This window comes from Somniosus microcephalus, unplaced genomic scaffold (genome assembly GCF_052327205.1).
Source record: "Somniosus microcephalus isolate GS21.2 unplaced genomic scaffold, FLI_Smic_1.0 scaffold19, whole genome shotgun sequence".
NCBI classification, from domain to species: Eukaryota; Metazoa; Chordata; class Chondrichthyes; order Squaliformes; family Somniosidae; genus Somniosus; species Somniosus microcephalus.
In genome coordinates, this window is record NW_028225206.1 from 285826 (window position 1) to 430004 (window position 144179).

The window sequence follows — 144179 nt, forward strand, 5'->3', positions numbered from 1 at the left end:
GATCGCAAATTGTGGGCCTTGTGTTTAGACTCCACAAGGTGGCGCTATTTTCATCACACAACAACAGCGACTCCCTTATCAGCAGATTTAATGATGTCAGGTTTGTACCTGAGAGAATGGAATGCTGCAAGTTCACAGGGACATGGATCAGAGTGAGGGAAGCGAGGATTCACTGAATCACTCCTGCCCTCCATCCTATCACAGACCTTCAGCCTTTTGATCTTTTCATGCCCCCTTGTAACTGGCTCTTTATTTACTAAAAGCGGTTAATCTCTGACATTTAAAATTTCTGAAGATATCACTGACATGAAACGTTAACTGTTTCTCTTTCCACGGATGCTGCCTGACCTATTGAGTGGTTCCAGCATTTCCTGTTTTTATTTATAATAATGTTCGCCCTCTGCTGGTGGACACTTGCCATTGCAGTGGTCACACTGATGGAATAAGCATCGCCACCTGCTGGCGGACACTGCACGGTACAGGCGTTTTTCTGATTGAGTGACCATTTCTCCCTGCGGCTGAATAACTGAAATATTTAGCTTTTAGGATTAAAGTGCAAAAACAGTGGCTGTGGAACTCTGATCAGATTCTCCTGGTCTCCTGCCATACGCCGAATTTCCAGGGACAAGTGTCGTGCAGCAAAACAACATTGTGCTGTATCTAGGGATTGGTGTGTGTTTACTAATGGGACATAATAAAAACATGAACATCGACAAAGGCACAGATTTCAAATAATATTTAATAAATGCATTTTTATTTTTCAACGCAATGTACATCACCATTTCCAGTAGGAGACTGCAGCAGTCTCTGTACATCGAGTATATGGCGGTGCAGGGACCAGTTACAATAAAGGGAGATAAAACAGACAGACTATTCCTTTGACCCCCTGCGGGTTCTGAACAATCTTAAATGGAGGATGTAAAAGTGAAGCGGTTACAAAATGAAGTTCATATAAAACCTTCAGCAATAAACAGATGTTCTTAATCTCTGTTACACAGTTGCTTAATCCACGCAGAGCAGTGTCTTACAGTATTACTATAGACAGAGCAATGATCCGAATACATTCTTCCTCTTTTATAATGTTTAATTAAGCAGAACGCAGCCAGAATATAGAGAAAAGCTAAATCTATGTATTTCAAAACAAATTTACATGGCGATTGATCAAATACATTGATGTTTATATCGTGAAGAAAAGCACATTCAGCATGTTCACACTGTTCGTTAAGTTAATGGATATTCGCTCAGATTTAACACAGGTTATTTCCCGCTACACTGTGACACGCCCCGAGACATCGCAACCAGGATTTTCCACTTAATTCTCTCTGAAAGGAAAAAAAACACCTTGAGAGAGCGAGAGAGGATTAAACAATTCACCAACACACCATACAATCAAATGGAGTCTTTTTCACTACTCAGAATGTTCTCTCTGATACTTCACTTCAATTAGCCTTTTATTTAAATAATAAATAAACAACATCTTCTCTCTGACAGTTTCAGTATCATTTGCCGTTAAACACACTCCCCACAATCACAGAATTGAATTAATTACAGCCAGTATAATGGGGTATTTATTTCCACAGTAAATACACAGCATGTTCTCTCTGCTAGTTTCAGTATCACTAACGGTTGAACACACTGCCCATTGTCACACAGTAGAATCCACCCGGGACTGGACACTCCCCCAGCACTGGGACACAAACAATGCAACAGATAATAAAACATTGCTCTTACCGGCTTGACGTAGATGTAACATTTTGAGCCACACAATCACTGCCCATCGGTGGCGGAATGTCCGGGGTTGTGAACGTGTCACAGTGAACATGGTCATTGTTACCAGGAGTGGAAGGAACCGGTAAACCGGGATCAGTGCGGGTCTGAGAGCTGTACACTGTGGGAGAGACAGATTATGGATTAATGATGGCGGTAAAACCCGCATCAGTGTGGGTCACATATATCTGTCAATTTGGTGAAGGGGCTGGACTTTGCTGGTCTGTGAGTGGAAGAGAATTGTTTTCTACCCACACCCCCGTGCTGGGTTTTACCGCTGGGTGACAGCAGACGAGGTGCGTCTAATATCCGAGAATCGGGCGGTTCAGTTTGAGCACTGGAATGATTCCTGGTGCGAGTATTAACAAGGAAGATAATCCACACTGAACAGCATCAGGATCTCTTTTCTAGAACACTTCATTCCCTGTAATCACAACATGGTCTTAAATCAACCATCGCTCTGTGTCACCGCCGATTAAAAGGGAATTTAAAACAGCGCCAGTCCATTCCTACACAGAGGGCTGGTGACTGCGGGAATATCAGAGATGTAACTCACCAAGAGTGGAGAGATCACCGCCGGCACTTCTGAGTGTGAGGAGATCATCAGGACCACCGTCCAGCAGAAAGTGACCGCCCTGAGTGTCAGTGACTCCAGTCTCAACATCGTCATAATCGCCCGGAACCGGACCTGGGAGGAAATAGAGATTTCCACTGAAACCAAATGCCAGCACTGAGTGCTCAGAATGATATTATTATAAATCAATCTACCCGGGCCTTGCAGGGCGGGAGAGTGGACCAATGTGGTCTTCGGGTGAAGTGGGGTTATCTGGGGGAATGATTGGACCGTGTCGTGTCGAGGTAGTTTAGTCTCCGTGTTAAAGTCACAAATATCGCATTGAATCACCCACCCAAGCTGCACACACATTTCACATTTCACGGCCCATGGAGCCGTGTGAGGAAACACAATGAACTGAATGTTTCCTTCCATTATACCATTGGGGGAAATCGATATGATTTTGTTTCAAATCCAAAGTATTTCCACAATATTTTGTAACAAAAATCACTGTCTAGTACTACGGATCCTTGACACTGTCATTTTTCGGCGAGTAAGCTCTGATGTCTTTAGTTGTTGGTTTTAGGTAATAAACTGTGTGAAGTCCAACAAATGATTGTAGTAATTGGGATATTTACCCACCCTGAATAGTGGAGGAGTTCCCTTCAGGATTTTCTGATCCCGGATCAATGTCACCCAAAATGTCACTGGTGTAATATTCAATCTGATTGAGGGAGTCAATGGAACCCGAAACTGTCAAACACAAAAAATGGATGGTTATTAGAGTGATTGATTAGCACATCGGAGCAGACAACATAATACCTTCATCGTCCCATTGACAAAATCTTGGGATTTCCTAACTGACACCATTGTGGGAGATCATTCACTACAAGGGCTGCAGTGGTTCAGAGGAAGGCCCACCACTACCTTATCAGGGCAACTAGGGATGGACCATAAATGCCGGCCCTCCCAGCAGTCAGACACAATAATGTATAATCCATTAGGACAGGCAATACCTCAGGTATCAGAGCAGAGAAAATAGTGTATAACACAGTCGGTTAGTACAGAGAGAGTGAGTGGGGTTTCCTGATCATGATCCCCCTTGGACACGACAGCGGCACACCCAGCCCAGTCAACACTGCAAAGTTCTGCTCACGAACATCTGGGGACTTGTTCCAAAATTGTGCGAGCTGTCCACAGACTAGCAAGCAACAGCCTGACATAGTGATACTCACAGAAACATACATTAAAGCCATTAGGTAACCTCTCCAACACCGACCCTGGCTATGTCATGCCCCACCGGCAGGATAGACCCACCAGAGGTGGCGGTACAGTGCTATACATTCGGGAGGGATTGGTAATGGGAGTGCTGAACATTGACTCCAGAACCATGAAGTCTTATGGCTTCAGGTCGAGCCGGGCAAGGAAACCAGCTGCTGATTACCACCAACCACCCTCCCTCAGCTGCTGAATCAGTACTCCTCCATGTTGAACACCACTTGGAAGAAGCACTGAGGGCAGCAAGGTTACAGAATTTACAGAATCAACGGTTCAGATCAAAATGTACCCACCCTGAATACTGGAGGCGTTCCCTTCAGCATTTTCTGATCCCGGGTCAGTGTCACCTAAAACGTCACTGGTGTAATATTCAATCTGATTGAGGGAGTCAGTGGAACCATAAACTGTCAAACATAAATAATGGATGGTTATTGGAGAGGTTGTTCAGGATATCGGAGCAGAAAACATAAACCGGATTCTCCGGGGCCTATGATCGCATACACACAATGTACATGGTCATAAGTGTCCCACAAGCTCCGTGTTTCCACATGTGATGCACTTGAACAAAAACGCAGACCTTGCAATCTGTCAAGATTCTGTTTGACAGATCGTGCTCACCCGCAGGAAATGGACATTCGCTGGCGCAGGGCTCGGCTCTTTGCCCAACTACCGCCCAGCGAATAAACACAACACTTACACCTGGTAAAAGCAAGAGTAATGCCTTCTTGTACCAGTGTAAGCATTTAAATACATAGTAAAATACATTTATTTAAATGATTTAAACATATATAAACGTTTAAAATTAGTTTCCGATATTTTTTGCCCCTTGAAAAAAGTTTAAATTTATTTTTCAAAAATTAAATTTTCTTTTAAATGTTTAATTACATTTTATTTTAATTAATTTTGACCATGTGATGATTTATTTTTATTTCAGTTTTGTTAAAATGTACTTTTTTAGGGGATTCCTATTATGCTTAAGTGGATTCCGTATGTAAATATTTGTCCTTCAATCAACATAACAAGAACAGATTATCCGGTCATTATCACATTGCTGTTTGTGGGAGCTTGCTGTGCGCAACTTGCCTGCCGCATTTCCCACATTGCAACAGTGACTGCACTCCAAAAGTACTTCATTAACTGAAAAGTGCTTTGAGGCGTCCAGTGGTCGTGAAAGGCGCTATATAAATGCAAGTCTTTCTTTAAATTGAATCCCCATAAGAATGAGAATCCCCCTTTGTGATTTATTGGGCTGGCCCACCTTATCACAGGGGCGCTTGCAAGTGCTCCTGGGATACGTGGGCCTTTACACAGGCTTATGCCTGGAGGCCCAGGAGCGCAAGTGTCCGAAGGTCCAGGGGCACCATGTAGGTGCTGAGTTTACTTGTGGTTCAGAGGCATTCCCCCGCGGGAAGCCTCTGACAGCAATTTCCAGCCCTATAATCGCTTCATCACCCCTGTGACACTGTCCTGGAATTTGGTAACTGACACCATTTTGGGAATCCTTCACCACAAGGACTGCAGCGGTTCTGGAGGAAGGCCCACATTACCGTATCAGGGAAACTACGGATGGATCATAAGTGACGGCCTCCCAGCTGTCAGACTCAATAATATACATTACAGCCCATTAGTACAGGCAATATCTCAGGTATCAGAGCAGAGAGAATAGTCTATAACATAGTTGTTAATACAGAGCGAGTGAACGGGGTTTCCTGATCATGATCCCTCCACCCTCCCATCATCTCTTTCATTTACAGAGACTCTAAAACCGCCAGCGGTGACTGCAAAAATTGGCCCCCGCCCCACTCATGGGCCAGAAAATAGTGCAAGGAGGACAATATCCGATTCGTTCATCCATCTGTTTTTTAACCAAATGATTTATGTTAACGGTTAAATCCCTCCCTAACAATAGCCCAAGACAAAGGTTTCACCGATTCGATAAGCGTTATTGTTCTAATATCCTAAAGAACAATTTGTAAATTAAAGTTATACATAACAATACAACCTGTTAGAATAAGTCGGATAGAAACAACCAATCCCTGGTTAGGATTTCCTGCGAGGAACATGTTCCAGATACAGGAATCCAGACTCCGAGAGAAATGGAATCTGGGACAATGCGGCTGTCGCCTCATAAAAGCAGCGAGTTTTTATGGGATTGTTTAAAGGGAATAAAATGAAATGTTAGTGACAGAGAATCCAAGGTCAGCTAATACTGGAAATAATGGCCCGGATTTTCCGTGACATATGACGGCGTACACACACCATCGTAAGTTTCCCGCAAGTTCCGGGGTTACGCGTTTGATGCCCGACAACCCACAACTTGCAATCTGTCCAGATTCTGTTTTACAGATCGTTCGAATCCGCAGGAAATTGACATTCACTGGTGCAGAGTTGGACTATTTGCCCAACTACTGCCCAGCGAATGCCCACAAAGCCCTTAGGCCTGGTAAAAACAGTGGTATGGCCTTCTTTTACCAGCGTAATGGTTTAAATAATTCTTGAAATACATTTTTTAAAGTAATGTAAATATTTAAAATTAGTTTAGGTTATTTTTGCCCCATTAAAAATGTTTATATTTAATCTACAAGAAAAATTGTTTTAAATGTTTAATTAAATTGTATTTTAACTAATTTGGAACCTCTGATTATTTATTTTTATTTAAGTGGTGTGAAACTGCGCTTTCAATTTGCGGTCGCAGGCTTCCCGCGGGCGAATGCCTCCGAGCCGCAAGAATAGTGCGAACCGACCTGATGGTCACGGATATTCGGACACTTGCGCTCCTGGGCCTCTCCGCGCAAACCTGTGTAAAGGCCCACGTATCCCGGGGCGCACGCAGTTCGCAAATACCTTGCGATCACGTGGGCCGGCCCAACCAATCATAAAGGGGAATCCCCATAATCATGATAGGAATCCCATAAAAAAGACAATTACACACCAGTTAAAATCAAATCATTACACATTCAAAATGAATTAAAATGCAATTTACTAAAACATATAAAGCCAAAATTTAATTTTGCAAAATATAAATTTAAATGATTTAAAGGGGCTTAAAATAACCTAAACTAATTTTAAACGTTTATTATTTTTAAATGATTAGAAAATATTTTAATATTTACTGAAAGTCTTACGCTGTTAAAAGAAGTCCTTATCTCTGCTTTTACCAGGTGTAAATTTCACGGGCATTCGCTGGGCAGTAGTTGGGTAAATAGCCCAGTTCTCCCCAGCGAATGTTCATTTCCGGGGATGCGGTGGATCTGTCGAGCTGATACTTGACAGATCGCATGTTCTGGGTTTTCGCGCATGTGCATCGTGGAAACCCAGAGGTTGCGGGGCACTAGAGGCTGCGTACACACCGCATACTCGGTCATCGGCACCAGGAAATCTGGACCATTCTGGTTACCGAGACTCCATACTAAAATGGAATTCCCATACGCAAAATAGGAATTCCCCATTGAGATTGATTGGACTGGCACACTGCTTGCGAACCGCTTGCGCCCCTGGGATATGGGGCATTTACGCATGTAGATGCCTGCAGGCCCAGGAGCGGAACAGAGCAAAGGTCTGGAGGCAGCAGGTAGCTGCATACTTTTCTTGTAGGAAGTCACACAACACCAGGTTATAGTCCAACAGCTTTATTTGAAATCACAAGCTTCCGGAGCGCTGCTCCTTCATCCACCTGACGAAGGAGCAGCGCTCCGAAAGTTTGTGATTTCAAATAAAGCTGTTGGACTATAACCTGGTGTTGTGTGACTTCCTACATTTGTCCACCCCAGTCCAACACCGGCATCTCCACATCATGGCTACTTTCGTTGTGGTTCAGAGTCGTTCGCCCGCGGCAGGACTGCAACCGCAATTTCGAGGCCAATTTTGGGCCATATTTTCTGATCAGAGACTTCCCGCGTGCGGAGGCTGCCGATCTGGAAAAAACTCCACGGGCTTACCTGAGGGCTCCTGAGGTGAATATAGTTCTGCTCCTGGGCTTCTCCAACTCCAAGGGCGCCGGGCCCACGTATCCCAGAGGCACATGCGGTTCGCAAGTGTACCTGGGACCATGTGGGCACCAGGGAGCCAATCAAAGAAGGAAATCTCCCTTCATACACTTGACAGACAGTCCGGAAACATAGTAAAACTTTAAATACATTTTAAAATAAGCCATCACCTTTTGAAAATTAGTTGAAATTACAATAAGTTAAATATTTTTTTTTTAATTATATTTTTGGAACAAAATAATTAAAGTTTTTTACGGGGCTAAAAATAAACTGACCTTTTTTGAAAGTATTTTTACATGATAAATGAGTGAAAACATTGTTTTTTTTTACTTTTTAATACTTATCCTGGTTAAAGCAGGCCTGCTTTTACCAGGTGTAAGAATTGTTTGGGTTTTCTGTCATAGAGTCATAGAGTCATAGAGTTATACAGCACAGAAAGAGGCCCTTCGGCCCATCGTGTCTGCGCCGTCCATCAAGCCCTATCCAATCTAATCCCATTTTCCAGCATTTGGTCCATAGCCTTGTATGCAATGGCATTTCAAGTGCTCATCCAAATGCTTCTTGAATGTTGTGAGGGTTCCTGCCTCTACCAACCTTTCAGGCAGTGAGTTCCAGACTCCAACCACCCTCTGGGTGAAAATGTTCCTCCTCAAATCCCCGCTAAACCTCCAGCCCCTTACCTTGAATCTATGCCCCCTTGTTATTGACCCCCCTACTAAGGGGAAAAGTTCCCCTTTATCTACCCTATCTATGCCACTCATCATTTTGTACACCTCAATCAGGTCCCCCCTCAGCCTTCTTTGCTCCAAGGAAAACAACCCCAGCCTGTTTAGTCTTTCTTCATAGCTGAGGCGCTCCATCCCAGGTAACATCCTGGTGAATCTTCTCTGCACCCTCTCCAAAGCAATCACATCCTTCCTATAGTGAGGCGACCAGAACTGCACACAATACTCCAGCTGTGGCCTTACCAGCGTTTTGTACAGCTCCATCGTAACCTCCCTGCTCTTATATTCTATGCCTCGGCTAATGAAGGCAAGTATCCCATATGCCTTTTTAACCACCTTATCTACCTGCTCCGCTGCCTTCAGGGATTTATATACATGTACACCAAGGTCCCTCTGACCCTATGTGCTTCCTAGGGTCCTACCACTCATTGTGTGTTCCCTTGCCTTATTTTCTGTCAAAAATGCATCCCCTCGCACTTTTCAGGGTTAAATTCCATTTCCCACTTTTCCGCCCATCTGACCAACCCGTTTATATCATCCTGTATCCTGAGGCTTTCCTCCTCGCAATTTACCACCCCACCAATTTTCGTGGCATCTGCGAACTTACTGATCATACCTTTTACATTCTCATACAAATCATTTATGTAGATCACAAACATCAAGGGAGCCAGCACCGATCCCTGAGGTACCCCACTGGACACAGGCTTCCAGTCACAAAAACAACCTTCGACCATCACCCTCTGCCTCCTGCCACTCAGCCAGTTTAGGATCCAACGTGCCAAGGCACCCTGGATCCCATGGGCTCTTACCTTCTTGACCAGTCTCCTATGCGGGACTTTGTCAAAAGCCTTACTGAAGTCCATGAATACCACGTCCACAGCATTTCCCTCATTCACACACCTAGTCACCCCCTCGAAAAATTCAATCAGATTGGTCAGACATGATTTACCCTTGACAAAGCCATGCTGACTATCCCCGATTAATCCTTGCCTCTCCAAGTGGAGACTAATTTTGTCCCTCAGAATTTTTTCCAATAATTTCCCTACCACAGATGTTAGGCTCACTGGCCTGTAATTCTCTGGTTTATCCCTGCTACCCTTCTTGAATAATGGTACTACGTTAGCTGTTCTCCAGTCCTCTGGTACATACCCTGTGGCCAGAGGGGTTCTGAAAATTTGTGTCAGAGCCCCTGCAATCTCCTCCTTTGCCTCCCACAGCAGCCTGGGATACATCTCGTCCAGGCCTGAGGATTTATCCACTTTTTGGCCTGCTAAAACCGCTAGTACCTCCTCCCTCTCGATGCTAATATGTTCAAGTATATCACAGTCCCCTTGCCCGATTTCTATGCCTACATCGTCTTTCTCCATAGTGAACACAGATGCAAAAAATTCATTTAAAACCCCGCCTACATCATCTGGCTCTACACACAGATTGCCACTTTGGTCCCGAATGGGTCCTACCCTTTCCCTGGTTATCCTCTTGCCCTTAATATACTTAGAAAACATCTTAGGATTTTCCTTTATTTTGCTCGCCAGTGTTATTTCATGGCCCCTCCTCGCTCTCCTAATTTCTTTTTTAAATATGCCCCTGCACTTTTTATACTCCTCTAGGGCTTCCTCCGTCTTTAGTAACTGCCAAAAGCCCCCCTTTTTTTCCTAATGCATTTTTGTATATCCCTTGTCATCCAAGGTTCCCTTTGCTTGTTGGTCCCACCCTTGACCTTTACGGGAACATGTTGGTGTTGTACTCTCTCTATTTCCCTTCTGAAAGTCTCGCACTGCTTTGATGTGGATTTTCCTATAGGTAGCTGCTCCCAGTCCACTTTGGCCAGATCCTGCCTTATCATATTAAAATCGGCCTTCCCCCAATTTAGAACCCTTATTTCTGGGCCGTCTTTGTCTTTTTCCATGACCACCTTAAATCTCACCGAATTATGGTCACTGTCGCCAAAATGCTCTCCTACTGACACTTCCACCACTTGCCCGGCTACATTCCCTAGAATTAGGTCCAGTACCGCCCCCTCTCTTGTAGGACTTTCTACATGTTGGCTCAAAAAGCTCTCCTGGATGCACTTTAAGAATTCTGCACCCTCTAAGCCTTTCACACTCTGACTATCCCAATTAATATTGGGGAAGTTGAAAACCCCCACTATTATTACCCTATTATTTTCGCACTTCTCTGAGATTTGCCTACATATCTGTTCCTCTATCTCCCCCTGGCTGTTTGGGGGCCTATAGTACACTCCCAGCAAAGTGCTTGCCCCCTTTTTGTTTTTAAGTTCTACCCATATGGCCTCATTAGAGGAACCCGCTAATATATCATCCCTCCTTACAGCAGTAATTGACTCCTTAATTAATATTGCAACACCCCCTCCCCTTTTACACCCCACTCTGTCTCGCCTGAAGATTCTATACCCTGGAATATTGAGCTGCCAGTCCTGACCCTCCCTCAACCATGTCTCCGTGATAGCAACAATATCGTACTCCCATGTGTTCAACAACAACTTCAGTTCATGCACCTTATTTGCAAGACTCCTTGCACTAAAATAAATGCCTTCCAGCCTTGCCATATTCCCTTTTGCCTTCACATATTTGCTCTGCCTTCCCAGCTGACTTGTTTTTTCCTCCGTAAATCACCCCCTACTATAGCTCCACGCTGTATCCCATCCCCCTGCCAAGTTAGTTTAACCCCCCCCCCCCCCCACAACAGTGCTAGCAAACCTCCCCGCAAGGATATTGGTCCCCCTCTGGTTCAGGTGTAAACCGTCCGACTTGTACAAGTTCCACCTTTCCCAGAAGCAGACCCAGTGATCCAGGAAACTAAAGCCCTCCCTCCTGCACCATCCCTTTAGCCACGCATTCAACTGTTCTATCTTCCTATTCCTATACTCTGCGGGCGGAGGGTCTCCAGAAAGCGGAACTCTCTGCTCGCGGAGGCCCTTCTCCAGGGCAGGTGGAGGATCTGTCAAGACCATGCATGAAACCGGCATTTCCGATGTCCCTGCGGGTGCGTACACAGCGCGTAAACACACGTAGGGATCGGAATATCTGGCCAAACGAAAGGCGATAAGTGAAGGAATGAAGATGGTTTCAATCAATCTGTGACTGCATGTCATGTTTGAGTGAATATAAAGTAAGAAATACAATCAGCCGATGGGTTTATTATTCCTAGGCTCAGATATCTGAAGGAGTCCGTGTGGAGCCGGGTGGGAAATAGAAACAGCGTCTCTGCTCTCTATTTACAAACAACCCAAAATCCCATTCTGTGAAAAATACCGACCAGTGGGAATCTTCCCAAACCATTGCTGTTCTCACTATACACACGGACACAGAGACACTCTCACTGTGATAGGATTCCTTCACATGGGGACAGTGAGCGGACTGCTGATCGTGTCCAGTCAGTACATTGACCATTAAAAGGGGTATTTAAGGGAAGGCAACATTTGTCCAGTGAAGATTCAATATCAAACGGAAAATACAGACCTGAACCCTGGGTCTGAGCGGAATCCTGGCTAGGTGGAATATTCTCAATCTCTTCATAAATTGCTTGGTACAAACAAGCAGGTGACTTCCTGCCGCGAGTGACAGCACCTGTTGGAGGGAGGGCGGGGAGATTAACATTTTGATTCACTTCACGCGCGTTTCACGGGAATTCATCTGCGGAAAAATCCAAATAACTGATATAGTGATAGTCAAGGGACAGAATCAGTTAGCGTGAATGTGGAGGAGTTTAGTTGTGTGTGTGATTCCGTGTGTGTGTCTGTGTCTCTGTGCAGACACATGTTCACTTCCAGCAGACTGCGGCCAGTTGTATTGACCTCGGGAAGAGGGAATGAGGGGATATCAGGAGAAATGAGCTCCAGTTGATCGCTCGGTTACGGGGCCACACGGGGAGTTCAGCTGAAGAGAAGCTGGGTGAAGTTGACTGATCTCTGCGGACAGCATCAGTTTGGAAGCGCGAGTAAGGAGCTGATGGTTCTTTGGCATGTCCCGTCAGTGTGAGAGGAGCCTTGCTGTATACACAGTACAGGAGTGTGCTGGGCGGGTGAGATAGGTGTGGAATAGTTGTGTTGGGATGTAGAGTAATCACCGGAGAATGCAGAAAGTCCTATAAAACTGTCACCTCTCAACATGGTGGACAGAACCCGGTCAGAGCGTTCGAGATTGGGCATCCGGACCCAGAAACTGAAGGGGTGGAACGGACACCCAATGGATAAAGGAAGCACTACAGACCAATAAATAACTGAGCGCACAGCCCAGACAGTTCAATAAACTTTCTGTCCCATTGTTGCAGCAATTAAATTCTTCAGGAATCTCATGTACCGGCTGATGAACTGGGACAGTGAATGTGGACACTTTAAATAACTCTCCCTTTTAAATGTCACATTTTACTCATTCGAGCAGCACATTGAATGGAACAATTCGCCAAAAGCGAATTCAGATTTATTGCTAACAAGACAACATGACACTCTATGGAAAATGAAGTGAACTGGAGACTCGCCCGGGTATGAAGCGATCTGAGATCAAGTGTTAATTCAGCGGCAAGATATGAGCCTCACCTCTTCTTGTGGACTTTCTCTGTATTACCGTCATCAGTGCGATCAGCTCACAGATTAGAAGGACTCCGAGGGTTATGCAGACGGCAACAGGGATGGAGGTGGTTTTTCCTCCCTGTCCTTAATCACAAGATTACAGAAAGGTTTAACACAGACACAGTCCGCCTTGTATTTTAAAAATGTTCCAGTCAATTTGGAACTGCTCACATTATCTACAGAAATTAACACAACCAAGAAAATGTCAATAACACCAATACCACTAATACGAACGCTAACATTAATACTAATAATAGTGCTAATAATGGTAAGCACCTGCAGGTGTGGACGGAGAAGCAGTAGGAGGCAAATCGAGTCCTGTGGAATATATTGTACAAACAGTTCATCAACTTCAAATATAAGGATTTTATATTGAAAATATAAACGTTGTTCTTAATTTCCGCAATCCATGAGTAATGATCACAGAACGAGAAAACGCCCTGCGACCCTTACCGGAACAAATCACACTGGCATCTTCCTTGTGATCACAGTCATGTTGACCTGCCGGTGAGGAACGACAGTCGGACAGAAAGGATTCACTTCCGGTGCACTTCACCTCATCCAGCCAGATAAGGCCGGCCCCCTGGGCAATTGCGGCCCCTCCTGCGGCCAATAGAGCGGGGCCGCAACCCAGCTGTCTGCAGACAACATTGGAATCGGCCATATCCCAGGAGTCATCACACACCGTGCCCCAGCTGTTATTGGACAATATCTCCACTCTCCCGGAGCAGTTGGTGTTGCCTCCAACCAGGCGCAATGGTTGTCCCGAGTCTATCACAGAGAATCATTTATTGTTATTTATTTAGTACAAGCCTGGAGTACAAGTTAGATAGTTGATATAATGAAGAGGAGGAAGCACCTGGTGAATGTTCATGTTTAGGATCAGATTCTCGATCGCAGACCCTTGAGCTGTGGGGCCTCTCCGTCACTTTGACTTCTGTTGAGAAGAGAAATATGCTGACTCTATTGGACAGCAATGTTTTAAATGACACCCGCACATTGAACGGTTCCTTGTGTTACCTGAACAAGCAACACCTGCATCCTCCCTGTGATAACAGTTGTGTTCCCCCCACGGGTCTGACTGACACTGCCAGAGGAAGGACTCGTGTGATTTACATTCCATCTCATCGAGCCAAATGGTTCCGGATCCCGCTCCGAATAACCGAGTGTTATACTCAATAGATATGAGGGGGCCGCACTGTAACTGTTTACAGATCACTTCTGCATCATGTCGATCCAGTTTCTCCGAGCACACTGTTCCCCAGGTCCCATTGTAGAACACTTCCACTCTTCCCTCACAGCGATGCTTTCCTTTCACCAGCCGCATCTCTTTGTGCTCTGTCAATGAAACAAGAAATGTCCAGGTGGTTCGATTGGTAACTCTGTGTGTTCATACTGCACAACACATATTGCACCGGTTGTGTTCACTAGTGTCGATAATTATTTCAGAAATTTAATGGAAATACAGCTAGAAATCGAAAATAAAACAAACAATAAAAACAGAGCATTCTGGAAATACTCAGCAGGTCAGGCAGCATCTGCGGAGAGAGAAACCGAATTAGATTTTCAGGACGATGACCATTCGTCAGAACTTGAATAAAGTTAGAGATGTAACAGGTTTTAAGCAAGTGCAGGAGCGGGAAATTGGGGAGGGGAGAAAGAACAAAAGGGAAGGTCCGTGATAGAGTGGAAGGCAGGAGAGATTGAGAGACAAAAGAGATGATGGTGCAAGGCAAAAGGAGATGGTAATGGGGCAAAAGAAATCAATATGTGTCGAGAGGAGGTATTAATAGGAGTAACAGAATCATCAGCAATAGCTACTGCAAGAAAACATTTGGGCAGAGGTTATGATCTGATATTGCTGAACTTAATGTTGAGTCCTGAACTCTGTACATTTCCTTACCGAAAGATGAAGTGCTGTTCCTTGAGTTTACGTTGAGCTTCATTGACTGGTGTAGGAGTTTGAAGACAGCGAGGTCAGAGTGGGAGGGGGGCAAAGAATAAAAATGACAGGTAACTGGAAGCTTGGTGTCAGCTTGCAGACTGAGTGGAGGTGTTCCACAAAGCGAACACCAATCTGCGTTTGGCCTGCCCAATGTAGAGGGGACCGCATCGTGAGCAGCGAATGCTCAATACTAAATTTAAAGAAGTACAAGTAAATCGCTGTTCCACCTGGAAGGAATGTTTGGAGCCCTGGATGGTGGGAAGGGAAGTGGTAAAATGGCAGCTATTGATTCTCCTGCGCTTGCATGGGAAGGTGCTGTGGGAAGGGGACGGGGTGTTGAGGGTGATTGAGGATTGGACCAGGGTGTCGCGGAAGCAACAGTCCATTCAGAATGCTGAAGGGGGAGGGGAGATGTGTTTGGTGGTGGGAACATGCTGGAAGTGGCAGAAATGTTGGAGGTTGATCTGTTGAATGTGGAGGCTGGTGGGGTCGAAGGTAAAGACAAGGGGAACCATATCGTGGTTCTGCGAGGGAGGAATGGGGTAAGAGCAGAGGTACGGGCAATGGAAAGGACAGTTCGAGTGCCCTTTCAACCATGGTGGAGGGGAATCCTCAGTTGAGGAAAAAGGAAGACATATCGGAAACACTAGGATGGAAGGTGGCATCATCAGAACAGATGCGATGGAGATGGAGAAACTGGGAGAATGGAATAGAATCCTTACAGGAAGCTGCCTGGGAGGAAATGTAGTTAAGTTAGCTGTGGGAGTCAGTAGGCTTATAGCGGATATTGGTCGATAGCCTATCCCCAGAAATGGAGAGAGAGATGTCGAGGGCGGGAAGAGTCTCAGGTTGACCATGTCAAGGCCAGGTAGCGCTGGAAATTGTTCACAAAGTTGATGACATTTGCCAGTTCGGCACAAAAGGAGGAAATGGCATCGATACAGTCACCAACATTCCAGAATCAGATGTGAGGAATGGGGCCTGACTAGGAATGGAACAAAGAATGTTCCACATATCCCACGAAAAGACAAGCACAGCTACGGCTTCCCAGAGCAATGCCATTTATTTGGAAGAAGTGAGTGGAGTCAAATGAGATGTTGTTCAATGTGAGAACATTTTCAGCCAGGCAGGGGAGAATGGTGGTGGATGGGAACTGGTTGACCCACCATTCAATTAAGAAGCTGAGAATCTTCAGGCCGTCCTGGTGGGGGATGGATGTGTAGAGTCCATGGCGAAAAGCAGATGGGTAGTGCCAGGAAACTGGAAGCTGTTCAAGTAGTGGAAGGTGTCAGAAGATTCATGGATGCAGGCGTGAAGAGGCTGGATAAGTTGAGAAAAAAAGTCGAGATAGGAAGGAATCATTTCCATGGGGCGAGAACAGGCTGAAACATTGGGTCTACCAGGGCAGTCCTGTTTGTAGATCTTGGGATGGATGTAGAATCGGGCTGTGTGGGGTTGGGGGTCTATGAGGTTGGAGGCCATTGAGGGAAGATGCGGTCGGCAACCGTCTTTCAAATGATGGCTTGATGTTCGGTGGTGGGGTCTTGGTCCACGGGGAGGTACGAGGTGGCTTCAGAGACTGGGCGTTCAGACTCTACAAGTTAGAGGTCGGTTCGCCAATCAACAGCAGCGCCACCCTTGCCAGCAGGTTTAATGACAATATTAGGATTAGGTACGAGAGAATGGATTGCTGCAATGTCAGAGGGAGGTAGATTAGAGTGAGTGAGTGGAGCAGAGAAACTGAGACGGCCGATGTCACGTTGGCAGTTCCCAATGAAAGGAACTAGAGACGGTAGGAGGCCAGAGCAACGGGTATAGGGGGAACGAGAATTCTGAAAATGGTAGGAAGCATTCTCTGTGCGGGGGCAGATTCTGGCCAGATAAGTGGGCACGGAGGTGATGGTGATGGAAGATTAGTGCAGCATTGTGCCGATCTCGAAATTCACTGAGTTAGGGGCGTATGGGATGCTGATCATATGGGGTCAGACCGGATAGTAAAAACACAGCAATTGCTGAAATTGGAAGTTCGATGTCAGCTCAAGGAACAGCTCCTCGTCTATTGATTAGACACATTACAGCCTTCCGGATTCAAAATTGAGTTGAACAATTTCAGATCATAACTTTGCTGTATTTCTTTCAGATGGCAGCCATTGCTGATGATTCTGCTGTTCCCATTTACACCTCCACTAGACCCAACTTTAGTTTCGTTACTTGTCCCATTACCATTTCCTTTTGCTTGGCACTATCACCAGTTTTGTCATTTATTCTCCCCTGACTTTGCGTATGTTCTTTGCTCCACTCCCAGCTTTCCCACTACTGTACTTGCTTAAAAACCTGTTACATATTTTTCCAGTTCTGGTGAAAAACCATCGATCTGAAACGTTAACTCTGTCAGTGTCACCAAAGATGCTGCCTGACCTGCATAATATTTCCAGTATTTTCTGTTTTTATTTCAGATTTCCAGCAACTACAGTGTTTTGCTTTTATATGTAATAAAGAATAGTCAACACGGATTTTAAGAGAAAGTCATGCTTTACCAACGTTATTGAATTAAAGAAGAAGTTACAGACAATACAGACAAGGGTAATGTGGTGGGTGCAATATACATGGATTTGAAAAAGGTCTTCGATAAGTTAGCACGTCATAGAAACAGGACTGACGTCAGGCGATGTGGAGTCAGAGGACAAGTAGCAGAATAGATAGCTCGCTGGCTACAAAACAGAAAACAGATAGTTGGGGTTAAAGGTATTTATCAGACTGGTGGAAGCTCAGAACTGGTGTTCCCCAAGGATCGGTGCAGGGACTGCTACTGTTCATCATTTGCATAAACGATTTGTACTTGGGATTTGGAAGTACAATTTTAAATAAATGGAGTACACCAATCTGGGGGCTATAGTTAATACCGAGGAAGATTGCAACAAAATATTAGAAGATATTAATAAACTTGCAGAATGGGTGTGTAAATGGTAAATTAATTTTTTTATCGGTAAGTGTTAGGTGGTGCATTTTCATAAGCAGCATAAGGAGGCCACAAAATCTTTGGAAAATAAACGCTTAATTGAGATAGAGGAACAAAAGATACACTTAAACTAATAATTAAAACTAGCAATGGAAGTTAACAAGGGCATAAGAACGCAAACAAAGCAAGGAGGTTCAATTCAAGTGGAATTTAATTGAAAAGCAAGGACATTACTTTAAACGATAGCAAAATACTGCAGATGCCGGAAATCCGAAATAACAACAGAAAATGCTGGAAAAACTCAGCAGGCCAGGCAACATCCATGGAGAGAGAAATAGACTCAACGTTTCAGGTCGAAACCCTTTGTCAAGACTGAAAAAGCACACGGAATGAAACAGATTAAAAGGCCAGGCTGGGAAAGAACAAAAGAGAAGTGAAGAGACATTAAGCGGTATTCAAAACGAGACGAGATGGTGGTAGGAATAGTGGAGACAATAAACGGCTCTGGATTAGATGTGAAATGCGCTGGCAGAATGGGAGGCAGCTGCCATGTGGGAGAGAAAAAAAGGGGGAGGGCCAAAACAAAGTTATGGATAAAAAATATAAGTAAAAATGTAATGGGGGCCGAGGTCTGAGTGGAATGGGGCAGTGAATTAAAAGGACTGGTGACCGGAAGCTCGGGGTCATCCTTACGGACTCAATGGAGGTGTTCTGCAAAGCAATCACCCAATCCACGTTTGGTCTCCCCAACGTAGAGGAGACCACATCGTGAGCAGCGAATACATTATACTAGTTTGCAAGAAGTACAAGTAAATCGCTGTTTCACCTGGAAGGCGTGTTTGGGGCCCTGGCCAGTGGGAAGGGGGGGAGGTATAAGGGCAGGTGTTGCATCTCCTGTGCTTGCACGGGACGGTTCCGGGCAAAGTGGAAGGGGAGCTGGGGGTGATAGAGGAGTGGACTAGGGTGTCTTGGAAGGAGTGGTCCCTACGGAATGCTGAAAGCAGAGGGGAGGGGAAGATGCGTTTGGTGGTGGGATCACGTTGGAGGTGGCGGAAATGGCAGAGGATGATCCATTGAATGTGAAGGCTGGTGGGGTGAAAGGTGAGGACAAGGGGAAACCTATCGTGGGTCCGGGAGGGAGGGGCAGGGATGAGGGCAGATGTGCGGGTGATAGAATGGACACGATCGAGGGCTGTGTCAACCATGGTAGAGGGGAATCCTTGGTTGAGGAAATAGGAAGACATGTCGGAAGCACTGGTGTGGAAGGTGGCATCGACGGAGCAGATGCAGGGGAGATGGAGAAACTGGGAGAGTGTATAGAGTCCTTACAGGAGTCGCAGTGGGAGGAAGTGTAGTCCACGTAGCTGTGGGAGTCAGTGGGCTTGTAGTGAATGTTGGTCAATAACCTATCCCCAGAGATGGAGATGGAGAAGTCGAGGAAGAAACATAGAAACATAGAAGATGGGAGCAGATGTAGGCCATTTGGCCCCTCGAGCCTGCTCCGCCATTCAATGAGATCATGGCTGATCATTAAACTCAGTACCCTGTCCTGCCTTCCCCCAATATCCCTTAATCCCTTTAGCCTTAAGAAATATATCCAAAAGCTTCTTCAATATATTTAATGAATTGGCATCTACTGCCTTCTGTGGTAGAGAATTCCACAGGTTCACCACTCTCTGGGTGAAGAAATTCCTCCTCAGCTCTGTCCTAAATGGCTTCCCCCTTATCCTTAGACTATGACACCTGGTTCTGGACTCCCCCGCCATCGGGAACATCCTTCCAGCATCTAATCTGTCTAGTCCTGTTAGAATTTTATAAGTTTCAATGAGATCCCCTCTCATTCTTCTAAACTCCAGCGAGTATAAGCCCAATCGGCCCAAGCTCTCCTCATACGTCATTCCTGCCACCCCAGGTATCAGTCTGGTGAATCTTCGCTGCGCTCCCTCCATGGCAAGAACATCCTTCATCAGATAAGGCGACCAAAACTGCACACAATACTCAAGGTGTGGGCTCACCAAGGCCCTGTACAACTGCAGCAATACATCCTTGTTCCTGTACTCAAACCCTCTCGCTACAAAGGCCAACATACCATTTGCCTTCTTAACCGCCTCCTACACCTGCATACTTACCTTCAGCGACTGGTGCAAAAGGACGCCCAGCTCTCGTTGCACTGCCACTTCTCCCAATCTATTGCCGTTCAGGTATTAATCTGCCTTCCTGTTTTGGCCACCAAAGTGGATAACCTCGCATGTATCCACATTATACTGCATCTACCATGCATCTGCCCAATCACCAAACCTGTCCAAATCATACTGGAGTTTCTCGGCACCCTCCTCACAGCACACACACCCACCCAGCTTTGTGTCGTCTGCAAACTTGGAGATATTACATCTAGTTTCCTCGTCTAGATCATTAATATATATTGTGAATAGCTGGGGTCCTAGGACTGATCCCTGCAGTACCGCAGTAGTCACAGCCTGCCACTCAGAAAAAAACCCGTTTATTTCAACTCTTTGCTTCCTGTCTGCCAACCAGTCATCTATCCACGTCAGTACCTTGCCCCCAATCCCATGTGCCTTAAGATTACACGCTAATCTCGTATGCGGGACCTTATCAAAAGCCTTCTGAAAGTCCAAATACACCACATCCACTGGTTCTCCCTCATCTGTTCTACCAGTTACATCCTCATAAAATTCCAGTAGATCAGTCAAGCACGATTTACCTTTTGTAAATCCATGTTGACTTTGCCCGATCTTGTCACTGTTTTCCAAGTGCTCTACTATAATATTTTTTAGAATGGACTCTAGCATTTTCCCTACTACTGATGTCAGGCTTACTGGTCTATAATTCCACGTTTTCTCTCTACCACCTTTTTTGAACAGTGGGGGAACATTAGCTACCCTCCAATCCATGGGAACTGTTGCAGAGTCTATAGAATTTTGGAAGATGACCAGCATTGCATCTACTATTTCGAGGGTCACTTCCTTAAGCACCCTAGGATGTAGATGATGAGGCCCTCGGGATTTATTGGCCTTCAATCGCGTCAATTTCCCTAACACCATTTCCCTACAAATACTGATTTCATTCAGTTCCTCCCTCTCATTAGAACCTATGTTCGCCGACATCTCTTGGAGATTATTATTGTCCTCCTTTCTGAAAACAGAACCAATGTATGTATTTAATTGATCTGCCATTTCTGTGATCCCCATTAAAAATTCCCCTGATTCTGACTGCAAGGGACCTATGTTTGACTTCACCAATCTTTTTCTCTTCACATGTCTATAAAAGCTTTTACAGTCAGTTTTTATGTTCACTGAAGCTTACTCTCATACTCTATTTCAACCTCTTGATTAATTCCTTTTTCCTCCTTTGCTGAATCCAAAACTGCTCCCAGTCCTCAGGTTTACTGCTTTTTCTGGCCAATTTGTATGTTCTCTCTTGGGTTTTATGCTATCCTTAATTTCCCTTGTTATCCATGGTTGAGTCACCTTTTTTGTTTTATTGTTATGCCAAACAGGGATACATAGATACATAGATACATAGAAGATAGGAGCAGGAGTAGGCCATTCGGCCCTTCGTGCCTGCTCCGCCATTCGATGAGATCATGGCTGATCCTTTAATTCAGTATCCCGTCCCCGCCTTCTCTCCGTAACCCTTAACCCCTTTTGCCCGTAGAAATATATCTAATTCCCTCTTAAATATATTTAATGAGCTGGCGTACACTGCCCTCTGTGGCAATGAGTTCCACAGGTTCACCACTCTCTGAGTGAAGAAATTCCCCCTCATCTCTGTCCTAAATGGTTTAGCCCTTATCCTTAAATTATGTCCTCTAGTTCTGTTCTCACCCGCCAAGGGAAACATTCCTTCTGCATCCAGTCTGTCTAGACCTGTCAGAATTGTATACACTTCTATGAGGTCCCCTCTCAATCTTCTAAACTCCAGTGTGTACATCCCTAAACTACATAGTCTCTCCTCATAGGTCATTCCCGCCATTCCTGGTATCAGCCTGGTGAATCGCCGCTGCACCCCCTCCATGGCAAGAACATCCTTCCTCAGATGAGGCGACCAAAACTGTACACAGTACTCGAGGTGTGGTCTCACCAGTGCCCTGTACAGCTGCAGCAAGGTATCCCTGTTCCTGTATTCTAACCCTTTTGCTATGAAGGCCAGCATACCGTTTGCCTTCTTGACCGCCTGTTGCACCTGCATGCTCGCCTTCAGTGACTGGTGTACAAGAACACCCAGGTCTCTCTGTACTTCCCCCTCTCCCAATCTATTGCCATTTAAATAATAATTTGCCCTCCCGTTCCTGCACCCAAGGTGGATAACTTCGCACTTGTCCACATTATAGTGCATCTGCCATTTATCCGCCCAATCGCCCAGTCTGTCCAAATCGCTCTGGAGCTTCCTGGTCTCTTCCTCTGAGCCCACCCCCCCTCCTAGTTTAGTGTCGTCTGCAAATTTGGAAATGCTGCATCCGACTCCCTGATCCAGGTCATTAATGTAAATTGTGAACAGCTGGGGGCCCAGGACAGATCCCTGTGGTACCCCACTTGTTACTGCCTGCCATTCAGAAAATGAGCCGTTTATTCCAACTCTCTGTTTTCTATCTGACAGCCAGTTCCCTATCCACGCCAAAACTTTCCCCTTTATCCCATGAGCCTCAATTTTCCATGCTAATCTTTTATGTGGGACCTTATCGAAGGCCTTTTGGAAGTCCAGGTACACCACATCTACTGGCTCTCCCCCATCTATTCTACCAGTTACTCCCTCAAAAAATTCCAATAGATTAGTCAAGCACGATTTACCCTTTGTAAATCCATGTTGACTCTGTCCTATCCTGTCCCCATTTGCTAAGTGCTCCGCTATTTCATCCTTAATGATGGACTCCAGCATTTTGCCCACAACTGATGTAAGGCTTACAGGTCTGTAATTACCTGCTTTTTCCCTACCCCCCTTTTTGAATAGTGGGGTAACGTTAGCTACCCTCCAATCCATTGGCACTGTTCCCGAGTCTAATGAATTCTGAAAAATCATCCTTAGTGCATCCGCTATCTCTAGGGCCACCTCCTTCAGTACCCTAGGATGCATGTTATCAGGCCCTGGGGATTTGTCCACCTTCAATCCCTTTAGCTTCCTTAACACCATATCCTTAGAGATATTGATTTGCGTCAGTTCCTCCTTTGCCAATGTCCCTATTTTTCCCGATATCCCAGGGAGGTTTTTTGTGTCTTCCTTCGTAAAGACTGACCCAAAGTATGCATTTAGTTGATCTGCCATTTCCTTATTTCCCATTATATATTCCCCCGTATCTGACTGCAATGGACCAACTTTGGTTTTCACCAGTCTTTTCCTTTTGATATACTTATAAAAGCTTTTGGAGTTAGTTTTTATATTTTCCGCCAGCTTGTTTTCGTAAGCTATTTTGCCCCTCTTGATTATGCCCTTTGCCCTCCTTTGCTCTATCTTAAACTGTTCCCAATCTTCCGCTCTGGCGCTTTTTTTGGCTATTTTATACGCCCTATCTTTGGATTTTATGCTGTCTCTAATTTCCCCTGTTATCCACGGTTGAGTCACCTTTTTAGATTTCCTTTTATGCCAGATTGGTATAAACAATTTTTGCAATTTTGTCATTCTATCTTTAAATGTTTGCCATTGTTTATCTACCTCCAGTCCTCCCAGGAACGTTGTCCAATCAGACCTACTCAGTTCCCGTCTCATGGCATCATAATTCCCCTTGTTTAAATTCAGGACCTTAGTCTCTGAGTCAATTTCTTCGCTCTCCATTTCGAGTGAGAAATCGATCATGTTATGATCGCTCTGACCCAAGGGTCCCCGTACAACAAGATTACTGATTAGTCCCTTCTCATTGCACAGTACCCAGTCCAATATAGCCTGTTCCCGAGTTGGTTCCTCGACATATTGATCCAGATAACCATCCCTCAAACACTCAAGGAATTCCTCCTCCTCATTATTTTTACTGATTAGGCTAGTCCAATCTATATGTAAGTTAAAGTCACCTATGATGACAGCTGTGCTCTTATTGCACGCTTCTCTAATTTCCCTCGTGATGCCCTCCCTAACCTCTATTTTACTATTTGGAGGCCTATATACCACTCCTATTAATGTTTTTCGCCCCTCGCTATTTCTTAGCTCCACCCATATAGATTCTGTATTAACTGAGTTAATATCCTTCCTTTCAATTGCATTTATCCCCTCTTTTACTAGCAATGCTACCCCTCCTCCCTTTGAGATGAACAAATTCTGTAATTTATCTGTGCGATCTTTGAATGTTTGCCATTGCCTATCCACCCAATCGATCCTACCCAGCTCGCAACTCATATCACAGTAGTTTCATTTATTTAAATTCAGGACCCTAGTCTCTGAGTCAACTACTTCACTCTCCATCTTAATGAAGAATTCTATCACATTTTGATCGCTCCGCCCCTAGGGGCCTCGCGCAACAAGATTGCTAATTAATCCTTTCTCATGACATATGGAAATGTCATGGAAAAGGACAGGGATGGGCTGGAAATAAAGGTTCTAAATTGGGGGAAGGCCGATTTTAATAGGATAAGGCAGGATCTGGCCAAAAGGGACTGGGATCAGCTACTTGTGGGAAAATCTGCATCGGAGCAATGGCAGGCTTTCAGAAGGGAGATTGAGATCATACAATGGCAACATGTTCCCGTAAAGGTCAAGGGTGGTTCCAAAAACCACAGGGAACCTTGGATAGCTGGGGATATACGAGAATGGATTAGGAAATAAAGGAGTGCTTTTGGCAGATACAAAAGGCTAAAGACGGAGGAAGCCCTAGAGGAGTACAAAAAGTGCAGGGGGATACTTAAAAAAGAAATTAGGAGATCAAGGAGGGGCCATGAAATAACACTGGCGAGCAAAATAAAGGAAAATCCTAAGATGTTTTATAAGTATATTAAGGGCAAGAGGATAACTAGGGAAAAAATAGGGCCTATTAGGGACAAAAGTGGCAATCTGTGTGTGGAGCCGGAAGATGTAGGAGGGGTTCTAAATGAATTTTTTGCATCTGTTTTCACTATGGAGGAGGACGATGTAGACATAGAAATAGGGCGGGGGGACTGTGATATGCTCGAACATATTAACATCGAGAGGGAGGAGGTATTGGCGGTTTTAACAGGCCTAAAAATGGATAAATCCCCAGGCCCGGACGAAATGTATCCCAGGCTGCTGTGTGAGGCAAAGGAAGAGATTGCGAGGGCTCTAACACATATATTCAGGACCTCTCTGGCCACAGGGGATGTGCCAGAGGACTGGAGAACCGCTAATGTAGTACCATTATTCAAGAAGGAAAGTAGGGAAAAACTGGGGAACTACAGGCCTGTGAGCCTAACATCAGTGGTAGGAAAATTATTGGAAAAAATTCTGAGGGACAAAATTAGTCTCCACTTGGAGAGACAAGGATTAATCAGGGATAGTCAACATGGCTTTGTCAAGGGAAGATCATGTCTGACTAATTTGATTGAATTTTTTGAGGGGGTGACTAGGTGTGTGGATGAGGGTAATGCACTGGATGTGGTATACATGGATTTCAGTAAGGCCTTCGATAAAGTCCCGCACAGGAGACTGGTCAAGAAGGTAAGAGCCCATGGAAACCAGGGTGCCTTGGCACATTGGATACAAAACTGGCTTAGTGGCAGAAGGCAGAGGGTGATGGTCGAAGGTTGTTTTTGTGACTGGAAGCCTGTGGCCAGTGGGGTACCACAGGGATCGGTGCTGGGTCCCTTGCTGTTTGTGGTCTACATTAATGACTTGGATATGAATGTAAAAGGTATGATCAGTAAGTTCGCGGATAATACAAAAATTGGTAGGGTGGTAAATAGCGAGGAGGGTAGCCTCAGTCTGCAGGACGATATAGATGGGTTGGGCAGATGGGCGGAACAGTGGCAAATGGAATTTAACCCGGAAAAGTGCGAGGCGATGCACATTGGGGGGACTAACAAGGCAAGGGAATACACAATGAATGGTAAGACCCTAGGCAAGACGGAGGGGCAGAGGGATCTGGGTGTGCAAGTACACAGATCCCTGAAGGCGGCGGAACAGGTGGATAAGGTGGTAAAAAAGGCATATGGGATACTTGCCTTCATTAGCCGAGGCATAGAATATAAGAGCAAGGAGGTTACGATGGAGCTGTATAAAACACTGGTTAGGCCACAGCTGCAATACTGTGTGCAGTTCTGGTCGCCACACTACAGGAAGTATGTGATCGCTTTGGAGAGGGTGCAGAGGAGATTCACCAGGATGTTACCAGGGCTGGAGCGCTTCAGCTATGAAGAAAGACTGGGCAGATTGGGTTTGTTTTCCTTGAAGCAGATGAGGCTGAGCGGGGACATGATTGAGGTGTACAAAATTATGAGGGGCATAGATAGGATGGATGCTGAGGAGCTTTTTCCCTAAGTAGAAGGGTCAATAACTAGGGGGCATAGATTCAAGGTAAAGGGTGGGAGGTTTAGAGGGGATTTGAGAAAGAACTTTTTCACCCAGAGGGTGGTTGGAGTCTGGAACTCACTGCCTGAAAGGGTTGCGGAGGCAGGAACCCTCACAACATTTAAGAAGCATTTGGATGAGCCCTTGAAATGCCATAACATACAAGGCTACGGACCAAATGTTGGAATATGGGATTAGATTAGACAGGGCTTGATGGCCGGCACGGACACGATGGGCCGAAGGGCCTCTATCCGTGCTGTATAACTCTATGACTCTATGACTCTATGACTCTACAGTACGCAGTCTAAGATGCCCTTGTCTCCAGTTGGTTCCTCGACATATTGGTCCAGGAAAGCATCCCATATACGCTCCAGGAATTCCTCCTCCACAGCATTGTTACTTATTTCGTTAGCCCAATCTATGTGTAGATTAAAGTCACCCATGATAACTGCTGTGCCCTTATTGCACGCTTCTCTAATTTCCCATTTAATGCCATCCCCAATGTTCGCATTACTGTTTGGGGGTCTGTATACCGCTCCCACTAAAGTTTTCTGTTCCTTGGTATTTCTCAGTTCTACCCATACAGATTCCACATCATCAGAGCTAATATCCTTCCTTACAATTGTGTTAATCCCCTCTTTACCAGCAATGCTACCCCACCTCCTTTTCCCTTTCGCCTGTCTTTCCTGAATATTGAATACCACTGGATGTTGAGTTCCCAGTCTTGGACACCCTGGAGCCATGTTTCCGTAATCCCAATCATATCATATCCGTTTACCTCTATTTGCACAGCTAATTCATCCACATTATTATGAATGCTCCTCGCATTAAGACACAAAGCCTTCAGGCTTGTTTTTAACACTCTTAGACCTTTTAGAATTATTATTTACTGTTGCCATGTTTGATTTAAACCCTTGATTTCTCTGACTGCTACCTTTGCTTGTCTCCTTCCTGTCTTTTGCTTCTATCATTGATCCCCTTTCATCTGCCTCCCTGCTCAGGTTCCCAACCCCCTGCCATTTTAGTTTTAACCTTCTCCCAGAGCACTAGCAAACACTCCCCCTAGGACATTAGTCCCGGTCCTGCCCAGGTGCAAACCATCCAGTTTGTACTAGTCCCACCTCCCCGAGAACCGGTTCCAATGTCCCAGGAATTTGAATCCCTCCCCCTTGCACCATTCCTCTAGCCATGTATTCATCTATTTCTACTCTGACTAGCACGTGCCACTGGTAGCAATCCTAAGATTACTACCTTTGAGGCCCTATTTTTTAATTTACCTCCTAACTCCCTATGTTCAGCTTTTAGGACCTCATCCCGTTTTTTAGCTACCTCGTAGGTACCTATATGCACCATTACAACTGGCTGTTCACCCTCCCCTTCCAAAATGGGAAGGGAAGAGTCAGAGATGGACCATGTGAAGGTGAGGGAAGGGTGTAAATTGGAGGCAAAGTGAATGGAATTGTCTAGCTCAGGGCAAGAGCAGGAAACGGCACCGATACATTCATCAATGTACCGGAAGAAGAGGTGAGGAAGGTGACCTGAGTAGGACTGGAACAAAGCATGTTCCACATATCCCACGAAAATGCAGGCATAGCTAGGACCCATGCGGGTACCCATAGCAACACCTTTGATTTGGAGGAAATGAGTGGAGTCAAAAGAGAAGTTGTTCAATGTGAGAACAAGTTCAGCCTGTCAGAGGAGGGTGGTGGTGGATGGGGAATGGTCTGGACTCTGTTCAAGGAAGAAGTGGAGTGCCATCAGGCCATCTTGGTGGGGGATGGAGATGTAGAGGGATTGTACGTCCATGGTGAAAAGGAGGTGGTTGGGGCCAGGAAACTGGAAAATGTTAAAGTGGCGGAGAGCGTCAGAAGAGTTGTGGATGTAGGTGGGAAGAGACTGGACAAGTGGAGAAAAGATAGAGTCGAGATAGGAAGAGATAAGTTCCGTGGGGCAAGAACAGGCTGAAACAATGGGTCTAGCAGGGCAGTCGTGTTTCTAGGTCTTGGGAAGGAGGTAGAAGCGGGCTGTGCAGGGTTGGGGAACTATGAGGTTGGTGGCCGCTGGGGGAAGATTCCCAGAGTAGATGAGGTCAGTGACCGTCTTGGAAACGGTGGTTTGATGTTCGGTAGTGGGGTCATGGTCCAGGTGGAGGTGGGATGAGGTGTCAGAGAGTTGGTGTTCATGTTCCGCTGGGTAGAGGTCAGTTGGCCAAACAACAACAGCACCACCCTTGTCAGCAGGTTTAATGGCATGTCAGAGTTGGATCAGAGAATGGAGTGCTGCAAGTTCAGTGGGAGGTAGGTTGGAGTTAGTGAGGGCAGCAGTGAAATGGAGATGGCCAATGTCACGGCGGCAGTTCCTTTTTCCTCAACCGAGGATTCCCCTCTACCATGGTTGACATGGCCCTCGACCGTGTCCATTCTATCTCCCACACTTCTGCCCTCACCCCTGCCCCTCCCTCCCGGAACCACGATAGGCTTCCCTTGTCCTCACCTTTTACCCCACCAGCCTCCACATTCAATGAATTAACCTCCGCCATTTCTGCCACCTCCAACGTGATCCCACCACCAAATGCATCTTCCCCTCCCCCCTCCTTTCAGCATTCCACAGGGAGAGCTCCCTCCGAGACACTCTAGTCCACTCCTCTATCATCCCCAGCACCCATTCCCCTTCGCCCGACACCTTTCTGTGCATGCGCAGGAGATGCAACACCTGCCCTTATACCTCCCCACTCCCCACTCTCCAGGGCCCCAAACAGCCCTTCCAGCTGAAGCAACGATTTACTTGTACTTCTTGCAAACTAGTATAATGTATTTGCTGATCACGATGTGGTCTCTTCTACATTGGGAAGACCAAACGCACATTCGGTGACCGCTTTTTGGAACACCTCCGTTCAGTACATAAGGGTGACCCCGAGCTTCCGGTCGCCTGTCATTTTAATTCACCGCCCCATTCCCACTCAGACCTCACTGTACTCGGGCACTTGCAATGTTCCACGGAAGCTCAGCATAAGCTCGAGGAACAGCACCGCATCTTCTGATTAGGCACTTTACAGCATTCCGGACTCAATATCGAGTTCAACAATTTCAGATCATAACCTCGGCCCCCATTACATTTAAACTTATATTTTATCCACATCTTTTGGTTTTGGCCCTTCCCCCCTAATCTAGAGCCGTCTTTTGTCTCCACTACTCCTATCACCATCTCGTTTCGTTTTCAATACCTCTCAATGTCTCTTCACTTCTCTTTTGTCCTTTCCCAGCCTGGCCTTTTAATGTGTTTCATTTCCTGTGCTTTTTCAGTCTTGACAAAGGGTTTCGACCTGAAACGTTGACTCTATTTCTCTCTCCATGGATGTTGCCTGGCCTGCTGAGTTTTTCCAGCATTTTCTGTTGTTATTTTTGAAATTACTTTAAAACATGTATGGAAACTTGGTTTAGAACCCACTTAGAGTAATGTATAGTATACTGGTCTAAAAAAGGATATACAAGCACTGGAGAAAGAGCAAAAAATGAGTTGTAAAAATGATACCAGAACGCAAAATTTAGAACTATCAAATAAGTCTGCATAGGCTGCGGCTCTTTCCTCTAGAAAAGAGAAGGCTGAAGGGTGTCCTCAAAGAAGTCTTTAAAATTATGAAGGGAATAGGTAGGTGGACATAGAGAAGATGTTTCCAATTGTGGGGAGTCCAGAACAAGGTTACCTGTATATAAAATAGCCGCTTGTCCAACAGGGAATTCAGGAGAAACCTCTTTACCCAGAGAGTGGTTAGAATGTGGAACTTGCTATCAGATAGAGTAGTTGAGGCGAATAGCGTAGATGCCTTTAGTTGAAGCTAGATATGTACATGAGGGAAACTGAACAGAAGGATATGGAGATAGAGTTAGATGAAGTACGGAGTGAGTAGGCACGTGCGGAGCAAAAATATCGCACAGACCATTTTGGTCAAATGGCCGGTTTCTGTGCTGTAGATTCTATGTAAAATCTCCCGAGTAAAGCCTCGCATATAACCCTGCAGAAATGAGCAGATAGAAAGCTCCCTTACCTGAACACACCACCCTCGCATTTTCTTTATGAGTACAGTCGTGTTTACCCCACGGTGCTGAGGGACATTCCCAGAGAAACGATTCGTTTCCCGAACAGTTCAGTTCATCCAACCAAACTGGGCCTGAGCCTGGTCCACAAGCAGTAGGAAGTTCCACATCCACCGCATTCCCGCAACCCAGCTGTTTGCAAACCACGTCAGCGTCGGCCAGGTCCCAGGAATCATCACAAACTGAGCCCCAGGTCCCACTGTAATAAACCTCCACTCGCCCAGCACATGGGCTTCCACCGTCGGACAACCTTAACTGCACGTGTCCTGTTAGAGAACAATACAGGAGGATTATACTTCAAATATACATTTATCTCATCACTCAATCCAAACATTGCTGCTTCTCCAGCTAAAGAAAATGGTGCTTTTAATGTGTCTGTGACAGGTACATGATATTATATCCCGCAACATCTGTCTGCACTTACATATTACATACAATTATACAGAATGTACAGCACAGAGTCAGGCCATTCGACCCAAGGGGTCCAACCCGGTATTCATGCTCCACACTAGCCTCCTCCCACCCCACTTCCCCTAATCCTTTCAGGATAACATTCTATTCATTTCTCCATCGTTCGATTTATTGCCTCCAGTTCTCCTGTTTGGTTTGGAATGCTGTGCACATAGATGTACAGCCAAATTAAGTTGTTTTTATTAATTGTGCCACTCACTTTATTTTTAACAATCAATTTATAATTCTGTTCTATAAGTGTATCTGTTCCCTAACCGTTAATCTTACCCGTATTGGTTACCTTGGTCTGACATTCACTCAGACCTCCTCTTTCTTTTATCTTCAGGCTTATGTTAATTTCACCAGATTCCTCCCCCCGTAATACTAGCTTATAGACTTATCCACAGCTTTATTTATCACTTCCGCTGCACACTGCATACTGCAGAATGCAACGTACGTACAGCATAATGGAACTTACACCATTTCAGGCCCAGAATGTCTGTCTACATTCATATGCTGTGTAATAACACTTAGACCAGTCCATGCCAAAACATCCTTCCATACTTATACACAACATAATGGAACTTAGACCAGTGAATCTCCAGCACATCTGTCTGCACGTTTATGCTGCACAATGGAACTGACTTGCAAACTCGGCCGCATTTGACCGCCGAGCTGATCTTCCAATCCCACGTGCTCTCCGTCACAAAGACCGCCGACTTCCACCTCTGTATCATCACTCACCTCCGTCCCTGCCTCGGCCCATCTGCTGCTGAAACGCCGTCCTCCCATCCTGCACCCTCCATAACCTTCAGCTCACCCGAAAACTCCTGATATCCTGACCCGCACCAGGTCACACTCACCATCATCCTTGTGCTCACTGCTTTGGATTGGCTTCCTGTCCGCCAAAGCCTCCAGTTTTAAATTACCATCCTCAGGTTCAAATATCTTCATGCACTCGACCCCCTCTATCACTATAACCACCTCCAGCCCGAATCATTTCGGGAACTCTACTGTTCTCCAAATGTGGCCTCTTGTGCATCATTCACTTCCTCCCTCCACAATTGGCGGCCGTGAATTTCTCCGTCTCGGTCCCAAGATCAGGAATTCCCTCCCTAAACCTTCCGCCTCTCCTGGTTTAAGACCAGCTCTTGAAACTACCCAAATGGCCAGGCTTTTAGTCGCCTGTTCTAATACCTTCATCTCTCTTCCTGTGAAGCACCTTACGAAGGTTGTCTTTCGTTTAAGGCGCTATATAAATGCAAGTTCTCGTTTTTTTCCAGTTCAGCCCGTATCCTCTCGCTTTTCGCTCACCCCCTGAGTTAAATAACCGATGTAGAGACACCGAGGAACAAATGACCAATTTACCACTTTTCTCAGCAGATTAGATATTCCCCTTGATGGTTCTGTAAAATTGAACCATTTGTTCACCTGAACACAGGACCCCTACGCCGATGCTGTCATTGAGAGATGGATTCAATGTGAATGAGCTGCAGTTCCGGAGCCGAGACTCGTTTCCTTCACACTGGACATCATTCACCCACACGGGCCCTTCACTCTCTCCGTACTTTGAAGAGTTATAAGCGGCTATCGCAGAGCCGCAGCCCAGCTGTCTGCAGACCACGTTGGCATCATTTAGGTCCCAGAGGTTGTCCCGCACTCTCCCCCAGCTGCCGTTGTAGTAAATCTCCACTCGCCCGTCACAGCGGCTTCCCCCATTAGTCAGTCTCGGCGGCCAACCTTCATCTACAAACAGAAACACATTGCGAGCAACGGTTAAACTGAGCCAAAATATCCCATAATTTACTAACTCTCACCCGGACAGTTATTGTTAATTTTAATGATTATATTTCTGTAATAATTACCCACAACGCTTGTAGGGTGATCCTCTCCGCCATTACCTTTTCTCAGTGAATTGATTTTAGAGAGATGCCGAGCAGCTTCCGGAGGCTAATCTGGGGAAAGGGGCTAAAAACTAACTGAGGGCGGGCGGCCCAGGCTGGCTATTGATATGAGCTCTGATCAAAGGCAGGAGCACGGGCACAAAATAGCTTCTGGCTGCTCACAGTTCAGCTGATGTGGAGAGAAACAAACAGAAGTGTAATTGATGGAGCGCTTCCCAGGACGGCCCAAAGCTCTTCACAGCCACTGAAGTACTTCTGATTTGTTGTCACTGCGACAGCAGCAGGACAGGCCGGAGGGGCTGAAGGGCCTCCTCCTGTCCACATGTTGCGATGTTTTAAGTGTGAAACGCGAGAGCTGATTTGCGCTCAGTCAGTTCCCACAAACAGCAATGAGATAACGGACCAGATAATCTGTTATAAGCTGGGGCTGGTTGATGGATAAATGTGTTCCAGGACACCGTGACAACTGTGATGTGCGGAAAGTTCGTGAAATAATCAGAGATACAGAGCAGTTTATGGATATTAAAACTCATCTCGCACTATTTATCTGGCAAGAAATTAACAGAATGTTCTGTTAAAATACAGCTGATGTGTGCGGAGAATTCTATGTTGATTCATATTTGAACCGGTAACATTGATAACGGTTCCAATACTGGTGCAGTGTTTCCGTGCTATAGCAGTGGTCCCGGGGGCTTTTTGCCGTTTCAATAGCTGTTGGTGGCGACCGCTGGGTGTTACTTTGTATTTACAAAGATTTACACCGTAACACGAGATATGTATTTATTAAACGTGCACTGGATTGAAAGCCTTTGATTCATTGCTAATATACTTCAGTCCAATCGACCGACACACACACCTCAGACTCGCTTAGTGTCAGAGGAAGAAGGTGATCTTGATCAGTAAAACGGGTGAATCAGTGACTTACAGAAATAGTGCCACTGGTGTGAGACTCTGCTCGACAGGAGAACAGTTGGTGTATTTCAGTTCAATACACTGAGTGGACTCACCCGAGCAGATGACACTGGTGTCATTTCCATGTGAGCAGCGAAACTGATCCCAGGATGAAACCGGACAATCCCACAATCGGGACTCGTTCCCCCGGCACCTGTAATTCTCCTTCCACACTGGGCCGGTTCCCTCCCCAAAGTGAGCTGCTCCCGGGGTTGCGGTGACTGCCCCGCACTGAAGGTGCTCACAGACCACGCTGGCATCTTCTAAACTGAAATAAACATCACACAGAGTCCCCCACTGGTCTCCGTGTAGCACTTCCACCCGGCCGGAGCACCTGTTCTCCCCACCAACCAATCGGGGTCCATGGTTCCCTGTTTTGGAAACAAATACAGATTCAAATAGAATGTAAATCACCTTTAGTATATATAAGGGGCAAAATAGAAAATGGGGGAAGCTTATCCACCACTATCGCACGTCCGTAATTTATCAAATAGTTATTTCTTTGTAGCAATCAAAGTTACTGCAAGACCCCAAGAAGTTGTGTGATAACTCAAAGTTGACAGCTCTTCCTGAAAAACTAATGGATTGTTGGCCGTTATCTCAATGGGCTTGGAATATAAAAGTGAGGAAGTGATGTTTCAGTTGTACCGAGTCTTGGTCAGACCCAAACTGGGGCACTGCTCTCAGTTTTGGGCACCGCATTTCAGAAAAGATATCTTGGCCTTGGAGGTGATGCAGCGCAGATTCAGCAGAATGACAACAGTGCTTAAAGTGATGGAGGGACTGGGTGTTTAAGGTGGTGGATGGGCAGGCAATCAAGTGGACGGCTTTCATCTGGATAGTGTCGAAATTCTTGAGTATTGTTGCAGCTGCACCCAACTAGAGAGGATTCTATCAACTCCTGACCTGAGCCTTGCCGGTGGTGAAGAGGCATTGGGGAGTCAGAAGGCGGCCACTCGCTGCACAATACCCAGCATCTGACCTGCTGTATTAGACACGGCATTTATGTGGCTGGTCATGTAGGGTTTCTAGTAAATGGCCACACAGAAAATATTAATGGTGGGGGATCGGCGATGGTAAAGCCAATTAATATCAAGAGGAGGTGGTCAGAGTATGTCATGTTGGAGATGGTCATTGCCTGACCCTTGTGTGGCACGAATGTTACTTGCGAACTATCAGCCCAAGTCTGGATGATGTCCACGTCTTGGTGCAAGTGGCCATGGCTTGCTTCATTATCTAAGGAATTGCGAATGGAGCTGAACACTCTGCAATCATCAGCAAACAGCACCACTTCTGACGTTATGTTGGAGGGAAGGCAACTTATGAAGCAGCTGACGATAGTTGGGTCAAAGACTGAAATTGCGAAGAAACTTTTCACATAAAGGGTAGTGGAAATCTGGAATTTCTCCACCTGCTCCCCAAAGGAAAGCCTTTGCATGCTGAGTTCAATCGAAATGTTCAACACTGTGATAGATTTTTGTTTGTTAAGGGTAGCAAGGAATATGGCTCAAAGGCAGATAAATAGAGTTGAGATACATATCAGTCATGATCTAATAGAATGACCGAACAGGCTAGAGGTACGGAATCTCCTATTTCTGATCATATGGATTTGTTTCCCATCATATCAGCTGTGGGGAGTAAAGAGAATTGATTCTATAATATAACTGCCCAATCTTCTCCCTCTGGCCTGATTGTACTGACCAGTGCGGGAGTACAGCCGCCCCCTGATACCCCGCTGTTCAGTAAGTGTGACTCTGGACAGGGTGGGTCGAAATGCTATTGCCATGTGGTACAATTAATAGGGCCTGGTGTTCACATCAAAGTATCTAATTAGGTCAATGCGCGTTTATGAAGTCAATGTCCGACTTTTGGGGACAATGGTCAATTATCTAGGTCAGTGAACAGTTAATGAGATAAGTGATCAGTGTCTTGTTACTACGATTGATGCTAATTAAAGTGACTGCAACACTGAGAAGTTCAGTGCGGGTCTCCTAAGTCAGTGTACCGGTAAAGTTGACGGTGCACGGCTGGTGACATCATTGCGCTGTTAATCAAGTGAATGTTGGGCTAATGACCGCAGTGCAGGCACCATCACACAGGAGCATCAGCAATGGAAATGGTGCCCGGGGTTTAGGACAGTGTCGGTTTAATGACGTCAGCGGATGGTTAAGGAGCGCAGTGAAGGGACCAGAAAGTCCGTGTTTGGGCAACGAGGACAATCGACCGCCCATAACATCAGTGCACGACAAATCAAGTCAGAATCAAGGGATGGTTAACAAAAAAGGAACCAAACTAATGACGTCAATGCACAGTTCATCAAGTCAGCTTATTTTTAGCAAGGGTTCTGAGTTGTTACTTAAGTTAACCTGTAGTTAATAAAGTCTGTAATTTGTTAATGAGTCAAAGTACATTGAACGATGTTCTCGGTCAATGATGTCAGCGTGTGATTAATGATGATAACCCGTAGTGAATGAGGCGGTGTCCTATTAATGAACCTACCGTGATGGTCTATGAGGTGTGCACAAGTTTAATGAGACAGTGCGCGACTAGCGAGTTGTTAGACACCGATTGTGACATCAACTGTCTAAGAGAAAAATACGTTCAGTGCAGGCGGTAAATAAACTAGCAACAAATCTGCTTACTTCAGAAGAAACCTTTAAGTTTAGAAACTTTCTATTGACAAATTATTGCGGATATTTTGACGTGTTCGGCCAGACCTATAACAATAATAGTAAACTGTAAGGACTAGTTTATATATGATATTGTTAGAGAGAAACACAGGAATGTCACCTTCCTCAGTTTTCCCAATATTAAGGAGGAAGTTGTCTGTTGTTCAGTAAGTCTGTACTCACCGGAGCAGATCACACTGGCATCGTTCCTGTGGGTGCACTGGTGGTGATTTACTGGAGAAAGAGGGCAGCCAACCAGACTTGTCTCGCTGCCTGTACATTCAAAGACATCACTCCGTAGAAGTCCAGTGCCCTCTCCAAAATAAGCCCCTCTTGGCACGGACACCGCGGCTCCACACTGAAGCTGAGCACAGGCCACATTGGCGTCATTCAAATCCCAGTGAAGGTCGCACACTGTTCCCCAGGTTTCACCGTACTGGACCTCCAGTCTGCCCGAGCATGGGGAGTCTCCGGATACTAGTCTAGGAAATCTGTGATCTGAATAATCATAATAATCACAATACTCACGATATTCACCATAAAATATTTGCAAATGAGTACACATCTGATTAATGACAGGTCTGACACTATTGGTTCTCAGATTGGTTCCATTCTGGTCCAATACCGATGATGCTGTTTTTCCTCTAACGCTATTGGTTATAATGTGACTGTCTGGCTTTTTATAATATTGCTTTATTTGTTGGTACCTTACCCAGTGGCCGTCACTCTGATGTTACAAACACGCACTGTATCAGCAGAGAGAACGCGGCAAAGTATCGATAGAGAGAGAAGAGTAAATCGAAGTCAAGCAATCTCTGTCCTCCCTGCACCCACTTTGGGTTGGCTCCACTGCCGGCCGCATCCATGTTCTCCTCCAGAAAGTAGAGGCCGAGATGGGCCGGCAGAGGGCGCCCTCGCTTTCACCCTGTAACTGAAGGACACCGAGGGGAGAATTTCCCGACCACCCCGTCTCCCTCCAGGAACACCCTGCCTTTACACAACACACGATGCATCCGTTTGATGATGACGGTTGGAGCCGGTACAGCTCATTAACCCAGAATGACCCTAAAGACGGCTTTTCGCATCTGCCTTGTCAATGATTCTATTTTCCTCAATCAATCTACACCAGATTCCAGACCAATCCTCCATCGCTCTCTGTGAGAAGAATATCCGGACACCAGTCCTAAGTCTGTCTTTCTCTCCCTTCAGTATTTCACACCTTGTTGTATTGACATGTTCAAATTAAAGTTTTTTTTATCTGATTCACGATTTCGCCCCATTTACTGCCTCCAGCAGATCACATCCCGCTACAAGGCCCATTATTCAGCACAGCGGTTTGTAGAGATCTGACTCCAGTTTTGGCTCTACACCACTTCCAGGGTTTAATTGTCCCCGTGTACCTCGTTACCGGAACTATACACGGTGCACAAGGCGAGGCCTGGTCAGAGCACTGTCTAGTTTAACTCTGAGCTCTTGTGCCTCGTGACCGGATGTATACACACAGCACAAGGCGTGACTGGATGGAGCTCTGTTCCGTGAAATCCAGACACCCTGATTTGCCCTGCACTCTTTTGCTTACATAGTTGAGCATTCGGTTTGTTTGCTGATTGCTGTTGTTCGCTGATTGGACATATGAGGATCAAGGCCAAGAACTACGCTCGATCAAAAACAGATAGAGTCGTGAATTTCTAAATGCTGAAAAGGTAGAAACATTGAAGGCCCAAAGAAATTGAGGGGTACATGTACGCAGATCACTAAACTGCAGTGGTCAGTTACAAAAACATAATAAAAAATGCTAATGGAATGTTAGCCTTTATATCTAGAGGGCTAAAATGTAAACGGGAGGAGGTTTTCCTACAGCTATACAGCGCCCTGGTTAGACCACATCTGGAGAGCTGGGTCCAGTTGTGGGCACCGCACAACAGAACGAAGATATTGGCCTTGGAAGGAGTGCAGCGCAAATTCACCAGAACACTGCCAGTGCTCCAAGGGTTAAATTATGAGGAGGGATGACATGAACTAGGCTTGTATTAACTGAAGTTTAGAAGGTTAAGGGGAAATTTAAATGGTGTTTATAGAATTTTGAAAGGAACTGGTAGGACAGAGAGAGAGAAACTTCTTCCACCGACGGGGAGTCTGGGACCAGGGGACAGAACCTTTAAATCAGAGCCAGGCCATTCAATAGAGTTCAGGAACAATTCTTCATATTAAGGTTGGTAGAAGTGCGGAACTCCTTCCCACAAAAAGCAGTAGATGCAAGCTCAATTAATAATATTACATCGCCATATAGGGACCGATCTCTAACATCAGATTCAAAGTTTTACAGTGAAATTCCCATAACCAGTTATTCATTTAATCAAACACTTCAGCAAATGTCCTCACAAGACGACGACTATAGTGGACATGATTGATGAGAAACACGGGCCGGAGTGCAGATTTCCAGCCATGTTCTCTCTCTTCCCCACTCGCTCTCCCCTCGGTTCCTGTTTAACTGAGACAGAGAGTGCCGATGTGAAGGGAGCCGCAGTGATCCCGATCCTCCCTCATCGACCTCCGCCACTAACAGCGAGTAACCGTTCAGCACATACACCGAATTGCCCGGATTAATTTCAGGGAACGCAAATCCACAGTCAGTACAGCTCTCAGTAAACAGGATCTCTTAACTCCGACCAACACTTATGCTACCGGATCCAGGCCGTTCCCTTTTATAACCGGGACCCAGACCGCTCCCTTTGATAACCGGACCCAGACCACTCCCTTTGATAACCGGACCCAGACCGCTCCCTTTGATAACCGGACCCAGACCGCTCCCTTTGATAACCGGGACCCAGACCGCTCCCTTTGATAACCGGACCCAGACCGCTCCCTTTGATAACCGGACCCAGACCGCTCCCTTTCATAACCGGACCCAGACCGCTCCCTTTGATAACCGGACCCAGACCGCTCCCTTTCATAACCGGACCCAGACCGCTCTCTTTGATAACCGGACCCAGACCGCTCCCTTTCATAACCGGACCCAGACCGCTCCCTTTCATAACCGGACCCAGACCACTCCCTTTCATAACCGGACCCAGACCACTCCCTTTCATAACCGGACCCAGACCGCTCCCTTTCATAGCCGGACCCAGACCACTCCCTTTGATAACCGGACCCAGACCGCTCCCTTTGAGAACCTGGACCCAGACCGCTCCCTTTCATAACCGGACCCAGACCGCTCCCTTTGATAACCGGACCCAGACCGCTCCCTTTGAGAACCGGGACCCAGACCGCTCCCTTTGATAACCGGACCCAGACCGCTCCCTTTCATAACCGGACCCAGACCGCTCCCTTTGATAACCGGGACCCAGACCGCTCCCTTTGATAACCGGGTCCCAGACAGGTTGTGATAATCCTGGGAAATCCGCATTTTTATTTTCTCTTGCTGAACTGAACTAAATCAATGATTATATTATGCATTCTAGTTTAAAGATTTCATTGTGTTATTGCTTCATTTATAACCATACTTGTAAACCCTGATTATAACTGTACCTGTAAACCCTGATGTAATATGCCATGGGTAGACCTGATTAGATTTTAAAATGGAAAAAACCGAGCCGCTGGGCCTCCCTTGATTAACTTTTTAAAAGTGCCTCTCAGCAAACAGAATAATAAGAACAGACAGCGTATCTGTGGGAACAGAACTAGCAAGGTCCTGTGTGGCTGCCACTTTGTGGAATGTTCTGATATCTGCAGTGAATTAAAAACATAGTCAAACAGCAAGGACACCACATCTCAGCCTATGGAGACATGTTCCGTTTGTGTTGCCAGAACTACCCCAGATAGGAGTCTTGATGGTCAAAAACAGATGATGTCAGGGTGTTACGGGATGAGGGCCTGACGGGGGCAGGCGGGATCATTAGGTTCGGGGTATCCCTGTAATTTTACACGGGCTTTCAGGTGTAAGTCAATGATTGGGTTAACTGCTCACCAGAGGCTTTGCTGGGATGAAGTATAAGAAGGGAGTTTCTCAAACACATAGATTGTAGAGACAGTCAGCAAAGAGCTTGGGAACATCCTCCAGACCAGCCGAGGAGGGATTCGGGTTGTTGGAGGACCCACACGCGTCACACCAGGCGGCCGGGCGAGCCTCGAGGCCAGGGCCGATTGGAGTTGAACCCCGGATATCGCGTCTTCTACCCAGGGCATAACGGGAAATATAAATCTTGATTGCACCTTGTTTCACTACCGCTCAGATGCTGTAATGTATCAAATCTCACTTAAACTGAACAAAATATAATAACTGTCACCAATACGGGTCAAGTCGAATCTTTTGGAACTTGAGAGTGAAAGGGTTAATTGGCAACGACCCAGAACCTCTACACGCTCCCTTTGATAACCGGGTCACAGACCGTTCCCTTTGATAAGCGGGACCCAGACCACTCCATTTGATAATGGCTATCATCTCTGTACAGGGATTGTTCCCCCAATAACAGCAGCTGCCCCCGAATATTCCATCTTGCTTTCGTAATGATGAAATGTCATCGACCTGAAACGTTAACTCTATCTTTCCACAGATGCTCCCTGGCCAGCGGAGTGCTTCCAGCATTATCGGATTTTAGTTCAGATTTCCAGCAGCTGGAGTATTTTGCTTTTGTTTTAGAGTGAAATTCCGGGAATTTGATGTATGAGTTCGGGTAGTAGCAGAATGGATAGTAAACAACACAATAAGTCATTTTTCTTGGAAAGTAAGTGCCTAAATTGGGTAGAGTAGCAATGGGATCTAGAGGCACAGATACACAAATCGTTAAAAGTAGTGACGCAAGTTAATAAAGCCATAGAAAAAGCAAACAAGCTAGAAAAAAGACGGCTGAGGGGCTGAATTAGTCGTGGTACTTAAGAATATGACAGCATTTGATAGGGTAGAATAGAGAAGGTTTCCACTTGCGGGGTGAGCAAAACTCGGAGCCATAAATATAAGCGGGTCACAAATGAACCACTCTCTGGGTAAATTTGTTGCTCCTGAACTCCCTATTCGAGTCATTTCTCTGAGATTATATCCTATTATTCGTCTCATTCAAAACTCGAAATAAATGGGAATTTACAGGCAGCTGTGGGATCTTACTGCGTATTTCCTCCCGTGCTGCCCACACTAACCGCGGACCCATTGCCCAGGCTCCCCGAGGCTGAGAAACCTCCCTCCCCAGTCTCAGATTCACAGTCTGTGGAAAATATCAGATCGCACAACAAGCGATGAGCGCAGGCGCAGAGCCGGGCTCACGGCGCATGCCCGGTAGCGGCTGTTGGGTTGAGAATGGAGAGTTGGATTGAGATTGTGACATTTCCAGCGGGTCAGCTCATTCACTGCGGCTTTGGGGCAAATCTCAATGGAAACTTGTTCTGTCTGCATTGTAAATGTGCCGAGTGTCAGGTATTTACTGCTCCCGGTGGGGGTGTTTATTGTATAAAATAACAGTAATATTATAATAACACAAACATTAATCCTAATATTAATAATATAACATTAATAATAACCAGGGAATACTGGAATTATAATCACTCGCTTTCTGGGGACGGACACCCGCTGATTATTTTACTTCCGCTTTATTCCGGAAACAATCAGAGGCAGCGGGAGATGAGAGACAGAAGAAAGATGTTTACCTGCGCAGATGACGCCGGCATCCCTGGAGTGTGGCAGTGAATCGTGACCCCATTGATCTGATCGACACTCCCGCAGAGCGGCCTCGGTCCCGCCGCACCGAACACTAAACGTCACAATGGGTCCGGACCCTTCCCCAAAGTGAGCCCCGCCCGGTGCTGACAGCGCGGCCCCGCAGCCCAGCTCCCGGCACACAACAGCGGCGTCCGGCAGGTCCCAGAGATAATCCCACACAGTCCCCCACTGTCCCATGTAGTGAATCTCCAGTCTCCCAGCGCACCGACTGCCCCCATTCACCAGCCTCAGCTTCACCGTCTCTGTAAAATATCAGAAATAACATCAAGCGGTTAGAGTGCATTAAACCCGCAGTCTCCCAGCGCACGGACCGCCCCCATTCACCAGGACAGAGGGACCATGTGAGGAATCAGTGGGAACATCAGACTGTGCCCAGACCCCGAATAAAACCCGGAGTAAATATTAAACATGGCAAAAGGGAGAGGGAAATATTAATAAACGGTGTGAACGAGCAGGGAACCGGGAGTCAGCGGGAAGTTCCCAGCACCAGAGCGGCTCCCACGGGGCCGGGTGGCGATTGGCTCAGAATATATTCCAGCCTCCAGAGGTCGGGAAATGGGCGTGGCTGCAATGGTCAGCTGTCCATCATGGGCAGTACCGATTGGCCGAACGTAGTGAGAGCACAGCCCCAGTCAGGATTGGAAGAAATTCCCCCCAATCCCCGGAGACAACAGAGGAAGAGGCGGGGCTGGATGGTCATGTGATCCTAATGTCAGCACTGATTGGTGAGGTGGAAAGTGAGAGCTGCTGTGGGACCGGCAGCAGTGTCAGTGGAGCCGGCCCTTCATACTCTGCCCTTCAGGGACCCCGTTTATTGTCGCTCTGCATGAAGGCAGCAGCCGCCTCTCGGCTGGAATTAAAGATCTTTAGTAACCAGTCCGCGGGAAACACTCTTCCTGTCCGAGGGACACACGAGGAGCGGGTTAATCGGTGATCAAAAAGGCCCTGAGATTGTCACCCAGCCTTAATATTCAATGGGACGGATCAGAGCAGAGAGATTCCAGATAACGTGAAAATAAAAGGCGATTACCTGACGGGTGAGCTTGACTGTTCCCGGGTCTGCCTGAAATGAGACATTGAGAATTAGAGTTCGCTAGGGCAAGAAATGGATAAAACTGTCAGAAAGAAAAGTCACAAATACAAAGAACTGTGCGGTAAAATTTCCCATCAATTTGCGAAAGAACTGATACCGGGGCCTGTGATTTCATCTGTTCTTCATTCCTTATAAAACCGCAAATACAATCTATGCAGCAACCTGACATTTGTAAAGTGCCTACAGTTTATCGAGAATGATTTTCACACAAACACACACTGACCCCTGGGTGCACTCTCTCCTTGTGATGACGGTGCTCGGGCCCCATTTATTACCAGTGTGTAGGTGCCCAGAGATGGCGGTGGTGATGGACCTGCTTCTCCCGAATGCTTCTCCTCAACGTTGTGCGGCCTTGGGCCAGGGATTCCCAGGTGTCGGTGGGGTTGTTGCACTTTTTCAAGGAGACTTTGCGCGTGTCCTTGAAGTGTTTCCTCTGCCCACCTGGGGCTCTCTTGCCGTGTTGGAGCTCCGAGTAGAGCGCTTGCTTTGGGAGTCTCGTATTGGGCATGCGGATGTCCTGGCTCTTCGATCGGATCTGATAGAGCGTGGACAAAGTTTCGATGCTGGACATGATGGCCTGAGCGAGAATACTGACGTTGGTGCCTTTATCCTGCCAATGGATTTGCAGGATGTTGCGGAGGCAGCATTCGTGGTAATTCTCCAGTGCTTTTAGGTGCCTTCTGTACATGCTCCATGCCTCTGAAGCATACAGGAGGGCGGGTATCACTACTGCTCTTTTGACTGTGAGATTGGTGCTGGGTTTGAGCTCCTGGTCTTCAAACACTCACTTCCTCAGGCGACCGAAGGCTGCACTGGCGGTGTTGGACTTTGTCATCGATGTCTGCCCTTGTTGAAAGTAGGCTCCCGAGGTACGGAAAGTGGCCCGTGTTGTCCAAGGTGTCGCCATGGATTTTGATAATCGGGGAGCAGTATTGTGTGGCGGGTGCAGGTTGATAGAGGACCTTTGCCTTACGGATGTTTAGGGTAAGGCCCATGCTCACGTACGCTTCAGTGAAGGTGTTGACGATGGTTTGGAGTTCGACCTCAGAGTGTGCGCAGAAGCAAGCATTGTCTGCATAATGTAATTTGATGAGAGAGGATGGGACGACCTTGGACCTGGATTTGAGGTGATGGAGGTTGCACAGTTCCTGTTTGTTCTGTAGATTAGCTCCACTCCAGCGAGGAGCTTACTGAGGATGAGATGGAGCATTGCAGCAAGGAAGATTGAGAAGAGCGTTGGTGCGATAACACAGCCTTGCTTGACCACGGTCCATACGTGAATTGGGTTTGTGGTGGATCCATTGGTCTGGAACATGGATGGCATGTCGTCGTGAAGCAGCCGGAGGATGGTGACAACTTTTGAGGGCAGCCGAATTTGAGGGCTCCCTCACAGTGATATTAGATAGCGAGGTAAAGGATTCCCATGCAAAGTTCATGATGGAACGTAAATATGATTGAAATTATGTTACAGATAATCTTATTGTGTGATGCATTTCATCTCTTTTATTTTAAATCAATGTTTTCCACGTGGAAATTTCAAAGTTTCAATAAGGTTGTAACTGGAAGTTTCTGCTACTCATTTTATTTCTAAATTCGCCAAACAAAACAAAATGAGCCGTTTGTCAGGCGGGTTCCCACCTCCTATCTCCGTGCTGGGTGTTCCTCATTAAGTTCCTGCTGAGCGAATTCTCTTGTAAACTGTCCTCGCCGATTGGTCCATCATTTTACCCGTTAATGATGTTCGGTTAATGGTCCTCTCATTCTCTGCTTAAGCTTTGCTGCTTTTTGAAATGCAGCCAGTTTGTTGACCTGCTCCCAACCCCCCTGATGATATTGTGTCCCACAGATCTCCAGGTCTCTTTCTATTCTCCCGGTTATATATTACAGACAACGTGACACCGATTCCTGTCCTCAGCTGCGTTTGTCAAGAATACTTGAATGAGAGCAGTTTCCAAACAGAATCTCTCTGGTCCATTTTTGGCCCGGGTTCTGTAATGTTGACAGAGCGTTACAAACTTCCACTCCAGGAGAGCCTCTGCAGTCCTTCCCAACACTCTGCTGTCCTGCAAATTCATCTTTTATTGTTAACCATTGACAGACTAGTGGGAAAATTCTTTCAGTATTTACTCAAAAACGTTAAAAACTCAACGCTTCTGTTAGAATTGGTCATTTTGAGATTACAAAATAGAGTCACTAGAGAGTGTTTATAAGAAAAGTGTTCTCATGTCAGACTATCAGGTCTGTCAAGAATCAAAATAATTATTTTATATTAAATGATTTCAAGTCCGACTTGAACAGCTTTCACAATTAAATGAGTCCTGTTATGTTTAAGAAGCAAATGAATAGAAAATCTTTAATTGTAGGTTAAAACCTCCAGTAAAACACCAGAGGGAGCTCACACCAAACAATCCAGACTCTGAGCGTTAACAGCGCAAAGAGTAATTTCAAACAAAATATCTCCATAGCCCTTAACTAGTGCTTGGATAAAAGTTACAATGGTTAGAAAATCAGCAAACACGCATCGAATATTGACAAGAACAGGACAAAGTGCTCTGATCGCTATCTGCCGAAGTTAAATATACAAACAAAATCAGGATTTTTTACACAAAACTACCAGAGCATGGGACATGTGGAAGGAGATTGAGAAACATGTCCCGCTATCTCATTAAATGCTACTTGACACTATCTAAAACTATGGAGTAATTGGTAGGATATTAAGAAACAAGTCCCTATACCTCATTAAACACTACATGACAATGTATATAAAGTATGGGACATGTGGCAAGAGATTGAGAAACATGTCCCGTTATCTCATTAAACACTACATGATTCTGTAGAAAAAGTATGGACCATGTGGAAAGAGACTGAGTAACATTAATTGTTACATGACACTGTTCGTACAAATGTATGAAATAGAAAGCTTAATTTAACATAAAAAGCTCATAGTTTTGACGATCCTCACAAATTAAACAAAAATAGCATACAGCAAAACCTGGTGTGATTTAGGATCTTTCAATAGCATCATTTATGATGAGTGTACTTGATAAGAACTCCATTAATAATGATTACTAATTGAGGCAATATTGGTTCCACCTCTAGTTAATATTTAACTTTTACAATATTTATAGTCCTTGTCAAATGCTCCAACGCTGAACACATTTTTAAAAAAAGGTCAATTCTCTGCATCACATGGTGTCAGACAGCGCTTCACTGAGAAATATCTGGGACCGAAATCTCTATGTGGGTTCATTCGGCAGTAGGTGCAGCTTTGACTGGTGTTCCACACTCAGTGAGTTCACTTACACCCCAGACTCCGATACACTCTATTCCAACAGTAACCGCGCTCTACTTCCAACAGGCTCTGTTTGAAACACCGACTGGAATATCATCTCCAGTCTGCTCTGTCTGTACGAGAGCCGCAGGGAACAAAATAAAAATAACTGGTGCAGAGTTTGTGCTCGATTTCGGTTTAAAATCTAAATTTGACACAAAGATCCTCTGAAAATTAAAGTAAGTTTTGATCAGGTGCAATATATAATACACATATTTACTGTCACCGAGAGAATTGAACAATTGTTTCCAATTTGAAGTTGATGGAATTTTAAAATCAAACAAACAACCCAAAATATGTATTAAATTAAAATTCTACAAATTAACAAAAACATTTCAATATTCACTTCACTTCACTTCATTTCATACGATCCCAATGAATGACATATTTGAATCAAATATGCCCATTATCTGTAAATTGATTTTCATCAACACGCGATTTGTGAAAATGATTCAGGGAGTGGGATACATTTCATGATTTTTCTCCGTTCTCTGATTTACAGCAAATGTTCTTTAAGCTATCTATAAAGCAGGATTTTAGTTTCCAATCAATTTTATAACATCAAATAAATCACGGTAACATAGTTCGTTAAACGTACAATGCATCTGATAACAGTGCGATAATGTTACCCTGTCAGTAAACCAGGCTTTGTTAATGATCGAGATTAATAAATATAACCAAACACACACTAAAAACTGAGAGAAACTGAATGAAGTCATCGACCGACAAACTCAGCAAAGGTTATCGAGCAGTTGGAAGGAGATTGAGAAACCAGTCCGGATATCTTATTAAACACTACCTGATATTGTATAAAAACATGGGCATGTGGAAGGAGACTGAGGTACGTTAATTATTACGTGACACTGTTAATACAAATGTATGAAATAGAATGATTAATTTCAGATAAAATGTTCATAATTTTGAAGGTCATCAGTGACTAAACAACAATAAGCACACTCCCGGACAGTGTGGAAATGTCAGGAACATATTTGTTTGGAGAGTAAACTTAACAATGATTGTACTGATAATGAATGCAAATTGAACAATATTGGTTCCACGTCTAAGTAGTTTCTATCTTAACAATATTTAAATTCCTTCTCCAACCCTCTAATGCTGAATAATCTATTTAAAATAGTTCAGTTCACTGTACCACACGGTGTTAGACAGCACTTCTGCTGAGAAATATCTGAGACAGAAATGTGTGTGCGTGTTCAGTCGGCAGTAGGTGCAGCTTTGACTGGTGTTCTACACTCAGTGAGTTCACTTACGCCCCAGACTCTGATACACTCTATTCTAACAGTGAATGCGCTCTACTTCCAACAGGCTCGGTTTAAATAATCGGATTAGAATTTCAACTCCAGTCTGCTCTGTCTGTGCAGGAGCTGCAGGGGACAAAATAAAACAAACTGATGCGGTAGTGCCTTAGATTTCGGTTTTAAAATTAAATTTCGCTCAAGGCTCACCTGGGAATTTAAAATAATTGCTATTCGGATGTAAAATATTCTTATATCTGAATAGAATGACATCGACAGAAATGGGTAAAGTTTCCCTACTTGTAGTTGATGCAATTTAAAATGAAACAACCAACCCAAAATATGTTTTAAAAGAGAATTCTTCAAAATGCATCAAGCATTTCAATATTCACTTCATGCGATCCCAATGAATGACAAATTTGAAGAAAAGATGCCCGTTTTCTTCAAATTGAATGTGATCAGCAGGCGACTTGAGAAAATGATTCAGGGAGTGATACACATTTCATGCTTTTTCTCCGTCCTATGATTTGCAGAAAATGTTCTTTGAATACTAAAGTCCTGTTTTGTAGATAATTTAATCAGTTTTTAAAAATAATATAAATTTAAACACAGATCAAGTGTCTGATAGCAGTACGATAATATTTCCCTGTCAGTAACCAGCATTTGTTATTGATAGAGGTTAATAAATATAACCAAACACACACTGGACACAGAGAGAAACTGAATGGAGTCACCGACCAAAAACCTCAGGTAAAAATATCGAGCAAGTGGAAGGAGACTGAGGAACAAGTCCCGAAATATGAATAAACCCTACATGACACTTTATAAAAAGTATGGAGAATGTGGAAGGAGATTTAGAAACAATCCCAATAGCTCATTAAATTCTACATGACTCTGTATGAAAAGAATGGGGCATGTGGACACAGACTGAGTAAGCTTAATTATTACATGACTCTGTACATGTAATTGTTAGATCTGGAAAAATAATTTAATATTAAAAGTTCAAAACTTAGAAGGTAATCACTAACTAAGCAACAACACACACAGAAAATTCTCCAAAGATTTAGGAAATTATATTAACATCAATATTTGGAGAGTGTATTTAATTGTAATTGTACTAATGATTAATGTTAATTTTGACAATATTGGTTCCACCACTAGTTAATATTTTATTAGAAAATATTTATAAACTCATCCAACATTCTAATACTGAAAAACTTTTAAAAATATTTCAGTTCACTCTATCACACGGGCGTCAGACAGCACTTCTAGTGAGAAATATCTGTCACAGAAATGTGTGTGTGAGTTCAGTCGGCAGTAGGTGCAGCTTTCAATGATGTTCTGCACTCAGAGATTTCACTTACAGCGCAGACTCCGATACAGTCTTCTCTAACAGTGACCGCTCTACTTCTAACAGGCTCAGTTTAAATAATCCGAATATATTTTCCACTCTAGTCCGCTCTGTCTGTACAAAAGGTACAGGTGGAAGGCGAATGCGAAATCAGTCCGATATCTCATTAAACTCTACAGGACACTATTAAAATTCAAGGAAACAACCTTAAATTTCCACATCACCTCAATGTCTTCAGTAGTAAAGACCAATAATTATATTAACGTGGTAATAAAAAGCGTATACATAGATAAACTAAACAACAACACTCACAGTAAACTCCCCAGAGATTCAAGAAGTTTCAGTGACATATTCTTTTGGGATAGAGTAGTAACAAATACTAAGAATTAATGCTAATTGAAACAATATTGGTTGCACCGCTAGGTAATATTTTATTATACAATATTATATACCTTGTACAACACCCTAACGCTGGACAAACTCTGCAAAACACGGGGGTCAGACAGCATTTCTACTGAGAAATATCAGTCACAGATATGTGTGCGTGTTCACTTACACCCCAGACACCGATACACTCTATTCTAACAGTGACTGCGCTCTACTTCCAACAGGCTCGGTTTAAATAATTCGATTAAAATTTCAACTCCAGTCTGCTCTGTCTGTACAAAAGCCGCAGGGGACAAAACAAAACAAAACTGCCGCGGTATTTGTGACCGATTTCTGTTTTCAATCTAAGTTTTACACAAATCTCGAGTGGGAATTTAAAATAGGTGTTAATCAGATGAACAATATTCTAAACCCGCTCATTGTCACCGACAGAAATGGAGAATTGATTCCCTATTTGAAGTTGATGGAACTTAAAATCAAACAAACTGCCCAAAATATGTATTAAATGAAAATTCTACAAATTAAATAAACCATTTCAATATTCACCTCATACGATCCCACTCAATTGCAAACTTGAATAAAATATACCAGTTTTCTGTAAATGGACCCAGAGCCCGATACATTCCATTCTATCAGTGAACGCGCTCTACTTCGAACAGGTTCAGTTTAAATCGTCCGATTAGATTTTGAACTCCCGTCTGCTCTGTCTGTACAGGAGCAGCATGTGAAGGCGATTGAGAAACCAGCCCCGACATCCCATTAAGCTCCAGATGACATTATTACAATTCAAGAAAATAACATTTGCTTTCCATATCACTTCAATATGTTCAGTAGTAAAGAGCAATAATTGTATTAATGAGGCACAGATTGTAATATTAATAATCAGCGATGACTCACAGTTGAGAAGCTGCAGTAAAAAGATGGTCAGGAAAGACCGCAGCATCTTCCCCGGAGCCAGTTACAGCGACGGGACATGAACATTAACCGAATGTTGTTCCCGGTTACCGAGCGGGCCCTCCAGCACCTTCCGACACCCCGACTGAACTGGAACTTAATTCGTGGATTACTGTTTGTACAGAAACCAATGTTTCTTTCAAAATAACCAATAGATTTTGAAATGTGTTAACCGTGAATTGCAGCCTGGTAAAATACACCAATGAGAAGGAACCTGCCCATTAATAGATGCAAAGAGCCCCGGTTCCTTCCACTGCCGTTGATCTGCGTGAGTCTGATAAACAAAATGAATCACCGACCCCGCATCCGGATCACAGAATCATACAGAACAGAAGGAGGCCATTCGGCCCGTTCTGCTTGTGCCGGCTCTTAGAAAGAGCTGTTCAATTTAGTTCCACATCCCCAGCTGTTTGCCTATAACCCGAAACTCCTTTCTTAAGCCTGGTGTGCAGAATTGTATCCAATACTCCAGCTGAGGCATAACCAGAGATTTGTAAAGTTTTAGCATTATTGACTAGTTTTTTATATTCAATACCCATATTTACAAAGCCAAGTATCCCATACGCTTTCTTAACCACCCTCTCAACTTCCCCAGTCATCTACAAATATTTGTCAGTTCCCTCTGTTCTTGCACCCCTCAAAATAGTACCATTACGATTATACTGTCTCTCCATATTATTCCACTCAAAGTGCAGCATTTCACACTTATCCACGTTAAATTGCATGTTCCATGCGTCTGCCCATTTCACGGGTATGTCGATGTCTTTCTGAATTCTGCTACTATAATGTTCACTGACATAATAAATCTCACTACACAATTGGTTTGTGCATAAAGCAAGGCTTTAATCAACTTGTTTCAGAACATGGAGGTCTAGTTGTACTTCACTAGTTCCTTGTCTTACAAAATGTCCCTGGCAGGCTGGGGCCGACGCCCGAGTATTTATACTCCTTGGACGGTGCCAACAGTTGGCCATCCAGCATTATTTTGCGAGTAGTTTCTTGATGAATTATGACATTTATAAAACTCACTATTTAATAAGTTGTGTAAATGTATATCGCCTGCAATATTTGAAATTGTATTCCATGCACAGAAGTCCAGGTCATTTATAGATTGCAAGAAAAGCAATGGTCCTAATACCGACACCTGGGGGACCCCACTTCATAATTCTATCCAGTCAGATAAAAATTCCTTCACCACTACTCTCTGCCTCCTATTCCTTAGCCAATGTACTACACAAGTTACCATCATCCCTTTAATATAATGAGCGTCTATTTTCGGAATAATCTTCTGTGAGATACTTTATTAAATGGCTTTTGAAAGTCCATAGATACAACATGTACTGCAGCACCTTCATCAGTCATCTCTGTTACTTCATCAGAGAACTCAATCAGTTTAGTCAGAAACGAATTACTGCCCGTTATTAACCTATGCTTCTACAAGTGAAAATTAATTTTGTGCTTGACAATGGTCTCTAGTAGTTTTTCCCACCAGCACTGACGTTAGACTGACAGGCCTGTAGTTTCCTGGTTTTTCCCTCTCCGCTTTTTTGAAGAGGTGTGTGACAGTTACAATCCTCCAGCCCTCTGGCCCCACTCCAATATCCAAGGAGATTGACAGATTGTGATCAGAGCGTCTGTTATCTCTATCCTAGCTTCCCTTAGCAAGCTAGGATTCACCCATCTGAACCGGGTGACTTGTTAACTTTGTGTGGTGCCAACATATTTAGCACCTCCTTTCTATATTTTTTATCTTATCCAATATCTCTACTCCCCACTCCTCTACTCCGGCATTAACTTCATCTTCTTCCTTTGTGAAAATAGATGCAAAGTATTCATTCAGTAGCTCAGTCATGCCCTCTGCCTCCACAAGAATATTTCATTATTTGCCCCTAATCGGCCTCACAATTCCTTTAACTATCCTTTCACTTCTTATATGTATGTAGAAGATTTGGGGGTTCCTTTTACATTACAAGCTAATATTTTAGCATTCTCTCTCTTTGCTCTTATATCCTTTTTCAATTGCCCTCTGCACTCTCTTTAATTTGCCTGGTTTCAATTGTATTCTCTATCTTCCTTTTGTCATAATCCTCAGTTTTCTGTTTTATTTTAATCTCTATTTTCTTTGTCATCCAGGGAGCTCTAGTTTTGGATACCCAATTTCCCCTCTTTATGGGGATATATTTGTAGTGTGCCCGAAACATCTCCAACTTCAAGGCCGGTCATTGTCCCTTTACTGTTTTCCTGGTCTTTTTTTAATCCACATATGCTAGATCACTTCTCAAATCAGTGAAATTTTAGTTCTCTTCCATTTGATTATTTTCACATTTAATTTTTCTTCTACCATGTTCATAACAAGTTACACATAATTATATTATGATCACTATTACCCAGATGTTCTCACTCTGAATCACACTGCACTTGCTCTACTTCATTACCCAGAACTAGATCCAGTACTGTTTCATTCCTCAGAAATGTAACAGCGCATTCAGAAATGTAACAGCTCATTTTCTGTCCCGTAACTCTAAGCTCATCTATTCAGTGTTTTAACTATCTAATATACCGTCCCTTTCTAGAACTGTAATATTATCCTTGATCAATCTGCCAGCCCTTCTTTTCCCCTTCCCTATCCCTCCTTACTATATTGTAGCCATGAATGTTTAGTTCACATTCCTGCCCATGTTTAAGCCAGTTTTCCTTCAAAGTGAATTTATTATAAACCCACGTGGCAACTTGCACCTGTAGATCGTCAACATTATTTGTAGCAGTCCTTGCACTAACACACATGCATTCCAAAACCATGCTAGTCGGCTTTGTTTCTTTCCTCATTTTCCTTACTTCTCTTAATAAGTTATTGTTTGTTCTGTTGCTGTTCGTCCCTCCTAGATTTACTTACTGCAATTACTGTTCGTTCTGTTGCTGTTTCTATGCACCTGGTCTCTCCTCCCTGCTGCTACATCCTGGTGCCCTTTTCCCGGCCAAATTAGTTCAAACCCTCGCCCAGGGCACTAATAAAACTCCCCATGAGGACATTGGTCCCAGCCCTGCTCAGGTGCAAGCTGTCCTGCCTGTACAGGTCCCCCCTACCCGACAACTGGTCACAATGCCCCAGAAATCTGAAGTTCTCCATCCTGCACCACTTCTCCAGCCACGCATTCACCTGCACTCTCTTCCTGTTTATGTGCTCACTGGCACGTGGCACTGGGAGAAATTCGGAGCAGATCACCTTTGAGGACCTGTTCTTTAATAGTTTTCCATCTTCTGAAATTCTGCCTGTTTGACCTCAGCCTTTTTCCTGCCAATGCCATTGTTTCCAATATGGATCACAACTTCTCCTGTTCCCCTTCCCCTCGCACAATGTCCTGCACCCGTTCAATGATATATTTTACCTCGGCACCAGGGAGGCAATACACCATTGGGAACTCATATTTGTGGTTGCAGAAACGCCTGTCTATTCCCCTGACTATCAAATCTCCAAAGCCCCCCAGAGCTACACACTCTTGTGCCCCACTGTGCAGTCCAGACTCCCACAGTGCCGCACATTTGACTCTGACTCCAAGACCCCGCGCTAACTCCACCCGAATGTTATTCAACACTGATTACCGGTTTGTGAGTGAAAATAGGAGTCTATCAGGGAAACACGGACGTAAATCCCCATGAGAGATGATTTTGGTCTCAGACCAACTTTACTGATCGTTATCACTGATATTATCATTTTATTACATATAAAGAAGAATGAATCCTCTCACTTTCTGATGTGCTGCAGCCCTTTACCCAGCACTAAAGTATTCGGAATAGGATTGAGTGATTAAACACCGACAATCAGATGGATTCAATCCCAGTTAATGCCTTTCCCAAGAGTGGTTCACAGTGTAGCGGCGCTCACTTTTTTAAATTGACTTCACCGATACAGAGAGGAGAATGTGAGATCCATGAACACTCCGAGCCGGGAGATTCCCGACTCGGGCCGGTCACCATTCCCGCTGGCGGTCAACACCAGACGGGTAGAGCTGGACCGATAACCCCACTGGGACAGGCCCGGAGCAGCAACAGGTCACCTCACACATGAGAGCAGCAGTTGCTTTAAATTATAACATATTGAGGTAATTATATGTAACACGTTAATATGAAATCATTCTCCATTCTGATAAATACCGTGATTGTTAATCACCCGGTAGAATTCCCTTCGTCCCTTACACGCACTAAAGCTGGAGTTTAATATCAGTGATCGGCCCCACAATGGTTCCAGTGGGTCCCCCCAGTACTGCAGCTATAATGATCTCACTCTGAACAAACATTCAGTCTTTGGTTTATTCACGTTAACCGCGTCCCCTAGTGTTCCTCGCCCTGGACTATACAGAGGTAGAGAGCCGATCCACGGACAATTCCCCTTTAGTTGGCGGCCTATATGACTGTGTCTGGTGAAAAAGGAGACCCAGACTAAACTGTCGCTCAGGCCCATTTGCTTTTCCCGATATCACATCTGATACATTCTGCCTCTAATGTAAAATATCCGCTACAGAACAAAACGGGATTAACAATCACAGGCTGAATGAAACTCGCTTTCACACAACTGTTCAATCTCCCGAATATAACGAAAAGCGGAACAGGTGCCTCCAAACCCAGTGACTCTTTCCAGCCACTACTAAATGTGATGTGATAATTAGGACAGCTCCATACAGAGAAAGGAACGTAGTGAGGGAGAATAAAACAAGAATTCCGGCTCCTCATAAATTTGGGGAAACTGTGACAGGTAAGGACACCAACAGACACATTTGGAGCCCGACACTACAGTGCTGGAGTGTCAGAGACACGGAGCAGAATGACGGAGGGGCAACTGAGAGCCCAATGGTTCCAGTAAGCCAGTGTCAAGCAGTAAACACAGGTCGAGATAATGATTCCAAACCCTCTCCCTGACAGACAGACTCTATTGACCTGACTGCAGAGAGTGTAGATGCATTTTGACAGAACCAAGGGTTCGGGACCTCTTGTGTCCAAGTGTTCCACAGGAGTTTATCCAGCGGACCGGGGCCGTTTTCCAGTACAGAGCACTGGGAAGGTTCTTCAGGCTACAGGTAATGTCTCCAGCGCTGTCCCCAGAGTCTCAGAGATTCCCATTTAGACGTCAGATGGGCCAACTGCCTTCAGCACGGTGGATGCTGTGACACAGGGCCGCTGGCAGGGTGTCATTCTTCTTGATGCTCTAGCAGATTAAATCCAGCACCATTTACCAGACTCACGCACCAACAACTGCGGAATTGAAAATACACGGCCCCATGTTCGGGGGTTTAATAGAAGCTTTCCCATCTTGGGATTGATTGCCCCACTGTTGCTATGTCACAGTCTGCCAGTGCTCTTACCCTGAGTCCTGCCTCCATGCAACCGGTTCCCCTTTTGCCCGAAAGCCGCATCGTAACTTGGTCGTGGATCTTGTACATGGAGCAGAGGGACTGCTTTTACTGCATGTCTAGGAGGTCAGAACAATGAAGTAGAACATGCAGCACACCGGTATGATTCGGCCACTTTCCTGCCGCACTCTCTCACCCCAATCGCTCTGCCCAGCAAGGTTTAATATTCTCATCAACTCTTTAATGTCGGCATATGTCTGCCATATGCCATTAAATAAGCGTGAAGAGAAAGCCCATGAAATGGCTTTCCCAGTCTTTCTCCTTCTTTTACCTTTCCCGGAAATCGGTCTCTCCCGGTTGTGCTGCTCTGTCCTGATCTTATTAAACCCTCCTGCAACTTTACCTCCCTTATCACCCTGCCTGCTCGAGGTTCTCTGTTTCCATCTTTCTATTGTCTTGTGGGCTCTCTCTCTCTCTTCATTCCTTTATTTGCTGTACTGATTGACAACCACTCTAGTGTATTTTTTCACTGGCATCCTATCTATCAATCTATCTATCTATTTATCTATCTATCTATTTATCTATCAATCTATCTATCTATCTATCTATCTATCTATCTATCTATCTATTACTCTGATTAGTGTATAGGTTTCTCACGTGCTCTAGTTCATTGGTTTCACTCCTCTCTCTGTTTCAATATCTCTCTTTTCTCTCTGTCTCCCTCGCTCTCTCTGGCTCTCTCTCTATATTTTATCATTTTTCTCTCTCTATGTCTCTTTCTCTATAACGTTCTCTCCATCCCATTGATTCTTGTACAGGGTCGCCTCATGCTGTAGTTAATTGCGTTCACTCTCATCTCTGTCTGTGTCTCTGTCTGCATTTCTCTCTCTGCCTGTCTCTCTCTATATCTATCCGTCTCTGTCTGCCTGTCTCTCTCTGTCTCTCCATTCCTCTGATAAAAGTACAATGTCACTACATGCTCCAGATCAAAGCTTTCATTCGCCTCTCTGTGTCCATCTCCAGTCCCACTCACTCCCACCGCTCACTGTTTCTCACATATTCTCTGTTCTACCCTCGAATGGTGGAACTGCAGCTCCGGGAAGTTCAGGCGCCAATAGTTAAACCAATATGTTTAAATAGCTTCATGTTTATCTAAATACTCTTATGTGAGTATCACCGATGGGCCGATGGAATCACTGCAATAGTGAGAAATGATATTGGGTCAAAGGATCAGGATAATGAAACGGTTTGGGTGGAGATAAGGAATAATAAGGGGAAAAAGTCACTAGTGGGCATAGTCTACAGGCCTCCTAACAGTTGCAACTCTGTTAGTTGGAGTATAAATCAGGAAATTGTTGGGGCTTGTAATAAGGGAACAGCTGTATTCATGGGAGATTATAACTTTCATATTGACTGGACAAATCAAATTGGGCAGGGCAGCCTTGAGGAAGAGTTCATAGAGTGCATTAGGGACGGGTTCCTTGAGCAGTATGTTACTGAACCAACCAGGGGGCAGGCAATCTTAGATCTGGTCCTGTGTAATGAGTCAGGATTAATAAAAAATGTCTTAGTAAAGGATCCACTTGGAATGTATGACCATAACATGGTTGAATTCCAAATTCAGTTGGAGGGTGGGAGAGTTGGATCTGAAACCAGCAAACTAACTTTAAATAAAGGAGACTATGAAGGTATAAGAGCAGAGTTGACTAAAGTGGACTGGGAAAATAGATTAAGGTGTAAGATGGCACATGAGCAGTGATGTACATTCAAGGAGATATTTTGCAACTTTCAAGAAAAATATATTCCACTGAGGAAAAAGGGGTGTAAAAGAAAAGACAGCCATCCGTGGCTTAGTAACGTAATAAAGGATAGTATCCGACTAAAAACAAGGGCATATAAAGTAGCCAAATCTAGTGGGATGATAGAAGATTGGGAAGCATTTAAAAGGCAGCAAAGAATAACTAAAAGATTAATTAAGAAAGGGAAGATAGATTATGAATGTAAACTAGCAAAAAATATAAAAACAAAAAGCAAGAATTTCTACAGTTATATAAAAAGTAAAAGAGTGGCTAAAGTGAATGTTGGTCCCTTAGAGGATGAGACTGGGAAATTAGTGCTGGGGAACATGGAGATGACAGAAATGCTGAACAAATATTTTGCATCAGTCTTTACAGTAGAGGACACTAAAAATATCCCAACACTGGACAAAAAGGGGGCTATAGGGGGTAGAAGCTAAACATGATTAAAATCAGTAAGGAGATGGTACTCGGTAAGATAATGGGACTTAAGGCAGATAAATCCCAGGACCTGATGGCTTACATACTGGGGTCCTGAGAGAAGTAACGGCAGGGATTGCGGATGCATTGGTGGTAATTTTCCAAAACTCCCTGGATTCAGGAAAGGTCCCAGCAAATTGGAAAACTGCTAATGTAACGCCCTTATTTAAAAAGGGAGGTCGACAAAAGACTGGAAACTATAGACCCATTAGCCTAACATCTGTGGTTGGTAAAATGTTGGAGTCCATTATTAAGGAAGCAGTAACAGGACATTTGAATAAGCTTAATTTAATCGGACAGAGTCAGCATGGTTTTATGAAGGGGAAGTTATGCTTGACAAATTTGCTCGAATTTTTTGAGGACATAACAAACAGGTTGGATAAAGGGGAACCAGTGGTATGATATGGCAGCTGTTGCTCCTATGACCGGAAAGCCCTGCAGCGGGTAGTCAAAACTGCCCAACGCATTACTGGCACCCGGCTACCGACCATAGAGAATATCTACCAGAAACGTTGTTTACGGAGGGCACTGACCATCATCAAAGACCCTTTCCACCCCAGCCACAGTCTGTTCACCCCCCTGCCATTTGGGAGACGCGACAGATGCATTCGCACCCGAACAACCAGATTTAGGAACAGCTTCTTTCCCAGGGCTGTCATCCTACTGAACTCCACAAATAAACTCTAAAGCCTGCACATCTGCCAACGCACTTTATTATGGTTTTGTTTATGTATTACAAGCCAAATGAATGTTGAATGTTAAATGTCTTAACCTTAAATGTACACTCTCGGGAGCCGCAAGCCTACATTTTGTTGTGCTGCACTTGTGCACTAAAAATGACAATAAAGTTGATTATTATTATATTATTGTTATGTGGTGTATTTGAACTTCCAAAAGGCATTTGACAAAGTGCCACACAAAAGATTACTGCACACGATAAAAAATCACGGGATTGGGAGTAATATACTGGCATGGGTGGAAGATTGGCTGTCTAACAGAAAACAAAGAGTTGGGATAAATGGTTCATTCTCGGGTTGGCAATCAGTGACTAGTGGTGTTCCGCAGGGGTCAGTGCTGGGACCCCAACTCTTTACAATCTATATTAACAATTTGGAGGAGGGGACCAGGTGCAACATATCCAAGTTTGCCGACGATACAAAATGGGAGGGAAAGCAGTGAGTGAGGAGGACATAAAAAACCTGCAAAAGGACATAGACAGGCTAAGTGAGTGGGCAGAAATTTGGCAGATGGAATATAATGTTGGAAAGTGTGAGGTTATGCACTTTGGCAGAAAAAGTCAAAGATCAATTTATTATCTAAATGGAGAGAAACTGCAAAGTGCTACAGTACAAAGGGATTTGGGGGCCCTGGTGCACGAAACATAGAAGGTTAGTATGCAGGTACAGCAGGTGATCAGGAAGGCCAATGGAATCTTGGCTTTGATTGCAAGGGGGAAGGAGTATAAAAGCAGGGAAGTGTTGCTTCAGTTATACAGGGTACTGGTGAGGCCACACCTGGAATATTGCGTACAGTTTTGGTTTCCATATTTAAGAAAAGATATACTTGCTCTCGAGGCAGTTCAGAGAAGGTTCACTCGGTTGAGTCCGGAGATGAGGGGTTTGACTTATGAGGAAAGGTTGAGTAGGTTGGGCCTCTACTCATTGGAATTCAGAAGAATGAGAGGCGATCTTATCGAAACATATAAGATTGTGAGGGGGCTTGATCGGGTGGATGCAGGGAGGATGTTTCCACTGATGGGTGAGACTAGAACTAGGGGGCATTAAGTGGCTGCCGTTTCAAAACTGAGATGAGGAGAATACTTCTTCACTCAGAGGGTAGTAAATCTATGGAATTTGCTACCTCAGAGAGCTCTGGAAGCTGCAACATTAAATACATTTAAAACGGAGATAGGCAGTTTCCTAGCTGATAAGGGAATTAGGGGTTATGGGGAGCGGGCAGGGAAGTGGACGTGAGTCTCGGCTCAGATCAGCCATGATCCTATTGAATGGCGGAGCAGGCCCGAGGGGCCGTATGTCCTACTCCTGCTCCTACTTCTTTTGTTCTTATGTTCTTATGTTCTACTCAGATATTGTTTTGGGAAAACATATGGTCGATTCGCATTGTTTAATTCTGGCTAAATTATTTCATTATTTCTTTTTTATATAATATATAACCACAACATATAATGCTGGTTCATTACATCTATTTCTCCATACAATAGGCAAGTACTGAAATGTCTAAACCAAAATACTGCGGATGCTGGAAATCCGGAACAACAACAGAAAATGCTGCAAAAACTCAGCAGGCCAGGCAACATCCGTGGAGAGAGAAATAGAGTCAATGTTTCAGGGCGAAACCCTTCGTCACATAAGCAGAATAGCAATCACCTGATAAATACAATTTCACAAAACTGAAATAAAAAAAAAATTACAAGTTCAAAGTTACTTAAAATACCCTATAATTAAAAATTTTAAAATAGATTAAATTTTTTAAATAATAAATTCAAATATTTATAAACGGGTCAAAAATAACCTGAACTAATTTTAAAAGTAAGTGAATGTTTAAAGCATTAAAAAATTGTTTTAACATTTATTTAAATGCTCATGCTGGTAAAAGAGAGACTTATGCCTACTTTTGCCAGGTGTAAGGGTTTGGTGGGTATTCACTGGGCAATAGTTGTGCCAATCACACAAATCTGCACCACCGAATGTGAATTTGTAGTGGCTGGTTATGTTCTGTCATGAAGAAACTTGACAGATCGTAAGTTCTGGGTTATCGCACATCAGTACCTCTCCATGTTGAACACCACTTGGAAGAAGCACTGAGAGTAACAAGCGCACAGAACATACTCTGGGTGGATGACTTCAATGTCCATCACCATGAGTGGCTCTGTAGCACCACTACTGTCCGAGCTTCCCGACTCCTGAAGGATATCGTTGCCAGTAAGGGCCTGTGACATGTAGTGAGAGAACCAATACGAGGGCAAAACCCACCTGACCCCATCCTCCCCAATCTCTCTGTTGCAGATGCATCTGTCCATGACAGTATTGGTAACATTGACAACCGCAGTCATTGTGGACACGAAGTCCCGTATTCACACTAAAGACGCCCTCCATCGTGTTGTATGACACCCCCACCATGCTAAAAGGAATAGATTCAGAACAGACCTAGCAGCTCAAAACTGGGCATCCATGAGACGCTGTGGACCTTCAGCAGCAGCACGATTGTATTCCACCAAAATCAGTAACATCATGGCCTGGCATATTCCTCATGTTAACATTGCCAGCAAGCCAGGGGACCAAGCTTGGTTCAATGAGGAGTTTCGAAGAGCATGCCAGGAGCAGCACCAGCCGTACCGAACAAAGGGTGCAAACCTGGGGAAGCTGCAACACAGGACTACATGCATGCTAAAAAGTGTAACAGCAAGCTACAGAAAGGGCTAAGCGATACCAAAATCAACGGATCAGATCAAAGCTCAGCAGTCCTGCCACATCCAGTGGTGTACCATTAAACAACTAAAGGGAGGTGGAGATTCCATGAATATCTCCATCCTCAATGATGGTGGAGCCCAGCACGTGAGTGCAAAAGACAAGGCTGAAGCGTTTACAACAATCTTCAGCCAGAAGTGCTGAGTGGATGATTCATATCGGCCTCCTCCTGAGCTCCCCACCATCACAGAAGACAGTCTTCAACCAATTCAATTCACTCCATGTGATATCAAGAGATAGCTGAGCTCACTGGATACAACAAAGGCTATGGGCGCCGACCACCTCCCAGCTCTCGTGCTGAAGACTTGTGCTCCAGATCTTTCCGTGTCTGTAGCCAAGCTGTTCCTGTGCAGCTAAAACACTGGCATCTATCTGACAATGTGAAAAATTGCCCAGGTATATCCTGTCCACTAAAAGCAGGACAAATTCAATCCAGCCAACTATTGCACCATCAGTCTGCTCGTAATCATCAGCAAAGTGATGGAAGGTGACATCGACAGTGTTAACAAACGGCACTTACTCACCAAATACCTGCCCACTGATGCCCACTTTGTGTTCCACCAAGACCACTCGGCTCCAGACCTCATCACAGCCTTGGTCCAAACATGGACAAAGCAGCTGAATTCCAGAGGTGAGGTGAGAGTGACTGCCCTTGACATCAAGGCAGCATTTGACCGAGTGTGACATCAAGGGGCCCTAGTAAAACTGAAGTCAATGGGAATCGGGGGAAATCTTTCCATTGGTTGGAATCATACCTAGCACAAAGGAAGGTGGATGTGATGGTTGAAGGTAAATCATCACAGCCCCAGGACTTCGCTGGAGGAGTTCCTCGGGACAGTGTCCTGGGCACAAACACCTTCAGCTGTTTCATGAAAGACATTCCCTCCAACATAAGGTCAGAAATGGAGATGTTCACTGATGACTGCAGTGTTCAGTGCCATTCACAACTCCTCAGATAATGAAGCAGCCCATGCCTGCATGCAACAAGACCTGGACGACGTTCAGGCTTGGGCTGATAAGTGGCAGGTAACATTCACGCTGCACAAGTGCCAGGCAATGACAGTCTCAACCAAGCAAGAGTCTAACCATAGTCCCTTGTCTTTCAACGGCATTACGATTGCTGAATCCCCCATCGTCAACATCCTAGGGGTCACCATTGACCAGAAACTTAACTGGACCAGCCACATCAATATTGTGGCAACAAAAGCTGGTCAGAGGCTAGGTATTCTGCGTCGAGTCTCTCACCTCCTGACTCCCGAATGTCTTTCCACCATCAAAAGGCTCAATTAAAGTGTGTGATGGAATACTCTCCACTTGTCTGGATGTATGCAGCACCAAAATCGCTCAAGAAACTCGACACCATCCAGGACAAAGCAGCCCGTTTGATTGGCACCCTGTCCACCACCTTAAACATTCACTCCCTGCACCACCAGCAAACCGTGGCTGTTTTATATACCATCTACAAGATGCACTGCAGCAACTCGTCAAGTCTTCTTCGGCAGCACCTCCCAAACTTGTGACCTCTTCCACCTAGAAGGAGAAGGGCAGCAGGCGCATGGGAACACCACCACCTCCAAGATCCCCTCCAAGTCACAAACCATTCTGAATGAGAAGTATATCGCCGATCCTTCATTGTTACTGTGTCAAAATCCTGGAACTCCCTACCTAACAGCACTCTAGGAGTACCTTCACCACACGGAATGTAGCGGTTCAAGTATTCGGCTCACCACCACATTCTGAAGGGCAGTTAGGGATGGGCAATAAACGCTGGCCTTGCCAGCAATGCCTACATCCCATAAACGAATAATAAAAAAGTGCTTTAGGAAGGGAATTCCAGAGCTTAGGCCCTTGGCATCTGAAAATCCTTTAATTACCAAGAGCTGCATCAATGGTCGTTGAACAAAAACTACTGATTAAGTTCCATTGTTGAGTCGAGTATTGATGGGAAATAGGTCTGTTTTTGTTGAGTGGTGAAATTCTATAGCAAGCTGGTGTGTCTGACTAAATATTTCATTTCTTACCTGATTTCAGTCGAATTCAAATCAGCCAGGTTCTGGACAGGGCGTGCGATCTGCCCATCAGAATAATACCCAGAGGGTGAGGTTGAAATTTCACCAGAAATGTACTGGACAGACAGTATATATAGATAGAGGGGCACAGGGATCAGGCAGAAATCTCATAAGAATATAAGAACATAAGAAATAGGAGCAGGATTAGGCCAATCGGCCCCTCGAGCCTGCTCCGCCATTTAATAAGATCATGGCTGATCTGATCCTAACCGCCATTCTACTATCACAGAACCATCTCCTGAATCTAACAGAATTACACACACGAAATAGGAGCAGGATCAGGCTACACGGCCCCTGGGCCCGCTCCGCTAGCCACAGGGCCATGTCCGATCGGAACCTAGACTCATGTCCAAATTCCTGCCCGCTCCCCGTAACCCTTAACTCCCTTTACTTCTAGGAAACTGTCTATTTCTGTTTTAAATTTATGTAATGATGTAGCTTCTACAGCTTTTTGGGGCAGCATATTCCATGGATCTACCACCCTCTGAGTGAAGTAGTTCCTCCTCATCTCAGTTTTGAAAGAGCAGCCCCTTATTCTAAGACTATGCCCCCTAGTTCTAGTTTCACCCATCATCGGGAACATCCTCCCCGCATCCACCCGATCCAACCCCTTCACAATCTTATATGTTTCAATAAGATCGCCTCTCATTCTTCTGAACTCCAATGAGTAGAGTCCCAATCTACTCAACCTCTCCTCATATGTCCATCCCCTCATCCCCGGGATTAACCGAGTGAACCTTATTTGTACTGACTCGAGAGCAAGTATATATTTTCTTAAGTATGGACACAAAAACTGTATGCAGTATTCCAGGTGCGGTCTCACCAATACCTTGTACAACTGAAGCAATAACTCCCTATTTTTATATTCTATCCCCCTAGCAATGAAAGCCAACATTCCATTGGCCTTCTTAATCACTTGCTGCACCTGCATACTAACCTTTTGAGTTTCGTGCACCAGGACCCCCAGATCCCTTTGTACTTCAGTACTTTCCAGTATCTTGCCATTAAGATAATAGCTTGCTCTACGATTTTTCCTGCCAAAGTGCATAACCTCACACTTTCCAGTATTGTATTCCATCTGCCAAATCTCTGCCCATTTACTTAGCCTGTCTATGTCCCCTTGCAGGTTTTTTATGTCCTCCTCACTCACTACTTTCCCTCCCATCTTAGTATCATCTGCAAATTTTGATATGTTACACTCGGTCCCCTCCTCCAAATCGTTAATATAGATTGTAAAGAGTTGGGGACGCAGCACCGACACCTGCGGAACACCACTAGTTACTGATTGCCATTCTGAGAATGAACCATTTATCCCAACTCTCTGCCTTCTGTTAGATAGCCAATCCTCTATCCATGCCAGAATATTACCCCCAATCCCGTGATTTTTTATCTTAAGCAATAATCTTTTGTGTGGCACCTTGTCAAATGCCTTTTGGAAGTCTAAATACACTACGTCCACTGGTTCCCCTTTATCCACCCTATATGCTACTTCCTCAAAGAACTCCAGCAAATTTGTCAAACATGACTTCCCCTTCATAAAACCATGCAGACTTTGTCCTATTAAATGATGATTATCCAAATGTCCTGTTAATGACTCCTTAATAATGGACTCCAAAATTTTACCTACCACAGATGCAATATAAATTAAGGAGTCAATTACTGCTGTAAGGAGGGATGATATATTAGTGGCATCGTCTAATGAGGCCATATGGGTAGAACTTAAAAACAAAAAGGGGGCAAGCACTTTGCTGGGAGTGTACTATAGGCCCCCAAACAATCAGGGGGAGATAGAGGAACAGATATGTAGGCAAATCTCAGCGAAGTGCGAAAATAATAGGGTATTAATAGTGGGGGATTTCAACTTCCCCAATATTAATTGGGATAGTCAGAGTGTGAAAGGCTTAGAGGGTGCAGAATATTTAAAGTGCATCCAGGAGAGCTTTTTGAGCCAACATGTAGCAAGTCCTACAAGAGAGGGGGCGGTACTGGACCTAATTCTAGGGAATGTAGCCGGGCAAGTGGTGGAAGTGTCAGTAGGAGAGCATTTTGGCGACAGTGACCACAATTCGGTGAGATTTAAGGTGGTCATGGAAAAAGACAAAGACGGCTCGGAAAAAAGGGTTCTAAATTGGGGGAAGGCCGATTTTAATATGATAAGGCAGGATCTGGCCAAAGTGGACTGGGAGCAGCTACTTATAGGAAAATCCACATCAAAGCAGTGGGAGACTTTCAGAAGGGAAATAGAGAGAGTACAACGCCAATTTGTTCCCGTAAAGGTCAAGGGGGGACCAACAAGCAAAGGGAACCTTGGATGACAAGGGATATACAGAAATGCATTAGGAAAAAAAGGGGGGCTTTTGGCAGTTACAAAAGACTAAAGACGGAGGAAGCCCTAGAGGAGTATAAAAAGTGCAGGGGCATACTTAAAAAAGAATTTAGGAGAGCGAGGAGGGGCCATGAAATAACACTGGCAAGCAAAATAAAGGAAAATCCTAAGATGTTTTATAAGTATATTAAGGGCAAGAGGATAACCAGGGAAAGGGTAGGGCCCATTAGGGACCAAAGTGGCAATCTGTGTGTAGAGCCAGAGGATGTAGGCGGGGTTTTAAATGAATTTTTTGCATCTGTGTTCACTATGGAGAAAGACGATGTAGACATAGAAATCGGGCAAGGGGACTGTGATATACTTGAACATATTAGCATCGAGAGGGAGGAGGTATTGCGGTTTTAGAAGGCCAAAAAGTGGATAAATCCCCAGGCCCGGACGAGATGTATCCCAGGCTGCTGTGTGAGGCAAAGGAGGAGATTGTAGGGGCTCTGACACAAATTTTCAGAACCTCTCTGGCCATAGGGGATGTACCAGAGGACTGGAGAACAGCTAACGTAGTACCATTGTTCAAGAAGGGTAGCAGGGAAAAACCAGGGAATTACAGGCCAGTGAGCCTAACATCTGTGGTAGGGAAATTATTGGAAAAAATTCTGAGGGACAAAATTAGTCTCCACTTGGAGAGGCAAGGATTAATCGGGGATATTCAGCATGGCTTTGTCAAGGGTAAATCATGTCTGACCAAACTTATTGAATTTTTCGAGGGGGTGACTAGGTGTGTGGATGAGGGAAATGCTGTGGATGTGGTATACATGGACTTCAGTAAGGCTTTTGACAAAGTCCCGCATAGGAGAGTGGTCAAGAATGTAAGGGCCCATGGGATCCAGGGTGCCTTGGCACGTTGGATCCTAAACTGGCTGAGTGGCAGGAGGCAGAGGGTGATGGTCGAAGGTTGCTTTTCTGACTGGAAGCCTGTGTCCTGTGGGGTACCTCAGGGATCGGTGCTGGGTCCCTTGCTGCTTGTGATCTATATAAATGATTTGGATGAGAATGTAAAAGGTATGATCAGTATGTTCGCAGATGACACGAAAATTGGTGGGGTGGTAAATTGCGAGGAGGAAAGCCTTAGGCTACAGGACGATATAAACGGGTTGGTCATTTTGGCGGAAAAGTGGCAAATGGAATTTAACCCTGAAAAGTGCGAGGTGATGCATTTTGGACGGACAAATAAGGCAAGGGAATACACAATGAGTGGTAGGACCCTAGGAAGTACAGGGGGTCAGAGGGACCTTGGTGTACATGTACATAGATCCCTGAAGGCAGCGGAACAGGTAGATAAGGTGGTTAAAAAGGCATATGGGATACTTGCCTTCATTAGCCGAGGCATAGAATATAAGAGCAGGGAGGTTATGATGGAGCTGTACAAAACGCTGGTTAGGCCACAGCTGGAGTACTGTGTGCAGTTCTGGTCGCCTCACTATAGGAAGGATGTGATTGCTTTGGAGAGGGTGCAGAGAAGATTCACCAGAATGTTACCTGGGATGGTGCGCCTCAGCTATGAAGAAAGACTAAACAGGCTGGGGTTGTTTTCCCTGGAGCAAAGAAGGCTGAGGGGGGACCTGATGGAGGTGTACAAAATGATGAGGGGCATAGATAGGGTAGATAAAGAGGAACTTTTCCCCTTATTAGGGGGGTCAATAACAAGGGGGCATAGATTCAAGGTAAGGGGCAGGAGGTTTAGAGGGGATTTGAGGAGGAACTGTTTCACCCAGAGGGTGGTTGGAGTCTGGAACTCACTGCCTGAAAGGGTGGTAGAGGCAGGAACCCTCACAACATTCAAGAAGCATTTGGAAGAGCACTTGAAATGGCATTGCATACAAGGCTATGGACCAAATGCTGGAAAATGGGATTAGATTGTACAGGGCTTGATGGACGGCGCAGACACGATGGGCCGAAGGGCCTCTTTCTGTGCTGTATAACTCTATGACTCTATGGGCTAGATTTTCAGTATGGACAGTTTTGGGGCGCTAACCTTAGCGCCCGCCCGAAGTTAGCGCCCGCCCCAAAGTAGCGCCCCGTTGCCGTAACTTCAGTGGCTTCGCCCTAAGAGAGTGGTGGAGCGCTAAAAGAGGCGTTCCACTCCTACCTTTAGGCGCTAAGCCGGCGGTCCAGAGGGATAGCGCCCAGGCGGGGCGCAGCGCGGGTGCGGTCATTTTTGCACTGACAGCAGACCCCGTGGTGCTGACCAGCTGTTAAAGGGGGAAGGGACGAATTGGTCTGCTGCCACGCCCGGCACACTGCAGCCTTGCGAAGAGGCCTCAACACTGCTGCTCAGCCCCAGGGAGTCATGGCAACGCCAGAGAAGGCCCGTCAGCATGCCCTGCGCTTCTCAGAGGGTGATCTGGACATAATGGTCACAGCTCTGGAGGTGAGGCGCATGATCTTGTTTCCAGAGAGTGGGAGGAATCCAACCCACCATGACTACACCAAAGCCTGGAAGCAGATCACCCAGAGGGTGACGTTCACCGGCGAGGCCCCCAGGACCCACAAACAATGCCGTAAAAAATACAACGATCTGACCAGGATTGTGAAGGTGAGTAGCCTTTCCAGTCTCCTGCTCATTCTTGCATGTACACCTGACATGATGGGCAAAGGGACCTGAAAGTCCTATTGGCCAGCCCTCAGCCAGCAGCATTGGGACAGTCATGAGCATCAAATGGCCATTCGGCACTCTACACTTTGGCCAAGCTATTCCACCATGGGAGGCAGTGCACAGTACATCAGGGCTTCACTCTGTCCAATCTATTCCACCATGGGAGGCAGTGCACAGTACATCAGGGCTTCACTCTGTCCAAGCTATTCCACCATGGGAGGCAGTGCACACTACATCAGGGCTTCACTCTGTCCAAGCTATTCCACCATGGGAGGCAGTGCACAGTACATCAGGGCTTCACTCTGTCCAAGCTATTCCACCATGGGAGGCAGTGCACACTACATCAGGGCTTCACTGCGCACTTACAGCCCGTCCTTTCTCTTGCAGGCTAAAGTAGCGTTTAATCACCAGGCCCGTGCCAGGGGTGGCCGCGCCAAGCTGCAGAAGCTCACTCGGCTGGAGGAGCGCGTGTGTGTGCTCATGGGAGCCCGTGTGATTGTCCCCACAGCGTGCGGTGTATCCGACCCTCCACTGCCCGGCAATGGTAAGGACCTCGCCTTTTGGCCCTCTCGCGTCGCACTGGCCCATCCGAGCTACCTCCTTTGCCACTGTCCCACCAATGCGCTGAATCCCACCAGTCCTAACTCCCACGCTGACGCCGTCTCCTCACTCTGAAGCTACTCTTGTGCATTCCTGCTTTCAGCTGGTGACGACCAGGACCCTGAAGCTGCCAGTGACAGCACCTCCGACCAGGAGGAGGAGGAGGAGCAAGCCGGACCTTCGGGGGAACAATCACGTCCCGCAGGAGAGGAGGAAATGCTTGACACCTCCTCACTGGACGAGTGCCTGGAGGAACTGTCGCAGGGCAATGCAGCTTCTGGGACCAGTAGCGTCCAGCCACCCAGCAGCCGTGCGCGTGGCCCGTGGCCTTCCCCCCAAAGGGGGGAAGGATCAGAGGGGAGTGCTCCTGCTCGGCACACTCACCGTCACCAACGCGGCAAGGGTCCCCTAGTTCGGCCCCCTCCTCCCCAGCGGGAGAGTCGCGACTCCAGTCCGGACACCTTCACTTCGGAGGAGGTGCGGAAGCTGGATAAGATGGCCGACGACTCGGACCGGTGCCACACGGAGCTCATGAGCATGGTGGGGCGCATGCCTGAGGCCATCGAGTCGCTGGCGACCAGTGTGCGCGAGTTCGGGGCAGCAACTGCCGCGAGTGGCCGCATGCTGACTGATGCCGTCCGGACCCTGGCGGACGTGATGCGCGCGCACACCAGGACCACAGGGCCACTCACTGCTGCCACACGCGCTGTCTCAGGCAGGCATCGCCAGGGCAGCCGCCGCGCTGGACCATCCCAGCAAGCCGCCCGTCGGCTGATTGCTGCGGATCCTGCAGTGCGGGCCCGGCCAAGTGCCACCGCGCCACAGCACCAGCCAGCGCATCCCAGACGCCAGCTGGCCCACATTGCGCCATCCGTCGCCGCCATTCCCCCTCTGGGGCGTCAAGGGCAAGCGGCTGCAGCTGATGGTGGCAAGGCTCAGGTGCGCCACTCAGCAGACGGCCCTTTCGAGGCCCAAACGCCGTGTAGGCCGCCCCCCAGCGGCATCTGGCGGAAGGGCATCTGAGCCTCAGGCGCCTTCCCCCAGCCTCGCAGCAGCCACTGGGCAGAGCTTGCGAAGGAGCAGCAGGCCGGGCAGGGGAGGCAAAAGGCTGGCCAAGGTCTCGCCCTCGCGGGCCACTCAGTAGAGGGTGTGGGCAGCTTTCCTTTAATATGGCGGTGGCCATCTTTATTTTGCCCATGGTTGTGCTTTTGGAGGGCTTATTTTTTGCGTTAGGCCGACGTTGAGGCCCGGTTTGAAGAAAGGTGGAGTGGCTCCTCCCCAGTTTGTGGGAGTGAGTCGTTTGTTGGCCTTTTTGTGGGGCCCGTTTATTGTTTTTGGGGATTCATGTGGGAAGGGCTTTTCATTTTTGTGCAATAAAAAATTATCTTTATTCATGCAGTCTCCATGGTTGTTCTTCTTAGTGTTTGTTGGCTTCGCCGGCTGAGGGCTTGCTGAGCGGCTGCATTCATCTTCCCTCATGGCCCCTGGCCATTCCCTGACAGGGGGCTTAGAAGTACCGTGTAATAAGGTGGCGTCGTGCGGCCCTTGGCCCTGGTCGCTCCCTCCAGGGAACGTACTCCTGCTCCTCCTCCTCCTCCTCCACCTCATGCTCCTCCTGCTCCTCCTCCTGAGGTGCTGGTCCAACGTCAGGTGGCAGTGCCTGAGTCCTGCGGATAGCCAGGTTGTGTAGCATGCAGCAAACCACCACAAATTGGGAGACCCGGTCCGGCGAATACTGGAGAGCTCCTCCGGAGCGATCAAGGCAGCGGAACCGCTGCTTGAGGACCCCAATAGTTAGCTCGATGATGTTGCGGGTGGTTTGATGGCTCTCGTTGTAGGCCTCTTCAGCAGCGGTCCTGGGCGCGCGGAGCGGGGTCATGATCCAGGTGCACAAAGGATAGCCTTTGTCCCCGATGAGCCATCCTCTTGGGGGAGGCTGTGCCTGGAACATGTCATGCACAGTACTCTGCCGCAGGATAAAGGCATCGTGGCTGCTGCCTGGGAAGCTGGCCTTGACTGCCATGATGCGCTGCTTGTGGTCACATACCAGCTGCACATTCAGAGAATGGTAGCCCTTCCTGTTGCGATACTGCTCGCCATGCTCCAGAGGGGCCCGCAAAGACACATGCGTACAGTCAATGGCGCCCTGCACCAAGGGGAATTCCCCGAGTCTGGCAAATCCCAATGCGCGCTGATGCTGGCTCTCGAGGGCCTTGGGGAAGGAGATGAATTGGCTTCTCCTTCTGAACAGTGCTTCGGTCACGTGGTGGATGCAGCGATGTGCGCCATACTGGGAGATGTTTGCTATGTCCCCAGCAGCGTATTGGAAGGAGCCGGTGGCATAGAAGTTCAATGCCACCGTCACCTTCACTTCCACCGACAGAGACGTCCTGCACCTGAGCTTTGGCCGCAGATCTCGGCGAAGCAGGTGGCAGATCTCTGCAATCACCTCCTTTCGGAATCAGAGCCTTCTAACACATCGCGCGGCACTCATGTTTAGGTAGGAGCGCTGCTGGCGGTATAGCCTGACTGGGTAAGGCCTACGTGGCCGACGCCTGTAGCCCCCTCTGCCTCTAGCCAGGGCTGCCCCTCTCACAATGCGTCTGCGAGCCCTATGGACATGGCGCTGCAGCTGCGCGTTGGCACCCCATGCAGCCCCCATCAAATCCTGGCAAACAGTCTAATTTCCAAATGGCCACTTGCAGCGCTATGGCCTGAGTCCAAAAATACCTGGCTCTTGCTGCTTGAAACCAGTTCTCTATCCTCCTTGTTGTGTCTCCAGAAATGCGTTGCACAAAACTGTTTTCTGAAAAAAGGATGGCCTTTATACTGGAGAGGACATTCCCTTTAATTAGCGCCCCCCGGGGCCCGCGCTGGTTGTGTTGCGTTCCTTTTTCCAAATGCTCCAGCCGCCCGCCGCACAATGGGGCAGTCCGACTGAAGTTTGCAATCGGGGCGGCCAAAGGGCGTTGCACGAGGATGTGACATCATTTTCTGCGCGCGCATCCGGGCGGGCGCTAAACTTTGCGCCGGCGCTAACGGGCAACTTAATTTGAGGCAGGGCGCAAACTGCGCTGCGCCCGGGCGCTGCACGCATAGCGCCCGGAAATCACTTCGCTTAAGGCGCTAACTGCTGGCGCAAGCGACTGAAAATCTAGCCCTATGACTATAAAAATGATAATGAAGGACTAGAGTAAATGCAGATAATGTTTTCAAGAATTATACGTGAATTGAGAAGATGCGACTGTCAGAAAGATTGGGCCGGCCAGGGCTCTGCTCTCTGGGAAAGAGAAGACTAAGAGGAGGCAGTTTAGAGATCTTCAAAATTATGAAGGAGTCTGATTGCGTGAATGTGGAGAAACTGTTGCTGCTTGTGGTTGAGTTCATGACAAGGAGGCATTAATATAAAATAGCCTCTAACAGATCAGATAAAGCAGTTCGGTGGATTTATTTTTCACACAGACGATGGTGATAATGTAGAACTCGATGCCATATTGGGTGTTTGATGCAAATAACATTGATACATTCAATGGGAGGCGTGATACTTAAATGAGAGGGAAGGTAATAGACGGGTACGGGGCATGGTGGGATGAGGTCATTGGAGTGGGAGAAGGCTTGTGTGGAATTTCCACACTGGCATAGTCCAGTTGTGCCAAGCTTCCTTTTTGTCCTGCTGTAGATTCTATGAAGTTCTTTGTAACTGTTATCATTGTATGCTCAAGTGGTTTTAAGCCAGTCTGTGAATCAGTGCACTCTGAAGAAATACTGCCCAAAATTGTTTCTATCCCCATCACAAGGATCACGGTTCTGAATGATTGTTCATTTATCTTCACTGATTATTTCCTCTTGGAACATTATGTTCCACATAATTTGTTTATTTGGATACTTATCATTGCCTATTAATATATATTTTATTTCCTGGAATTTTTGTTTACTTTTTAACAGTTCTGTTTTGGAGCCCAGCCTGCTCTGACTATTACCACTGACTGCAGTGATTCTACATTCACCCACTGAACAGCGACCTCCATTGTTAATGCGCAGTTTTGCTGCATTTACCCAATGTACAGCGACCCCTTTGTTTATGGCCCAGTTTTTCACTGGAGCTGACCCTGCTCTGACTATTGTCGCTGACTGTTGTGATTCTACAGTCACCCTCTGTCCAGGGACCACCATTGATTCTTTCGCAGTTTTGCTGCATTGATCCACTGCAAGGCGACAGTGTGTCTGAGCCGTGCCGGTCAGAACTGCTTCACAGTCGCAGTCCATAACTTTGCAACTTTTTGGGACAAGTTGCCAGATATTTGAGGAAATGTGTTTCAATCACTCAGTGAGAATCTCAGAGAGAAGGACAGCCAGCAGACATATTTACAGGTAATAAGAAGATCTGAATTTTCACCATCGCTGTACTGTACCAGGGAGAGACGTGACGTGTTCCCTATAAACGAAAAGGCAAGTGTTTTATAGATGCTGATCACTTTGAATCTAGGATGACCTTCCATAACCCCAGTGTGTGAAAAGCCGCTCGCAGTCTGCAGAGTCTTAGAGCAGTCGCTGTGTGTTTTGCTGTTCTGTTGAACTGACAGGAAGCACCTGGCTTTGTGGTGATTTCTGTGCTCGCGTTTTGTTGAATGCTCCCGTGAAATATTGACATACTGCTGCTGGACATTTCATCTGGGGGTTTGAACATAGTCTGAATATCATCCAGCGGTTCAATGTATCAGGAGGAAGCATATCTGGGTAATGTCATTAATTCACTGGAAACACATGACATCTTAGTGTCTGCAAATAAACTTAACCCTTATCGCAAAGACTGAATCAGAGTACAAGATGGCCGTAATCGGTGTAAACTTTCCCAAATCTATAACAAAAATTATTAACAGGTCAGGATAAATAGTCTCTTACTGTGTTCAAATGTATCAGTAATTTCAGGTACAACAGGAGCAGCAATTCTCCCTGTAGTTTTGAAGTGAAATAGAAGAATCCAGGAGCGGTTTGGCTGATTTTTTACCTGTGTTTATAGGTCAATGAAACATTAAAGCTCTAAAGAATCTAACACAATCAGAGGGAGTGCGGCCTGTAAATGGGTAACTCGTTATGATCCAATCCAAAGAGGGGATCAGAAGCAAGACTTTCTTTTGCAGAAACTGTCCATTGTATCTCAATAAATGAAATTAAACGTGTGTCTGATTTCTCCAAGAGTGAATGTAGATCTGGAGAGTGAAAAGAGCTTGAATATTTAACACAGATCAATGAACGGACACAGCTGAGGTGTTACTATAAAGTTACCACGAGTCTGAAACAGGCAAATAATTCATTCCCAGGTTGCCATGTGGAATGGAACAACTCACCAGAAATACACATTTAACTAAAGAATTCCCCAAGCCGTATTGTCAGCAAGATGAAAATCAGTTAAGCAGGGGAAAGCCCCTCATAACTCTGCCCCCACTCACTGGTTTTTGCAGGTGTATCCGGTCCTGCCCCGATCTGACAGACTGGGCCCCCTGAGGTGAGTATTTTCGATATCAAACAGACTTACAATACTGTGAGTGTGAGCTCTGGGTGATGGCAGCAACCGGTTGCCACAGCAACTTGAAGCACTCGCGCAGAAAGATGGAGGTGGGAAATATTTGGAGTTGGTCTCGTGTATCTCCGAGCAGCCAATCACCTTCCTGCTCCGGTGGGAGGGAAATGCGCCACTTTAAGTAAAGATGGGAACTACAAAAATAAGCAAAGCTTTCGAGCGTGCACATATATCACCGTTCATTTATCATCACTTGGACAAAACACGTGAATTCTTCACCTAACAGCATCATGGGAACACCATTACCATAAGGACAGCAGTGGGTCAAGGAGAAGGCCCGCCACCATCTGCTCAAGGCAACGGGTGATGGGCATTAAATAGGAACACAGCACGGGATCAAATGGAAAAGAGCAGCCGGGGATGATTCTGGGACCCCGCCACACCTACAAACACTTAACAACATAGAAGGACAGGAAAATACCCTCTGCTCCATCCAGCATGTCCCACACGTGTGATAACTTGTCTGTCACAATAAATACACTTTCCACTGCACCCGCCATCATGTGATCTCCCGGGAGAGGCGACAAACCAGCCAAAATCCATGGCCCATTTAGGGGCAATAATCTGGGAAATTCCTCTCCGACACCCCCAGGCAATCGAATCTAGACCAGGAGATCACTGCAGACTGATAATTCTATACATTACCAACCTTTTGCACAAATTGATCTCCAGCCCGGCCAGAAACAGGTCCAGCTCTCGCTTGAAGGAAGTCAGCGAATCGGCGTCCACCGCTTGAGCCGGCAGATGGTTCCAGAGCCCCACTATTCTCTGGGAAATGTCCCACCCCCTGACATCTCAGCTAGTGCTGGCCTTGTACTTAATATTTACAACTTAATTTTATGACCCCTGGTCCTAATTAACCAAGTTAAACATCATTTGCCAATCACAAGCCTAAGCCCCCAACACATCAGGAGCGGCCTGAAGCAATCGAGCATCATCAGCAGTCTGGACACGCGCAAAAATCTTAGTACTATCTGCAAACTTGCAGATCGTGCCCCCAACACCTATATCTAGATCAGTATTAAAAATGGTCAAGAGGAAAGATCCCAATACTGATCCCTATGGGACACCACTAGTGACTGGTCTCCAAGCAGCTCCGAATCCATCAATTTTTTATCAATAATTTATACATTTAAAAACTAGTGCAATAAGGTAAGTTTATTTTTAGCCCCTTTAAACATTTTTATTTATTTTTCAGAAAATTACATTTTTGTATAATATTTAATTAAATGCCATTTTAATTAATTTTAAATATGTATTTCTTATTTATTTGCTGTGTAGTTGTAATTTTGGGAGTATGCCCATTTATGCATATGGTGTTTCCATACATATGGAATCCCCATAAATATGATTGGGATCCCATTCTTTCTTTCATTGGAATGGTCCACCTGATCCCAGGGGCACTTGCAAACCACGTGCACCACTGAGGTATGTGAGCCTCTATCCGCGGGTACCCAGAGAAGCCCAGGACCATGAATCTCCAGACCTCCCAGACCACCAGGTACACAGGCATTTTATTTGCAGATCAGAGGCAATTCATTACGGGAAGCCTCTGGCCACAAATTCAGGGCCCATATGATTAGGCAGCATCAACATGGTTATATGAAATGTAAATCATGTTTGACAAATTTATTAGAGTTTTTTGAGGATGTAACCAGCAGCGTAGATAAAGGGGAACCAATGGATATAGTATATTTGGAGTTCCAAAAGGCATTTGATAATGTGCCGCATAAAAGATTGTTAAGCAAGATAATGGCACATGGGTTTGGGGGTAAGTTATTAGCATGGATAGAGGATTGGTGATCAGAGAGAAAACAGGATGTAGGGATAAATGGGTCATTTTCAGATTGTCAGGCTGTAACTATTGTGGTGTCACAAGGATGAGCACTTGGGACTCAGATATTTACAAACTCAGGAGATACAACATATGTTCGAATTTTTGTAGCAACCCAGCTGGAAATTAGGTACCAAAAGTAAAATACTGCAGATGCTGGAAATCAATAATAAAAACAGAAAGTGCGGGAAACACTCAGCAGGGCAGGAAAATATCTGGAGTGAGAAACCGAGTTCACGTTTCAGGTAGATGACCTTTCATCAGGCTGCTGTCCCAAGTCATACATTGCTGACCATATGGAATTCATTGTTAAGGGTGTGGAATCAGGGCACTTGGAACATCATAACCTGATTAGCAGAGTCAATTTGATTTTAGGAAAGGAAAGTGTGTTTGACAGATTTATTAGAGATTTTTCAGAATGTAACTAGCAGGGTAGATAAAGTGCATGTAGTATATTTGGATTTCCAAAAGGCATTCGATAAGGTGCCACATAAAATGTTATTACAGAAGATAAGGGTACATGGAGTATAGGGTAATATAGAAGCATGGATAGAGAATTGGTTAAAGAACAGAACACAGAGAGTAGGGATAAATGGGTCTTTTTCGGGTTGGCAGGCTGTAACTAGTGGGGTGTCACAAGATCAGTGCTGGGGCGTCCGTTATTTACAATCTATATTAATGACCTAGATGAAGGGACTGAGTGTAATGTACCAAGGTTGCTGATGATAGAAACCTTGCTGATGAGCAAGCTGTGAGGAGAACACCAAGAATCTGCAAAGGGATATAGGTAATCTAAGTGAGTGGGCAATAATGTGGCAGATGAAGTATAATGTAGGGAAATGTGTGGTTATTCACTTTGGAAGGAAGGATACAAAAACAGAATATATTTTAAATGGTGAGAAACTTTTAAATATTGATGTTCTGTGAGACGTGTATGTCCTCGTTCAAGTAGCATAGAAAGCTAGCATGCAGGTACTGCAAGCAATGGGTAAGGCAAATGGCATGTCGGCCATTATTGCAAGGGGTTGCAGTATAAGAGTAAGGAAGTCTTGCTGCAGTTGTTCAGGGTTTTGGTGAGACCACACCTGGAGTACTGTCCACAGTATTGGTTACTTTATCTAAGGAAGGATATACCTGCCTTGGAGGTCCACGCGATTGATTACTGGGATGAGAGGGCTGTCCTATGAAGGGAAATGGTGTAGCATGGGCCTATACTCTCTGGAGATTAGAAGAATGAAAGGTGATCTCATTGAAATATAAAAGATTCTGAAGGGGATTGATAGGGTAGATCCGCTGTTGCCATGGCCACCAGGTAGCGAATGACACAGTTGGAGAGACTGCACTTCACAGAAATCACAGAAACCCCACAGTGCACATAGAGGCCATTTCGGCCCATCGAGCCTGCACCAACACATATCCAACCCGATCCCCGTAATCCCTACACCAACACATATCCCACCCTATCCCTGTAACCCCACGTATTTAATCCCCCTAACACTAAGTGTCAATTTATCATAGCCAATCAACCTAACCCGCATATCTTTGGACTGTGGGAGGAAACCGGAGCACCCGGAGGAAACCGACGCAAACATGGGGAGAATGTGCAAACTCCACACAGACAGTCACCCGAGGCCGGACTCGAACCCGGGTCCCTGGCGCTGTGAGGCAACAGTGCTAACCACTATGCCACCGAGATAGGGTCACAATCGTCATTAAGTTAATTCTAAGGAAGGAAACAAACAGCGAAATTATACAATAGCAAAATACTGCGGATGCTGGAAATCTGAAATAAGAACAAAGAATGCTGGAAAAACTCAGCAGGCCAGGCAGCTTCCATGGAGAGAGAAACAGTGTTAACGTTTCAGGTCAATGACCTTTTGTCAGAACTGGAAAAAAGCAGGAAAAGAAACAGATTTAAAAGCAAGTTTAGGAGCTTGTAAATGGGTGATGGGATGAAAGAACAGAAGGGAAGGTCTGCGATAGGATCGAAGGCAGGAGAATTAAAGAGGCATTAAGAGATATTCAAGGCAAGAGGAGATGGTAATGGGACAGGTTAAGAAACAGAGGATGGCTCTGGATGAAGTGTTAGATATATTTCTTAAGGTTAAACGGCTCAAGGGATATGGGGAGAAGGCAGGGACAGGGTACAGAGTTTAGATGATCAGCCATGATCTCCTTGAATGGCAGAGCTGGCTCGAGGGGCCGAATGGCCAACTCCTCCTCCTATCTTCTATGTTTCTATGTTTCTAAGTGTGAATTGCGCTGATAGAATGAAAGACAGCTGCCACGTGGGAGGGAAGAAAAGAAAGGAAAAGGACAAACAAAAAGTGTGGATAAAATATCTAAATATGATAAGGGCCGAGGTTATGAGCTGAAATTGTTGAACTCTGTGTTGAGTCCAGAGGGCTGCAGAGTCCCTAATCGGAAGATGAGGTGCTGTTCCTCGAGCTTACACTGAGCTTCCGTGGAACAATGCAAGAGGCCGAGGACAGTGAGCTCTGAGTGGGAATGGAGCGGTGAATTAAAGTGACAGGCAACCAGAAGCTCGGGGTCCCTCTTATGGACTGAACGGAGGTGTTCTGCAAAGTGGTCACCAAATCTGCGTTTGGTCTCCCCAATGTAGAGGGAAATAATATGTCAGGACCGGAGCAAAAGCAACAGTTTGATGGCGTTCGGGGTGAAATGTGCAGTTTTTTACAATAACAAGGTTGCATAGATTCAAGGTAAGGGGCAGGAGGTATAGAGGGGATTTGAGGAAGAACTTTTTCACTCAGAGGGTGGTTGGAATCTGGAACTCACTGCCTGAAAGGGCGGTAGAGGCAGGAACCCTCACAACATTCAAGAAGCATTTGGATGAGCACTTGAAATGCCATAGCATACAAGGCTACGGACCAAATGCTGGAAAATGGGATTAGATTAGACACGGCTTGATGGCCGGCGTGGACGTGATGGGCCCAAGGGCCTCTTTCTGCGCTGTATAACTCTATGACTCTATGAATCTATGACTCTCAGTCTCACACACACACTCACTCACCCAAATACACTCACACACTCACACAGGCACACTTATAGACACTCATATGAACTGTAATGTTTTCATGAAAGTTTGAAAAGTTTGTGAGACTGTCAATAATGAAGGTGCTAATGATCTACAAGCTGTACGGAGCTTGGCAATTCACAACATGATCTGATCTGTGAGTGTCCTTATGGGCCAAGCAGCTTCTGCAGTTAAATCTTACTGCAAACTCTTACACACCTTCTGCCCGGACATTGGACAATGTTGCTGTCAATGTATTGCATATACATTGGGAATGTGAGTTAATCCTGGGAATTTATCAGATCTGTTGCTTGTACAGACTCAAATGGTTATTCTCTGCTTGTCTTTTTCCCTTCTGTCTCCTATTTGACCCTAAGCTGAGCTTCCGACCCCCATATCCTCTCAATCATCAAGACCGCCTATTTCCACCCCTGTAACATCACCCGTCTCTGCCCCTGCCTCAGCTCATCTGCTACTGAAACCCTCATCCGAGCCTTTGATACTCCATACACGACGATTCTAACGCTCTCCTGGCCGGCCTCCCATCTTCCCCCTCCGTATAGTTCAGCTCATCCAAAACTCTGCTGCCCCATATCATACCTCGCACCAAGTCCGGTCCACCCAGCAACCCTGTGCTCGCTGACCTACATTGGGTCCCAGTATGGCAAAGGCTCGATTTAAAAATAATCATCCTTGTCTTCAAATCCCTCAATTGCCTCGCTCCTCTCCTTATCTCTGTAACCTCCTCCAGCCCTACAACCCTCTGAGATCTCTGCTGTCCTTCAATTCTGGCCTCCTGTGTATCCCCGATTTTCATTGCCCCACAATTGGCGGCCGTACCTTCAGCTGCCTCGCCCCCAAGCTCTGGAATTCCTTCCCTAAACCTCTCCGCCTCTCTCTCTTCCTTGAAGACACTCGTGAAAACCTACCTGTGACCAAGTTTTTGGTTACCTGTCCCAATATCTCCTTATGTAGTTCGGTGTTAAACTTTTGTCTGTCCTACGCTCCTGTGAAGTGCCAACGGCTCCTTTCAGGCTGCGACTGGGGACATAGCTAACATTTCCCAGTTTGCAGTGCATTGCTGCATCCGTCAAGTTACAGATGCCCTATATAACAGGAGGCAGCAATTTATTTCATTCCCTTTGACACCGGAGAAGCAGCAGGAGCGCACAGAAGGCTTTGCGGCAATAGCTGGCTTCCCCATGGTGCAGGGCGCCATTGACTGTATGCACGTGGCTTTGCGGGCGCCTGTGAACAACCCTGAGGATTACCACAACCGCAAGTGGTTCCACTCCCTTAATGTACAGCTGGTGTGTGACCACCGGCTGCTGATCCTCGCAGCCAATGCACAACTCCCTGGCAGCAGCCACAACACATTCATCCTGCGTCAGACCACAGTGGCAGACCTTTTTGAGGCCCTGGCTCACCCACGAGCTGGCTTCTTGGAGACAAGGGCTATCCTCTGTGCCCATGGCTTATGACACCGCTACCTTCGCCAAACACCCAGGCAGAGGAGAACTACAACTCCAGCCATCAGGTGGCGCAGAACACTGTGGAGCACACAATCGGCATGCTGAAGCAGCGGTTCCGATGTCTCGACCATTCGGGGGGTGCCCTGCAGTACTCGCCGGATCGAGTCACCCACATCGTCGTTGTCTGCTGCATGCTCCACAACCTCGCCATCCAATGCACCCAGCCAATGCCAGCCGAGCTTGAAGGACCAGAAGAGGAGGAGGAGGAGGAAGATGGGAGGGTTCCCGAAACTGGAAGGGCCGTTCGCCAGAGGCTCATAACGGCTCGTTTCTAGGCCCCACTGACGGATTGTTTGGTGTGTTTGGGAGAGGACCGTCCGGTTCACCGAAAGCCTATGAAGGACAGATTAAGTGTAAATAGATTAGATATCTGTGGTGATTATTTCCTATGTTTAATAAGACGTATTGTGATTGGTGAATGGAGTGGTTGTTCTATGTATTAGTAAGAAGTATTGTAATTGGTTGTTTGTTTCTACCTTGAGATATATGCTGTAAACTCATTGGTAGTGGATGTCAGGTGATTTGTGGTGGCCATCTTAAATTCAGTTCTCTCCAGTCATTGTTGGAGACTGGTGTTGGAAGATGTGCTACTGGGTTTTTAAAGTTAATAAAGCCTAGATTAGAAAGGCAAATCTATTCCTTATTTCAATATATTAACTTTTTATCAGAATGGAGCGATATCTTCAACCAGAACGATTCAATGCTGACCCTAATTCTGCAGGAGTGGATGATAAATGGAAACATTGGTATTGTACATTTACAAACTTTTTGGGTGTGTTGGAACAAGAGTCTCTGAATAAGCTGAATATGCTGATCAACTACATTGCTCCGGATGTGTATAAGTATATTTTGGACTGTAAAACTTACGAATTGGCTATTTCTACATTGGAGAAGATTTTTGTTAAACCAAAGAATGAGGTATTTGCACGTTACCTTCTACCTGCCCGTAGGCAGCAGGTGGGAGAATCATTGGATACTTATTTACAAGCACTTCGGCACCTTAGTGCGAACTGTAATTATAAAGCCGTGACGGCCGAAGAATATAAGGAAGAATCGGTACGGGATGTTTTTATTAATGGACTACTGTCTAGATCAATTCGTCAGCGGTTGTTAGAAAATAAGACTTTGGATCTCAAAAGTGCTTTTGAGCAAGCTTCTAAATTGGATATGGCTCAGAGAAGTTCGGATTCTTATGCTCTTTCTAATCGGCCTGTGACTGTGGTTTCGGCAGTTCCGGATGAAAAGGAATTAGGTGGACTTAATGGGAGTGGTTTACTAGATTCTGAAATAGTTTCTACTCCAACAGCTCCACCTTCTACTTCGGCGGCTGTTGCCTCTAGGATTCAGAAGTGTTATTTTTGTGGGAACGTCCGACATCCTCGTTTGAAGTGTCCTGCCCGGGTGGCTGTATGTAGTAAATGCGGCAAGAGAGGTCATTATGCACGTGTTTGTAAATCATTAGGTTCAATTACCTCCTCTTCTGCGACTATTCAACCTGTAGAGAGGGCGTTTCTTGCATCAATTTCTGCTGCATTTGCTCATGGCCTAAACAAAGCTATAGTTATGGCCCAAGTTAATGGGTTAGAAGTGAAGGCTCTCATAGATACGGGCAGTACCGAGAGTTTTATAAGTCTTCAGTTTGCGAAGGAAAAGTGTTTGAAAATCTTGCCTGTTACTTATCAGGTGTGTATGGCTCAGACGACCCTTACTTCACAAGTAGCTGGTTGTTGCCTTGTGAAATTGATTCTTCTAGGTAATATGTATACTGATATATGCCTATCTGTTTTGCCTAATCTATGTGCGGATATTTTGATTGGTCATGATGTGCTTAAATTACACGAGTTTCTCAGTCTTTCGTTTGGAGGGACTAAGCCACCCTTATCCATTTGTGGATTAACTTCTTTATCCATTTCTCCATTATCACTTTTTTCCAATTTGATGCCGGATTGTAAGCCAATTGCTACCAAGTCAAGAAGGTATAGCAGTCAGGATAGAGAATTTATTAATTCTGAAGTCCAACGTCTTTTATTGGAAGGAATCATTGAACCTAGTTGTTCGCCTTGGCGGGCTCAAGTAGTTGTCACCACTAACGAGAGGCATAAGAAACGAATGGTGATAGACTACTCTCAAACTATTAATAGGTATACTCAATTAGATGCGTACCCTTTGCCTAAGATTGATGAGCTGATCAACAAAGTATCTCAGTATAAGTTTTTTAGCACTATTGATTTAAAGAGTGCTTATCATCAGATTCCTATTGTTAAGAGGGATCAACCATATACAGCCTTTGAGGCTGGTGGAAAGCTGTATCAGTTTTGCCGAATACCATTTGGTGTTACTAATGGTGTTGCTTGTTTTCAACGGGCAATGGATGCTTTTATAAGTGATAACTCTCTCTCTGACACCTTTTCATATTTAGATGAGATCACGGTGTGTGGTAAATCAAGGGTGGAGCATGATTCTAATTTAGAAAGATTCCTTCAAGCAGCGGAAAAAGTTGGTTTAACTTTTAATAAAGAGAAGTGTATCTTTTCGACTACTGAGGTAAATCTACTGGGGTATATTATCTCGGGAAATAAGATTAAACCAGATCCAGAACGTCTGCGACCATTGATCGATTTACCTTATCCTACTAATTCTAAGGCTTTGCAACGAGTTGTTGGACTGTTTTCTTCCTATTCTAATTGGATTGCAAACTTTTCGCAGAGGATCCGGCCCCTTATATGGGTTACGACATATCCTCTATCATGGGAGGCCAGGACATGTTTTGATAAATTTAAAAAGGATATCCTAGGAGCAGTTGTGCATTCTATTGATGAGCAGGTTCCCTTTGTGATTGAGATGGATGCTTCTGATTTTGCAATTGGGGCTACTCTGAACCAAAATGGAAGACCTGTGGCCTTTTTCTCACGTACTTTGAACAATAGTGAAAAAAGGCATTCTTCAATAGAGAAAGAGGCATATGCAATAGTAGAAGCACTGCGTAAATGGAGACATTATTTATCGTGGTGACATTTCACGTTGGTAACCGATCAAAAATCTGTGTCCTTTATGTTTGATGTTAAACATTTTGGAAAGGTCAAAAATGATAAAATAATGAGATGGAGGATTGAGTTGGCATGTTACCATTTTAATATAGTTTATCGTCCGGGGAAGGATAATGTTGCTGCTGATGCACTGTCGAGGGCTTATTGTTCTGTCATTCACGGAGATACGCTTATTAATCCTCACAATGCCTTATGTCACCCTGGGGTTACGAGGATGATACACTTCATACACAGTAAGAATTTGCCCTTTTCAGTTGAAGACGTCAAGCGGATGACTTCATCATGTTCTATCTGTGCTCGGTGTAAACCGAATTTCTTTAAGCCTCAATGAGCTCATCTTATAAAGGCCACTTCTCCTTTGGAACGTTTGAGCGTTGATTTTATGGGGCCTCTTCCTTCAACGACTCAAAATCGATACACATTTACTGTTGTGGATGAGTTTTCAAGGTTTCCTTTTGCTTTTCCTTGCGCAGATGTATCAGCTGCTACAGTTATCAAATGTCTGACTCAAATTTTTGTCATCTTTGGGATGCCTGCGTATATCCATTCGGATCAAGGAAGTTCTTTTATGTCTTCCCAGTTGAAGGAATACCTTCAGAGTCGGGGAATTTCTACTAGTAGAACTACCCCGTATAACCCCCAGGGTAATGGACAGTGCGAACGATACAATGGGGTGATCTGGAAGGCAGTTATGTTGGCTTTGACATCCCGGAATCTTAAGAATACACAGTGGGAAATGGTACTGCCTGATGCCCTGCATTCCATTAGATCATTGCTTTCAACGGCTACTAATGTGAGCCCCATGAAAGGCTCTTTAATTACCCGCGGAGATCTACTATGGGATATTCGGTACCTTCATGGCTTACTATGCAGGGACCTGTGTTGCTTCGACGCCATGTTAGATTGTCAAAATATGATCCTTTAGTGGAGGAGGTGGAGCTGCTGGTGGCAAATTCCCAATATGCTCATATTCGATTCCAAGATGGGAAAGAAAGTACTGTTTCAATTAAAGACTTGGCTCCTTGTGGTGGCCAGCCCTCTTCCGAGGATACTAATAATAGTCATGATTCAGATAATGTGGATGTTGTTATAGATACTACGAATGTTTCCGATCCGATTGCAGATAATTATACTTCTATTAGTCAGCCTTTGATGGATGTTCATGACCGTCCTAGTTTACTTCCTGATGGGATTTCCAATCTGGAAACCGTTGATAATCGGGATATGGATAGCCTTCCTGCAGTTGCTACTTCAGTGTCTCCGAGTGTGGGAGGGCAAGGAATTTCACCAAGGTTAAGAAGGTCGACATGAATAAGATATCCGGTCGACCGATTGAAAATGGACTTTTAAATTGATAGTAATGTTTTAAAATTGTTGAAATATTATATTTGTATTTTAGTTGTAAATAAATAAATTATAAATTGTTAAGGTTATTTAGGTTGGAGCATGTTTTAAAAGGAGGGGTGAATGTGGTGATTATTTCCTATGTTTAATAAGAAGTATTGTGATTGATGAATGGGGTGGTTGTTCTCTGTATTAGTAAGAAGTATTGTAATTGGTTGTTTGTTTCTACCTTGAGATTTCTACTGTAAACTCATTGGTAGTGGATGTCAGGTGATTTGTGGTGGCCATCTTAAATTCAGTTCTCTCCAGTCATTGTGGGAGACTGGTGTTGGAAGATGTGCTGCTGGGTTTTTAAAGTTAATAAAGCCGAGATTAGAAAGGCAAATCTATTCTTTATTTCAATATAAATGTAAATAAAAAATTGTCTTTATTTTCACAAAGTGGAGCCTTCCAAATTCATAAAGCAATTGCAGCAGAAAGCAAAACTAACGAAATAACACTTAAGTAACGGCTTAACACATAATTAAGGATTTAACACAAAAGTAACGGCAAAACACATAACAAGGATTTAACACATCAGCAAGGAAATACAACTTTAATGTCTGCCAAACCCGCGACAGTAACCAACACATCCCCATCATTCACAAGAGCTGTAGAGGGCCTTGAAATGTCCTTCCCAGTGCTTCAGTGATGCCCTGCACAGTCCTTTCCTGTGCATCGGAGAAGGCCTGCGCACTCCATCCTGAGCTGCACAGAAGTCCTGGAGACTCCCTGCCAGTGTGTCAATCGATCCAGGCTTTCGGCCACTCAGCAGGCCTACCCCAGCCTTGGTGAAGCCACTGGCGTCCAATTAAGGAGGAGCTGCAGGGGGGGAAGGGGGCGTTCCAGAGAGAGAAGTCGAAGCCCATCAAGGGGTCAAAAGTAGAGGGATCTTCGGAAACTGTGAGGTTGAACAGGGTAAAGCTCCCTCTACACTGTCCCATCAAACACTCCCAGGACAGGGACAGCATGGGTTAGATACAGAGTAAAACTCCTTCTAAACTGTCACATCAAACACTCCCAGGGCTGGTACAGCACGGGTTACATACAGAGCAAGGCTCCCTCTAAATTGTCCCATCAAATACTCCCAGGGCAGGTACAGCACGGGTAAGATACAGAGTAAAGCTCTCTCTACACTGTCCCATCAAACACTCCCAGGGCAGTCACAACACAGATTAGATACAGAGTAAATCTCCCTCTACACTGTCCCATCAAACAATCCCCAGGGCAGGTACAGCACGGATTTATACATCTAAACGTTCCCTCTACACTGTCCCATCAAAGACTCCCAGGACAGTCCCAGCATGGGTTAGATACAGAGTATAGCTCCCTCTGCACTGTCCCATCAAACACTCCCAGTGCAGGAGCAGCACGGGTTAGATACCGAGTAAAGCTACTTCTATACTGCCTCAGCAAACACTCACAGGGTAGGTAGAGCATGGGTTAGAAACAGAGTAAAGATCCCTCTAAACTGTCCCATCAAACACTCCCAGGGCAGGAACAGCACGGGTTGGATACAGAGTAAAGCTCCCTCTACACTGTCCCATCAAACAATCCCCAGGGGCAGGTACAGCACGGGTTAGATACAGAGTAAAGCTTCCTCTAAACTGTCCCATCAAACACTCCCAGGGCAGGAATAGCACGGGTTAGATGCAGTGTAAAACTCCCTCTACACTGTCCCATCAAGCACTCCCAGGGCAGGTACAGCACGGGTTAGATACAAAGTAAAGCTCCCTCTACACTGTCCCATCAAACACTCCCAGGGCAGGTACAGCACGGCTTACATACAGAGTAAGGCTCCCTCTACACCGTCCCATCAATCACTCCCAGGGCAGGTACAGCACGGGTAAGATACAGAGTAAAGCTCTCTCTACACTGCCCCATCAAACACTCCCAGGTCAGGAGCATCAGTGGGTAGATACAGAGTAAAGCTGCGTCTACATTGTCCAATCAAAAACTCCCGGGGCAGATACAGCTAAGGTTTGATACAGATTAACGCTCGCTCTACACTGTCCCATCAAACACTCCCAGGACAGGTACAGCATGGGTTAGTTACAGATCAAAGCTCCCTCTATACTGTCCCATCAAACACTCCCAGGACAGGTACAGCACGGGTTAGGTACAGAGTAGAGCTCCCTCTAAACTGTCCCATCAAACACTCCCAGGACAGGTGCAGCATGGGTTAGATACAGATTAAAGCTCCCTCTACACTGTCCCATCAAACACACTCAGGGCAGGTATAGCACGTGTTAGATAAAGTAAAGCTCCCTCCACACTGTCCCATCAAACACTCCCAGGGCAGGTACATCAGTGGGTAGATACAGAGTAAAGCTCACTCCACACTGTCCCATCAAAAACTCCCAGGGCAGTTATAACACAGATTAGATACAGAGTAAAGCTCCCTCTACACTGTCCTATCAAACACTCTCAGGGCAGGAACAGTACGGGTAAGTTACAGAGTAAAGCTCCTTCTATACTGCCTCATCAAACACTCCCAGGGCAGGTACATCAGTGGGTAGATACAGAGTAAAGCTCACTCTGCACTGTCCCAACAAAACACTCCCAGGGCAGGTAGAGCATGGGTAAGATACAGAGTAAATCTCCCTCTACACTGTCCCATCATAAACTCCCAGGGCAGTTACAACACAGATTAGATATGGAATAAAGCTCCCTCTACACTGTCCTATCAAACACTCCCAGGGCAGGAACAGCACGGGCTAGATACAGAATAAAGCTCCTTCTATATTGCCTCATCAAACACTCCCAGGGCAGGAAGAGCACGGGTTCGAAACAGAATAAAGATCCCTCTACAATGTCCCATCAAACACACAGGACAGGTACAGCACAGGTTAGATTGAGTAAAGCTCCTTCTATACTGCCCCATCAAACGCTCCCACGGCAGGAAGAGTACGGGTTAGATAGAGAGTTAAGCTCCTTCTATACTGCCTCATCAAACACTCCCAGGGCAGGTAGAGCACGGGTTAGAAACAGAGTAAAGCTCCCTCTACACTGTCCCATCAAACACACCCAGGGCAGGAACAGCATGTGTTAGAAACAGAGTAAAGCTCTCTCTACAGTGTCCCATCAAACACTCTCAGGGCAGGTACAGCTCGGGTTACATGCAGAGTAACTCTCCCTCTACACTGTCCCTTTAAACACTCCCAGGGCATGTACAGCACGGGTTAGATACAGAGTAAAGCTCCCTCTACACTGTCCCATGAAACACCCCCAGGACATGTACAGCACGTGTTAGATACAGAGTAAAGCTCCCTCTACACTGTCCCATCAAACAATCCCAGGGCTGGTACAGCACGGGTTACATACAGAGCAAGGCTCCCTCTAAATTGTCCCATCAAACACTCCCAGGGCAGGTACAGCACGGGTAAGATACAGAGTAAAGCTCTCTCTACACTGTCCCATCAAACACTCCCAGGGCAGTCACAACACAGATTAGATACAGAGTAAATCTCCCTCTACACTGTCCCATCAAACAATCCCCAGGGCAGGTACAGCACGGATTTATACATCTAAACGTTCCCTCTAAACTGTCCCATCAAAGACTCCCAGGACAGTCCCAGCATGGGTTAGATACAGAGTATAGCTCCCTCTGCACTGTCCCATCAAACACTCCCAGTGCAGGAGCAGCACGGGTTAGATACCGAGTAAAGCTACTTCTATACTGCCTCAGCAAACACTCACAGGGTAGGTAGAGCATGGGTTAGAAACAGAGTAAAGATCCCTCTAAACTGTCCCATCAAACACTCCCAGGGCAGGAACAGCACGGGTTGGATACAGAGTAAAGCTCCCTCTACACTGTCCCATCAAACAATCCCCAGGGGCAGGTACAGCACGGGTTAGATACAGAGTAAAGCTTCCTCTAAACTGTCCCATCAAACACTCCCAGGGCAGGAATAGCACGGGTTAGATGCAGTGTAAAACTCCCTCTACACTGTCCCATCAAGCACTCCCAGGGCAGGTACAGCACGGGTTAGATACAAAGCAAAGCTCCCTCTACACTGTCCCATCAAACACTCCCAGGGCAGGTACAGCACGGCTTACATACAGAGTAAGGCTCCCTCTACACCGTCCCATCAATCACTCCCAGGGCAGGTACAGCACGGGTAAGATACAGAGTAAAGCTCTCTCTACACTGCCCCATCAAACACTCCCAGGTCAGGAGCATCAGTGGGTAGATACAGAGTAAAGCTGCGTCTACATTGTCCAATCAAAAACTCCCGGGGCAGATACAGCTAAGGTTTGATACAGATTAACGCTCGCTCTACACTGTCCCATCAAACACTCCCAGGACAGGTACAGCATGGGTTAGTTACAGATCAAAGCTCCCTCTACACTGTCCCATCAAACACTCCCAGGGCAGGTACAGCATTGGTAAGATACAGAGTAAAGCTCCCTCTACACTGTCCCATCATAAACTCCCAGGGCAGTTACAACACAGTTTAGATACAGAGTAAAGCTCCCACTACACTGTCCCATCAAACAATCCCCAAGGCTGTAAGATTCGAAAAATTTCATTGACTAATCATGCAAGAAGATAGGATTATTAATGCAGCTTTATTGACCAAAAGAAGCTTATACAGAAAAACCATTGATAAAAAAGGGGCATACAAAATGGCCGCCGGACCTCGTGATCAGTTTCTGGGACCATTTGAATTCTGTTACTGCAATCCAGACAGGCTTGTGGATTGAGGACAGTAAGCCCACGAAAGCCAGTATCGGGAAACCGAAACTCAGCGAACTGAGCATACATATTAATTGGATTCTAAGTACAAGACATTTTCAGGTAACAGGATGGGGCCCATCAAGGAATGGGTGGACAATTGAACGAACACTTAAACCCATTTACTGTACAAAGGAAAGACCGTTTAACAGCCATCAAGGGCAATCTCCAGACCGATCAATATGCAAACCGAGTTACGGTGACAAAGTAAAAGACATTATCAGCCAGGAAGGCCAGTTAGGCTATCACCGGCTCCCGTTACAAGACAAAGCGCCCCTGCAGAGATTTCTGCCCGCCAAGAATATTAAAAAGACTGGACTATGATCTGGCGGGAGATAAGACTGTCCCAAAAGGGTATAACTATGGATTAAAAGGTCCATCAGGGCGCTTCGCTTCTCAGGACGCTTCTTCTTTTTGGGGGAAGAAAACCAGCTTCGCTACGCTACAATTCGTAACTTCGGGGACGACGAGAAGACTTTGGCTTGGAAGCCAGCTCGGCCAGGCAAGGCCCGGTGACGATGGGAAGGCGACGAGGGTGGCCCGGGTACTTCTGTCGGGAGATCATCGACGACCCAGGCCGAAGGAAAAGACACCCTCCAGCTCTGTTTCAAAGGATAACTATGACTGCATAAAGAAAGCAATTCGGTACCAGCGTCCTGCCCCGTGGAAGACCATCGAGTGACCGACGACCGAGGTTGGAGAAGAAGACACTCAGGGTCCAACACTCCAGTGTCTCAACATCACATCGGTGGCAGATTCTTCCATGGGCATCCAGTTCTTCAACAACTGTTAACGGATTCAGTCATGACGAGCGCTCATCGAGGCTGTGTCCGCTGCCTCATCGCCTGAGAGAAGAGAAAAACAAGCTGTGCCAGAAGTTTCCAAATCCACGTGACGATGGAAAGCTGTGCCAAAGGGGCTGCGAACCCCCTCTTTTGCGAATCTGAAAGTGGTGAGCATGATTCCGAGTTCCTCAGGTCGAAACTTAGTCTAGGTCTAGGGGAGGGGGGTAAGGGTAATCGTAATGTTTTTCCCCTTTTTCGATGTGCCGTGTGTTTCCCATTTCCATGGAATTAAGTTTATAGATATGTGCATGCTTGTAATTGCTTTAATTTGTGCTTATGACATGTATTTAATAATGCTGCAGACTGTTTAATAATAAAAGCATCCATTTCGTGCTATTCAACCTGGTCTATTGAGTCTTTCTCTGCACTACAGTCCACTGCACCTAAGTCCAAGGTCTAGAACCGTAGGGGAGAGTGGGTCGAACCACTCAAGGGTAATTATTGCACGAAGCCTGGTAGGAGACCAGAACGAGCAAGAGAAACCCCCTACAGAAATGGCGACCGCGGCAGGACCTTGGCAGCAGGAATGTAGCGTGTTAGATCAAGGTTTGAATAAACGAAATGTGATGGATGAGGGGATAGCGGACTATGTTTTTGGGAAGGTAAACCTTACAGAACAGTGGATATCAGACCTATTGAGAGACAGGCGTCCTCTAGACGCAGCCATCAAGTGGACAGAAGGGAAAGAGCATAAAAGTCAGTGGAAAAGGCGGTCTGGCTGATGTGCTACAAGAAGCAAGTCCAGCTTTTGGACCAAGTCGTTGTAGCGCAGACAGCCCAGATCAAAGGGCTGCTCACAGAAGTAGAGGAAAAGGTTGCGGGAGATCAGAAACTGATTCAATCGCTTAACGCACTGAATCAGGAACACCAATCCGTAACTCACCGCCATGAAACCCGGATAGAGTATTTGGAATGTCAGGTCACTGAGGCCAAGGCCAGTGAAGGTAGAATGAGAGAGAGGTGTTTCCGCCTAGCTAAGCAGGTAGCGACACAGGAGGAAAGTATCTTGGGGGCTAGGGCAGCTTATAAGATGGCCATGCAGGACAGGTCTGAGAACACCGATCATAGCACTTGCCACAGAGAGCTAGAGGACCTGAGAACGGCCCGAGCAAAGGCAACCGTCTTGGTGTGTCTCATAAACCCGCCAGCAAGCCAGTTACTGTAAGCCAAGGAATCAACAAGACCAATTCCACAGGAGGCAGTTAGGGTACCAACCCCCGAGCCCTCAGCACCTCCTGCCTATGATGAGTCTTGGACTCCGGGGAAGGAAACGGAGATGTCAGACCCAGAGGTTCTTGAGGTAGAGGAACACCAGGTAGTAGAGTCGGGGCCGGCGCCGATGTGTCCAACTCGACACTGAAGGCTCGGTCTGAACGAAGAAAATGGCGATGACGGACCCCTCGTGAATCAGATCGTAATGCCCCACACCGCGCAACAGCTGAGGGCAATGATAAGTCACATCCCAAAACTCTCCGAGTCAGGAGATCCTTCCGTCCATTTTAGGGACGTGGAGCAGACCGCAGCAGTTAATGACTGCGATGGGGCTGAACAGTCCAAAATGCTGCTGTTCTCCCTGGACAGCTCGCTCCTCCAGTGTCTCCCTGACGAGAGCAAAAGAGGGCGAAAAACGTACAAGGAGATACCGGACGAGATCCTGGAGATTATAGGGGAGGGTGACGGAACTCCGTTCCTCCGATTGGAACGGACGGTACAGGTAGAGGGAGAACCCCCACGGGTTTTCGCCGGAAGGTTGTGGCCAGTGTACCGGCGCAGCTGCCCGGGAGGACCGGATCGGAACGTGCTAAATGATGACCAAAGGGCTCATTGGCTCTGGTGTCTGGTCGCAATTTGCTTGCCGCCGGTGAGGGAGCAGGCCAAAGCATGGTTTGACCCCACTAACCCCCGCTCCACGGAGGAAGTAGTACTGGATCAGCTCACGATAAGTTACAGGAACAACAAGAGTAGGGATGTGCCTTCCTCAAAAGGAAAGGTGCATGAGGCAAGGCCTGCAGCTCCTGCTAAAAAGGAATGGCATCAGGAGGGGAATCACGTCCCCCAAGCCAAGAGCAGTTGTTACGGGTGTGGAAAGGAAGGTCATTGGCGCCGAGACTGTAAAAATCCCTGGAAGGATTTAAAGGGAAAAACTTCCCCAGCCCCAGCCCAAGAGCCCATCTGGGAGAGGGGAGCCGATGTGTTACATAGATACATAGAAGATAGGAGCAGGAGTAGGCCATTCGGCCCTTCGTGCCTGCTCCGCCATTCGATGAGATCATGGCTGATCCTTTAATTCAGTATCCCGTCCCCGCCTTCTCTCCGTAACCCTTAACCCCTTTTGCCCGTAGAAATATATCTAATTCCCTCTTAAATATATTTAATGAGCTGGCGTACACTGCCCTCTGTGGCAATGAGTTCCACAGGTTCACCACTCTCTGAGTGAAGAAATTCCCCCTCATCTCTGTCCTAAATGGTTTAGCCCTTATCCTTAAATTATGTCCTCTAGTTCTGTTCTCACCCGCCAAGGGAAACATTCCTTCTGCATCCAGTCTGTCTAGACCTGTCAGAATTTTATACACTTCTATGAGGTCCCCTCTCAATCTTCTAAACTCCAGTGTGTACATCCCTAAACTACATAGTCTCTCCTCATAGGTCATTCCCGCCATTCCTGGTATCAGCCTGGTGAATCGCCGCTGCACCCCCTCCATGGCAAGAACATCCTTCCTCAGATGAGGCGACCAAAACTGTACACAGTACTCGAGGTGTGGTCTCACCAGTGCCCTGTACAGCTGCAGCAAGGTATCCCTGTTCCTGTATTCTAACCCTTTTGCTATGAAGGCCATCCCGATATGACCGAGTCAGTTTTAGAGGCAATGTGGTCTCTAATGACCTCGCAGGGGAAGGTGGCAGTTGCCAGCAGCCCTGTTGCTTCCCCAACCCCAACCGAAGCGCCCAAATGACTGAAGCCCACGCAGCCCGTCTACCTGTGTCCGCTCCGTTATGACGCGTGGAGAAGACCCGTTGTGGAGATGGAGGTGGAAAAGGAAAAGGGTAGTTACCTGTTGGATACGGGAGCATCATGCACCGTGATCCACACAGCTAAGCCTTTTGCTTCACCTCTATCTACCCAGGCTCCATTCTCAGTAGCGGGTTTCACAGGCAGAGAACAGGCTGGCGCGTACTCCATCCCGCTCTGCATTCATTTGGGAGCACTCCACACCACATGGACGTGCGTCCTATTGAACTGGAATGAGGGGGGTGGGAAAGGCATCCTCGGGCATGATTTCTTGGTGGAACATGGAATCCTCGTGGACCTTAGAAATCACTGTCTCTGGGGAGCCGAGAATGGGTTAGGTAAGGTAGTTGTGATCCCAGCGAAGGGAGAAAAGGGGACCCTGTGCACCATGAAGCCGTCAGGAGGTTACAATCTCGAGCTTATGGTCGCGGACGTCCCAACGGACTTGCAGGCGTGTGTGTCGGGCAATCTGACCACGTTCGCCACCCACAAGCACGACTGTGGGAGAGTCACCGGGTTTGAGGTCAGCGTAGACGGGGACCCCATGATCCGACCCCAAAAGCAGTATAACTTCCCGAAGGAGGCCGAACCCGACAGGGAGATAGCAATATCTTCATTGGTGCAGCAGGGCGTGTTGAGACCAATAGCCACTCACGTGAACTCCCCATTATGGCCGGTAAAGAAGCCGGACATTTCGTGGAGGGCCACGGTGGACTATAGAGTCCTCAACAGTAACATCCCAGCCTGCGTGCCCATGGTAGCAGCAGTTGCCGACCTAATAGGTAGGGAGTATTCCAGCATCTGCGACCATGTTCACGGTGCTGGATATCTCGAATGGTTTTTGGTCCATTCCGATGTGGCGGGAGGATCAGTACAAGTTTGCCTTTACTTTTAAAGGGCAACAGTACACTTGGAACTGCTTGCCACAAGGGTTTCACAACAGCCCCAGCATTTTCCATCAATGCATCGTGGGAAGTTTAAAGGAATTTAGCCAGCCCAATCAGATAGTACAGTATGTGGACGACTTACTCCTGTTCACGGATTCAAGGGCGGAGCACGGCCCACTATTAGCCGAATTATTGGAGCTGCTGGAAAGAGAGGGTTTTAAAGTAAACCCAAAGAAAGCACAGATCGGCCAGCAGGAGGTGAAATTCCTGGGTCTGGCCATCCACGCTGGGGAAAGAGCCATAGATAAGGCTAGACGGGAATCGGTGCAAGATCTACCGATCCCCAACAGAGTAACGGGTGTAAGGTCCTTTTTGGGATTGACCGGGTACTGTAGGGATTTCATCGAGGACAATGCAGCCACAGCAGCCCCGCTACTCCGACTCTTACACAATGGAGTCGAGTGGTCTTGGGATGAGGGTTGTCAGGCAGCATTCGAGAAGTTGAAAAGAGATCTGCAGACCGCGCCAGCCCTAGGGGCCATAGATGGGGGGTAGAGTTTTTCCTGGAAGTAGCCACGAGTGGAGACAGCCTGAGCGCCGTGCTGCTCCAGGAACGACACGGCAAGCTGAGACCAGTAGTCTATTCCTCCAGGGTACTTATGGATGTGGAGAGGAGTTTTTCCAATTGCGAACGGCGTCTCCTGGCCATGCATTGGGCTGTGAACAGATCAGTGATCTTCACAGGAACCTCTCCCATCATGCTCCTCACCCATCACACCCCCACAAAGATGCTTCTGGATGGAAGGATTAAGGATGGGACTGTAAGCAGCGCTCGGATTGCACACTGGACCCTCCTCCTTTCCCAGATGGATCTCAAAGTTAAAGGTCTCTGCGAGCCGAAGCTCGCAGCCAACCTGGTATATCCCGGAACAGCCCATCGGTGTTCCGTAGAAGGGGTATGGGAGGTCGACATAGGTGTACGGGCCGGGATACACCCCACAGGCCGCGAAATCTATGTAGACGGATCCAGCACGGTATCTGCTGGCGAACGGCTCACAGGGTGTGGAGTTTATGACCCTGTGGCAGACATTGCCCTGGCGATTAAGCTCCCCAGCACTATGAGCGCACAGAGGCTGAACTGTCTGTGGTGGCGTATGTGGTTACCCACCCCGAGACATTCCCAACCCCATACATGATTTGCTCGGACAGCATGTTCACGTGCAATTCGTGTACAGAATACCTTGCCATCTGGTCTCATCGCGGATATACCTCCGTGGACGGACGACCTTTAACAGTAAAGCCCTTGCTGGAAAAGATCCTGGCAGCAGTGGGGGCAGAAGGGGAGGTGTTCATCCACAAGGTGAAGGCTCATTCCACCACAGAACCCCGCGGTCAGGGTAACCAGTAGACGGATATGCTAGCCAGGGAGGGTGCCCGCATCGGCATTTTCTGGGACCCCTATGGACCCGGACCCGTGGCGGCGATCCGAGACGGGGAGGGGACTCTAGGGAACACAGGGGTGGCACTACCCCTAGACCTAAAGACCGTCCAGACCCTGGACCCCGCCCTTAAAACAGTCCTCAAAGCCATTTCTGAGGGCAAGCAGGTAGAGGGTCCGTACAGTACGGCAGCCCTCTCAGTCAAGGAAGGCATGCTGTTCCGAGAGGAACAGTGAGTTGTGCCACAGCAGCACCGGAGGGAATTCCTTCAACTGGCCCATGAGGGTCCAGGGGCAGGACACCCCGTGCCTGAGGTTACCTGGCAACGGGTAGAGCAGGCGGGATGGATGCCGGGACTTAGAGACGATGTCCGCGAGTTCTGTGCAAGCTGTCTTGTGTCCGCTGCAAACAACCCAGACCCCCAGAAAAGGAAGGTGCCCATGGGGCACATCAGAAGGGTAGAGGGACCATGGCAGTCGATTCAGGTCGACTACACAGGGCCCCTACCCGCCGCCCAAGGCGGCTATAAGTATTGCCTTGTCCTGGTAGATGTATTCACCAAATGGGTAGAAGCTTTCCCATACAGAACAGCTATGGCGCTGGGTACTGCCAAGATCTTGGTCCGGGAAGTGTTGTCACGGTGGGGGCTCCCCCGTTTTGTGGAGTCCGACCAAGGGAGTCAGTTCACCGGTCAAGTGATGCAGAACACCCTCATGCTCTTGGGCATTGAAGGGAAGTGGCACGTAGCGTACAATCCCCAGTCATCCGGGATTGTTGAACGCATGAACCGGACCCTCAAGGAAAAGCTGAGGAAAGAGACAATGGGCTCGCCCCAGAAATGGGCGGAGGTCCTGCCTTTAGTCCTCATGGGGATCTGGGCCAGCCAGTCCAAAAGTACGGGGTACTCCCTGCACGAATTAATGACTGGAAGGATCATGCGAACACCCACCCATGTACTAGCCCCGGTGCTCACTGAGGGCCAGCTCCAAGAGGTGAAGCGAGAGAAGTTCGTGCAAACCCTTTTGGGGTGCCTGAAACGGATTTATGGGCAGGCAGCTGGGAACATGGGGAGACAGCACCAGGGAAATCGACTGTTGCTGGAACCTCGTAAGCAACAAGAGTGGGAAGTCGGTTAGGAACTATGCCCGGGTGGGGAGTTTTGAACCACTGTACATGGGGCCTTACAGCATTGTAGACAAGGCCAGCCCCATGGTTTATGCAGTGAAGGTGCCCCGACGTACTAAATGGTTTCACATAACCAGTGCAAACTGTTTAAGTCGGGTGCACAAGGGCCAACAACCGGGGTCAGGTCTGAGGACAAAAATCCTCAGCCTGCGACAGAGTCACAGACCACACAGGCTGGAACAGTGGCCTGCGTGAAGGGAGGAGTCATCCCATTGTAGTGGGAGGTCTCCCCTCTGATTTGGGATTTGGACGAGGAAGAGCCCGAACAGCTCGACCCCGCCCTAGACCAGATCACAGAGGAGGAAGAGTCAGAGGACGAAGATCCCGCCCTCGACTCAAGCTTAGGGGAGGTAGGGATTGGGGGCGGAGACTCACTACCTGTCGGGACAGACGAGGTGGAGTCGGATGTCAGAAATCCTGGCCCCGGGGGGGTGGAGCCAGAGGGAGTGGAGCAGGAGCCGGCAGCTGTGGTGGAACCACAGGCTGTGACGGTGAATGTCCCGACCCCCGGTCCGTCAGCCCTGGGAGCCTCACCCAAGGCAGCCCCTTGTAGGTCGACTCGAATGCCCCAGCCCAGAAAGCAATGGCCAAATTCTCCCTATCATCCCCAACCTCGGTCCAGAGCAGCCCAAGAAAGGCACGATTCCCGTTCAGCAGCGACAGGCTGCGGGGGATCAAAGCCGAAGGTCAGTGCAGCCCCGCCACAGGGAGCGGCACGCTGCAGCCCTCACAGGAATTAAGTAGGCTGCCCGGAGGAGGGCGCCGCTGTACATAGGTTTAGGTAATGATAAGTTAAGTTAGGTAAGTGATTAATGTTAGTTTAAGATGGGTAAAGTGTAAGATGATGGGGATGTTTAAAAGGTAGTTTTCGGAGTCTGCCCAGAATGTGTGGTTGTTTGGAAGCGGGGTCAGGGGACCCCAGCGTCCGTTTAATTAAGCCAGCACCTGGTGGGAGCCTGGCTACATCCTCTTATCGATTACAGAAACCCGAGATACGATGGAAAGGATTCTCGTAGCGATCACAGCGATCCGGTGCGGGCTGGCCTACCGGGGCTGTGAGGAATCAGGGAAAATTTGCTCACCGAGGATTATTGATACTGTAAGCAAGCTATCAGTATCACAGGGGGGACTGTAAGATTCGAAAAATTTCATTAACTAATCACGCAAGAAAACAGGGTTATTAATACAGCATTATTGACCAAAAGAAGCTTATACAGAAAAACCTTTGATAAAAAAGGGGCATACAAAATGGCCGCCGGACCTCGTGATCAGTTTCTGGGACCATTTGAATCCTGTTACTGCAAGCCAGACAGGCTTGCGGATTGAGGACAGTAAGCCCACGAAAGCCAGTATCGGGATACCGAAACTCAGGGAACTGAGCATACATATTAATTGGATTCTAAGTACAAGACAGTTTCAGGTAACAGGATGGGGCCCATCAAGGAATGGGCGGAAATTGAACGAACACTTAAACCCATTTACTGTACAAAGGAAAGACCGTTTAACAGCCATCAAGGGCAATGTCCAGACCGATCAATATGCAAACCGAGTTACGGTGACAAAGTAAAAGACATTATCAGCCAGGAAGGCCAGTTAGGCTATCACCGGCTCCCGTTACAAGACAAAGCGCCCCTGCAGAGATTTCTGCCCGCCAAGAATATTAAAAAGACTGGACTATGATCTGGCGGGAGATAAGACTGTCCCAAAAGGGTATAACTATGGATTAAAAGGTCCATCAGGGCGCTTCGCTTCTCAGGACGCTTCTTCTTTTTGGGGGAATAATTCGTAACTTCGGGGACGACGAGAAGACTTTGGCTTGGAAGCCAGCTCGGCCAGGCAAGGCCCGGTGATGACGGGAAGACGACGAGGGTGGCCCGGGTACTTTTGTCGGGAGATCATCGACGACCCAGGCCGAAGGAAAAGACACCCTCCAGCTCTGTTTCAAAGGATAACTATGACTGCATAACGAAAGCAATTCGGTACCAGCGTCCTGCCCCGTGGAAGACCATCGAGAGACCGACGACCGAGGTCGGAGAAGAAGACACTCAGGGTCCAACACTCCAGTGTCTCAACATCACATCGGTGGCAGATTCTTCCATGGGCATCCAGTTCTTCAACAACTGTTAACGGATTCAGTCATGACGAGCGCTCATCGAGGCTGTGTCCGCTGCCTCATCACCTGAGAGAAGAGAAAAACAAGCTGCGCCAGAAGTTTCCAAATCCACGTGACGACGGAAAGCTGTGCCAAAGGGGCTGCGAACACCCTCTTTTGCGAATCTGAAAGTGGTGAGCATGATTCCGCGTTCCTCAGTTCGAAACTTAGTCTAGGTCTAGGGGAGGGGGTAAGGGTAATTGTAATGTTTTTCCCCTTTTTTGATGTGCCGTGTGTTTCCCATTTCCATGGAATTAAGTTCATAGGTATGTGCATGCTTGTAATTGCTTCAATTTGTGCTTATGACATGTATTTTATAATGCTGCAGACTGTTTAATAATAAAAGCATCCATTTCGTGCTATTCAACCTGGTATATTGAGTCTTTCTCTGCACTACAGTTCCCTGCACCTAAGTCCAAGGTCTAGAACCATAGGGGAGAGTGGGTCGAACCACTCAAGGGTAATAATTGCACGAAGCCTGATAGGAGACCAGAACGAGCAAGAGAAACACCGTACAAGGCAGGTACAGAACGGATTAGATACAGAGTAAAGCTCCCTCTACATTGTCCCATCAAACATTCCCAGGGCAGGTACAGCACGGGTTTGGTGCAGAGTAATGTTCCCTCTACACTGGCCCATCAAACACACCCAGGACAGGTACAGCATGGGTTAGATACAGCGTAAAGCTCCCTCTACACTGTCCCATCAAACACTCTCAGGGCAGGTTAAGCACGTGTTAGATAGACGAAATCTCCCTCTACAGTGTCCCATCAAACACTCCCATGGCAGGTACTTCAGTGGGTAGATACAGAGTAAAGCTCACTCTAAACTGTCCCATCCAACACTCCCAGGGCAGTTACAACACTGATTAGATACAGAGTAGAGCTCCCTCTACACTGTCCTATCAAACACTCCCAGGGCAGGGACAGCATGGGTTAGATACAGAGGAAAACTCCTTCTATACTGCCTCATCAAAAACTCCCATGGTAGGTAGAGCATGGGTTAGAAACAGAGTAAATCTCCCTCTACACTGCCCCATCAAACACTCCCAGGACAGGTACAGCATGGATGTTAGATATAGGGTAAAGCTCCGTCTATACTGCCTCATCAAAAACTCCCAGGGCAGGTAGAGCACGAGTTAGAAACAGAGTAAACTCCTTTTACACTGTGCCATCAAACACTCTCAGGGCAGGTACAGCACGGGTTAGATACAGAGTAAAGCTCACTCTACAATGTCCCATCAAGCAATCCCCAGGGCAGGTACAGCACAAGTTAGATACGGAGTAAAGCTCCCTCTACTCTGTCCCATCAAACACTCCCAGGGCAGGTGCAGCACAGGTTAGTTACAGAGTATAGCTCCCTCTACACTGTCCCATCAAACACTCCCAGGGCATGTACAGCACGGGTTAGAGGCAGAGCTAATCTCCCTCGACACTGTCCCATCAAACAATCCCAGGGCTGTGACAGCACGTGATACATACAGAGTAAGGCTCCCTCTACACTGTCCCATCAAAATCTCCCAGGGCAGTTACAACACAGATTGGATGCAGAGTAAAGCTCCCTCTACACTGTCCCATCAAACAATCCCCAGTGCAGGTACAGCACGGGTATTATACAGAGTAAAGCTCCCTCTACATTGTCCCATCAAACACTCCCAGGGCAGGGACAGCACGGGTAATATACAGATTAAAGCTCCCTCTACACTGTCCCATCAAACACCCTCAAGGCATGTTTAGCACGTGTTAGGTAGAGTAAAGCTCCCTCTACACTGTCCCATCAAACACTCCCATGGCAGGCACATCAGTGGGTAGATACAGAGTAAAGCTCGCTCTACAATGTCCCATCAAACATCCCAGGGCAGGTACAGCACGTGTTAGATACAGAATAAACCTCCCTCGAAATTGACCCATCAAACACTCCCAGGATAGGTACAGCACGGGTTAGATACAGAGTAAAGCTCCATCTACAGTGTCCCAGCAAATATAATCAGGGCAGGTATAGCACGTGTTAGATCAAGTAGAGTGCCCTCTACACTGTCCCATCAAACACTCCCAAGGCAGGTATATCAGTGGTTAGATACAGAGTAACCCTCTCTCTACACTTTCCCATCAAGCACTCCCAGGGCAGGTACAACACTGATTAGATACAGAGAAAAGCTCCCTCTACACTGTCCCATTAAACACTCCCAGGGAAGTTATTTTAAGGGTTAGATACAGAGTAAAGCTCCCTCTACGCTGTTCCATCAAACACTCCCAGGGAAGGTTCAACAAAGATTAGATACAGAGTAAAGCTCAATCTGCACTGTCCCATAAAACGCTCGCAGGGCAGGTACTGCACGGGTTAGATGCAGAGTAAATCTCCCTCTACATTGTCCCAGCAAACACTCCCGGGGCAGGTACAGCACGGGTTAGACATAGAGTAAAACTCCCTCTACACTGTCCCATCAAACACTCCCAGGGCAGGTACAGCACGGGTTAGATCCAGAGTAAATCTCCCTCTACACTTTCCCATCAACACCCCCAGGAGAGGTAAAGCACGGGTTAGATATAAAGTAAAGCTCCATCTAAAATGTCCCATCAAACACTCCCAGGGCTGGGACAGCACCGGCTTGATACAGAATAAAGCTCCCTGTACACTGTCCCATCAAACAATCCCCAGGACAGGTACAGCACGGGTTAGATACAGTGCAAAGCTCCCCCAACGTTGTCCCGGCAAACAATCCCAGGGCAGGTACAGCACGGGTTAGATACAGAGTAAAGCTCCCTCTACATTATCCCATCAAACACTCACGGGGCAGGTGCAGCACGGGTTAGATGCAGAGTAAAGCTCCTTCTAAACTGTCACATCAAACACTCCCCAGGGCAGCTACAGATAGGGTTATGTACAGATTAACGCTCCCTCAAACACTCCCAGGGCAGGTCCTGCAGAGATTAGTGTAACGCTCCCTGTACAGTGTTCTATCAAACACTCCCAGGGCAGGAACAGCACGGATTAGATACAGAATAAAGCTCGCTCTACACTCTCCCAGCAAACAATCCCAGGGCAGGTACAGCACGGGTTAGATACAGAGTAAAGCTCCCTCTACACTGTCCCTTGAAACACCCCCAGGGCAGGTACAGCACGGGTTAGATACAGTGTAAAGCTCCGTCTACATTTTCCTATCAAACACTCACGGGACAGGTACTGCACGGATTAGAAACAGAGTAAAGCTTCGTCTCCACTCTCCCATCAACACTCCCAGGGCACGTACATCACGGTTTTCATACAGAGTAAATCTCCCTCTACACTGTCCCATCAAACACTCCCAGGGCAGGAAAAGCACAGGTTAGATACAGAATAAAGCTCACTCTACACTCTCCCATCAAACAATCCCAGGGCAGGTACAGCACGGGTTAGATACAGAGTAAATCTCCCTCGACACTGTCCCATCAAACACTCCCAGGGCAGGAACAGCACGGGTTAGATACAGAGTAAATATCCCTGTACACTGTCCCATCAAACACTCCCAGGGCAGGAACAGCACCGGTTAGCTACAGAGTAAAGCTCCCTCTAACTGTCCCATCAAACACTCCCAGGGCAGGTGCAGCAGGGGTTAGATACAGAATAAAGCTCCATCTACACTGTCCCAACAAACACTCCCCAGGTCAGTTACAGCAGGGGTTAGGTACAGAATAAAGCAGCCTCTACACTGTCTCATCAATCACTCCCGGGGCAGGTACAGCACGGGTGAGATACAGAGTAAAGCTGCCTCTACATTGTCCCATCAAACACTCCCGGGGCAGGTACAGCACAGGATAGGTACAGGGTAAAGCTCCCTCTACACTGTCCCATCAAACACTCCCCAGGGCAGTTACAGCACAGGTTAAATACAGAGTAAAGCTACCTCTGCATTGACCCAGCAAACACTCCCGTGCCAGGTACAGCGTGGGCTAGATACAGAGTAAATCTCCCTCTACACTGTCCCATCCAAATCTCCCGGGGCAGGAACAGCACAGGTTAGATACAGAGTAAATCTCCCTGTTCACTGACCCATCAAACACTCCCGGGGCAGGTACAGCTAGGGTTAGATACAGACTACAGCTCCCTCTACACTGTCCCATCAAGCAATCCCCAGGGCAGGGAGAGCATGGGATTGGTTCAGAGTAACCCTTCCTCTACACTGTACCATGAAAACACCCAGTGCATGTACAGCTGAGGTTAGATACAGAGTAACGCTCCCTCTACACTGTCCCTTCAAACACTCCCAAGGCACTAACAACACTGATTAGATACAGAGTAAAGCTCCCTCAACACTGTTCCATCAAACACTCCCAGGGCAGGAATAGCGCTGGTTAGATGCAGAGTAAAGCTCCCTCTACACTGTCCCATCAAACACTCACAGGGCAGGTACAGCACGGGTTAGATACGGAGTAAAGCTCCCTCTACATTGTCCCATCAAACACTCACGGGGCAGGTGCAGCACGGGTTAGATGCAGAGTAAAGCTCCCTCTACACTGTCCCATCAAACACTCACAGGGCAGGTCCTGCAGAGGTTAGAGTAACGCTCCCTCTACAGTGTCCCATCAAACAGTCCCAGGTCAGTTACATCATAGTTTACATTCAGAGTAAAGCGCCCTCTCCACTGTCCCATCAAACAGTCCCAGGGCAGGTACAGCACGGGTTAGATAGAGTAAAGCTCCCTCTACATTGCCCCATCAAACACTCATGGGGCAGGTGCAGCACTTGTCAGATACAGAGTAAAGCTCCCTCTACACTGCCCATCAAACACTCCCCTGGGCAGTTACAGCACGGTTTAGGTACAGAGTGATGTGCCTCAATGAATCCGAGACCCAACGTTAACGGAACAAAGCAAGGCTTTTATTAACTCAGAAAGTAATACACAGTGGAGAAGTGTCTCTCATCCAAAGATCTGCTGTACTGCCTGTGAGACACGCTGGGGCCTGCTTAATTAGGGGCCAGGTATGGGCAGAGCCCTACACACAATACAATACAGGTAAGGAAATGGAACAGAAACTAAACTCCCCTGCTTGTCACAGTCGCAGGCACAATCAAACACAGAGAATACAGTGTGCCTGATGAATGGAATATTTCATCACATTCACCCCTTCTACAGATTTAGTCTGTTCGGGGGTTTGGTAGTCCTCTGTGATCAACGTAGCTGTTGTGGTGCCGCGGGTGTTGGCTGGGTGTCCCCGGTGGCCTCCTGGGTCTCTGCCGGGGGCGCTGCCAGGGTTGTTGAAGGGGTAGTTGGTGGGGGCACCATTGGTTTATGTTCTTCCGGGGGTGATGAAAGAATAGTGGGTGGCTAAGAGTTGCTGTGATCGTTGTTGCTGTTGTTGTCGTGGTTGTTGTTGTTACAGGCTGGGGCGACGTCTTTTATGGACACGGTGTCCTCCCTTCCGTCGGCGTGCCGGAGATACGCGTATTGGGGGTTGGCGTGGAGTAGGTGCACTGACTCCACGAGAGGGTCCGTCTTGTGACCCCTCACATGCCTTCGTACAAATACCGGACCTGGGGTGGAGAGCCATGACGGCATGGATACGCCTGAGGTGGATTTCCGGGGAAAGACAAACATTCGTTCATGAGGCGTGGCATTAGTGGCAGTACACAATAGGGGCCGTATCGAATGGAGCACATCTGGGAGAACTTCCTGCCAGCGGGAGGTAGGGAGGCCCTTGGTCCTTAGAGCTGGAGTGACTACTTTCCATACTGTCCCGTTCTCTTGCTCCACCTGACCGTTACCCTGGGGGTTGTAGCTGGTGGTACGGCTCGTGGCGATCCCCCTGGACAGCATGTACTGGCGTAGCTCTTCACTCATGAAGGACGCCCCCCTATCCGTATGGATGTAGCTCAGCATACCGAACAGGCAGAACAGGCTGTTGAGGCATTTAAAGACCGTGGCGCTGGTCATGTCTGGGCAGGGGAAGGCGAATGGGCAACGGGAGTATTCGTCCACAATGTTCAGGAAGTAAACATTGCGGTCGACTGACGGGAGGGGGCCCTTGAAATCTAAGCTGAGCCGCTCAAAGGGCCGTGTAGCTTTGATTAAGTGGGCTCTGTCTGGGCAGTAGAACCGAGGCTTGCACTCAGCGCAAGTGCGGCAGTTCCTGGTCAGAGACCGAACTTCCTCAATCGAGTAGGCTAAGTTGCGGGACTTTATGAAGTGGAACAGCCGTGTGACCCCTGGGTGGCAGAGGTCGTTGTGGAGGGTCTGTAGCCGATCCCCGGTGGCGCTGGCACACATCCCTCGTGAGAGGGCGTCGGGGGATTCGTTAAGGGCCCCTGGCCGGTAAATGATATCACACTCGAAGGTGGAGAGCTCGATCCGCCCCCTGAGAATCTTATCATTTTTAATCTTCCCCTTCTGTTTATTATTAAACATAAACGCTACCGACCGCTGGTCGGTAAGTAGGGTGAAGCGTTTGCCAGCTAGGTAGTGGCGCCAGTGGCGCACTGCCTCCACGATGGCTTGGGCCTCCTTTTCCACAGAGGAGTGTCTGATCTCGGGCCCTTGGAGGGTCCTCGAGAAGAAAGCTACGGGCCGCCCCCCCTGGTTGAGGGTGGCCGCCAAGGCAAAGTCAGACGCATCACTTTCCACTTGAAAGGGAGTGTTCTCGTCCACTGCCTGTAGCATGGCCCGCTCAATATCCCGCTTAATGCTTTTGAAGGCGGCGTGGGCCTCAGCAGAGAGCGGAAAAGAGGATGCTTTCAAGAGGGGGTGGGCTTTGTCGGAGTAGTTGGGGACCCATTGGGCATAATAAGAAAATAACCCCAGGCACCTTTTCAGGGCTTTGGGAGTGTTGGGCAGGGGCAGCTGCCGTAGGGGGCGCAATCGGTCGGGGTCTGGTCCGATTTCCCCATTCTCCACCACGCTGCCTAGTATGCAGAAGCGCGTGGTGTTGAAAACGCACTTGTCCTTGTTGTAAGTGAGGTTGAGTTTTTGTGCGGTTTTCAGGAACCTCTCGAGGTTCGAGTCGTGATCCTGCTGGTTGTGACCACAGATGGTGACGTTGTCGAGGTAGGGGAAGGTTGCCTGCAAGGGGTGGTCATCGACCATGCGGTCCATCTCCCTCTGGAAGACCGAGACCCCATTCGTCACCCCAAAGGGGACTCTGAGGAATTGGTAGAGGCGTCCGTTCACCTCGAAGGCGGTGTACGGGCGGTCCTCTGGTCTGATAGGGAGCTGGTGGTACGCTGACTTGAGGTTGATGGTGGAGAACACCCGTTATTGGGCAATTTGGTTCACCATTTCTGATATGCGGGGTAGCGGGTAGGCGTCTAGTTGGGTGTACATGTTGATCGCTTGGCTATAGTCGATCACCATCCATTTCTTCTCGCTACCCCTCACCACCACCACTTGGGCGCGCCACAGGCTGTTGCTGTGTTCAATAATGCGCTCCCTCAGCAGCCTGTCCACCTCGGTCGCGATAAACTGCCTGTCCTCCCAGCTGTACCTCCTGCTTTTGGTCGCTATTGGCCGGCAGTTGGGAGTAAGGTTCGCGAATAGTGAAGGCGGCTTTACCTTCAGGGTAGCCAGACCGCACACTGTGAGGGGCGGCTGGGACCCACCGTAATTGAGCGTGATGCTTTGGTGGTGGCACTGGAAGTCCAGGCCCAAGATCACGCTCGCACATAGACTCTTCATGATTAGTAATTTAAAATTATCGTATACAGTTCCGTTAATGGACAATTGTACCGCACAGTAACCTATAATAGTCGATGTCTGGGTTTTATCAGCCATAGAGATGGTGCCCCAAGCAGGGACCACCGTTAGAGAGAGTTGTTGGACTAGTCCAAGGTGAATAAAACTCTCCGTGCTTCCACTGTCAATTAAACATTTAACCCCGCACCCGTTTACCTTGATGTCCACCATTGATTTGGATGGCGGGTGCGATCTGGTCTGGTCCACTGTGACCGATGCCACTGTAGGGCCCTGATCGAGACAAGATGGCGTCCACGCTGTCTGCTCACAAGATGGCGGACCCCACGAGGTCGGGCAAGATGGCGTCCAAGATGGCCGCTCCCACGGCGCACACACGGCGGTGGCGGGTTATCCAGCGTGGTTCCCTCTGCACACCTTCTCGAAGTGCCCCTTCTTACCGCACTTAAAGCAGGTGGTGCCTTTCGCTGGGCACAGGTTTCTGGTGTGCTTCGGCTGCCCGCAGAAGTAGCAGTTGGGGCCCCGATGCGTCGCGGCTGTCGTAGGGCTTCTGGGGGGGAGAGCGGGGCCCCGACGGTGTCGGGCTGCCGGGCGGGGAAGGTGCCTTCCAAGATGGCGGTGCCCTTGGTGCACACGTGGTGGCGTGGGCGACGCGGGCTGAAGAGTAGGCGTCCGAGTTTCTCTGGGCCACATCCAGGGATCGCGCTGTGTCCACAGCCTGTTCCAGGTCCAATCCCGTTTTTTCCAGTAGTCTCTGCCGGATGTAAGTGGAGCTGAGGCCTGTGATAAAGGCAGCACCAACAAGCTCGTCAGTGTACACTGCGGCTTTTACATCTTGGCACTTGCAGTCTTTGCCAAGCATTTTCAGGGTGACTAGGAACTCATCCAGCGATTCCCCAGGTCGCTGTGTGCGAGTAGCGAGCAGAAGCCTAGCGTACACCTCGTTCGTAGGCTGCTGGTAATGCACCTTTAGGATGTCGCAGGTGGACAGGTACGTGTTGGCGTCTTGGATGAGGGGGTAAACCCGGTGGCTTACCCAATTCCGCAGGATTCCGAGTTTCATACTTTCAGCGTCCGTAGCGTCTATGATGGCTGCGGAATTGTCCAGGAAGAATTCCATACACTTAAACCAGTGTCTGAATCATGCCGATGCGTCCGAAGCATGCGGGTCCCAATCCAAACGTTCGGGTTTCAAGAGTCGATCCATTGCATTGAAAATTGAGTTAATAAAATTGATGTGCCTCAATGAATCCGAGACCCAACGCTAACAGAGCAAAGCAAGGCTTTTATTAACTCAGAAAGTAATACACAGTGGAGATGTGTCTCTCATCCAGAGATCTGCTGTACTGCCTGTGAGACACGCTGGGGCCTGCTTAAGTAGGGGCCAGGTATGGGTGGAGCCCTACACACATTACAATACAGGTAAGGAAATGGAACTGAAACTAAACTCCCCTGCTTGTCACAGTCACAGGCACAATCAAACACAGAGAATGCAGCGTGCCTGATGAATGGCATATTTCATCACACAGAGTAAAGCTCCCTCTACACTGTCCCATCAAACACTCCCGGGGCAGGAAATGCTAGGATTAGATACAGAGTAATGCTTCCTCTACACTGTCCCGTCAAACACTCCCAGGACAGGTAGAGCATGCGTTAGATACAGATTACAACTCCCTGTACAATGCCCCATCAAACACTCCCAGGGCAGGATCAGCACCGGTTAGATACAGAGTAAAGCTCCCTCTACACTGTCCCATTAAACACTCCCAGGGCAGGTACAGCACGGGTTAGAAACAGTGTAAAGCTCCCTCTACACTGTCCCATCAAACACTCCCAGGGCAGGAGCAGCACAGGTTAGATACAGAGTAAAGCTCCCACTGCATTGTCCCATCAAACACTCCCGGGGCAGGTACAGCACGTGTTAGATACAGAATAAAGCTCCCTCTACACAGTCCTATGAAACACTCAGATCAGGTATAGCACGGGTTAAATAGAGTAAAACTCCCTGTGCACTGTCCCATCAAATACTCCCAGGGCAGGTACAGCACGGGTTAGATACAGAGTAAAGCTCCCTTTACATTGTCCCATCAAACACTCCCGGGGCAGGTACAGCACGGGATTGGTACAGAGTAAGGCTCCCTCTACACTGTCCCATCAAACACTCCCCAGGGCAGGAACAGCTCCGGTAAGATACTGAGTAAAGCTCCCTCTACACAGTCCTATCAAACACACTCAGATCAGGTATAGCACGGGTTAAATAGAGTAAAACTCCCTGTAAACTGTCCCATCAAATACTCCCAGGGCAGGGACAGCACGGGTTAGATACAGAGGAAAGCTCCCTCTACATTGTCCCATCAAACACTCCCCAGGGCTGGTAGAGCATGGGTTAGGTTCAGAGTAACCCTCCCTCTACATTGTCCCATCAACACTCCCAGGGCAGGTACAACATGGGTTAGATAGAGTAAAGCTCCTTCTATACTGGCCCATCAAACACTCCAAGGATACGTACAGCACGGGTTAGAAACAGAGTAAAGCTCCCTCAACACTATTTCATCAAACACTCCCAGGGCAGGAACAGCACGGGATAGATACAGAGTAAAGCTCCCTCTACACTGTCCCATCAAACACTCACAGGGCAGGTCCTGCAAAGGTTAGAGTAACGCTCCCTCAACAGTGTCCCATCAAACAGTCCCAGTTCAGTTACATCACAGTTTGGGTTCAAAGAAAAGCTCCCTCCACACTGTCCCATCAAACACTCCCAGGGCAGGTACAGCACAGGTTAGATAGAGTAAAGCTCCTTCAATACTGGCCTATCAAACACTCCCAGGACACGTACAGCACGGGTTAGAAACAGAGTAAAGCTCCCTCAACATTGCCCCATCAAACACTCCCAGGGCAGGAACAGCACGTGTCAGATACAGAGTAAAGCTCCCTCTGCACAGCCCATCAAACACTCCCCTGGGCAGTTACAGCACGGGTTAGGTACAGAGTAAAGCTCCCTCTACACTGTCCCATCAAACACTCCCGGGGCAGGAAATGCTAGGGTTAGATACAGAGTAACGCTTCCTCTACACTTTATCATCAAACACTCCCAGGAAAGGTACAGCATGCGTTAGATACAGATTAAAGCTCCCTCTACACTGTCCCATTAAACACTCCCAGGGCAGGATCAGCACCGGTTAGATACAGAGTAAAGCTCCCGCTACACTGTCCCATTAAACACTCCCAGGGCAGGTACAGCACGGGTTAGAAACAGAGTGATACGCTTATCAATTACTCCATAAAAGACGATGAATCAGGAAGGTGATGAAAAGGCTTTTATTAACTAGAGAACAGAGCACGCCTCTCGTGGGTGGCTGGTTCCAAGAAGGAAGTGAGTCAGCGAAACCCCCACCTTTATGCCTGGTCATGTGGGTGGAGTCAGCTGAGGCATGCCTTGGTACACAGCGCCACCCAGAGGTAACAATATACAATAACAGTGGTTTACCACATTCACCCCTTGTTTAAAATTAAGTCCGGCGGGGTGAAGGGTACTACAAGTTCGTGTAGTTAAGTCTATCAGGAGGCCTTGTCTGACGTCCTGATCATCGTGGTGGCGGCGGCGGTGTTGCAGCATCCAACGTCGGATCTGGTGTCTGGGTGGTCAACGAAGGGTCCTGGGGCTCCGGCATGTCATCTACAGGGGTTGGATTGGGAGGGGTGGTGGGGGATAACGGTGGTAGTTCAGGGGTACCCGAGGGTGCGAGATCTCGTATGGAGACCGTGTCCTCCCGTCCGTCTGGGTATGTCACCCAGGCATACTGGGGGTTGGCGTATAGGAGGTGCACCCTCTCGACCAGGGGGTCCGTTTTATGGGTCCTTACGTGCCTCCGCAGTCGGACGGGCCCAGGAGAAGTCAGCCATGCCGGTAGCGAGGTTCCCGATGTGGACTTCCTGGGGAAAACGAACATTTGCTCATGAGGGGTGGTATTAGTGGCAGTACAAAGCAGTGACCGGATGGAGTGGAGCGCCGCAGGGAGGACCTCCTGCCAGCGAGAGATCGGAAGGCCCTTAGATTTTAAGGCTAAGAGAACGGCCTTCCAAACCGTCGCGTTCTCTCTTTCCACCTGGCCGTTCCCCCGGGGGTTGTAGCTGGTGGTTCAGCTCGTAGCAATACCTCTCGCTAGCAGGTGCTGCCGAAGTTCGTCGCTCATGAAAGATGAGCCCCTGTCGCTATGTATATAGCTAGGGAACCCTAACAAGGCGAAGAGGTCATTCAGACATTTGATGACCGTGGTACTGGTCATGTCTGGGCAAGGGATGGCAAACGGGAAACGGGAGTACTCATCAATTATGTTGAGGAAGTACACATTGCGGTCAGAGGAGGGGAGGGGCCCTTTAAAATCGACACTCAGGCGCTCGAAGGGGCGAGTGGCCTTGATCAGGCTTGCTCTGTCCGGCCTATAAAAGTGCGGTTTGCACTCGGCACACATTTGACAGTTCCTGGTCATGGTCCTGACCTCCTCGATGGAGTAGGGCAGGTTACGGGATTTGATGAAATGGAAGAACCTGGTGACCCCCGGGTGGCAGAGGTCATTGTGGAGGGTCTGCAGTCTATCAACCTGCGCGTTGGCACATGTAACACGTGATAGGGCGTCTGGGGGATCATTTAGTTTCCCGGGCCGGTACAAGATATCATGATTGCAGGTGGAGAGTTCGATTCTCCACCTCAAGATCTTGTCGTTCTTGATTTTGCCCCTCTGCTTATTATTAAACATAAAAGCTACTGAACGCTGCTCAGTGAGCAGGGTAAACCGTTTTCCGGCCAGGTAATGCCTCCAGTGACGCACCGCTTCCACAATAGCCTGGGCCTCCTTTTCGACAGAGGAGTGTCGGGTCTCGGGGCCCTGGAGGGTCCTTGAGAAAAAGGCCACGGGTCTGCCCGCCTGGTTAAGGGTCGCAGCTAGGGCGAAGTCAGATGCATTGCTCTCCACTTGGAAGGGGATCGACTCATCCACTGCGTGCATTGTGGCCTTCGCGATATCGCTCTTGATAAGAGTGAAGGCTGCACATGCCTCTGGTGTCAGGGGGAAGGAAGTGGATTTGATGAGGGGTCAAGCTTTGTCTGCATAGTGGGGCACCCACTGGGCATAGTAGGAGAAAAACCCCAGGCATCTCTTCAGTGCTTTTTGGCAGTGGGGGAGGGGTAGCTCCATTAGGGGGCGCATTCTGTCGGGGTCGGGCCCGATGACTCCATTCTCCACCACGCAGCCGAGAATGGCGAGGCGTTTGGTACGAAACATACATTTCTCTTTATTGTGCGTTAGATTCAGCCGTTGGGCCGTACGGAGGAATTTTTCTAGATTAACGTCATGGTCCTGCTGGTCGTGGCCACAGATGGTGACATTATCCAGATAGGGAAAGGTGGCCTGCAGCGCGTTCTCGTCAACCATCCGGTCCATCTCCCTTTGGAAGACCGAAACCCCATTGGTGATGCCGAAGGGAACCCTAAGGACGTGGTAGAGGTGGCCGTTCGCCACGAAGGCAGTATACTGGCGGTCCTCATGGCGGATGGGGAGCTGGTGGTATTCTGACTTAAGGTCAATGGTGGAGAATACTTTGTATTGCGCAATCTGGTTGACCATATCAGATATGCGAGGAAGGGGGTATGCGTCCAGCTGAGTGTACCGGTTTATGGTTTGGCTGTAGTCAATGACCAGGCGGCGTTTATCAGTGGTTTTAACGACTACAACCTGGGCTCGCCAGGGGCTAGTGCTCCCTTCGATAATGCCCTCCTTCAAGAGCCGCTCCACCTCAGAACTAATGAAAGCTCTGTCCCCGGCGCTGTACCGCCTGCTCTTGGTAGCGATGGGCTTACAGTCGTGGGTGAGGTTAGCGAACAAGGGAGGGGGGGGACTTTTAGTGTGGAAAGGCTGCAGGTGGTTTGCGGCGGGCGATTTAAAAGGTGTTGGTTGCAGACTGTGAATGGGGGGAGGGGTCCACCGTATGCTAATGTGACACTTTTAAGGTGGCACTGAAAATCCAACCCTAGCAGCACGGCAGCGCAGAGACGGGGCAGGACTAGAAGTTTAAAATTTTTATATTCTGTGCCCCCAACCGAAAGGGTCACCACACAGTAGCCACCGACGTCCATTGAATGGGACTTGGACGCCATAGAAATCCGATGGTGCGTCGGCAGGACCGTGAGGGAGTGGCTACGTACCGTGTCTGGGTGAATAAAACTCTCTGTGCTCCCGCTGTCGATTAGGCAAGTGGTGGCACGGCCGTTTACCGTGATATCCATCATGGAGCTGGATGGATAATGAGGGAGGGCTTGATCCAGCATAACGGAGGCCAGTGTATGGCTTAGTGAGTCGGTATGGTCATCCGACGAGACGGTGGTCGAGTCCGGAGACGAAGTGGCGGTTGAGTGCGGCGGATAAAATGGCGGCACCATGCGGCCGGAGGTGCACAAAATGGCGGATAAGATGGCTGCCCCCATGGTTCGCACGCGGCGCTGCTGGCGTTTGCTGGTTTCCCCCTGCAGGCATTGGCGTAATGGCCTTTCTTCCCGCAGCCCGAGCAGGTAGCGGTCTTAGCCAGGCAGTGCGCTCTAGGGTGTTTTAACTGGCCACAGAAATAGCATTTTTGGGCCTGGTTACGGGGCATCACTGCGGTTCTTACCGGGGGCGGCTGTCCCAGTTGATTTCGGGACATCGCTGCAGCAGTTGGTGCCGGGGGCGGTGGTCCCATGTCCCATGGTCGCGATGGCCATGGCGCGGTGCCGTTACGTGAGTATGCTTCGAGGTTTCGGTGGGCCGCATCTAGCGAGAGCGCAAGGGCTAAGGCTGTCTTCAGGTCGAGCTCCTTGCTTTCGAGCAGTCTCTGCTGGGAGTAGTCAGACTGGAGGCCCCTGACGAAGGCATCACAAGTAAGTCCCTCCGCGTGCCCCGCAGCCGTTACCTCCTTACAGTCGCAGTCTCTGCAGGGTGTCTGTAATGCCCGTAAAAATGCCTCTACCGATTCCCCCGGTTGCTGCCTGCGGGATCCCAAGAGGTGCCTGGCGTAAATCGTGTTCACTCGGCGCGTGTATTGCCCTTTTAGTAGTTCGAGGGCCGCCGTGTACGTAGTAGTGTCCCGGATGAGCGTATATACTTGAGGGCTCACCTGGGCGGTCAAAACTTTTAGTTTGTTCTCCTCCGATGTCACGGCGGAGGCTCCTAGGAAGGATTCAAAGTAGCTCAGCCAGTGTTCGAAATTGGTTGGTGAACCCGCTGTTTGAGGGTTGAGGTCCAGGCATGCCGGTCTGAGGGCTCGCAGCAACGCCTGCTGTTGTTGCTGTTCAGGTGTCGCCATTTTACTTCTAGTTAATAAAATTGATACGCTTATCAATTACTCCATAAAAGACGATCAATCAGGAAGGTGATGAAAAGGCTTTTATTAACTAGAGAACAGAGCATGCCTCTCGTGGGTGGCTGGTTCCAAGAAGGAAGTGAGTCGGCGAAACCCCCACCTTTATACCTGGTCATGTGGGCGGAGTCAGCTGAGGCATGCCTTGGTACACGGCGCCACCCAGAGGTAACAATATACAAAAGCAGCGGTTTACCACACAGAGCAAACCTCCATTTACACTGTCCCATCAAACACTCCCAGAGCAATTAGAGCACGGGGTAGATACAGAGTAAAGCTCCCTCTACACAGTTGCATCAAACACTCCCAGGGCAGGAACAGCACAGGTTAGATACAGAGTGAAGCTCCCACTGCATTGTCCCATCAAACACTCCCGGGGCAGGTACAGCACGTGTGAGATACAGAATAAAGCTCCCTCTACACAGTCCTATGAAACACTCAGATCAGGTATAGTACGGGTTAAATAGAGGAAAACTCCCTGTGCACTGTCCCATCAAATACTCCCAGGGCAGGTACAGTATGGGTTAGATACAGAGTAAAGCTCCCTCTACATTGCCCCATCAAACACTCCAGGGCCGGTACAGCACGGGTTAGATACAGAGTAACCCTCCCTCTACACTGTCCCATCAACACTCCCAGGGCAGGTACAGCTGGGGTTAGATACAGAGCAACGCTGCCTCTACACTGTCCCTTCAAACACTCCCAAGGCATGTACAACACAGATTAGATATAGAGTAAAGCTCCCTCTACATTGTCCTATCAAACACGCCCAGGGAAGTTATCTCACGTGTTAGAGACAGAGTAAAGCTCCCTCTACACTGTCCCATCAAACAGTCCCAGGGCAGGTACAGCACGGGTTGATGCAGAGCAAAGCTCCCTCTACATTGTCCCATCAAACACTCACGGGGCAGGTACAGCACGGGTTAGATGCAGAGTAATGCTCCCTCTATACTGTCCCATCAAATTCTCCCAGGCCAGGTACAACACAGTTTAGACAGAGTAGAGCTACTTCTATACTGCCCCGTGAAACACTCACAGGACACGTACAGCACGGGTTAGAAACAGAGTAAAGCTCCCACTGCACTGTCCCATCAAACACTCCCAGGGCAGGAATAGCACGGGTTAGATACACAGTAAAGCTCCCTCTACACTGTTCAATCACACACTACCAGGGCAGGAACAGCACGGGTTAGATACAGTGTAAAGCTCCCTCTACATTGTCCCATCAAACAGTCAAGGGGCAGTTATAGCACGGGTTATATACAGAGTAAAGCTCCATCTACACTGTCCCATGAAACACTCCCAGGGCTGGTACAGCACGTGTTAGATACAGAGTAAAGCTCCTTCTATACTGCCACAACAAACACACCCAGGGGAGGTGCAGCACGGGTTAGATACAGAGTAAAGATCCATCTATATTGGCCCATCAAACACTCACGGGGCAGGTGCAGCATGGGCTAGATACAGAGTAAAGCTCCGTCTACACTGTCCCATCAAGCACTCCTCAAGGCAGCTACAGATAGAGTTATATACAGAGTAACGCTCCCTCAAACACTCCCAGGGCAGGTCCTGCAGAGATTAGAGTAATGCTCCCTCTACAGTGGCCCAACAAACACTCCCAGGTCAGTTACATCACAGATTAGATTCAGAGTAAAACTGCCTCTACACTGTCCCATCAAACACACCCATGGCAGGTACAGCACGGGTTAGATAGAGTAAAGCTCCTTCCATACTGGCCCATCAAACACTCCCAGGACACGTACAGCACGGGTTAGAAACAGAGTAAAGCTCCCTGTACACTGTCACATCAAGTACTCCCAGGGCAGGAATAGCGCAGTTTAGATACAGAATAAAGATCCCTCTACACTGTTCCATCAAACGCTCCCAGGGCAGGTACAGCACGGGTTTGATACAGAGTAATGCTCCCTGTACACTGTCACATCAAACACTCCCAGGACAGGTACAGCACGGGTTCGATACAGAGTAAAGCTCCCTCTACACTGTCCCATCAATCACTCTCAGGGCCGGTACAGCACGGGTTAGATACAGAATAAAGCTCCATCTACACTGTCCCATCAAACACTCCCAGGGCAGGAACAGCACAGGTCAGATACAGAATAAAGCACCTTCTATACAGCCCCATCAAACACTCCCAGGGCAGGTGCAGCACGGGTTAGAAACAGAGTAAAGCTCCGTCTACACTGTCCCATCAAACACTCCCAGGGCACTTACAGCACGGGTTAGATACACAGTAAAGCTCCCTCTACACTGTTCAATCACACACTACCAGGGCAGGAACAGCACGGGTTAGATACAGTGTAAAGCTCCCTCTACATTGTCCCATCAAACAGTCAAGGGGCAGGTATAGCACGGGTTATATACAGAGTAAAGCTCCATCTACACTGTCCCATGAAACACTCCCAGGGCTGGTACAGCACGTGTTAGATACAGAGTAAAGCTCCCTCTATACTGCCACAACAAACACACCCAGGGGAGGTGCAGCACGGGTTAGATACAGAGTAAAGCTCCATCTATATTGGCCCATCAAACACTCACGGGGCAGGTGCAGCATGGGCTAGATACAGAGTAAAGCTCCCTCTACACTGTCCCATCAAGCACTCCTCAAGGCAGCTACAGATAGGGTTATATACAGAGTAACGCTCCCTCAAACACTCCCAGGGCAGGTCCTGCAGAGATTAGAGTAATGCTCCCTCAACAGTGGCCCAACAAACAATCCCAGGTCAGTTACATCACAGATTAGATTCAGAGTAAAGCTGCCTCTACACTGTCCCATCAAACACACCCATGGCAGGTACAGCACGGGTTAGATAGAGTAAAGCTCCTTCCATACTGGCCCATCAAACACTCCCAGGACACGTACAGCACGGGTTAGAAACAGAGTAAAGCTCCCTGTACACTGTCACATCAAGTACTCCCAGGGCAGGAATAGCGCAGGTTAGATACAGAGTAAAGATCCCTCTACACTGTTCCATCAAACGCTCCCAGGGCAGGTACAGCACGGGTTTGATACAGAGTAATGCTCCCTGTACACTGTCACATCAAACACTCCCAGGACAGGTACAGCACGGGTTCGATACAGAGTAAAGCTCCCTCTACACTGTCCCATCAATCACTCTCAGGGCTGGTACAGCACGGGTTAGATACAGAATAAAGCTCCATCGACACTGTCCCATCAGACACTCCCAGGGCTAGGACAGCATGGGTTAGATACAGAGTAAAGCTCCCTCTACACTGTTCCGTGAAACACTACCAGTGCAGGAACAGCACGGGTTAGATCCAGAGTAAAGCTCCCTCCAGAGTGTCCCATCAAACATCCCCAAGGCAGGTACAGCACGGGTTAGAAACAGAGTAGAGCTCTGTCTACACTGTCCCATCAAACACTCCCAGGGCAAGTACAGCACGGGTAAGATTCAGAGCAAAGCTCCCTCTACACTGTCCCATCAAACACTCCCAGGGCAGGAACAGCACAGGTTAGATACAGTGTAAATCTCCTTCTACACTGTCCCATCAAACACTCCCAGGGCAGGTGCAGCACGGGTTAGAAACAGAGTAAAGCTCCGTCTACACTGTTCCATCAAACACTCCCAGGGCACTTACAGCACGGGTTAGATACACAGTAAAGCTCCCTTTAAACTGTCCCATCAAACACTCCCAGGGCAGGAACAGCACGGGTTAGATAGAGTAAAGCTCCTTCCATACTGGCCCATCAAACACTCCCAGGACACGTACAGCACGGGTTAGAAACAGAGTAAAGCTCCCTGTACACTGTCACATCAAGTACTCCCAGGGCAGGAATAGCGCAGTTTAGATACAGAATAAAGATCCCTCTACACTGTTCCATCAAACGCTCCCAGGGCAGGTACAGCACGGGTTTGATACAGAGTAATGCTCCCTGTACACTGTCACATCAAACACTCCCAGGACAGGTACAGCACGGGTTCGATACAGAGTAAAGCTCCCTCTACACTGTCCCATCAATCACTCTCAGGGCCGGTACAGCACGGGTTAGATACAGAATAAAGCTCCATCTACACTGTCCCATCAAACACTCCCAGGGCAGGAACAGCACAGGTCAGATACAGAATAAAGCACCTTCTATACTGCCCCATCAAACACTCCCAGGGCAGGTGCAGCACGGGTTAGAAACAGAGTAAAGCTCCGTCTACACTGTCCCATCAAACACTCCCAGGGCACTTACAGCACGGGTTAGATACACAGTAAAGCTCCCTCTACACTGTTCAATCACACACTACCAGGGCAGGAACAGCACGGGTTAGATACAGTGTAAAGCTCCCTCTACATTGTCCCATCAAACAGTCAAGGGGCAGGTATAGCACGGGTTATATACAGAGTAAAGCTCCATCTACACTGTCCCATGAAACACTCCCAGGGCTGGTACAGCACGTGTTAGATACAGAGTAAAGCTCCCTCTATACTGCCACAACAAACACACCCAGGGGAGGTGCAGCACGGGTTAGATACAGAGTAAAGCTCCATCTATATTGGCCCATCAAACACTCACGGGGCAGGTGCAGCATGGGCTAGATACAGAGTAAAGCTCCCTCTACACTGTCCCATCAAGCACTCCTCAAGGCAGCTACAGATAGGGTTATATACAGAGTAACGCTCCCTCAAACACTCCCAGGGCAGGTCCTGCAGAGATTAGAGTAATGCTCCCTCAACAGTGGCCCAACAAACAATCCCAGGTCAGTTACATCACAGATTAGATTCAGAGTAAAGCTGCCTCTACACTGTCCCATCAAACACACCCATGGCAGGTACAGCACGGGTTAGATAGAGTAAAGCTCCTTCCATACTGGCCCATCAAACACTCCCAGGACACGTACAGCACGGGTTAGAAACAGAGTAAAGCTCCCTGTACACTGTCACATCAAGTACTCCCAGGGCAGGAATAGCGCAGGTTAGATACAGAGTAAAGATCCCTCTACACTGTTCCATCAAACGCTCCCAGGGCAGGTACAGCACGGGTTTGATACAGAGTAATGCTCCCTGTACACTGTCACATCAAACACTCCCAGGACAGGTACAGCACGGGTTCGATACAGAGTAAAGCTCCCTCTACACTGTCCCATCAATCACTCTCAGGGCCGGTACAGCACGGGTTAGATACAGAATAAAGCTCCATCTACACTGTCCCATCAGACACTCCCAGGGCTAGGACAGCATGGGTTAGATACAGAGTAAAGCTCCCTCTACACTGTTCCGTGAAACACTACCAGTGCAGGAACAGCACGGGTTAGATCCAGAGTAAAGCTCCCTCCAGAGTGTCCCATCAAACATCCCCAAGGCAGGTACAGCACGGGTTAGAAACAGAGTAGAGCTCTGTCTACACTGTCCCATCAAACACTCCCAGGGCAAGTACAGCACGGGTAAGATTCAGAGCAAAGCTCCCTCTACACTGTCCCATCAAACACTCCCAGGGCAGGAACAGCACAGGTTAGATACAGTGTAAATCTCCTTCTACACTGTCCCATCAAACACTCCCAGGGCAGGTGCAGCACGGGTTAGAAACAGAGTAAAGCTCCGTCTACACTGTTCCATCAAACACTCCCAGGGCACTTACAGCACGGGTTAGATACACAGTAAAGCTCCCTCTACACTGTCCCATCAAACACTCCCAGGGCAGGAACAGCACAGGTTAGATACAGAATAAAGCACCTTCTATACTGCCCCATCAAACACTCCCAGGGCAGGTTCAGCACGGGTTAGAAACAGAGTAAAGCTCCGTCTACACTGTCCCATCAAACACTCCCAGGGCACTTACAGCACGGGTTAGATACACAGTAAAGATCCCTTTAAACTGTCCCATCAAACACTCCCAGGGCAGGAACAGCACAGGTTAGATACAGAGTAAAGCTCCCTCTGCACTGTCCCATCAAACAATCCCCAGGGCAGGTACAGCACGGGTTAGATACAGTGTAAAGATCCCTCTACATTGTCCCATCAAACAGTCAAGGGGCAGGTATAGCACGGGTTATATACAGAGTAAAGCTCCATCTACACTGTCCCATCAAACACTCCCAGGGCTGGTACAGCACGTGTTAGATACAGAGTAAAACTCCTCCTATACTGCCCCAACAAACACTCCCAGGGCAGGTGCAGCACGGGTTAGAAACAGAGTTAAGCTCCGTCTACACTCTCCCATCAAACACTCCCAGGGCACGTACAGCACGGGTTAGATACAGAGTACATCTCACTCTACACTGTCCCATGAAACACTCCCAGAGCAGGAACAGCACAGGTTAGATACAGAGTAAAACTCCCTCTGCATTGATCCAGCAAACACTCCCGGGGCAGTTAAAGCACGGGTTAGATACAGAGTAAAGCAGCCTCTGCACTTTCCCATCCAACACTCCCCAGGGCAGATATAGCACGGGTTAGGTACAGAGTAAATCTCCCTGTACACTGTCCCATCAAACACTCCCAGGGCTGGTACAGCATGGGTTAGATACACAGTAAAGATCCCTCTACACTGTTCCATTAAACACTACCAGGGCAGGAACAGCACGGGTTAGATACAGAGTAAAGCTCCATCAACACTGTCCCATCAAACACTCCCAGGACTGGTACAGCACATGTTAGATAGAGAGGAAAGCTCCTTCTATACTGCCCCATCAAACACTCCCAGGGCAGGTACAGCACGGTTTCGAAATAGAGTAAAGCTCCGTCTACACTGTCCCAACAAACACTCCCACGGCACGTACAGCACGGGTTAGATACAGAGTAAAGCTCCCTCTGCATTGACCCAGCAAACACTCCTGGGGCAGTTACAGCACGGGTTACATAGAGATTAAAGCTCCCTCTACACTCTTCCATCAAACACTCCCAGGGCAGGAACAGCACGGGTTAGATGCAGAGTAAAGCTCCCTCCACACTGTCCCATCAAACAATCCCCCGGGCAGGTACAGCATCGGTTAGATACAGTGTAAAGCTCGCTCTACATTGTCCCATCAAACATTCACGGGGCAGCTATAGCACGGGTTAGATACAGAGTAAAGTTCCCTCTACACTGTCCCATCAAACACTCCCAGGGCAGGAATAGCACGGGCTAGATACAGAATAAAGCACCTTCTATACAGCCCCATCAAACACTCCCAGGGCAGGTGCAGCACGGGTTAGAAACACAGTAAAGCTCCGTCTACACTGTCCCATCAAATACTCCCAGGGCAGGAACAGCACAGGTTAGATATAGAGTAAAGCTCCCTCTACACTGTCCCATCAAACAATCCCCAGGGCAGGTACAGCACGGGTTAGATACACAGTAAAGCTCCCTCTACACTGTTCAATCATACACTACCAGGGCAGGAACAGCACGGGTTAGATACAGTGTAAAGCTCCCTCTACATTGTCACATCAAACAGTCAAGGGGCAGGTATAGCACGGGTTATATACAGAGTATAACTCCATCTACACTGTCCCATCAAACATTCCAAGGGCTGGTACAGCACGTGTTAGATACAGAGTAAAGCTCCTTCTATACTGCCCCAACAAACACTCCCAGGGCAGGTGCAGCACGGGTTAGAAACAGAGTTAAGGTCCGTCTACACTCTCCCATCAAACACTCCCAGGGCACGTACAGCATGGGTTAGATACAGAGTACATCTCACTCTACACTGTCCCATGAAACACTCCCAGGGCAGGAACAGTACAGGTTAGATACAGAGTAAATCTCCCTCTGCATTGACCCAGCAAACACTCCCGGGGCAGTTGCAGCACGGGTTAGAAACACAGTAAAGCTCCGTCTACACTGTCCCATCAAATACTCCCAGGGCAGGAACAGCACAGGTTAGATATAGAGTAAAGCTCCCTCTACACTGTCCCATCAAACACTCCCAGGGCAGGAATAGCACGGGCTAGATACAGAATAAAGCACCTTCTATACAGCCCCATCAAACACTCCCAGGGCAGGTGCAGCACGGGTTAGAAACACAGTAAAGCTCCGTCTACACTGTCCCATCAAATACTCCCAGGGCAGGAACAGCACAGGTTAGATATAGAGTAAAGCTCCCTCTACACTGTCCCATCAAACAATCCCCAGGGCAGGTACAGCACGGGTTAGATACACAGTAAAGCTCCCTCTACACTGTTCAATCATACACTACCAGGGCAGGAACAGCACGGGTTAGATACAGTGTAAAGCTCCCTCTACATTGTCACATCAAACAGTCAAGGGGCAGGTATAGCACGGGTTATATACAGAGTATAACTCCATCTACACTGTCCCATCAAACATTCCAAGGGCTGGTACAGCACGTGTTAGATACAGAGTAAAGCTCCTTCTATACTGCCCCAACAAACACTCCCAGGGCAGGTGCAGCACGGGTTAGAAACAGAGTTAAGGTCCGTCTACACTCTCCCATCAAACACTCCCAGGGCACGTACAGCATGGGTTAGATACAGAGTACATCTCACTCTACACTGTCCCATGAAACACTCCCAGGGCAGGAACAGTACAGGTTAGATACAGAGTAAATCTCCCTCTGCATTGACCCAGCAAACACTCCCGGGGCAGTTGCAGCACGGGTTAGATACAGAGTAAAGCATCCGCTACACTTTCCCATCCAACACTCCCCAGGGCAGATATAGCACGGGTTAGGTACAGAGTAAATCTCCCTGTACACTGTCCCATCAAACACTCCCAGGGCTGGTACAGCATGGGTTAGATGCAGAGTAAAGATCCCCCTAAACTGTTCCATTAAACACTACCAGAGTAGGAACAGCACGGGTTAGATACAGAGTAAAGCTCCATCTACACTGTCCCATCAAACATTCCCAGGGCAGGTACAGCACAGGTTAGATACAGCGTAAAGCTCCCTCGACACTCTCCAATCAAACACTACCAGGGCAGGAACAGCACGGGTTAGATACAGAGTAAAGCTCCATTAACACTGTCCCATCAAATATTCCCAGGGCTGGTACAGCACGTGTTAGATACAGAGTAAAGTTCCTTTGATACTGCCCCATCAAACACTACCAGGGCAGGAACAGCACAGGTTAGATACAGAGTAAATCTCCCTCTATACTGTCCCATCAAACAGTCCCCAGGGCAGGTACAGCACGCGTTAGATACAGAGTAAAGATCCCCCTACACTGTCCCATCAAACGCTCCCAGTGCTGGTACAGCATGGGTTAGATACAGAGTAAAGCTCCATCTACACTGTCCCATAAAACACTCCCAGGGCTGGTACAGCACGTGTTGGATACAGAGTAAAGCTCCTTCTATACTGCCCCATCAAACACTCTCAGGGCAGGTAAAGCACGGTTTCGAAATAGAGTAAAGCTCCGTCTACACGGTCCCATCAAACACTCCCAGGGCACCTACAGCACGGGTTAGATACAGAGTAAAGCTCCCTCTGCATTGACCCAGCAAACACTCCTGGGGCAGTTACAGCACGGATTACATAGAGAGTAAAGCTCCCTCGACACTCTTCCATCAAACAATCCGAGGGCAGGAACAGCACGGGTTAGATGCAGAGTAAAGCTCCCTCCACACTGTCCCATCAAACAATCCCCCGGGCAGGTAGAGCATGGGTTAGATACAGTGTAAAGCTCGCTCTACATTGTCCCATCAAACACTCACGGGGCAGGTATAGCACGGGTTAGATACAGAGTATAGCTCCATCTACACTGTCCCATCAAACACTCCCATGGCTGGTACAGCACGTGTTAGATACAGAGTAGAGCTCTGATAACACTGTCCCATCAAATACTCCCAGGGCAAGTACAGCACGGGTAAAATTCAGTGCAAAGCTCCCTCTACACTGTCCCATCAAACACTCCCAGGGCAGGAACAGCACAGGTTAAATACAGAGTAAAGCTCCCGCTGCATTGACCCAGCAAACACTCCCGTGTCAGGTACAGCGCGGCTTTGATACAGAGTAATTCTCCCTCTACACTGTCCCATCCAACACTCCCCAAGGCAGGTACAGCACGGGTTAGGTACAGAGTAAATCTCCCTGTACACTGTCGCATCAAACACTCACGGGGCAGGAACAGCGCAGGTTAGATACAAAGTTAAGCTTCCTGTACACTGTCCCATCAAACAATCCCGGGCCAGGTACAGCTAGGGTTAGATATAGAGTAACACTCCCTCTACACTGTCCCAACAAACACACCCAGGACAGGTACAGCATGGGTTGGATACAGAGAAAAACTCCCTCTACACAGTCCCATTAAAACTCTCCCAGGGCACGAACAGCACGGGTTAGATACAGAGTAAAGCTCCATCGACACTGTCCCATCAAACACTCCTAGGGCTGGTAGAGCACGGGTTAGATACAGAGTAAAGCTCCATCCACACTGTTTCATCAAACACTCCCAGGGCTGGTACAGCACGTGTTAGATCCAGAGTAAAGCTCCTTCTATACTGCCCCATGAAACACTCCCAGGGCAGGTACAGCACGGGTTAGAAACAGAGTAAAGCTCGGTCTACACTGTCCCATCAAACACTCCCAGGGCAGGTACAACACGGGTTAGATACAGAGCAAAGTTCACTCTACACTGTCCCATCAAGCACTCCCAGGGCAGGAACAGCACAGGTTAGAAACAGCGTAAAGCTCCCTCTACACTGTCCCAATAAACAATCCCCAGGGCAGGTACAGCACGAGTTAGATACAGAGTAATGCTCCCTCTGCATCGACCCAGCAAACAGTCCCAGGTCAGGTACAGCACGGGTTAGATACAGAGTAAATCTCCCTCTACTCTATCCCATCAAACACTCCCGGGGCAGGAAAAGCACAGGTTAAATACAGAGTAAAGCTCCCTGTACACTGTCCCATCAAACACTCCCGGTTCAGGTACATCTAGGGTTAGATATAGAGTAACGCTCTCTGTAAACTGTCCCATCAAACACTCCCAGGACAATTACAGCATGGGTTGGAAACAGAGTAAAGCTACCTCTACACTGTCCCATCAAACTCTCCCAGGGCAGGAAAAGCACGGGTTAGATGCAGTGTAAATCTCCCTCTACACTGTCCCATCAAACACTCACAGGCAAGGTACAGCACGGGTTAGAAACAGAGTAAAGCTCCGTCTACACTGTCCCATCAAACACTCCCAGGGCAAATAGAGCACGGGTTAGATACAGAGTAAAGCTCCCTCTACACTGTTGCATCAAACAATCCCAGGGCAGGAACAGCACAGTTTAGATACAGAGTATAGCTCCCTCTACACTGTCGCATCAAATACTCCCAGGGCAGGTACAGCACGTGTTAGATACAGAGGAAAGCTCCCTCTACATTGTCCCATCAAACACTCCCCAGGGCAGGTAGAGCATTGGTTAGGTACAGAGTAACCCTCGCTCTACAATGTCCCATCAACACTCCAAGGGCAAGTACAGCTGGGGCTATATACAGAGTATATCTACACTGTCCCTTCAAACACTCCCTAGGCAGGTACAACACAGATTAGATATAGAGTAAAGCTCCCTCTACACTGTCCTATCAAACACTCCCAGGGGTAGTTATCTCACGGGTTAGAAACAGAGTAAAGCTCCGTCCACAGTGTCCCATCAAACACTCCCAGGGCACGTGCAGCATGGGTTAGATACACAGTAAAGCTCCCTGTACACTGTCCCATCAAGCTCTCCCAGGGCAGGAACAGCACAGGTTAGATACAGCGTAAAGCTGACTCTACACTGTCCCATCAAACAACCCCTGGGCAGAAAAAGCACGGGTTAGATACAGAGTAAAGCTCCCTCTGCACTGTCCCATCAAACAATCCCAGGGCAGTTACAGCACGGGTTAGATGCAGTGTAAATCTCCCTCTACACTGTCCCATCAAACACTCACAGGCAAGGTACAACACAGATTAGATGCAGAGTAAAGCGCAGTCTACAGTGTCCCATCAAACTCTCCTGGGGCAGGTACAGCACGGGTAAGATACAGAGTAAAGCTCCCTCTAAACTGTCCCATCAAAAACTCCCAGGGCAGTTACTGCACAGATTAGATGCAAAGTAAAGCTCCCTCTACCCTATCCTATCAAACACTCCCAGGCCAGGAATAGCACGGGTTAGATACAGAGTAAAGCTCCCTCTACACTGCCCCATCAAACACTCCCAGGGCAGGAACAGCACGGGTTAGATACAGAGCAAAGCTCCTTCTACAATGCCCCATCAAACACTCCCGGGGCAGGTGCAGCACGTGTTAGATACAGAGTAAAGCTCCCTCTACACTGCCCATCAAACACTCCCCTGGGCAATTACAGCACGGGTTAGGTACAGAGAAAAGCTTCCTCTACAATGTCCCATCAAACACTCCTGGGGCAGGAAATGCCAGGGTTAGATACAGAGTAACGCTTCCTCTGCACTGTCGCATCAAACACTCCCAGGACAGGTACAGCATGCGTTAGATACAGATTAAAGCTCCCTCTACACTGTCCCATCAAACGCTCCCAGGGCAGGATCAGCACCGGTTAGATACAGAGTAAAGCTCCCTCTACACAGTCCCATCAAACACTCCCAGGGCAGGGACAGCACGGGTTAGAAACAGAGTAAAGCTCCGCCTACACTGTCCCATCAAACACTCCCAGGGCAAGTAGAGCACGGGTTAGATACAGAGTAAAGCTCCCTCTACACTGTTGCATCAAACAATCCCAGGGCAGGAACAGCACAGTTTAGATACAGAGTGTAGCTCCCTCGACACTGTCCCATCAAATACTCCCAGGGCAGGTACAGCACGTGTTAGATACAGAGGAAAGCTCCCTCTACATTTTCCCATCAAACACTCCCCAGGGCAAGTAGAGCATTGGTTAGGTACAGAGTAACCCTCGCTCTACAATGTCCCATCAAGACTCCCAGGGCAAGTACAGCTGGGGTTATATACAGAGTAAAGCTCCCTCTACACTGTCCCTTCAAACACTCCCTAGGCAGGTACAACACAGATTAGATATAGAGTAAAGCTCCCTCTACACTGTCCTATCAAACACTCCCAGGGGTAGTTATCTCACGGGTTAGAAACAGAATAAAGCTCCGTCTACAGTGTCCCATCAAACACTCCCAGGGCACGTGCAGCATGGGTTAGATACACAGTAAAGCTCCCTGTACACTGTCCCATCAAACATTCCCAGGGCAGGAACAGCACAGGTTAGATACAGAGTAAAGCTCCCTCTACACTGTCCCATCAAACAATCCCAGGGCAGTTACAGCACGGCTTAGATACAGAGTAAAGCTCCACCTGCACTGTCCCATCAAACAATCCCAGGGCTGGTACAGCATGGGTTAGATACAGAGTAAATCTCCCTCTACACCGTTCCATCAAACACTACCAGGGCAGGAACAGCACGTGTTAGATACAGAGTAAAGCTCACACTACACTGTCCCATCAAACATTCCCAGGGCAGGTACAGCACGGGTTAGATACAACGTAAAGCTCTCTCTACACTCACCAATCAACCACTCCCAGGGTAGGTACAGCATGGGATAGTTACAGAGTAAAGCTCCATCTACACTGTCCCATCAAACACTCCCAGGGCTGGTACAGCACGTGTTAGATACATAGAAAAGCTCCTTCGATACTGCCCCATCAAACACTCCCAGGGCAGGCACAGCACGGGTTAGAAACAGAGTAAAGCTCCGTCTACACTCTCCCATCAACACTCCCAGGGCACGTACATCTCAGTCTCGATACAGATTGAAGCTCCCTCTACACTGTCCCATCAAACACTCCCAGGGCAGGAACAGCACAGGATAGATACAGAGTAAAGTTCGCTCTACACTGTCTCATCAAACAATCCCAGGGCAGGTACAGCACGGGTTAGATACAGAGTAAAGCTCCATCTAACTATCCCATCAAACACTCCCAGGGCAGGAACAGCACCGGTTAGATAAAGAGTAAAGCTCCCTCCAACTGTCCCATAAAACACTCCCAGGGCAGGAACAGCACGGGTTAGATACAGAGTAAAGCTCCCTCTACACTGCCCCATCAAACACTCCCGGGGCAGGTGCAGCACCGGTTAGATACAGAGTAAAGCTCCCTCTACACTGTCCCATCAAACACTCCCCAGGGCAGTTACAGCACAGGTTAGGTACAGAGTAAAGCTGCCTCTACACTGTCCCATCAAACACTCCCAGGGCAGTTACAGCACAGGTTAAATACAGAGTAAAGCTCCCTCTGCATTGACCCAGCAAACACTCCCGTGTCAGGTAAAGCGCGGGTTAGAATCAGAGTAAATCTCCCTCTACACTGTCCCATCCAACACTCCCGGGGCAGGAACAGCACAGGTTAGATGCAGAGTAAAGCTCCCTGTACACTGTCCCCTCAAACACTCCCGGGGCAGGTACAGCTAGGGTTAGATACAGAGTAAACTCCCTCTACATTGTCCCATCAAACACTCACGGGGCAGGTGAAGCACGGGTTAGATGCAGAGTAAAGCTCCCTCTACACTGTCCCATCAAACACTCCCGGGGCAGGAACAGCACCGGTTAGATACAGAGTAAAACTCCCTCTAACTGTCCCATCAAACATTCCCAGTGCAGGAACAGCACGGGTTAGATACAGACTAAAGCTCCCTCTACACTGCCCCATCAAGCATTCACGGTGCAGGTGCAGCTCGGGTTAGATACTGAGTAAAGCTGCCTGTACACTGTCCCCTCAAACACTCCCGGGGCAGGTGCAGCACGGGTTAGATGCAGAGTAATGCTCCCTCGAAACTGTCCCATCAATCACACACAGGGCAGGTCGTGCGGAGGTTAGAGTAACGCTCCTTCTACAGTGTCCCATCATACAGTCCCAGGTCAGTTACATAACAGCTTAGATTCAGAGTAAAGCTCCCTCTACACTGTCCCATCAAACACTCCTCAGGGCAGGTACAGCACGGGTTAGATAGAGGTAAGCTCCTTCTATACTGGCCCATCAAACACCCCCAGGACACGTGCAGCACGGGTTAGAAAGAGAGAAAAGCTCCCTCAACACTATTTCATTAAACACTCCCAGGGCAGGAACAGCACGGGTTAGATACAGAGAATCCTCCCTCTACAGTGTCCCATCAAACACTCACAGGGCAGGTACAGCACGGGTCAGATACAGAGTAAAGCTCCCTCTACATTGGCCCATCAAACACTCACGGGGCAGGTGCAGCATGGGCTAGATACAGAGTAAAGCTCCCTCTACACTGTCCCATCAAGCACTCCTCAGGGCAGCTACAGATAGGGATATATACAGAGTAATGTTCCCTCAAACACTCCCAGGGCAGGTCCTGCAGAGATTAGAGTAACGCTCCCTCTACAGTGGCCCAACAAACACTCCCAGGTCAGTTACATCACAGATTAGATTCAGAGTAAAGCTGCCTCTACACTGTCCCATCAAACACACCCAGGGCAGGTACAGCACGGGTTAGATAGAGTAAAGCTCCTTCCATACTGGCCCATCAAACACTCCCAGGACACGTACAGCACGGGTTAGAAACAGAGTAAAGCTCCCTGTACACTGTCACATCAAGCACTCCCAGGGCAGGAATAGCGCAGGTTAGATACAGAGGCAAGATCCCTCTACACTGTACCAACAAACACTCCCAGGGCAGTTACAGCACGGGTTTGATACAGAGTATAACTCCCTGTACACTGTCACATCAAACACTCCCAGGACAGGTACAGCACGGGTTAGATACAGAGTAAAGCTCCCTCTACACTGTCCCATCAATCATTCTCAGGGCAGGTACAGCACGGGTTAGATACAGAGTAAAGCTCCATCTACACTGTCCCATCAGACACTCCCAGGGCTAGTACAGCATGGGTTAGATACAGAGTAAAGCTCCCTCTGCACTGTTCCATCAAACACTACCAGTGCAGGAACAGCACGGGTTAGATCCAGATTAAAGCTCCCTCTACACTGTCCCATCAAACACTCCCCAGGGCAGTTACAGCACAGGTTAAATACAGAGTAAAGCTCCCCCTGCATTGACCCAGCAAACACTCCCGTGTCAGGTACAGCGTGGCTTAGATACAGAGTAAATCTCCCTCTACACTGTCCCATCCAGCACTCCCCAAGGCAGGTACAGTGCGGGTTAGGTACAGAGTAAATCTCCCTCTACACTGTCCCATCAAACACTCACGGGGCAGGAACAGCACAGGTTAGATACAGAGTTAAGTTCCCTGTACACTGTCCCATCAAACAGTCCCGGGCCAGGTACAGCTAGGGTTAGATACAGAGTAACGCTCCCTCTACACTGTCCCAACAAACACGCCCAGGACATGTACAGCATTGGTTGGATACAGAGAAAAACTCCCTCTACACAGTCCCATCAAACTCTCCCAGGGCACGAACAGCACGGGTTAGAAGCAGAATAAAGCTCCATCGACACTGTCCCATCAAACACTCCTAGGGCTGCTACAGCATGGGTTAGATACAGAGTAAAGCTCCGTCTACACTGTTCCATCAAACACTACCAGGGCAGGAACAGTACGGGTTAGATACAGAGTAAAGCTCCCTCTCTACTGTCCCATCAAACATTCCCAGGGCAGGTGCAGCACGGGCTAGATACAGAGTAAAGCTCCATCCACACTGTCTCATCAAACACTCCCAGGGCTGGTACAGGACGTGTTAGATACAGAGTAAAGCTCCTTCTATACTGCCCCATGAAACACTCCGAGGGCAGGTACAGCACGGGTCAGAAACAGAGTAAAGATCGGTCTACACTGTCCCATCAAGCACTCCCAGGGCAGGAACAGCACAGGTTAGAAACAGAGTAAAGCTCCCTCTACACTGTCCCAATAAACAATCCCCAGGGCAGGTAAAGCACGAGTTAGATACAGAGTAATGCTCCCTCTGCATCGACCCAGCAAACACTCCCGGGTCAGGTACAGCACGGGTTAGATACAGAGTAAAGCTCCCTCTACACTGACCCATCCAACACTCCCCAGGACAGGTACAGCACGGTTTGGGTAAAGAGTAAATCTCCCTCTACTCTATCCCATCAAACACTCCCGGGGCAGGAAAAGCACAGGTTATATACAGAGTAAAGCTCCCTGTACACTGTTCCATCAAACACTCCCGGGGCTGGTACATCTAGGGTTAGATATAGAGTAACGCTCTCTGTAAACTGTCCCATCAAACACTCCCAGGACAAGTACAGCATGGGTTGGAAACAGAATAAAGCTACCTCTACACTGTCCCATCAAACTCTCCCAGGGCAGGAAAAGCAAGGGTTAGATGCAGTGTAAATCTCCCTCTACACTGTCCCATCAAACACTCACAGGCAAGGTACAACACAGATTAGATACAGAGTAAATCTCACTTTACATTGTCCCATCAAACTCTCCTAGGGCAGGTACAGCACGGGTAAGATACAGAGTAAAGCTCCCTCTAAACTGTCCCATCAAAAACTCCCAGGGCAGTTACGACACAGATTAGATGCAAAGTAAAGCTCCCTCTACCCTATCCTATCAAACACTCCCAGGCCAGGAATAGCACGGGTTAGATACAGAGTAAAGCTCCCTCTACACTGCCCCATCAAACACACCCAGGGCGGGAACAGCATGGGTTAGATACAGAGCAAAGCTCCTTCGACATTGCCCCATCAAAAACTCCCGGGGCAGGTGCAGCACGTGTTAGATACATAGTAAAGCTCCCTCGACACTGCCCATCAAACACTCCCCTGGGCAGTTACAGCACGGGTTAGGTACAGAGAAAAGCTTCCTCTACACTGTCCCATCAAAGACTCCCGGGGCAGGAAATGCCAGGGTTAGATACAGAGTAACGCTTCCTCTACACTGTTGCATCAAACACTCCCAGGACAGGGACAGCATGCGTTAGATACAGATAAAAGCTCCCTCTACACTGTCCCATCAAACACTCCCAGGGCAGGTACAGCACGGGTTCGAAACAGAGTAAAGCTCCGTCTACACTGTCCCATCAAACACTCCCAGGGCTGGTACAGCACGTGTTTGATACATAGTAAAGCTCCTTCGATACTGCCCCATCAAACACTCCCAGGGCAGGCACAGCATGGGTTAGAAACAGAGTAAAGCTCCGTCTACACTCTCCCATCAACACTCCCAGGGCACGTACATCTCAGTTTCGATACAGATTAAATCTCCCTCTACACTGTCCCATCAAACACTCCCAGGGCAGGAACAGCACAGGTTAGATACAGATTAACGTTCGCTCTACACTGTCTCATCAAACAATCCCAGGGCAGGTACAGCACGGGTTAGATACAGAGTAAAGCTCCATCTAACTATCCCATCAAACACTCCCAGGGCAGGAACAGCACCGGTTAGATAAAGAGTATAGCTCCCTCTAACTGTCCCATAAAACACTCCCAGGGCAGGAACAGCACGGGTTAGATACAGAGTAAAGCTCCCTCTACACTGCCCCATCAAACACTCCCGGGGCAGGTGCAGCACCGGTTAGATACAGAGTAAAGCTCCCTCTACACTGTCCCATCAAACACTCCCCAGGGCAGTTACAGCACGGGTTAGGTACAGAGTAAAGCTGCCTCTACACTGTCCCATCAAACACTCCCAGGGCAGCTACAGCACAGGTTAAATACAGAGTAAATCTCCCTCTGCATTGACCCAGAAAACACTCCCGTGTCAGGTAAAGCGCGGGTTAGATACAGAGTAAATCTCCCTCTGCACTGTCCCATCCAACACTCCCGGGGCAGGAACAGCACAGGTTAGATGCAGAGTAAAGCTCCCTGTACACTGTCCCCTCAAACACTCCCGGGGCAGGTACAGCTAAGGTTAGATACAGAGTAAAGCTCCCTCTACATTGTGCCATCAAACACTTCCAAGGGCAGGTAGAGCATGGGTTAGGTACAGAGTAACCCTCCCTCTACACTGTCCCATCAACACTCCCAGGGCATGTACCACTGGGGTTAGATACAGAGTAACGCTCCCTCTACACTGGCCCTTCAAACACTCCCAAGGCAGGTACAACACTGATTAGATAAAGAGTAAAGCTCCCTCAACATTGTTCCATCAAACACTCACAGGGCAGGTACAGCACGGGTTAGTTACAGAGTAAAGCTCCCTCTACATTGTCGGACCAAACACTCACGGGGCAGGTACAGCACGGGTTAGATACAGAGTAAATCTCCCTCTGCACTGTCGCATCAAGCACTCCTCAGGGCAGCTACAGATAGGCATATATCCAGAGTAACGCTCCCTCAAACACTCCCAGGGCAGGTCCCGCAGAATTAGAGTAACACACCCTCTACAGTGTCCCATCAAATAGTCCCAGGTCACTTACATCACAGATTAGAATCAGAGTAAAGCTCCCTCTACACTGTCCCATCAAACACTCCCAGGGCAGGTACAGCACGGGTTAGATAGAGTAAAGCTCCTTCTATACTGGCCCATCAAACACTCCCAGGACACGTACAGCACGGGTTAGAAACAGAGTAAAGATCCCTCAACACTAGTTCATCAAACACTCCCAGGGCAGAAACAGAACGGGTTAGCTAGAGAGTAAAGCTCCCTCTACACTGGCCCATCAAACACTCCCAGGGCAGGTGCATCACGGGTTAGATAGAGTAAAGCTCCTTCTATACTGGCCCATCAAACACTTCCAGGACACGTACAGCACGGGTTAGAAACAGAGTAAAGCTCCCTCAACACTGTCCCATCAAACACTCCCGGGGCAGGTACAGCTAGGTTTAGATACAGAGTAACGCTCCCTCTACACTGTCCCATCAAACACTCCCAGGACACGTACAGCATTGGTTGGATACAGAGTTAAACTCCCTCTCCACTGTCCCATTAAACTCTCCCAGGGTACGAACAGCACGGGTCAGATACACTGTAAAGCTCCATCTATACTGTCCGATCAAACACTCCCAGGGCTGGTACAGCATGGGTTAGATACAGAGTGAAGCTCCGTCTACACTGTTCCATCATACACTACCAGGGCAGGAACAGTACGGGTTAGATACACAGTAAAGCTTCCTCTACACTGATCCATCAAACACTACCAGTGCAGGAACAGCACGGGTTAGATCCAGAGTAAAGCTCCCTCTACAGTGTCCCAACAAGCATCACCAAGGAAGGTACAGCACGGGTTAGAAACAGAGTAGAGCTCTGTCTACACTGTCCCATCAAACACTCCCAGGCAAGGTACAGCACGGGTAAGATTCAGAGTAAAGCGCCCTCTACACTATCCCATCAAACACTCCCAGGGCAGGTACAGCTGGGGTTAGATACAGTGTAAATCTCCCTCTATACTGTCCCATCAAACACTCCCCAGGGCAGTTACAGCACAGATTAAATAGAGAGTAAAGCTCCCCCTGCATTGACCTAGCAGACACTCCCGTGTCAGGTACAGCGCGGCTTAGATACAGAGTAAATCTCCCTCTACACTGTCCCATCCAACACTCACCAAGGCAGGTACAGCACGGGTTAGGTACAGAGTAAATCTCCCTCTACACTGTCCCATCAAACACTCACGGGGCAGGAACAGCACAGGTTAGATACAGAGTTAAGCTCCCTGTACACTGTCCCAACAAACATCCCGGGCCAGGTACAGCTAGGGTTAGATACAGAGTAACGATCCCTCTACACTGTCCCAACAAACACGCCCAGGACAGGTACAGCATGGGTTGGATACAGAGTAAAACTCCCTCTACACAGTCCCATCAAACTCTCCCAGGGCACCAACAGCACGGGTTAGATACAGAGTAAAGCTCCATCTGCTCTGTCCCATCAAACACTCCCAGGCCAGGAATAGCACGGGTTAGATACAGAGTAAAGCTCCCTCTACACTGCCCCATCAAACACTCCCAGAGCGGGAACAGCACGGGTTAGATACAGAGCAAAGCTCCTTCTACCTTGCCCCATCAAACACTCCCGGGGCAGGTGCAGCACGTGTTAGATACAGAGTAAAGCTCCCTCTACACTGCCCATCAAACATTCCCTTGGGCAGTTTCAGCACGGGTTAGGTACAGAGAAATGCTTCCTCTACACTGTCCCATCAAACACTCCCGGGGCAGGGAATGCCAGGGTTAGATACAGAGTAACGCTTCCTCTACACTGTCGCATCAAACACTCCCAGGACACGATCAGCACCGGTTAGATACAGAGTAAAGCTCCCTCTACACAGCCCCAGCAAACACTCCCAGGGCAGGTACAGCACGGGTTAGAAACAGAGTAAAGCTCCGTCTACACTGGCCCACCAGCACTCCCAGGGCAAGTAGAGCACGGGCTAGATACAGAGTAAATCTCCCTCTACACTGTTGCATCAAACAATCCCAGGGCAGGAACAGCACAGTTTAGATACAGAGTATAGCTCCCTCTACACAGTCCCATCAAATACTCCCAGGGCAGGTACAGCACGTGTTAGATACAGAGAAAAGCTCCCTCTACATTGTCCCATCAAACACTCCCCAGGGCAGGTAGAGCATTGGTTAGGTACAGAGTAACCCTCGCTCTACAATGTCCCATCAACACTACCAGGGCAAGTACAGCTGGGGTTATATACAGAGTAAAGCTCCCTCTACACTGTCCCTTCAAACACTCCCAAGGCAGGTACAACACAGATTAGATATAGAGTAAAGCTCCCTCTACACTGTCCTATAAAACACTCCCAGGGGTAGTTATCTCACGGGTTAGAAACAGAGTAAAGCTCCGTCTACAGTGTCCCATCAAACAAGCCCAGGGCAGGAACAGCACGGGTTAGATCCAGAGTAAAGCTCCCTCTACAGTGTCCCGTCAAACATCCCCAAGGCAGGTACAGCACGGGTTAGAAACAGAGTAGAGCTCTGTCTACACTGCCCCATCAAACAATCCCAGGGCAAGTACAGCACGGGTAAGATTCAGAGTAAAACTCCCTCTACACTGTCCCATCAAACACTCCCAGGGCAGGTACAGCTGGGGTTAGATACAGTGTAAATCTCCCTCTACACTGTCCCATCAGCACTCCCCAGGGCAGTTACAGCACAGGTTAAATAGAGAGTAAAGCTCCCCCTGCATTGACCCAGCAAACACTCCCGTGTCAGGTACAGTGCGGCTTAGATACAGAGTAAATCTCCCTCTACACTGTCCCATCCAACACTCACCAAGGCAGGTACAGCACGGGTTAGGTACAGAGTAAATCTCCCTCTGCACTGTCCCATCAAACACTCACGGGGCAGGAACAGCACAGGTTAGATGCAGAGTTAAGTTCCCTGTACACTGTCCCATCAAACATCCCGGGCCAGGTACAGCTAGGGTTACATACAGAGTAACGATCCCTCTACACTGTCCCAACAAACACGCCCAGGACAGGTACAGCATGGGTTGGATACAGAGTATAACTTACTCTACACAGTCCCATCAAACTCTCCCAGGGCACCAACAGCACACGTTAGATACAGAGTAAAGCTCCATCTACACTGTCCCTTCAAACACTCCTAGGGCTGGTACAGCATGGGTTCGATACAGAGTAAAGCTCCGTCTACACTGTTCCATCAAACACTACCAGGGCAGGAACAGTACGGGTTAGATACAGAGTAAAGCTCCATCTCTACTGTCCCATTAAACATTCCCAGGGCAGGTACAGCACGGGTTAGATACAGACTAAAGCTCCCTCTGCACTCTCCAAACAAGCACTCCCAGGGCTGATACAGCACGGGTTAGATACAGAGTAAAGCTCCATCCACACTTTCTCATCAAACACTCCCAGGGCTGGAACAGCATGTGTTAGATACAGAGTAAAGCTCCTTCTATACAGCCCCATGAAACTCTCACAGGGCAGGTACAGCACGGGTTAGAAACAGAGTAAAGCTCGGTCTACACTGTCCCATCAAACACTCCCAGGGCAGGAACAGCACAGGTAAGAAACAGAGTAAAGCTCCCTCTGCACTGTCCCATTAAACAATCGCCAGGGCAGGTATAGCACGAGTTAGATACAGAGTAATGCTCCCTCTGCATCGACCCAGCAAACACTCCCGGGTCAGGTACAGCACGGGTTAGATATAGAGTAAAGCTCCCTCTACACTGACCCATCCAACACTCCCCAGGACAGGTACAGCACGGTTTGGGTACAGAGTAAATCTCCCTCTACTCTATCCCATCAAACACTCCTGGGGCAGGAAAAGCACAGGTTATCTACAGAGTAAAGCTCCCTGTACACTGTCCCATCAAACACTCCCGGGGCAGGTACATCTAGGGTTAGATATAGAGTAACGCTCTCTCTAAACTGTCCCATCAAACACTCCCAGGACAAGTACAGCATGGGTTGGAAACAGAGTAAAGCTACCTCTGCACTGTCCCATCAAACTCTCCCAAGGCAGGAAACGCACGGGTTAGATGCAGTGTAAATCTCCCTCTACAGTGTCCCACCAAACACTCACAGGCAAGGTACAACACAGATTAGATACAGAGTAAAGCTCACTCTACAGTGTCCCATCAAACTCTCCTAGGGCAGGTACAGCACTGGTAAGATACAGAGTAAAGCTCCCTCTAAACTGTCCCATCAAAAACTCCCAGGGCAGTTACTACACAGATTAGATGCAAAATAAAGCTCCCTCTACCCTATCCTATCAAACGCTCCCAGGCCAGGAATAGCACGGGTAGATACAGAGTAAAGCTCCCTCGACACTGCCATATCAAACACTCCCAGGGCGGGAACAGCACGGGTTAGATACAGAGCAAAGCTCCTTCTACATTGCCACATCAAACACTCCCGGGGCAGGTGCAGCACATGTTAGATACAGAGTAAAGCTCCCTCTACACTGCCCATCAAACACTCCCCTGGGCAGTTACAGCACGGGTTAGGTACAGAGAAAAGCTTCCTCTACACTGTCATATCAAACACTCCCGGGGCAGGAAATGCCAGGGTTAGATACAGAGTAATGCTTCCTCTACACTGTCGCATCAAACACTCCCAGGACAGGATCAGCACCGGTTAGATACAGAGTAAAGCTTCCTCTACACAGCCCCATCAAACACTCCCAGGGCAGGTACAGCACGGGTTAGAAACAGAGTAAAGCTCCGGCAGCACGGTGGCATAGTGGTTAGCACTGTTGCCTCACAGCGCCAGGGACCCGGGTTCGAATCCGGCCTCGGGTGACTGTCTGTGTGGAGTTTGCACATTCTCCCCGTGTTTGCGTGGGTTTCCTCCGGGTGCTCCGGTTTCCTCCCACAGTCCAAAGATGTGCGGGTTAGGTTGATTGGCCATGATAAATTGACCCTTAGTGTTAGGGGGATTAAATACTTGGGTTTACGGGGATAGGGTGGGATATGTGTTGGTGTAGGGGTTATGGGGATTGGGTGGGATATGTGTCGGTGCAGGCTCGATGGGCCGAAATGGCCTCTATCTGCACTGTGGGGTTTCTGTGATTCTGTGATTCTGTGATACACTGCCCCACCAGCACTCCCAGGGCAAGTAGAGCACGGGTTAGATACAGAGTAAATCTCCCTCTACACTGTTGCATCAAACAATCCCAGGGCAGGAACAGCACAGTTTAGAGACAGAGTATAGCTCCCTCTACACAGTCCCATCAAATACTGCCAGGGCAGGTACAGCACGTGTTAGATACAGAGGAAAGCTCCCTCTACATTGTCCCATCAAACATTCCCAGGGCAGGTACAGCACGGGTTAGATACAACGTGAAACACTCTCTACACTCACCAATCAAACACTCCCAGGGCAGGTACAGCATGGGATAGATACAGAGTAAAGCTCCATCTACACTGTCCCATCAAACAATCCCAGGGCTGGTACAGCACGTGTAAGATACAGAGTAAAGCTCCTTCGATACTGCCCCATCAAACACTCCCAGGGCAGGCACAGCACGGGTTAGAAACAGAGTAAAGCACCGTCTACACTCTCCCATCAACACTCCCAGGGCACGTACATCTCAGTTTCGATACTGATTAAAGCTCCCTCTACATTGTCCCATCAATCACTCCCAGGGCAGGAACAGCACAGGTTAGATACAGAGTAAAGTTCGCTCTACACTGTCTCATCAAACAATCCCAGGGCAGGTACAGCACGGGTTAGATACAGACTAAAGCTCCATCTAACTGTCCCATCAAACACTCCCAGGGCAGGAACAGCACCGGTTAGATAAAGAGTAAAGCTTCCTCTAACTGTCCCATAAAACACTCCCAGGGCAGGAACAGCACGGGTTAGATAGAGAGTAAAGCTCCCTCTACACTGCCCCATCAAGCACTCCCGGGGCAGGTGCAGCGCTGGTTAGATACAGAGTAAAGCTCCCTCTACACTGTCCCATCAAACACTCCCCAGGGCAGTTACAGCACGGGTTAGGTACAGATTAAAGCTGCCTCTACACTGTCCCATCAAACACACCCAGGGCAGTTACAGCACAGGTTAAATACAGAGTAAAGCTGCCTCTGCATTGACCCAGCAAACACTCCCGTGTCAGGTAAAGCGCGGGTTAGATACAGAGTAAATCTCCCTCTGCACTGTCCCATCCAACACTCCCGGGGCAGGAACAGCACAGGTTAGATGCAGAGTAAAGCTACCTGTACACTGTCCCCTCAAACACTCCCACGGCATGTACCACTGGGGTTAGATACAGAGTAACGCTCCCTCTACACTGGCCCTTCAAACACTCCCAAGGCAGGTACAACACTGATTAGATAAAGAGTAAAGCTCCCTCAACATTGTTCCATCAAACACTCACAGGGCAGGTACAGCACGGGTTAGTTACAGAGTAAAGCTCCCTCTACATTGTCGCACCAAACACTCACGGGGCAGGTACAGCACGGGTTAGATACAGAGTAAATCTCCCTCTGCACTGTCGCATCAAGCACTCCTCAGGGCAGCTACAGATAGGGATATATACAGAGTAACGCTCCCTCAATCACTCCCAGGCCAGGTCCTGCAGAGATTAGAGTAACGCTCCCTCTACAGTGTCCCATCAAATAGTCCCAGGTCACTTACATCACAGGTTAGAATCAGAGTAAAGCTCCCTCTACGCTGTCCCATCAAACACTCCCAGGGCAGGTACAGCACAGTTTAGATAGAGTAAAGCTCCTTCTATACTGGCCCATCAAACACTCCCAGGACACGTACAGCACGGGTTAGAAACAGAGTAAAGATCCCTCAACACTAGTTCATCAAACACTCCCAGGGCAGAAACAGAACGGGTTAGCTAGAGAGTAAAGCTCCCTCTACACTGGCCCATCAAACACTCCCAGGGCAGGTACATCACGGGTTAGATAGAGTAAAGCTCATTCTATACTGGCCCATCAAACACTCCCAGGACACGTACAGCACGGGTTAGAAAGAGAGTAAAGCTCCCTCGACACTGTCCCATCAAACACTCCCGGGGCAGGCACAGCTAGGTTTAGATACAGTGTAACGCTCCCTCTACACTGTCCCATCAAACACTCCCAGGACACGTACAGCATGGGTTGGATACAGAGTAAAACTCCCTCTCCACTATCCCATTAAACTCTCCCAGGGTACGAACAGCACGGGTTAGATACAGTGTAAAGCTCCATCTATGCTGTCCGATCAAACACTCCCAGGGCTGGTACAGCATGGGTTAGATACAGAGTAAAGCTCCCTCTACAGTGTCCCATCAAACATTCCCAGGGCAGGTACAGCACGGGTTAAATACCGAGTAAAGCTCCCTCTACACTGTCCCATCAAACACTCCCAGGGCTGGTAGAGCAGCTGTTAGATACTGAGTAAAGCTCCTTTTTTCCTGCCCCATAAAACACTCCCAGGGCAGGTACAGCACGGGTTAGAAACAGAGTAAAGCTCTGTCTACACTCTCCCATCAAACACTCCCAGGGCAAGTACAGCACGGGTTAATACAGAGTAAAGCTCCATCTACACTGTCCCATCAAACACTCCCAGGGCAGGAACAGCACAGGTTAGATAGAGAGTAAAGCTCCCTCTACACTGTCCCATCAAACACTCCCCAGGGCAGTTACAGCACAGGTTAGATACAGAGTAAAGCTCCCTGTACACTGTCCCATCAAACACTCCCGGGGCAGGTACAGCTAGGTTTAGATACACAGTGACGCTCCCTCTACACTGTCCCATCAAACACTCCCAGGACACGTACAGCATGGGTTGGATACAGAGTAAAACTCCCTCTCCACTGTCCCATTAAACTCTCCCAGGGCACGAACAGCACGGGTTAGATACAGTGTAAAGCTCCATCTATACTGTCCGATCAAACACTCCCAGGGCTGGAACCGCATGGGTTAGGTACAGAGTAAAGCTCCGTCTACACTGTTCCATCACACACTACCAGGGCAGGAACAGTACGGGTTAGATACAGAGTAAAGCTCCCTCGACACTGTCTCATCAAACAATACCCAGGGCAGGAACAGCACGGGTTAGATACAGAGTAATGCTCCCTCAGCTTTGACCCAGCAAACACTCCCGTGTCAGGTACAACACGGGTTAGATACAGAGTAAAGCTCCCTCTACACTGCCCCTTCCAACACTCCCCAGGGCAGTTACAGCACGGGTAAGGTACAGAGTAAATCTCACTCTACACTGTCCCACCAAACGCTCCCGGGGCAGGTACAGCTAGGGTTAAATACAGAGAAAAGCTCCCTCTACACTGTCCCACCAAACACTCCCGGGGCAGGTACAGCTAGGGTTAGATACAGAGAAAAGCTCCCTCTACACTGTCCCATGAAACACTACGCAGGGCAGGTAGAGCATTGGTAAGTTACAGAGTAACCCTTCCTCTACAGTGCCCCATCAAACACTCCCAGGACACCTACAGTACGGCTTAGAATCAGAGTAAAGCTCCCTCAACACTATTTCATCAAAGACTCCCAGGGCAGGAACAGCACGGATTAGATACAGAGTAAAGCTCCCTGTACACTGTCACATCAAACACACCCAGGGCAGGTGCAGCACGGGTTAGATACAGAGTAAAGCTCCCTCTATACTGTCCCATCATACACTCCCAGGGCAGGTACAAATAGGGTTATATACAGAGTAATGCTCCCTCAAACACTCCCAGGGCAGGTCCTGCAGACATTAGAGTAACGCTCCCTCTACAGTGTCCCATCAAACAGTCCCAGGTCAGTTACATAACAGGTTAGATTCACAGTAAAGCTCCCTCGACACTGTCCCATCAAACACTCCCAGGGCAGGAATAGCACAGGTTAGATACAGAGTAAAGCTCCCTTTACACTGTACCACCAAACACTCCTAGGGCAGGTACAGCACGGGTTAGATACAGAGTAAAGCTCCATGTACACTGTCACATCAAGCACTCCCAGGGCAGGTACAGCACGGGTTAGATACAGAGTAAAGCTCCCTCTACACTGTCCCATCAAACACTCCCAGGGCAGGTACAGCACGGGTTAGATACAGAGTGAAGCTCCATCTATACTGTCCCATCAAACACTCAAAGGGCTGGCACAGCATGGGTTAGATACAGAGTAAAGCTCCCTCTACACTGTTCCATCAAACACTACCAGTGCAGGAACAGCACGGGTTAGATACAGAGTAAAGCTCCCTCTACAGTGTCCCATCAAACATTCCCAGGGCAGGTACAGCACGGGTTAGATACAGTGTCGAGCTCCATCTACACTGTCCCATCAAACGCTCCTAGGGCTGGTAGAGCACGTGTTAAATACAGAGTAAAGCTCTGTCTACACTGTCACATCAAACACCCCCAGGGCAAGTACAGCACGGGTTAGATACAGAGTAAAGCTCACGCTACACTGTCCTATCAAACGCTCCCAGGGAAGGTACAACACAGATTAGATACAGAGTAAAGCTCACTCTACAGTGCCCCATCGAACTCTCCTAGGGCAGGTACAGCACGGGTAAAATACAGAGTAAAGCACCCTCTAAACTGTCCCATCAAAAACTCCCAGGGCAGTTACAACAAAGGTTAGACGCAAAGTTTAGCTCCCTCTGCACTATCCTATCAAACACTCCCAGGGCAGGAATACCACGGGTTAGATACAGAGTAAAGATCCCTCTACACTCCCCCATCAAACATTCCCAGGGCAGGAACAGCACGGGTTAGATACAGTGCAAAGCTCCTACTACATTGCCCCATCAAAAACTCCAGGGGCAGTTGCAGCACGGTTTATGTACAGAGTAAAACTCCCTCTACACTGTCCCATCAAACACTCCCATCTATATGGGTGGAGCTAAGAAATAGCGAGGGGCGAAAAACATTAATAGGAGTGGTATATAGGCCTCCAAATAGTAAAATAGAGGTTAGGGAGGGCATCACGAGGGAAATTAGAGAAGCGTGCAATAAGAGCACAGCTGTCATCATAGGTGACTTTAACTTACATATAGATTGGACTAGCCTAATCAGTAAAAATAATGAGGAGGAGGAATTCCTTGAGTGTTTGAGGGATGGTTATCTGGA

The 144179-nt window shown here is 47.6% G+C and overlaps 1 protein-coding gene across 1 annotated transcript; it reads right to left on the reverse strand.

Moving 5' to 3' along the window:
• Positions 1-1727: 1727 nt before the first annotated feature.
• LOC147083905 (scavenger receptor cysteine-rich domain-containing protein DMBT1-like) lies at positions 1728-50403 on the reverse strand. The gene is made up of 16 exons (XM_085980054.1): positions 50358-50403; positions 43076-43108; positions 41973-42287; positions 36519-36833; positions 33723-34037; positions 32243-32557; positions 30313-30627; positions 13921-14238; positions 13760-13837; positions 13354-13671; positions 13177-13218; positions 12868-12984; positions 11792-11899; positions 2963-3073; positions 2324-2455; positions 1728-1888 (listed from the first exon to the last, which is right to left on the reverse strand). Exons 1-16 carry the CDS (start codon positions 50401-50403, stop codon positions 1728-1730), a joined length of 3039 nt encoding a protein of 1012 aa, XP_085836180.1.
• Positions 50404-144179: the final 93776 nt, after the last annotated feature.

Excerpts from the sequence above, each read along its gene's own strand:
- LOC147083905 (XM_085980054.1), bottom strand. The coding sequence starts at position 50,403 with ATGCTGCGGTCTTTCCTGACCATCTTTTTACTGCAGCTTCTCAACT. Across the intron at positions 34,038-36,518 it reads TGCCAGTGTGATCTGCTCCG|GGAACCATGGACCCCGATTG; the intron begins GTGAGTACAGAC and ends TTTCCAAAACAG. Across the intron at positions 2,456-2,962 it reads GAACTCCTCCACTATTCAGG|GTCCGGTTCCGGGCGATTAT; the intron begins GTGGGTAAATAT and ends ATTTCCTCCCAG.